General features: G+C 37.5%; 1 protein-coding gene across 1 annotated transcript; it reads right to left on the bottom strand.

Annotated features, from left to right (window-relative positions):
- Positions 1 to 20,745: 20,745 nt before the first annotated feature.
- Positions 20,746 to 109,625, bottom strand: LOC131074445 (peroxidase P7-like). Its single transcript, XM_059217285.1, has 6 exons — positions 109,463 to 109,625; positions 22,748 to 22,803; positions 22,242 to 22,373; positions 21,605 to 21,796; positions 21,327 to 21,492; positions 20,746 to 21,137 (listed from the first exon to the last, which is right to left on the bottom strand). The coding sequence occupies exons 1-6, from the start codon at positions 109,623 to 109,625 to the stop codon at positions 20,746 to 20,748; spliced, it is 1,101 nt and encodes a 366-aa protein (XP_059073268.1).
- Between the last annotated feature and the right edge of the window lie 34,554 nt (positions 109,626 to 144,179).

Below are 144,179 nucleotides of genomic sequence, written 5' to 3' on the forward strand. Positions count from 1 at the left end.
AATTATTCATTATTTGTCAGCCTATACCTAAAACAACCTTTTTGATTCATATATAAAGAGTATCTATTATCCTTCATAAAATATAGAGAGAAGTGATACAAGGAATGAGCTATATAACTAGATAGAGAAAAAGGCTACAAGCCCTTTACATCTACAATTTCGTTATAATGAAGCTACACACAAGTATTGATTCATGTTTCTTATTTATTTTATTATTATGTCATGTACTAACCTTTTGTAGGAGTTCAAGGAATGCTACATCAAACCTTTATGGGAGACTTCTTGAGAGGGTTTTCATATATAAGGAAAGCTTGTCATTTCATTATTTATCATTTATTCGGCCTCTATCCTTGTAAGGGCACACACTCTAACTCATCATTGTTGTTGTGGAGGTGGCAACACCAACATGAGGTTTTACTTAGGGAAGCCCCTATACAACACAATCATTTTTTTTTTTGTTTTCTCTATGTAAAGGTATAGACTTGACAATGAAATGGGCATTGATAGATAGAGTAGAAAGTGACAAGTATCATCAGACTTTAGATCATGTAAAACCCTAAGGCTAGGGGTTTCCAACACCCTTGTCCTACTAATTTGACCTATATTTTCAAGAGATAGTTGTGCAGAGGTTCCTGAGCCCAATTTTGTCTATCTCTTATACCTCCATCACATTTCAACATGGGGTTCCTAGTGCTTCTTTCTAGCACATTTAGCTCTAGATTTTAGTGCTAGGTTCTTCTCTATGTTAACATTCTAGATCTTCATTACTAATTCTATATTCATGTTGCATTTGTCATATTATGTCACATTTATTAATATTTCCATTATTAGCCTAGTTCATTTATACACACTTCACTTTCTCAATATTTTACAACAAAGGAACAAAATCATAATGCCTAGCTCATCCTTGAGCATAGTAGCTAGGCCTATTTGTGTTCTAATGTGATGAAGGGATTGAGATATTTGAGATTGCATTTATTAGTCTAAGGATATTATTTCCTCCATTTCATTTTTGGTTAACCCAACTTAACATACACTTGCAATTAATTTAATTCATTTACATTGCATACAAATTTAATTGTTTATTTTTAATTTAATTTATTGATTAAATAAATACATTGATTCATTAATGAGATGAGTTTCTATTGCATATGTGGCATATGTTATAGTTTAGAAAGAAAATATGTTTCATTAAATATCTCTTTATATGTTCAATTAATTGATTAGACATCATAAATTAAAGGACATATCAAAAATATTTTCCATGTCATCAAAATAGGAATAATACGATGGCCTTTAATTGACTTGTCTTTGCATTTCCTTCTTCTTCTTATTAGTTCTAGAATGAATATATTTAATTCATGTGATGGTGGCTTAGCTATCCTTATGCCATTTTATCCTTCTCCAAATATTCCTCCTACACTTTTCTTAATTTGTCATGCTCTACCTTCTATTCACCTAAATTCTCTCCCTTTTAGTAATGAATCATGCTTGTCCCTCTCCAATTTTTTTTTCTACTCATGAGGATATTGTGGTACAAGAGGATATATCCTTAGCATTTTTATCAATGCTCTCCCTTCTAGAGATAAAGCATTGGTGAATAAAGAGTCCAATTGGTGCAATCACCGGTTGGGAGAGACCTCAAAGAGATCAACCCAGGTGGATCAGCAAGAGTAAACACAACAGAAATACAAGGATATGATGGAGGCAATGAAAAATTGAATGAATTATATCACGAAAACTCTTTACAACCAACCGGTAGTAATCGAGAATCTAGAAACTGACTCATTGGCCTGCTAAAACATGCTTAATCATAGAATAGGTCACAACCGGGACCTCAAATCTTTAGATCTATCTTCTATGTTCTATATCTTAACTTCTCTACATTCTAATGCTCAGTTAAAATGATTTATATGATTCAAGGAGATTCGGTTGGCCCAAAAGGGATCAAAATACCAAAGAACAAGACCTAAATTGTAAGAAACAACAAGGTCGACCTCCACCAAAGAAATTCCTCCGAAAAATCCAAAGCATGAAGTGTAGATCAAAGGGAAGGTTGGCCACATGTCAAGGAACATCTAAATCAACGCTCAGGGCTCCACAAGCTATAGAAGGGATCCGATAGATCCTGATAGATCAGGCAACTAGTACCACAAAATTGTCTCAAAAATCGGTAGCGATAACTTGTCAGAAAATGATCCAAATGATCCACGGTTTGGGAATAAGGTATATAATCAAGTCCTCAAGAAAAATCCAACTCCTCGAGATCGGGTGAGCTAATGACATAAAATGCAGAATGAAATGCAAAATAGAAAGGAAATATTTTTCATTGATGTAAGATTGCCATGAACCGGGGATGCTCTTGCATCAAACATCTGGGGTTGTTGAAAAAGTGAGTCTCTCACTTTGCTAGGGTCAGAGGAAAACCAAGGTGGTCTACCTTTTCCTGAGAAATCCAAGATGAATCTTCAATTGGTCTTTCCTTCCACTTCACAAGATACTCCTTATACAGACTTCTCCGGGTACTACTCCCAATCCTTCTATCCAAAATGTCTTCAATCTGATCTGGTTCCTTTCGGGGCAACTATTTTTCCAATTATGTAGTATTGTCCTCAGTGAATTTTGGTTCATGATATTGATGAAGATCTGCAATGTTAAATATAGGTGAAATACTCAAACTATGTGATAACTCCACTTCATATGCATTTCCATAACTGAACTTTCTCAAAATATTGCAAGGCCCAAACTTCCTCATCTACAACTTGTTATAAGTTCCAACCAGGAATCTTTATTTTCTCAGATACATCATCACTTCATTGCCAACTTCAAATTCCTTATGTCTCCTCTTCTCATCTTCTTTCTCCTTATACTTGTTGTTCATGTTCTCCAAATGTTGCTTAACTTGAATATGTAAGTCCTTCATGTGATCAACAAATTCTTCTGCTTCTACACTTCTTCTGCTTCTGCACTTCTCTGGTCTTCATTGCTAATATCTCTTAATTTTGATATACCTCTAGGGTGTGCTCCGGTAACAATATGAAAAGGTGTCCTTCCGGTACTCCTATTTATTGAATTATTGTAGGCAAATTCTCCTTGTGCAAGAATCAAATCCCAACTTCCGGTTTTGTCTCCAACTAAGCATCTTAACAAATTTCCCAAGCTTTGGTTAACTACTTTTGTCTGTCCAACAGTCTATGGGTGAAAAGTAGAACTGAACTTCAAATCTATCTTCATATTCTTCCAAAGTTCTCTCCAAAAATAACCAACAAACTTAGTGTCTCTATTTGAAACTATGCTCTTAGGTAATCCATGCAATCTCACCACTTCCTTGAAAAATAGGTCGGCTATATGTACTGCATCTAATGTTTTCTTACAAGGTATGAAATGACCCATCTTCGAGAATATATCCACTACAAAAAATATAGAATCATTCCCTCTTTGTGTTTTAGGCAATCCTAGTATGAAATCCATGCTTATATCTTCCCAAGGTCTCTTTAGTACTGTCAAAGGTTTATACAATCCCACATTTTGACTACTACCCTTTGCAACTTGAAAAACTCTACAACTTTGCACATATTTCCTAACATCATAATGAATCTGAGGCCAAAAGTAATGCTCACTTACCATTGCTACTATTTTATCAACACCAAAGTGTCTGGCTAATCCTCCACTATGTTTTTCCTTTATTAGATTCTCCCTAATAGAAGTCTTAGGTATGCACAACTGAACTCCTCTAAATAGCATCCCATCCTGAATGAAGTAATCCAACCACTTGCTTCTGTCTACCATAACCGGCTCTCTACATGCTCTCCAAGGTTCTACAAAATCCAGGTCATCATCATATACGGTCTTCAAAAATCTCAAATCCTAATATTGTCACTGTCATCTCTATTAACAAATTCCTCCTTCTACTTAATGCATCAAAAACTTTGTTAGATTTCCCACTTCTATGCTTCAACATAAAGGTGTAACTCTACAAAAATTCTACCCATCTCATATGTCTCTGATTCAACTTACTCTGACTGTTCAAATATTACAAATCTTGATGATCTGTATACAACACAAACTCCTTAGGCAACAAGTAATGTCTCCACTTGTTCAAGGCTTTAACTATGGCATAAAATTCTTGATCATACATTGAATATCTCCTCCAGGCATCATTCAATTTCTCACTAAAATAAACTATTTCTCTCCCTTCTTGATTCAACACTGCTCCTATTGTTGTTCCACTTGCATCACATTCCAGTTGAAATAATTTATTGAAATCCGATAAAGATAGCATAGACTGCTCAATCACTTTCTGCTTCAACAGTTCAAAAATTTATTTACTTCAGTGGTCCACTTGAGCTCCTTCTTATCTCCCCTCATTGTCTCAATCATAGGGTTACAAAATGAACTTAAATTTCTGATGAACTTCTGGTAGAAACTAGCCAATCCATGAAATGATCTTACCTCTCCAATGCTTTCCAGTGTAGGTCATTCAACAATTACTTTTACTTTCTTAGGATCCATCTTCAAATCATCCTTAGATATCATAAATCCCAATTAGACTAACTCATCCTTCATGAAAGTACACTTCTTAAGATTTATCAACAACTTTTCTTCCCTCAACCTCTACAAAACTTGTCTCAAATGCAACAAATGCTTCTCTTTTGTCTTATTGAAAATCAAAATGTCATCCAAATATACAATAACAAACTTACCCAATAATTTCTTCAATACCTCATTCATCGGCCTCATGAAAGTACTCGATGCATTAGTTAACCTAAAAGGCATCACCAACCATTCATACAATCCTTCATTTGTCTTGAATGTTGTCTTCCACTTTCTGATCCTGATATGATGATATCCACTCTTCAAGTCCATCTTTGTAAAGTATTTGGCTCCACTCAAACACTCCATTATGTCATCTATCCTAGGCAAAGGAAAGTGGTATTTCATTGTGATCTTGTTTATTGCTTTGGAATTGGTACACATTCTCCATTCTCCATTCTTCTTAGGTGCTAATACTGTTGGTACTGCACAAGGACTCAAAATTTCTCTGATCAAACTTTTCTTTAACAACTTCTGCACTTGTCTATTCAACACTTCATTCTCTGCCAGTGTCATCTGGTGTGAAACTTTGTTAGTCAAACTAGCTCCGAGAATCAGGTCCATGCAATGACTGATACTTCTCACAGGTGGCAATCCATCATGCACATTATCTGAAATGATGTCTTCATACTCTGTCAAAAAATCTTTTATCTCTTCCGGTTGTTCTTCTTCATGCTCCGGGTTCTTAGTCTTCTTAGGAACTAAGACAAAACATACATTCTCATGTCTCATTCCATCCACCAAATAGATTCTAGCATTCGTATAGACTTCACTCTTAAAAGGCTCCTCCAAGGGAAACAAGGTTTGCTTCATCCCATTGGCCATAATAGTGTATGTATTCTTCCTCCCATCATATATTGCATGTCTATCAAATTGCCAAGGTCTACCCAACAAAAGGTGACAAATATCCATAGGCATAATATCACACAAGACTTCATCATGATAATTCCCAATTTTCAAATTCACCAAACATTTCTCACTTACTAACAACTTATGATCATCCTGAATCCATGTTGTCTGATAAGGCTTAGGGTATTTCAATCTTTCCAAATTTAACTTATTCACCATCTCTTCTAAATAAGATTATCTAAACTATCACTATCAATGACAACTTTACAGCACTTATCAGATACCTTACATCTGGTCTTGAACAAATTCTTCCTCTACAAGGGATCTTAATTTCTCTCGGTATGACACAAAGCTCTCCTCATTATCAATAGTTCTCCATCTTCTAGTTTATTAGCTGATCCAGTGAGGTTTTCTTCCACCAAGTTGTTGTTCTTCCAGTATTCTCTGTCTTACACTCAAAACCACAGTGTCCTTATGCTCCACACTTATAGAAAGTTCCTCTAAACACTCTCGTGACTTGTCTTCTGTCATCTTTTCCGAAATTCTCATTCCGGTAGCCATCCGGTTCTCTCCTCTGGTAAAAATTTCCATCTTTTCGGTATGAATTACCTTCTTTATTCACTTCCTTGTCCTTGTTCTGATCCGTACAGGTTCCTCTACCTTTAGTATATCCTCTTCCTCCTTGAAATATTCCTCTGGAAAACCTTCCACCTCTTCCTCTCTGCCTCTACTCATGTCTTTTGTTCAGCTTCTCTTATGCTTTCAGGGCATATTGGTAAGCTTCTTCAACAAGTTCTGCAATTTGATCAAACTGAGTTCATCTTGTACAGACACCCGCAATCCATTCAAATATCTTGCAACTTGTTCAACTTCATCATCAACATGTTCGGATTTGATATTCAACTTGTAAAATGCTTCAGTGTACTCCTTCACACTAGATTCCTTCTGTCTCAAATTTTGCAACTTCCGAAATAGATTCACTTGATAATCAGTTGGCATAAATTTTTATTTCAACTTAGCAACCATCCGATCCCATGTTTTGATCTTCTCTATCTATCAACCTGCAAATGCTCCCACCAAGGAAATGCATGACCCTTGAACTGGGTATAGGCATATTTCACCTTTCTTTCTTCCACGGTGTTTTCAAAATTAAAATATTTCTCCATCTCCGAGATCCAATCCATCAATTCATCTGAATCCAACTTTCCATCATATTTCGGTGGGGTAAAATGAGGTTTGGTATTTGCCCTACTCAAAACCCTCAAAAACATTTCTTCATCAGGATCAATTGCCAGTGGGTTTACTTGTTCCATTAGGGCTACTTCTCCTTCGTCTTCACTCACATCTTCAACATGTTGGCCTCTTCTCTGGGCTGTCTCAGCAACTTCCATCGGGACTGCAGTTCTTCACAACATTTCCATCACAAAAGGGTCTGTATTCCCATGCGTTCCACCATTCCTATTTCCTCTTCATGCCATCGTCATGTCATTCCTTTGTAGCTACAAGTCAGATCCATAGTCTACCACCCTACAACAAAATTTCTTAGGACAACGCAATCTCCGGAATGAAAGATCACTCTAATACCACTTGGTGTAGTCACCAGTTAGGAGAGAATTCAAAGAGATCAATCCGGGCTGGTCAACAAGAGTAAACACAAGGGAAACACAAGGATATGATGGAGGCAATGTATAAATGAATGAATTATATCATGAAAACTGTTTACAATCAACCAGTAGCAACCGAGTTATAGAAACCGGCTTACTGGTCTGCTAAAACATGCTTAATCACAGAACAGGTCATTATCGGGATCTCAAATCTTCATATCTATCTTCTATATTTTATATTTTAAGTTATCTACATTCTAATGCTTAGTTACAATGATTTATACGATCCAAGGGGATCTGGTCGGTCCAAAAGGGATCAAAATGCCGAAGAACAAGACCTAACATTTAAGAAACAACAAGGTTAGCCTCTGCTAAAGAAATTAATCCAAAAAATCCAAAGGATGAAGTGTAGATCAAAGGGAAGGTCGGCCACATGCCAAGGAACATTGGAATCAACGCTCAGGGCTCCGCAAGATACGTAAGGGATCCGATAGATCAGGCAACCAGTACTAGAAAATTGTCTTGGAAACTGACAGTGATAACTTGTCGGAAAATGATACAAATGCTCCACGGTTTGGGAATAAGGTAGATGATGAAGTCCTCAAGCAAAATCCAACTCCTCAAAATCTGGTGAGCCAATGCCAGAAAATGTAGAATGAAATGCAAAATATAAAAAGGAAATATTTTTGGTTGATGCAAGATTGCCATGAACCGGGGAAGCTCCTACATCACCAATAAAAGTCTAGTCAATACAATTTTTGTTTCCTGTCATAAAAGTGAACCTATGAAACTTCCAATTATTTTACATCTCCACCAAGATTTTCGCCAACCATAAAATAAACCTATTATTATGGTTATAGGTTTTAAAAACCCATCTTGGCCTCTTGCTTATTTTCTAAACGTTACAAAACAACTTACTAAAAACCATAAGCTAAGTCATAACATGTCATGCAACCACTTCATTATCATGTAAACACATATATAACACAAATAATAATAAACGAGCTCCAACTATTTTTTGTCCTTCTCAACCTTTTTTCCCTTCCCCCTTGTTCTTGGACAAAATGTTGGTAAAGTGTATTATCTTGTTTAGAAGCTTTGCGATACTCCAACTATGATCTCACTTTGGGACTTGATATAAGCTTCACTTAATATCATGAAATGCTCCAGAAGGCCAAGCAGAAGGTAGTTGTCTCACTTCTACTAGACCAAATATTGTAAAAGCTCTATTATATTGTATGTATGCGATAAGTTTGGATATTATCTTCTCACAAAATGAGTTGCCTTCTCTAGAAGTTCAACAACAACATGATCCTCTTATGATTTTTGTCATCATTGATTGAATTGGAATAAAGTACACTCTAATTGATAATGTATCAAGTCTTAATTTTTGTATCATAGACCTTTTTCCTAATATTGTTGTATATATGTCTCTTATTAAACCCAAAACTCTTTCTATTCATGGCTTTGATAATATGGATTGATAATCATTATGTACAATCACATTACAATATAGTTGATCATACAAGATAAAATTCTAATAATAGTGTACATGGAATCCCAATTATAAAGGTAGTCTCATATATATTTCATCTACCATCTGAACTCTGTAAGAACCTTAAAGAACTAACTTGTTCCCCCACATAGCTAAGGGATTATTTTTTCTTTTCCCTTGACCCTCACGTGGGAAAGAAAAATAGAAACGAAAGAAGGACAAGAGACATACTATTACATATTACCCCAAAATTTGATATTTTGATCCACTTGAAAAAGTTTGTTGGATGTGTTAGGTATATATCAACAGATTTAGGTAGAATTAGATGATAGTATTATTCCAATAAGCTTCTCAATAAATCAAATTATTATCTATATACATTTTTATATTATATCTAGTGAGGGTTGATAATGAGACCCTCAAACCTTAAAATTTATTTTTGTATGGATATGCATATAGATATAACACTCTCCCAATAAGAGATATCTATGCAATTATAATTCAACCTATGGAGATATCATCTCGACTATGACTCCACACCTATGGGGACACTTCTCCTATGTGAATACTATACACCACATGATACATTATCTCTATCTCATCATTATCTTGTGGGACAACCATTCTAATTATTCAATCCACCAAATCTTCTTACTCTCTTTTTTGTCCTCTAGATCATCTTGCTCCTTCAATGGGGATACTAAACCTCCAAATCTCCCAATATGACTATTTCTTGTCTACTTCACTCCAAGGAATTATTTTCTCCTTCCAACTTCTCCTACATTTTTACTATTGTACTCCTTCATTTTGGATGAAATATTTTTCTCCTCCAACTTCTCTTGTGGGGATAAATTGCATGTGCTACTCCTATATTACCTATATGGATATTACTTCAATTAAAGAGGGGATATTTCTCTAGCATACTTATTATTGTTTAGATGTCACATGAGATATTTGAATATTAGTCTCCTGCATGATAACCTTGTGACCCTACCACTAGTTTTAAAAATAATTTTAAATATGCTAAATTTCACACATAAAATATAAATAAGATCTTTACATGTTGACTCTAAAAATGTGAAAAATATGCTAAGGAATAAAAAAATTGTAAGAATAGTAGTTTTTCTTTTAGGACATATCCCCATAATTTGATGACATTAAATTTTTTGTACTAACTTAAAATGAAGCTTCAATATTTTAATTCACACTATTTTTTAAGAAGAATACAAATATATAAAATTTCCATTTCAAATTTAGATGCTCTTAATATTTCCTTAGATCCTACAATACTCCTACAAATTTTAGGTTCATAGTGACCCAATGGTCCAAATTCCTCCATGAATATTCCTCATGCTTAAAAATATTATCCTTTCCCTCATTTGTACAAAATATGAAAGAACAACGATCTCTATACAATTTAGGACTAGAAAGTAAGGATCTTATAGCTTTAGAGAATTTTTTAGCAACCTTTAGCAAACCTTGTAGAAGAATGTAACATTATTTTAGAAACCCAAATTAGACCTATGAAATACTATGAATGATTGTGGCATCCCTATATCGACATAGATGAATATGATAGCCTTATAGAGACTTATTGTAGCTCACTATGTAAGTCTTTCCTAACTAAAAATGTGATAGATCCAACTAGCCTAAGAAAGGTTTTAGATTATTTAACCAGGTTATAAATAATAAATTTATGATTTTTTATCAGATGACATTTATTCTTTATACATAGATTGAAGTGCCTCTATCCGCCAAATTTACCTTTTTAGCTTTTGATTTAGTTTTAGTATACATTAGCCCACATAATCAATAGGTGGTACATCTAATCTATGTTAATGTATTTTATGTGTATGTATCTCACTATTATTTAGGGAAAGGTTATTTTACTTTGTATTTTTGGTGAATCTAACCAATTCTAAGTGATCTAGTTTCTTCTATAATTTCTCATTAGATTAAGTTTCTTTATGTCTCCATTTTTCTAACTTAAGATATTAGTTTTAGATATAATATTTGAATTTTACACAATTTTCCTTCATTGATCTTTCCCTTATTTAGGTTTCTATATACATTTTAAATTTCTATCCTATCACCTATCATATCAACCCTTTCATTAGCTTTAGAGTTTGCATTTTGCATTTTTTTAAAGATTTAATATCTCTATAATTTTTTGATGGTTTCCCTAATTTTAGATTAACTATTATTTTTTATTATATTGTTTATTCCATTAGCTACTCAAGATTATCATATTCCATCAAGGAGTTCCCTTTTAACAATTAATATGGTTTTCATTTCTAGTAATAACATCTTTAATAATGGTTATAATGATATAATTATTGGTGGCCAACAAGATTATGATCATGATGCATACATGGCTAACCATGACATCCATATGATGGGTTGAAACTAAATAAATATATTTCAATATGTTGAATCCCTTAATCAATTGGAAAATCTCTTTTATAATATATTAATGGGATATAATTATGGCCCAAAAACCTTAAAAAACCTTGGATCCTTTATGAATATTGGTAATGTTTTGGGTAATCCATCCTCTTATTTTGATTGAAACCCTACAATTTTAATAATTACTACTACTATTAACCCTAGTGTTAATCCTATCCACATTACCCTTCATTTCTCATTGGTTTACATCCCAATATGTTATATATCATGGGTACAATACTCCCCTAATCACTACTACTAATGCTTATATTCCTTATATAATTCCACCCATCTATATTCCTTATATTATTCTACCCATCTCTAAGCCTCTTAATTATATAGACACTAATGATATACCAGCAACTCATATAGCTCATATTATTTCCCGATTTGAAGCTATGAACAATACTTCCAACACCTATGCCTAACCCAATAACAACTATGTCCATACTTCTTATGTCCCAACCCATTTTTACTTTCTATACTATTTTCCATATTCCTACCATCACTTTGAATATAAATGTCCATAAGTTAGAAATTATAAAGAATAAATCAAGGATAGTTCAAGAAGGATACTATTGCATACATGCTTTATTTTTTCTTTAGTATTTATAGCTCCATGATTTAAGATATAGAATAGAAGAGGAGATCCTAGTGCTCATTTTTAAACATTTACTAAGACTGTATTAATCTTTCATAATTTGATCTTATTTAAATATTCCCATGAAAACCTAAAGGAATATGTTATCCAGTGCTTTTATTCATTTCTCCTAGTCCTACCTTAGGTTTTTTAATGGCCTTAGTAACATATTATTACAATAGTTTTATATAAAAGGTGGGAGTATAGATCATTGTCAATGACCTTACTAGATATTAATAAAAGATCTTTAAATGTTAGGAAACCCTAGTTTTATAAATTTAAATATTATGTATTAGTTAGTATTATACTTAGTGCATATGCTTTGTAAGACACCTATATGGTAATTAGAATAAATTTATTTATCATACATGCATGCCATAACTTAATAGTTCTTCTCTTTAACAAGATTCTATATATTGTAACAAATTCCCAAATTTGAAGTGTGTTGAATGTTTTAATTTAATTTTATGCTATATTGAAAGGATCTCACCCTTAAGTTGGCACCACAAAAATAGTATATGAGCATTTTGTTTCTCTTATTTTTAATGAAGATTGTTTATTATGTTTATTTTATTTGAAGGTTATTTTTAATTTAATTTATAGATCTTTCTAGGGACATGTTCTTTAGCAAAATCACAAGACTAGTGATTTTATGACCATCCACCATATGCTCTAACCTCAATCTCTCAAGATCCTGGTAATAAAAAAGTGGGAAAAGAAATAGTGGCAATAATCATATTGCTCCAAAATTGATAGATTTTATTTTCTATTGCTAGTAGTTTGTGTTACAAGGTGTGCACCCTTGGTCTTCTTATGTTGTGCAACACAACACTTGGGTTTGTGACATGGATTAACCACCTCCTATGGATTCTATAAGTATAGTGGTTGTATCGGGCATTAACAGGTCGATCTTTTGGTGCAACGACAACTGCAATTGTAACAAGTGGTATCAAAGCTTGGACACAAGTTCAAACTCCTCGTTTGCGCTGGGGGGAATTGTTGCAAGGTGTGCACCCTTGGTCTCCTTGTGTTGTACAACGCAACGCTTGGATTTGTGACATGGCTTAACCACCCCTTGTGGATTCTACAAGTCTAGTGGTTGTATTGGGCATTAACAGGTCGATCTTTTGGTGCAACAACTGCACTTGTTACATTTTGTTTTTTTATTTTTAGGATAGAAACTTCACACAAGGTTTATCAAATATCCTTAAAAAAACTACCATGTTTAGTTAAGCTACATTCCTCATAAAGGATTTAGTGAAACTTGAGAAGGTGCTTAGATTCAAATAGCTAGGCCTCAAACAATATTTGCATACAAATTTAAGTTTCTAAAACTATTAGGTATATAGGAAGCCATGATATATATTTTTGAAACCCATTCCTAAAAATTCTTCAACCATTTGGAACTTGTAATGCACCTTTAAGTGCTATAACCTAAGAAATTACTCATAGCATACCTTGAAGACAAGATAATGAGCTACAAGACAGTTTCACCCTCCATAGTAAGAGCTCTAAAATATTGGTCTTACATTATTTATGAATGCAATCAATATATTTTCAAGCTCGTAAACTAGATGGACCCAATTGAAACCTTCCCTATTATACCCTAATCTTTGTAAACATTTAGAATATGAGACAACTTATCGAATTACCAAATATTTTAGCAATTTTGTTATAGTACATAAATAGGACAACACATTATAATTCCGATAAAGCAAATGACAATATCTAGATTACATGGTTTATACCCATTTGAGTACTAGGCCCAACTCCTATGTATTCCACACACTTATTAATTCTAGGATAAATTTTTCACAAACTATGTACAATTTGTTGATTTTATTTTAAAAATCCATTGAAAGTGTATTATATTTAAAAATTATAAAAAGAAGGAAAAAATCAAGATTATTTTTTAAGCTCATCTAAGCATATGTCCAATTGTGATCCTCACATGAATTTTTTTTTGACACATAACTTTGGGAAAACTATTTGGTTGGCCAAAATAGTTTCCCATATCCTCTAGACACACACTCGATTATGTTTGTCTCATCAAACCAATCATTTTTTTCAAATAAATATTGTAACCCTTTGGTAAACTTAGGTGTCCATACAATGAGTTTCCATAGATTGTAAAACCAACAAGATATTTATTTGAAAATAGTAGTAGATAGCATTCACCAATTGTAGTTTAAACTATAAATATAAAAGTATTTGTGAAATTATTTCTTTGCCCTCTTAAAATCTTGGATATATTTTTGTCCTCTTATTTATAAAAGTTAGATAAGTCCTTAGCCTTTTTAAAGAGATTTTAAAGCTGAAATTCTTTTTTTCTAAAGGATCTCTTATCCAGTGAGGCTCCTGATTGCATGGGTCCTACCTTTTCATACCGATGAGCCTTGCAACTCTCCATATCATTTTGGGGCTCAACAACACAAAGCCTTATGAGCTAGTCATTATCTACCTAATGATGTATTTGTCCTTCCCTAAGATGTTCATGTCACAAGGTGTCAAACCTTCTTGCTCAACTTCTTTCATTTTTGGAAGATGTGACGGTTGTAGCCATGTTGGCATCCTTCAAGATGGACCAGGTATTTATCCTCTAAATAAATACGATGAGCTACCTTTGCATCATCCCTTTTTATATTTCATCATGCTTGATTCTACGATGGTCATTACTGCTTGTGATTTTGAAGATGTTTGAGTCCTCATCATTATATCATCCTTCATTTGAAGGTGATATTTGATAGTATGAACTTGCCAACTCTTGCCATTATTAAGTGAAGTTGGATATTTCTCTTTTGAAGAATCTTTATTTCCATAAATTGTGCAACTAATAAAGATCTCTTATGCAATTTAAAAATATTTGATTCATTTCCCTAAATTTTACAAGTAATCTAGATCATTTATACAAATTTTAAACATAATCTTTGTTGAGGAATGAGCAAAATTGAAGATCTAAATTAATTATTGAAAATAATTGTAAATAAAAACATATATAAATCAAATTATATACTAATTTTCAACGGGAAACATATGATTTATACACTTTTCATTACTTTACCAAAATCAAAGTAAATCCAAAATAAAAGGAGAATGTATAAAATGTTAATTATGGGTAGCTTGGACAGCTGTTCGTCCTTACCCAGAAATAACAACATTAGTTATGGGTAGTTTTGGACAGCTGTTCGTCCTGACCTAGAATTAGAAAATGGTTGTTTTTGTCAAACAAGTGTTGTTAGGATAATAACAATTGTTATTTAATAGTGGCTCTTTTTAGGTGACACATCATAGCCAAAATTAGTTATTGGTTAATTGAGTTGTTTTAATCTCAGCCGTTGGTTTGAATTAATCTCGGCCGTTGGTTTTCCAATAGAGTAGTATAAAAAGGGGTCATGGGTCATTTGGAAAACAAGAAGTCTTGAGAAGAATTTGCAGTGATAGCAAATAGTCTTGCAGTGTTAGCAAGAGGCGCAGTGATAGCGTTGATATAGCAGTGGAGGATATGAGCAGGAGATATTAAGAGTTTGTCGGAGTTCTGCCAGTAAGAGGCAAGGATTTCTTTTGTAATTCTTATATTGCTGAAGATTAATATATTTTCCATCTGTAGAACTATTTTTCCCTTAGGGGTTTTTTCCAGGGACGATTGTCCAAAAATATTGTGTCCTTGTGTTGCTTATTTCTTTCCGTATTTTTAGTGAAGTTGCAGTTGTGTTATTTTTCGATATTCAGCTGTAAATTTATTTTCAGCAGTTAAATAATTTTTATGAGATAGGAGATTAATAATCAGTGACTGCAATAGAATTTCTACATGGTATCAGAGCTTTGTTGAGGGTAGAAAAGGTTTACCCTAAGCAAAGGAAAGAAATTTGAGTTTGACCTCTTTCGAGTTATTGTTTTCCTTTATTTCTTTGAGATGGCCTCAGCAGGTTTGAGAGATCAGGACAGATTGGATGGTGCCTCAAATTTTGGTGTCTGGAAAGCCTGAATTTCTTTATTGCTGGAAGAGAATGGTATCAAGGAATATGTTACCAGTATTGTAGCTGTACCTACAGATCCAGTACAACTTGCAGCATACAAGAAGGATGATGCCAAGGCGAGGAGGATAATCCTTGATGGTGTCAAGGACCATGTTGTTCCACATATCGCAGAGTTAGATACAGCGAAGAAGATGTGGGACGCCATTCTGAATCTGTACCAGAATGCTACCACTAACCAGAAGCTAATTCTCAGAGAAAAATTGAGGAATACCCGGATGAACAAGGGAGAAGATGTTACAAGTTACCTCACCAGGCTTAGACTTGTCAAGGATGAGTTAGCAGCTGTTGGAGATAAGCCAAATGAAGACGAGCTAGTAAGAATAGCCCTAAATGGGTTTTCTAAGCAGTGGGATGTCTTTGTTCAAGTTATTAATGGACGAGACACCTTACCAAGTTGGGATCGACTTTGGAGTGATTTCACTTAGGAGGAGCTTAGACTAAGCCTTGTCAATGGAGCCAACAATAAGAGTCAGAAAAGTGAGGTAGAACAAGAAAATGTTGCCCTAGCGGGAAAGGGGAAAACAAAGAAGGGATCTAGCAAAGGAGCAAATTCACAAATTGAAAAGAAGAAGAAGGACCTATCTAAGGTCAAGTGCTTTGGTTGTCACGAGTTTGGCCACTATGTCAACGATTGCCCACAAAGGAAGAAAGATAAGAAGGGAAAGAACCAAGTGGCAGCTTCAGCAAGTGCAGAGGAGCTCTCTAGTAGATTGGAGGATGAGTTTGCACTCATAGCCTATATGATTAGCTCAACTTCACAGAGTGTCTGGTATATAGACAGTGGGGCATCATTTCATATGACAGGAGTTCGAGAGTACTTCTCCAGCTACAAGGAGGAGAACACCAGAATCCAGATCTCTATGGGGAACTTGTCCAAGCTCAACTCAGTTGGGAAAGGGACTGTTCAGCTTCAGAGGGAGAATGGAAAGGTAATTCCTCTTCATGATGTGTTGCATGTGCTAGGCTTAGGTATGAATTTGGTTTCTGTATCTATCCTTCAGGATAAAGGGTATAATGTTCTCTTTAGAGGGATGCATGTTTTGATTAAGCATAAAGATTGGAAATCACCAATATCTATTGGAGTTAGGAGTGGTCACCTTTATAGGTTGTAGTTTGATACTCCTAAGGCACTCATGAGTAGCAGTAACCCTAGAGATCTTGGAGAGCTATGGCATAGGAGGATGGGCCATATTCATCATGGAGCACTTAGATTGCTTCGTGAGACGGTGACAGGTGTTCCAGAGGTGAGCACAGAGCATGATGATGTATGTAAGGGATGTGTGTTGGGAAAGTTTGCGAAAGCATCTTTTCCAAGGAGTGACACTAGATCTACGGGTGTTCTTGATCTAGTACATTCAGATGTATGTGGACCAATGTCGACAAAGTCTCTCAGAGGATATGAGTATTATGTTACCTTTATTGATGATTTCTCCAGGAAGACCTGGATATACTTCTTGAAGACCAAGGATGAGGTTTTCAGTCGCTTCCAAGAGTTCAAGGCTCTTGTGGAGAACTCAACAGGAAGGAAGATAAAGGTTCTTCAGTCAGACAATGGAGGCGAGTACAAAGGAAAGGACTTCCAGGATTTCTGTACCAGAGAAGGAATCAAGAGAGAGTGGACTGTTCCTTACAATCCACAACAGAATGGAGTTGCTGAGAGGAAGAACCGTTCTATTTCGGAGGCAGCAAGGGCTATGCTACATGACCAGGACATGCCCCGCTACTTATGGGCAGAAGCGTGTAGTACAGCAGTCTACATTCAGAATAGGGTTCCACACAAGGTACTAGGGAAAATGACACCAGAGGAGGCTTTCACGGGGAAGAAGCCAGATGTTGGTCACTTCAGGATATTTGGGAGTTTGGCATATTGCCTTATTCCTGGAGACACACGTACCAAGTTAGATCAGACTACAGAGAAGGGGTACTTTGTTGGGTATAGTGAAACTTCAAAGGCATATAGGATGTTCATTCCAGGGACCAGAAGAATTATTGTCAGACGCGATGTCAAGTTCATGGAGGACAAGGCGTTTAGAAGATCCAGAGATTTGCCAGCAGATGATCAGAGTGAGCAGCCAACGAAAGCTCCAAGTCCAAGTCAAGGACAACAAAGCTCAAGTACAGTTACTAGTACAAGCATAGACTCAGGTAGTGAAGATTCACAAAGTATGGAGCAACTGGTGCAGCAGGATATGCATCTAGATGATATAGAGGTTGATATTTCATCCTCTACAGTTGGCAGTAGGAACCATGAGGTTCAAGACATACAAAGGGATACTCAGGAGTCTGTGGGAGCTCCTAGGAAGAGTACAAGACAGAGGAGACAACTAGCCAAGTTCAATGACTATGTGGCATTAGTCAGCTAGTTGGTAGATAGTGAACCTTCCAGCTATCAGGAAGCTGCAAAGCATCAGGTATGGCGAGATGCTATGGTTGAGGAATATAACTCAATAATGCAGAATGATGTATGGGAGGTAGTGCCTAGACCAACTGATAGAGCAGGTAGTTGGATCGCGTTGGATCTTCAAGATAAAGCATGGTGCAGATGGTAGCATCAAGAAATATAAGGCGAGGTTTGTGGCCAAGGGGTTCTCTCAGAAGGAGGGAATAGACTATGAGGAGACATTTGCTCCTGTGGCTAGGTATACTTCTATACGAGCTGTAATCTCATTTGCAGCACAGATGGGATGGCAGATCCATCAAATGGATGTCAAGACAGCATTCCTTAATGGAGAATTGAAGGAGGAGGTATACATAGAACAACCAGAAGGCTTTGTAGCACACAGCAAAGAGACCCACGTGTGCAGATTAAAGAAAGCCTTATACGGACTCAAGCAGGCTCCCAGAGCGTGGTATGAGCGCATTGATACATACTTGCAGGAAATGGGCTTTGTGAAGAGTGAGGCTGATGCGAACCTCTACTACTTGGTGGCTGGGGGTGAGGTTCTCATTCTTGTTCTATATGTGGATGACTTGTTTCTTACTGGTGCGCTAGGGCTCATAGAGGATTGCAAGAGGGACCTTGCAGAAGAGTTTGAGATGAAGAATTTGGGACTTATGCACTACTTTCTAGGCATGGAGGTGTGGTAGACTGATGGAGAGATTTTCCTTGGTCAAGGGAAATATTGCATTGAAATCTTGAAGAGATTCGAGGTGGAAGATTGCAAAGCCATGTCTACACCCATGATCACTAATTGGAGGAAGGTAGATGCATCCAAGGAAAAGGATGTTGATCCCACCCTATACAGGCAACTGATTGGTTCGCTCATGTATTTGGTCAACACCAGGCCAGATATAGCCTTTGCAGTAAACTCTCTTAGTCAGTTCATGGTAGAGCCAAAGAGAGTGCATTAGACGGCGGCTAAGCATGTGTTGCGTTATCTTCATGGTACAGTTGAGTACGGGATCAGATATGTTCGAGGTGAAGGTATCAAGTTGATAGGCTATACTGATGCAGATTGGGCAGGCAGTACAACGGACAAAAGGAGTACTTCAGGATGTTGTTTCAGCTTGGGATCAGGAGTTGTTTCTTGGTTCAGCAGGAAGCAAAAATCTGTGGCCTTGAGTTCATCAGAAGCAGAATACATAACAGCCAGCATGGCGACGTGTGAAGCTATATGGCTTCGGAAGTTGCTAGTAGCCTTGTTTGGTCAGAAGGTTGAGACTACGGTGATACACTGCGACAATCAGAGTTGCATCAAGTTGACTGAGAATCCAGTGTTTCACGATAGATCGAAACATATAGACATCAGGTATCACTTCATCAGGGATTGTGTACAGAGGGGGATTGTTCAGCTACAGTACATACCTACAGAGGAGCAGGTAGCAGACATTCTAACAAAGGCATTGGGGAAGGCAAAATTCATCTTCTTTAGAGATAAGATGGGTGTCGTGCAGAACAGCTTCCTCGCTAAGAGGGAGTGTTAATTATGGGTAGCTTGGACAGCTATTTGTCCTTACCCAGAAATAACAACATTAGTTATGGGTAGTTTTCGACAGCTGTTCTTCCTGACCTAGAATTAGAAAATGGTTGTTTTTGTCAAACAAGTGTTGTTAGGATAATAACAATTGTTATTTAATAGTGGCTCTTTTTAGGTGACACCTCATAGCCAAAATTAGTTATTGGTTAATTGAGTTGTTTTAATCTCAGCCGTTGGTTTGAATTAATCTCGGCCGTTGGTTTTCCAATAGAGTAGTATAAAAAGGGGTCATGGGTCATTTGGAAAACAAGAAGTCTTGAGAAGAATTTGCAGTGATAGCAAATAGTCTTGCAGTGTTAGCAAGAGGCGCAGTGATAGCGTTGATATAGCAGTGGAGGATATCAGCAGGAGATATTAAGAGTTTGTCGAAGTTCTGCCAGTAAGAGGCAAGGAATTCTTTTGTAATTCTTATATTGCTGAAGATTAATATATTTTCCATCTGTAGAACTGGTTTTCCCTTAGGGGTTTTTTCCAGGGACGATTGTCCAAAAATATTGTGTCCTTGTGTTGCTTATTTCTTTCCGTATTTTTAGTGAAGTTGCAATTGTATTATTTTTCGATATTCAGCTGTAAATTTATTTTCAGCAGTTAAATAATTTTTATGAGATAGGAGATTAATAATCAGTGACTGCAATAGAATTTCTACGTAAAAGGTGTCCAATTTTCACCAACAAGAATGAAAACACTGCACATCCACGGTTAATAGGATTTCCTTTTATTGAAGAAGGCCAACGAGTTAGAAATTGGGAATTTTGGCATACAAACAACAGGGATGGATTTTTTTGTCCACCAATCAACGAAGTCTAGAGTGAGCTGCATTACAAACATAAATGCCCGGGCAATGATGTACTTTAGACATCAGTTTATTCTCCTGCAATTTTTCCGAATCTCTCCTCTCCTCCCCATGAGCTGCAAGGGACCTCCTACAATTTGACCCCGGCGTATCTGGAATGGTACACGATAATTAAGAAGAGAAGGAATTGCTCAGGCATTCCGATACAGTAGGCATTTTTCCGACTGAACCCCAGCCGAATAGTAGGGGCAATAAATTGCCCACTTCTCATCTTTCCCCTCCTAATTTAGGCGGCTGGCCATTCATTCTTTCTTAAGGGCTGGACAACCCAGACATTTTGGGGGTGTACGGGTAGGCCCCTCCGGTAACAGTAGAAAACTTTGCCCGATCATGATGGGGCCTCGAATCCCCTAAAGCTGTTTGATTGATACTATATGTTCTAACTTGAGTATCGGTAAGGCCTCCATTAAACAGTTCCTGATCTGAATGAAAAAGTCCCTTCTTAGTTGTCAGACTTTGGTAGTACACATTGTCAAAACCATTGGGAGTTATCTTGTCTAAGGGTGAGAGGTTGTTGTCACCACTACCACTGGTGAAGGGACAATTGGCCTGCATAGAAGCAGCGAATGCCTTGTCTATATTGGTTTCGTTGTAGATGCGACTTCTAAAGAAAAGGCAGCGTGCTTGACCAATCGTATGAGCACCTACACAAATATATAGTCAAATCTATTGTTTTAGGTTTGTATTGAGTTTTTATAACGCTGTAGAACATACTTTCTGATTCATCATTAAGAAGATCATGATCCCTAATATTATAGGGAACTCAATACACAATCTAATCTAACTTTAGATCAGAATTATGAATTGCAAAAATCTCTCTTACAAAGACTTACCTGAAAGTGCAACCATGTCCTGAGTAGTCAGCCCTTGAGCACTAAATGCTGAGATTAGAGAGCCGAGGCTTGAACCAGGGCCTGGAAGGTTGTTGTTTGCACCGCTTAGACTTGCAGTTCTTGAATCTCGCCTTCCAAGCCTCACAGCCCATGATAGGCCTCCCAACTACCATTACAAACACAAGTTTCTAATGTCATTATAGAGGAGAGAAGGAATAATTTGTCTATAACATTAGAAAAAGTTGTAATCAAAGGTAGAGGAGTGCAGAAATATATACTCGGACAACAGAATCACGAGCGGCAATGGCCAAAATATCAGCGCAGGAAACGACGTTTTTGCACACATTCTCAATCCGAGTCTTAATTCTATCAATGAGGTCGAAACCTCTGGCTGAATTTAAGTTTGGTCCTGCACTCTTTTCTCCCGTGAATGTTGCTGTGTCGTCCAAGAGTATAGACCCATCACAGCCCTGCAATTGGAGAGCAAACCAAGAACATTACTAGCAATATATGAATCATAAAAAATGCAGGAATAGTTTTTGACTATTATAAAAATAAATAATGATCCCTTAAGGAATAGTAGATGAGTGAACCCACCACTAGTTACTCTTATTTCTTTCATATGGAACAAGTTTGAGGAAGCGGCTATTCAGTTTGTAAGATGCATTTGTGTATAAGTGATGATGTATGAAAGTAATTATTTTCTAAGTTGGATGACTAAATCCAAAACCTCCTACTCTTTCCAAATGAAACAAATGAAATGTTTGAATCCACCACCTCCTACTCCTACTCCTACTCCTACTCCTACCATATGAATTCAAATTCATCCCCTCTTATTTTCTCATTAATAAAAATACTGAGACCTATTCATATAAAATATGGAGATAAATAGTTTCAAAACAACATATTGATTACGTTAACAAAACAGTCGTGAAAGTGAAGACGAAGCAACGATGCGCCCATTCGTGGTTCTTTGGCTTTCATCCACAGTGGACAATGCCTTTGGGCACGACGTCTTGTAAAAATCTGGGCGAAGCTGGGCATAGACTGTGCTCCAGCATAGCAGTATAGCAATAGATGCTACAAGCTTGCTCACCATTGACATGGAAGAAGCCATGATTTTCTTATTTGAGGTGAATGCAATGGAGAATTATGTGGCTACTTATAGGTGTGCTGTGGTTGGGATTGGATTGGACGGAATATGAATGATTGGGATTATCTGGTACATTAGCTGGTTCACGGGTCATTTAAATTGATTAAATCGATATCAAAATTGGAGATGACTACCACCAAAATAATGCCCAATAATAAGAGAGTTGGCATTAGGTATCTCCCTTGAAAACACCAGTTTTCCAAACAAAAAACACAGCATTAAATTTATGAGAATTGCGAACCATAGACGTGCTCTCTTTTTTTCTCACCTTATCGTCTGTCTTCTTTGAACGCTGAGCTTTCAAATCTGCATTCAGGTGTTGAGCTGGATTGTCATTTTGAAACTAATTTATTTAATCCTCTGCACGTTCTCGAGATATGCTTGGATTGAAAGCTTATCGTTTGCTTTCGTGTATTTTTTTTTTTGGGTTCGTTCATCTTTGGATATTATTAATGTATATTGGTAGTTTGGAAGTAATCTGAAAATATCTGTTCTTACCTTTATTAAATGAGATTGATCGTTGAAGAGTTTTGAAAATATATATTTTATTTCATCATTATTAGATACAATTATTATCAAATTTTGTTTGTTTGAATCATCTCAATTGATATGTAGTAGTTTTATTCAATTTTTTTCAATTTCAACAATTGATATTACAGTTATTATTAAGAATAATAAAATAAAAATATTATTGAAAAGGAAAAATGTATATTTTTAATAGATTTGTATTTCAGAATGGTTCATTGTTCATTAATTGTTTGATTCAACTTACATTTAATATTCTATTATCACTTGGAAACTTTTGACCTTATCTACCTATATTCAAAAATCATAAAATTTTCCATTTTTATGCAGCCCAATTGTAAATCTCATACAAGGGTCTTGTGAGACAACTTATTAACATTTCATCATCACTTGGAAACCTTCAATCTTCTCTACCCAAATTTAACAATAGAAAATTTATCATTTGTTGTGCAGCGTCATTGGAACCTCATATGAAGATCTTCTAATACAACTTATTGTTAACATTATAGTTTTACTATGAAAAGCGTGGAATTGAAGAATATAAATTATATATTTTTTGTCGGATAACTTTATATTGAGACTCTATGTAAATAAAATTTGGAGTGCAGCAATGAGCCCAATAAAGCTTCCAGACCCTCTTTGTCCTTCTACAAATTTGCTTAATTTTTTCGATAGAACAGTGTCAAGCATTGTGAGAAGGATTTTCATTATTGACAATTCAATTGTTGTCTTTAAAAAACTATCTTCCACAACATAGCCACCATCAAACTTAAAGATAATTAGATTTTTCTCTTAAGAAAATTGTAGATTATCTTTTTTTTTAAAGTAATTTATCGAATCCTCTCTACATTCTCGAGATATACTCAAATTGCAAGCTTATTGTTTTCTTTCTCTATACTTTTTTTGGGGTTAGTTTGTCTTTGGATATCATTAATATATGTCAGTGATCTAGTAGCAATCTAAATGTATCTGTTCTTACCTTTAATAAAAAATATTGATCGTTGCACACTACTGGAAATATATATTTTATTTTATCATTATTAGACACATTTGTTATTATATTTTGTTGATTTGAAGGATCATTAGATCTTTGAATCGATATATAATAAATCTAGTCATTTTTTTTCAATTTCAATAATTGATATCAAAGTCATTATCAATAATGTCAAAATAAATAAAAAATATTGAAAAAGAAAATTTATATTATTATTTCAAAATGGTTCAGTGTTCATTGATTTTTTGATACAACTTACATTTAACATCCCATCATCACTTGGAAGACTTGGACCTTCTCTACCTAAATTCAAAGAATATAAAATTTTCCCTTTTTATGTAGCCCTGCTGGAAATCCCATACAAGGGTCTTATGATACATCTTATTAACATCTCATCATTACTTGGAAAGCTTCAATTTTCTTTACCTACATTCAATAATAAACTATTTGTCATTTTTTGTGCAGCCCCATTGGAACCCCATATAAGGGTCTTGCGATACAACTTCTTATTTAGATTATAGATTTACTATGAAAAGCATGGAAATGAATAATCTGAATGATTCATTTTTTGTCAGATAATTTTATATTGAGGTTTTCTTGTATATTAAATTTAGAGTGGACAATGAGGCCAATCAAGCTTCTAAATCCTCCCATGCTTCAATAAAAATGCCTAAAGTTTTGTAAATATGTTTGCACAATTTTCTAGCATATGAATTTCCTAAAGATCTACTCCACCTCCACTTTTATCATGTCTAATAAAATGGTATATAATTATAATATTCTTGGTCCTACTACAATAAGGTAGTTTTTTGACCAAATAGATAGCATTTTGATTATCACAAAATACATTTACCTTACATCTTTCATTTTTTCAAGTTCACCCATAGATCCTTTAACCTAATTTCCTCTTTGCATGTATAAGAGGTAGTCATATAATATACCTCAATGTTGGATAAAGCAACTATTCCTTGAAGTTTTGACATCCAACCAATAGGTCCTCCTTTAAGAATAAAGATATAACTTGAAGTAGATGTCCTTTTTTCCAAATCAGTTACATTTTTTTAATAAACATATGCATAAACTAAATAATTGTAACCATTATAAGTGATACAATAATAACTTATGCCTCTATGATAGTGAAGAACCCATTTCACTACTATCCAATTCTCTTTGCCTGTGTTTATCATATATCTGAGAAAAACACAACTACCTATGAATATTTGGTTTTGTACATGTCATCACATACATTAAACTTCATATTGTACTAGCATGTGGTATGCAAGACATATCATATTTTTCTTCTTTATTACTAGGATATAAACTTGAAGAAAGCTTCAAATGAGTACCTAAATAGATATTTATTCGTTTAAATTTCTTTATACTAAATCTTATGAGGATCTTCTCTATATACTTCTACTATGATAACCAAATATTACCATGTTCTATATCTCTATGTATTTCTAGACCCAATTTTTTTTTTTGGGCTACTCCTAGATCCTTTTATCAAATGTCCTATCCAACTAAGCCTTTAACTTGTTGATCTCAACCATGATTTTTCTTGCTAAAAGCATATTCATTAACATATTCAACACCAAGATAATGAATAAACCATTTTAATTTTTTTTAATGTAAACACAATGATTATACTCACTTCTTGTAAAAGTGGCTCACCATGAAGAAATAGACTTCTTTTACCATTTCTTGGTAGACTTATTTATGCCATACAATGAATTTTTGAGTTTGCAAGAAAATATTCTTTTACATCCTTAACAATAATTAATCAACACCTTTCTTTTGAGAATACCCTTTTCCTACTAATATAAATATTTTCACTTTCCAACTTTAGTATCAACCAACAAATTTTCCGCCCTTTTGGAATTTTTCCAAGTTCCACGTTTTATTGTTTTCCAAGGCATCCATTTATTCTTGTATTTCTATTTTTTATTTTTTATTTTTTTAATATCATCCATCACTTTCTAATAACAACTAGGTTCCCCATAATTAGAAATAAAAAAAAATAGATTCAAAGTAGAATATTTATATCTATTAGAATTTTTTTTGACCCATGTAGATCTCCTTAGAGTTGATTATGAAATTTCTATATTTTCTTATACATTTTCAGCATGCTCAAATTATTCTTTGAATTCTTCTTCTTGATCCTTATTTTCAATATAAATGGGTTTCTAAATAAATTTGTTGATATTATTATGTGTTCCTATTCCATTTCAACTTTTACCATGTTTGATTTAGGAGATTCATCAAATACAACTAAGATAATGATGATTTTATGGCCAATAGGATCCCATAATTTGTATCCCTCAATTTCATCACCATAATTAATAAAAATATACTTCTTTCATTCGGGTTCCAATTTAGAATGATGATATTTAGAAATAAGAGCTTATGCATAACAACCAATTTTTTTAATATTTGAGTAATCCAAAGAATGAGTCATCCATGTCTCTTCAAGAATCTTAGAGTGTTTTGCAACTAATGGTGACCGATCTAACAAACATAAAATGTAGATACTAATTCTACCCATAACTCTTACTACAACTTGACATTACCAAGTGTGTTGTTTAATCTCTCTAGAAGATTCATACTCATGTTTTTAGCAACACCATTTTGTTGAAAAGAGTAAAATGTGTTTTTATGCCTTTGGCTCCCAGATACCCTAAAACAATTTTCAAATTCAAATGATACGAACTCACCTCCACTTTGTATTCTTAGACACTTTATTGACCTTCCATTATTCTTTTCAACCAAAACTCTAAAGTACTTAAATACACTAAACACATCAAATTTTCTTGTAAGAATATAGACCCAAAATTTTCTAAATTAATCATCTATATAAATATCACAAAGTATGATGATCCTTTAAAACAAACTATAGGAAATGAACCCAAAACATCTTAATGAATATAGTCTAGGATACCCTTGTATAACTACATAATTTAAACTTCTACTACACTGCTTCCCAAAGACAATAATTTCAAAAATTTAAATTTAAAGATTTTAAATTTGGAAGTAGTTTATAATTTTATCAATACCTCTAGCCCTTTCTCACTCTTATAGACCAATTTTTAATTCCATAAACATGAAAATATTTATTTAATTTCTTAGATACGGGTAAGTGCACAAAGATGGTGGTAAAAAAGGGGGGTATAAGTGGACACTTTTTTTCTGAAATTATGTGAACCTGAACTTGGAGGCAAAATTTGAAAGCCATCCACTCAAGATATGAAGATAATCAAACAATGAATATTGTATTACTCTGAATCTAGTTTCCAAACTACTAAACTTTTTCAAAATTGGATAAGATTAAGGGGGTCAAATCCTTTGCGCACGAAAAACAGACCTTGATTTTTTTTGAAAAACATAACATAGTGTCTGACGTGCGCATCAAAAAAGTCATAGTTAGATTTAGTATTTTGACAAATCCTTTGGTAGAAAGATAGTTAAGAGTGAGCACTAGAAGATGTGTATTTTTTTGTAATTTTTTGATGATTATTTTTTTTTAAATGGTTTTTCCAATCGAGCACATCCTGAAAATTAGGTACATGTTCATGCACAAAGCATAAGTTGCACTGAACAAATCGAAAATATAATTTTTTTTTTAAATTGTAAAGAATCAAGTGCACTACAATAATATATAATTTTTTAAAATTTGGATAAGTATATCAAAAGTTAAAAAAAAAATGGTGCATCTATGTCTGTGAGAACTATGGAGACACTTGTAAAAGAAATTCAATAATAATATATTATTGTTGTTCAAATTTTAAAAAAATTATATGGTTAGAAAGCTCAGAAGATGTGTGAAAATATGGTGGCAATTTGGTAAATACCCACTTGATGAAGTGTAAACCTAATGATGACAAAGTTGATAAACCAAGTTGATAAAATAAAGCACGTCAAAAATGAGAGAAATGGAGGGAAATCAAACTTCCAAACTGTAGCTTTGTCATCCAGGCCTATTTCCAAGCCTAAACAGTCAAAAGCGCGTATGGGGTACTTATGGTATAAAAAGCGTGTACAGGGTGCTTATGGTATAAAAAGCGCGTACGGGGGTACTTATGATGTAAGAAGCATATACACGCTCTTTTTACTACAAACAGCACGTGCACACTCTTTTTACTACAAACAGCGCGTGCGCGCTCTTTTTACTATAAACAACGCATACGTGCTATTGTATAATATGATATTGTATATATAATATGTGTATATACATATAATATATAATATATATATATATATATGTATGTATATAATAATATATAATATATTAAGCATATATATACACATATAAGTGTATTGTCTCCCCCAATAAAACGCATACAAGGTCTCTCTCTCTCTCTCTCTCTCTCTCTCTCTCTCTCTCTCTCTCTCTCTCTCTCTCCCCTTCTCCCTTCCTCCATACCCCATCCCTCTCTCTCCCTCCCTCTCTCCCATTTTCCCTTCCTCCATGCCCCATCCCTCTCTCTCTCGCTCTCTCCCCTTCTCCCTTCCTCCATACCCCATCCCTCTTTCTCTTCTTCTCTCCCTCCCTCCCTCCATATCCCACTGCAACTGTGTCTACACTTCTATAGAAGTAAGTGAATTTATTTCTTGTCTGTAAATTCCTCTTTGATTTTTGTCATGTATGCTCTCCTAACAAAATTGACTGATGGATTTGTGTGTGTATATTGAATAGGATGAATAGGGTTTGAAATTGAACCACGGGTGCATTACCGTGACAAACAAGGAAACCTACAGCAATAGTCTTCTCGAATGTGTTTTTAATGAGCAGAGAAGATGTGGAAAATAGTGTCAACAAAGCAACATGATGAGTCAGAGTACCTGCAATATATTTTTCAGAAGGAAACAATCGGTAGGAAGAGAAAGAGGGAGAGTAACACAGATGATGTCCTGGAGAATGATAGTGGTGGGTATGTGAGAGTTCCCATGTTGTTACACAACGTCTGTCACCTAAAGAAATTAAAGTTTGTTGTATGCATGGCAATGGTAGTATATGATGATCATCACTTGTCAAACGGCTTGGAACGGTACATACCCATGAAAGAAATCAAGTGTGTAATTCCTATAGTCACAATCGAGATCAGTCCTATAAACTTGCAAATTTAATAGCATCATATGTTTTAGAACTTAGGCAGTACTCTTAGGATTAGGTTAAGCTCTTACACTTGCTTTTTAGTGAAGCCTCATTGTTTGTTCGCTTGGAGTCTCTCTTATGCTAACAATGGTCTAACTTAGCTATATCAAAACTAAACTACCGATGTTCTATTGTATGATGTTCTATTCATAACTTTAAATTTAATATATCATTTTATTAGCCCACTATATGACCCCTTAGGTGTCATTAGAGGTTGTATTGTTTCCTAAGAGGTCATATGGTGTCTTGTGACCCCTTAGGACACCATATGACCCCTTAAGACACCATACGACCCATAAAAAAACCATATGGTGTCATAATAGGGTGCCATATGACCCCTCAAGACACCAATGACCCATAACAACATCATATGGTGTTCCAAAGGGTCATATGGTGTTCTATGACCCCTTAGGACATTATTTGGTGTCGTTATAGGTCCTATGGTGTGCTAAGGGTTAATATAGTGTCATATGACCCCTTAGGACACCCTATGACCCCTTAGATGTTGTTAGGGGTCATATTGTGTCCTCGATTTGATCTATCTTCCTCTCCCTCCCCCCTACTTCTTCTCTCCCTCTCTCTCTCTCTCTCTCTCTCTCTCTCTCTCTCTCTCTCTCTCTCTCTCTCTCTCTCTCTCTCTCTCTCTCTCTCTCTCTCTCTCTCTCTCTCTCTCTCCTTCTCCCTTCCTCCATACCCCATCCCTCTTTCTCTTCTTCTCTCCCTCCCTCTTTCTCTTCTTCTGTAATTCCTATAGTCACAATTGAGATCAGTTCTATAACCTTGGAAATTTAATATCATCATATGTTTTAGAACTTAGGCAATACTCTTAGGGTTAGGTCAAGCTCTTACACTTGCTTTTTAGTGAAGCCTCATTGTTTCTTCGCTTGGAGTCTCTCTTATATTGACAATGGTCTAACTTAGCTATATCAAAACTAAACTACTGATGTTCTATTCATAACTTTAAATTTAATATATCATTTTATTAGCCCACCATATAACCCCTTAGGTGTCATTAGAGGTTGTAATGTTTCCTAAGAGGTCATATGGTGTCCTGTGACCCTTTAGGACACCATATGACCCCTTAAGACACCATACAACCCATAACAACATCATATGGTGTTCTAAGGGGTCATAGGATGTCATATGACCCCTCAGGACACCAATGGCCCATAACAACACCATATGGTGTTCTAAAGGGTCATATGGTGTTCTATGACCCCTTAAGACACTATTTGGTGTCATTATAGGTCCTATGGTGTGCTAAGGGATAATATAGTGTCATATGACCCTTTAGGATACCCTATGACCCCTTAGATGTTGTTAGGGGTCATATTGTGTCCTGTATTTGATCTCTCTCTCTCTCTCTCTCTCTCTCTCTCTCTCTCTCTCTCTCCTTCCCTCCTTCTCTCTCACTCCCCCTACTCCCCCCCTCTCTCTCCCTCCTGTGTACCTCTCCCTCCCTCCCCCCTCTCTCTCTCTCTCCCTCTCTCCCTCTCCCTCCTTCCCTCCTTCTCTCTCCCTCCCCCTACTCTCCCTCTCCCTTCCTCCATACCCCTTCTTCTCTCTCTCTCTCTCTCTCTCTCCAACCCCTTCTTCTCTCCCTCCCTCCCCCTCTTCTCTCCCTCTCTCCCTCCCTCTACCTCTCTCCCTCTCTCTACCTTCCCTCCCTCCTCTCTCTCTCTCTCCCTCTCTCTCCCTCTCCCTCCTTCCCTCTCTCTCTCTTGCTCTCCCTCCTCCCCTCCTTTATCTCTCCCTCTCGCTCCTTCTCTCTCTCTCCCTCCCTCCCTCTACCTCTCCCTCCCTCCCCCATCTCTCTCTCCCTCTCCCTCCTTCCCTCCTTCTCTCTCACTCCCCCTACTCTCCCCCCCTCTCTCTCCCCCTCTCCCTCCTTCCCTCCTTCTCTCTCACTCCCCCTACTCCCCTCTCTCTCTCTCTCTCTCTCTCTCTCTCTCTCTCTCTCTCTCTCTCTCTCTCTCTCTCTCTCTCTCTCTCTCCATCTCCCTCCTTCCCTCCTTCTCTCTCCCTCCCCCTAGTCTCCTTCTCCCTTCCTCCATACCCCTTCTTCTCTCCCTCCATCCCCCCTCTTCTCTCCCTCTCCCCCCCCCTCTCTCTCTCTCCCTCTCTCTCCCTCTCCCTCCCTCTCTCTCTCTCTTCTTCCTCTCCCTCCTCCCCTCCTCTCTCTCTCTCTCTCTCTCTCTCTCTCTCTCTCTCTCTCTCTCTCTCTCTCTCTCTCCTATCCCTCCCCCCTCCTTCTCTCCCTCTCTCCCTCCTTCCCTTCCGCCCCCCTCCTCTCTCCCTCCCCCCCTACTCTCCCCCCTCTCACTCTCTCTCTCCCTCCCTCCCTTTTCATTCACATTTTTTCTACTACCAATAGCGTGTATGGGGTACTGAACCTATTACTTCACTGCCCTGCCATAACTTTCTTAAGGGGTAGGAGCACGTACATGGTACTTATTACTTGTAAGCGTGTACGAGGTACTGAGCCCATTATTCACTACCCTGTGATAACATTTTTTAGGCTTAGGAGTGCGTACACGCTACTTATTAGTATAGAATGGGAAAAAAACATATCGTTTGGCTTGCAATATTTTATGGACTTACAGTATGTACACAGTTATTAATGTAGCACGTACCCGGTACATAGACATAGTTTTAGTTTCCCAAGAGCCTCAACGGCCTCAAAAGAATTTTTTGAGGTCATTGAAGGCCCCACTGGAGCTGTGTCTACAATTCTATCATTGTTTTATACATAGAAGTAAGTGAATTTTTTGTTTTTGCATGATTTCAAATAATTGAATTGTTGTTCTTATTAGTTTTGTCAATAGTATTGTGATTGTTTAATAGTTTGATTCCAAAAAATAGTGATAAGATGCATATTTATGGTTATTTGTTTGTTTATGAACTTTTGTTTACATATATATGTAATATGATTCTATTTAAGACAACTGATATCAACCATGGGAAAGAACAAGTGAGGAACGATGGAACAACGAGAGGTTGAAAAGGAAAGACAAAGGCAGCGTATGAAGAAATTACATGACATAATAACAATGGGAGAAGAAGGTATGCCATCCTCAACATCTCAACTCGATTTACCAAATGAACATAATGCACCTAATGCAATTGAAGAAGAAACATTTGATTTACCGTATGAACCTAATGCAATTGAAGAAGACACCACATTGAATAATCAATTAAATGATGAACATACACCTTCTCTATTTGATGAATTGAATGTACATAATGCACTGATGTTAACACCTCCTAGAATCATTCGTAGGAAACCAAAGTATCTAATTGACATTGATGAGAATATATTGAAGTCAATGCCCAATAAAATGAATGAACGAAATCGTAAGAGAATGGTTAAAAGAATATGGAAAAACTATTTTGAAAAATTAAATCAAATGGCAAGATGTCAATTAATTGTTGAAATGATTAAAAATTTGAATTTTAGAGAGACAATGAAAATTCTAGGCCTAAGATCATCTGAAAGTAACAGTGAAAGAACTATTGTGAGAAATATATTTGATGCGTATCAAGCTATTGGTTCAAAATCATCTACTAAAGATTCTAATGCTACTCGATGTGTCATTACATCAACCATAATGAGCAAGAAAATAAAAAAAAGATCGTTTGATAAGAAAATAAGTCATTAAACGTTAGTAGAACAACATTAAGTAAAGCATTAAAGAGGCGGGAAAAAATAGAGGAACCTAACAATAATTCTCTTTGGGAATTCTCGGGTAGACTACCACGCAAAGACAAGGTTGTTGTTGATGCACTGAGAATATTAATTGAATTTTTTTGGCATGACAACACAAGAGTTTCGCCCAACCAAAGAGATGTTGTTAGAAGGCGAATTGGGTTACAAATCATGAGCCACATGCCAAACACTATTTGGATATGATTCAAACTAAATTTTATGGAAGATTCCTTCAAAAGTTTCCTTAAATAAGAATTTTGAAATGGCAAAACCTTTTTATATTAGGATTAATCATGTACGCACCATGTGTTGTTGTAGGATGCATATTGAATTTTCCATACACTATGATATTTTTCGTCATATTTTTTTTACTTTGCACACTAATGATGTTTTGCAGGAATGCAATATACAAGCACCTCCTAAGTCAGTAAGAGAATTTATTTCAAGTGTGCTATGTAATAGACATGATGGTTGCATTTATTATAAGATGCCTTGTTTGGAAGGTTCTTGTGCTATATGTGGTGGTTTGCAATGTTTACCAAGATGCATACATTTGGAGAACACACATGAAATTTGTATGAAACTAGTTTCTTTCAGAAAATACAAGACAGTGACATATGGAGTTAAAGATGGAAAAGATTTGAAGAGATGTGAGCTAGTGAAAAAGGATATATGTGTAGCTGAATTTATGAAAATGTTTCAAGAGAAACTAGTTTATGAGTACATAATGCATACACATAGAGCTCAATGGTTAGATGAGCAATTCAAGTTATGTAAGGACACATTTCTTCTTGGCACCATTGTCTCTATCGTTGATTTTGCTGAAAATTATAAACTACAACCTCAAAATGAAGTGCAATCTATGTATTATCACTCTACACAAGTTTCTTATTTTGTACACATAGCATTCATGCATGCAGATGATAGCACAGAGGAGGATAGAAAGGTTGTAAGAGAGTATCACTTCTACATAAATGATGATTGTACTCATTCATCGGAGTTTGTACAAGGATGCTTTAAAGTTTTCTATGATAGTTTAAGGGAAAGGAGCATATGATACAACCGACACTTAATATGGTCAGATAATTGCACCGCACAATTCAAGAATGCAAGGATGTTTTATTGGTTGACAAGGATGCATATGACAAGCGGTGTACAACATTTTTGGAATTTCACTGAGGCTAGACATGGTAAGGGAGAGCGCGATGGTGTAGGAGCATGTGTGAAAAGAGCCCTAGCTAGAGAAGAATTGAAGTACGAAGGTGGTGTTGAGTTGATAGATGCAGAAACAATTGTGTGATGGTGTAGGTCTACGATGGGTCAAGGTAATCCAGGTACGTCAATGGTTCATAGATATTTTTGGTTGATCACTGAATCTAACATTGAAAACTATCTAGATTGTTGTACAGTTGCAGGATCTAGTGACATGCACTCATTATGAGTTCAAATTCAAGTTCACTGGTAATTTATATCACACAGATGGTATGTTTTTGCTCTTCATGCATGTATTGTTTGTGGGAAGAATATGAATCACAAGAGTGGGTTGACAAATGGTCTTGTATATCATTGGTTCCCATTGATTCATATCAAATTCCCAAAGCACTACAATTGAGTCAGATGGAGACATCAGTGGATTTTGACCATGTATCCGACCTAGTGGATATTCAGGTGATTTTTTGAGTTAATTTTTTTGCAAGTATTCTTTTTGGTTCATTTTGTTGTACATCATAGTTTATTTTTGGTATTAATTAACACTTTATAAAAATGCAGGTCATGTGTATGCAGTTGTTGCAGAAGAGAACAATGAAGAAGTAACATATTACTATTTGTGTCGTTGCGTTGAGGGGTATGTGCAAGAGTATGGGGGGCCAAAAAGTGGCAATGGAGAAAAAAATTCGTTTTCAACCTTTCCAAACATGCCAAAATCCGCTTTGACTTTTTGTTTGGGTCAGCCAAAATTTGAATTTGGTTTGGTAATACCAAACCAAATCGGATATCCGTTAATATCGGATATTCGTTAATATCGAATATCCGATTTGTGACGTCACTATTGTGATATCATACTTTTTCAAATTGGATATCCGATTTCAGATATCCGTTTTTCTCAACATAAAAAATATAGTCTAGTAAAATGGGCATAACTTTTGCGTTTCTTATCAAAATTTTGATTTTTTACAGGCGTTGGAAAGGTAATTCAAAGACCTATCAAATGGATGAGGTAGTTTGATGATATTATAGACCAAATATTAATTAAAATCATTTGAATTTATTCCTTCAATTTTAAAACTTTAAATACTCACAAATTTTGCATACAAAGTCTCTTTTTTTTCCTATCACCTCCTTTATCTATCACTTGTCTATCTATACTTATATAATATATTTTATATATCTCTTTCTTCTCTAGTTATGTCACTTATTTTCTCATTCCATCTAGATAAATAAATTCCCAAGTTACATGCATCTCTGCATTATCTCCATCTTTCTATGCTTATCTCTCCCTCTCCCACTCCATCATTGTCACTCCTTATTTCTATATTTCTCTCTAATAATCTCTCTTCTCTCTATTTATCTCCCTCCTCTACCTTATCCTACCTATACTTATATATTAATTGTCTCTATCAACTCCTTTCTCTCCCTATCTTGTCCCATCTATCTCTATATCCTTATAGATCTATCTTCATGTATATTTATATCTCATTATCTCTAAATCTCACTTATTCACTCCATCTCTCCCTCCATTTGTCTTACTCTCTCTATCACTTTCTATCCATATCTATCTCTATCTCCATCTTCACATCTCCATCTCTTTCCCTATCAATCTCTCTTTTTATATGTTCCTCTATCTTTGTATATCTTCCTCTATACATGATTAATCTACTTCTCTATCTCTTCCTCTAACGCCCTCTTGAAGTATATTTCCCTTTCTCTACTTTTATCTCTTTATTTACTCCATCTTTATATATCTTTGGCTCTCTCCCCACATCCTTCTCTATAGTTCCTTTATATATCTCTATATCTTCCTCTTTCTCTCTCTCCCTCTCTATCTATCCCTATCTACAATCTCTATCTCTCTTTCTGACACTCTTGCACTATCTATATATCTCTATCTATTGATATTTCTCTTCCTTTATATCTCTCTATCTCTTCCTTTTTTTATCTCTCTTTACCCCTCTTTATCCATTTTTCTCCATGTCTTCATATATTTATCTTTGTCTTTACCTCTCTTTCTCTATATCTATTAACCTCCCTCTCCCTTTATCTTCATTTTTTATCTCTATCTTCCTCTCTCCTTTTCAATATCTAGATATGTCTACATCTTTCTATCCATCCTTGTCCTTTAGTTTTTCTCCCTCTCACTTCATACTCCTTAATAGCTATATCTCTATTTATGTCCTTGTCCTTTAGTTCTTCATCTATCTTCACCCTTATATCTCTCCTTATTTGAAACTTAGTATATATAGTCTCCTAAGGGGTTATATCATGTCCTAAGGGGGTCATAGAACATCATATGACCCCTTAGGACACAATATGACCCCTAACGACACCATATGGTCTCCTAAGGGGTCATATGGTGTCCTAAGGGGTCATAAAACACCATATGACCCCTTAAGACACAATAAGACCCCTTACGACACCATATGGTGTCATAAGGGGTCATAAGACACCAAACGACCCCTTAGGACACCATACAACCCCTAATGACACAATGTGGCATCCTAAAGGGTCATATGGTGTCCTAAGGGGTCATAGGACACCATATGACCCCTTAGGACACCATATGACCCCTTAGGACACCATACGACCCATAGCACCATATAGTGTCCCAAGGGGTCATATGGTGTCCTAAGGGGTCATAGAATGTCATATGACCTATTAGGACATAATACGACCCATGATGACACCTAAGGGGTCATATAGTGTCCTAAGGGGTCATAGGACACCATATGACCCCTTATAACACAAGAAGACCCATAACGACATGATATGGTTTCCTAAGGGGTCATATGGTGTCAGGAGACACTATATGACCCCTTAGGACACAATATGACCCCTAACGATACCTAAGGGGTCATATGGTGTTAGGAGACACAATATGACCCCTTAAGACACAATATGACCCCTAACGGTACCTAAGGGGTTATATGATGTCCTAGGAACCTTTAGGACATAATATGACCCCTTAGCACACCATACAACCCCTAACGACACCATATGGTATCCTAAGGGGTCGTAGGACACCATATGACCCGTTAGGACTCAATATGACCCCTAACAACACCCAAGGGGTCATATTGTGTCCTAAGGGGTCATAGGACACCATATAACCCCTAACAACACTATATGGTGTCTTAAGGGGTCATATTGTGTCCTAAGGGTTCATAGGACACCATATGACCCATAACGACACAAAATGACACCTAACAATACCTGAGGGGTCATATGGTGTTCTAAAGGGTCATAGGACACCATATGACCCCTTAGCACACCATATGACCCCTTAGCACACCATAGGACCCCTAATGACACCATATGGTTTCCTAAGGGGTCGTAGAACACCATATGACCCCTTAGGACACCATATGATGCATAATGACACTATATGTTGTCCTAAGGGGTCATAGGACACCATATGACCCCTTAGGAGACCATATGACCCATAACAACATAATATGGTGTCCTAGAGGGTCATAGAACACCATATGACCCCTTAGAACACCATATGACCCATAACGATACCATCTAGTGTCTTAAGGGGTCATAAGACATAATATTACCCCTTAGGACATAATATGACCTCTAACGACATCATATAGTGTCCTAAGGGGTCATATGACACCATATGACCCCTTAGGACACCATACAACACCATACCATCCTTTACGACACCATATGGTGTCCTAAGGGGTCATATAACACCATATGACCCCTTAGAACACAAGAAGACCCATAACGAAACAATATGGTGTCCTAAGGGGTCATATGGTGTCATGAGACACCATATGACCCCTTAGGAAACAATATGACCCCTAACGATACCTAAGGGGTCATATGGTGTCCTAAGGGGTTATATGATGTCCTAGGAACTTTTAGGACACAATATGACCCCTTAGCACACCATACAACCCCTAATGACACCATATGGTGTCCTAAGGGGTCGTAGAACACCATATAACTTGTTAGGACACAATATGACCCCTAACAACACCTAAGGGGTCATATTATGTCCTAAGGGGTCATAGGACACCATATGATCCCTAAGGACACTGTATGGTGTACTAAGGGGTCATATTGTGTCCTAAGGGATCATAGGAAACCATATGACCCCTTAGGACACCATACGACCCCTAATAACACTGTATGACCCCTTATAACACTCAAAGACCCATAACAACAAGATATGGTATCCTAAGGGGTCATGTGGTGTCATAAGACACCATATAACCCCTTAGGACACAATATGACCCCTAACAATATCTAAGGGGTCATATGGTCTCTTGTGGGGTTATATGATGTCTTAGGAATCTTTAGGACATAATATGACCCCTTAACACACCATACAACCCCTAACGACACCATATGGTGTCCTAAGGGGTTGTAGGACACTATATGACCTGTTAGGACATAATATGACCCCAACCAACACCTAAGGGGTCATATTGTGTCCTAAGGGGTCATAATACATCATATGATCCCTAATGACATTGTATGGTGTCCTAAGGGGTCATATTGTGTCCTAAGGGGTCATAGGACACCATATGACCCCTTAGCACACCATACAACCCTTAATGACACAATATGGCACCATATGACCCCTTAGGACACCATATAATGCATAATGACACCATATGGTGTCCTAAGGGGTCATAATATACCATATGACCTCTAACAACACTGTATGGTGTCCTAAGGGGTCATATTGTGTCCTAAGGGGTCATAGGATGCCATATGACCCCTAACGACACAAAATGACTCCTAATGATACTTAAGGGGTCATATTGTGTCCTAAGGGGTCATAGGATGCCATATGACCCCTAACGACACAAAATGATGCCTAATGATACCTAAGGGGTCATATGGTGTTCTAAGGGGTAAAAGGACACCATATGACCCCTTAGCACACTATAAGACCCTTAATGACAAAATATGGTGTCCTAAGGGGTCATATGGTGTCCTAAGGGGTCATAGAACACCATATGACCCCTTAGGACACTATACGATGCATAATGATACCATATGACGTCCTAAGGGGTCATACGACACCATATGACCCATTAGGACACAATAAGATGCATAACGACACCTAAGGGGTCATATAGTGTCCTAAGGGTTCATAAGACACCATATGACCCCTTAGGACACCATACGACTCCTTGCGACACCATATGGTGTCCCAAGGGGTCGTATGGTATCCTAAGGGGTCATATAACACCATATGAGCTCTTAGAACATAAGAAGACCCATAATGACATGATATAGTGTCCTAAGGGGTCATATGGTGTCCTAAAGGGTTATATGATGTCCTAGGAACCTTTAGGACACAATATGACCCCTTAGCACACCATACAACCCCTAGCGACACTATATGTTGTCTTAAGGGGTTGTTACACCATATGACCAGTTAGGACACAATATGACCCCTAAGAACACCTAAGGGGTCATATTGTGTCCTAAGGTCTCATAGGACACCATATAACCCCTAACGACACTGTATGGTGTCCTAATGGGTCATAGAATACCTTATGACACCTAACGACACTGTATGGTGTCCTAAGGGGTCATATTGTGTCCTAAGGGGTTGTAGGACACCATATGACCCCTAAAGACACAAAATGATGCCGAACAATACCTAAGGGGTCATATGGTGTTCTAAGGGGGCATAAGACACCATATGAGCCCTTAACACACCATACAACCCCTAATGACACCATATGGTGTCCTAAGGGGTCATATGGTGTCATAAGGGGTCATAGAACACCATATGACCCCTTAGGACACCATACGATGCATAATGATGCCATATGGTGTCCTAAGGGGTCATAAGACACCATATGACCCCTTAGGAGACCATACAACCCATAAAAAACAAAATATGGTGTCCTAAGTAGCCATAGAACACCATATGAACCCTTAGAACACCACACAACCCATAACGGCACCATGTGGGTTCCTAAGGGGTCATAAGACACAATATGACCCCTTAGGACATAATATGACCCATAACGACATCATATAGTGTCCTAAGGGGTCATAGGACACTATATGACCCCTTAGGACACAATACGACCCCTTAGGACACAAAATAACCCTAACGGCACCTAAGGGATCATATTGTTTCCTAAGGGGTCATAGGACACCATATGACTCCTTAGCACACCATATGGTGTTCTAAGGGGTCATATGTTATCCTAAGGGGTCATAGAACACCATATGACCCCTTAGGACACCATACAACACATAAAAACAACAAATAGTGTCTTAAGGGGTCATATGGTGTCCTAAGGGGTCATAGGACACCATATGACCCATAACAACACCATATGGTGTCCTAAGAGGTCATAGAACACCATATGACCCCTTAGGACACCATATGACCCATAATGATACCATATGGTGCCCTAAGGGATCATAAGACACCATATGACCCCTTAGAACACAATATGACCCCTAACGCCATCATATAGTGTCCTAAGGGGTCATAGGACACCATATGACCCCTTATGACACAATATGACCCCTAACAACATTATATAGTATCCTAAGGGGTCATATGGTGTCTTAAGGGGTTATAGAACACCATATGACCCCTTAGGACACCATAAGACCCATAATGACACCATATGATGTCCTAAAGTGTCATATGGTGTCCTAAAGGGTCATGGGACACCATATGACCTCTTAGGACATAGTATGACCCCTAACAAAACCTAATGGATCATATGGTGTCTAAGGGGTCATACGATGTCTTGACACCCTTTAGGACACAATATGGTGTCGTAAGGGGTCATAGGACACCATATGACCTGTTAGGACACAATATGAACCCTAACAATACATAAGGGATCATATGGTGTCCTAAGGGGTCATAGGATACCATATGACCCCCAACGAAACCATATGGTGTCCTAAAGGCGCATAGAACACCATATTACCCCTTAGGACACCATAAGACCCATAACAACATCATATGGTTCCCTAAGGTGTCATATGGTGTCTTGAAGGTTCATGAGACACCATATGACCCTTTAGAACATAATATGACCCCTAACAACACCTGAGGGGTCATATGGTGTCCTAATGAGTCATATGATGTCATATGGTCCTTTAAGATACAATATGACCCCTTAGCACAACATATAACCCCTAACGATGTCATATGATATCCTAAGGGGTTATAAGATGCCATATGGTATCCTAAGGTGTTATAAGATACCATATGACTCATTAGGACACAATATGACCCCTAACAACACCTAAGGGGTCATAGGACACCATATGAACCCTTAGGACACAATATAACCCCTAACAACACCTAATGGGTCATATGGTGTCCTAAGTGGTCATGTGACATCCTATGACCCCTTAAGACACAATATGACCCCTTAGCACACCATACAACCCCTAACGACACCATATGGTGTCCTAAGGTGTCATAGGACACCATATGACCCGTTAGGACATAATATAACCTCAAACAACACCTAAGGGATCATATGTTGTCCTAAGGGGTCATATGGTGTCCTAAGGGGTCATAGGACACCATATGACCCCTTAGGACACCATACGATCCATGATGACACCATATAGTGTCCTAAGGGGTTATAGGAGACCATATGACCCCTTAGGACACAATATGATCCCTAACGACACCTTAGGGGTCATATGGTGTCCTCAGTGGTCATATGATATCTTATGACCCCTTAGCACACCATACAAACCCTAACGACACAATATGTTGTCCTAAGGGGTCATAGGATACCATATGACCCCTTAGGACACCATATGACCCATAACAACACCATATAGTGTTTTAAGGAGTCATATGGTGTCCTAAGAGGTCATAGGACACCATATGACCCTTTAAGACACAATATGACTCCTTAGCACACCATATGACCCCTAACAACATCATATGGTGTCCTAAGGGTTCATAGGACACCATATGACTCATTAGGAAACAATATGACCCCTAACGACACCTAAGGGGTCATATGGTAAAGTTAGAGGTGAGGATAGGTATGACAGAGAGATGGCATTTAGGGAAGAAAGAATTAGAGAGAGTTGGGGGTAATTAGGGGTTGGGAGGAGAGGGGGGATGGGAAAGTATCAACAAAGGGAGAGAGAGGTTCAAAGAGAGAGGTCTAGAGATAAGGTAATTAGGGGAAGGGGAGGGGGGAGAGAGAGGGAGGTAGTATCAACAAAGAAAGAGGGGGGAGAGATGGGGCGAGAGCCCCCTGATTACCCTCTCTCTAGTCCATCTCTTTGCTAATACTTCCCTCTTCCCCTCTGCTCCCCCTAATTTTCCTCTCTTTATCACTCTCTTCACCTCTCTCCACATCTCTCCCTCTCTCCTTTTGTTGATACTTACTCTTCTCCCTCTCTTCTTATCCGATAATTACACCCAACTCTCTCTCACATTATTTCTTTCCCTCAATTACCCTCAATCACCTCTCTCCTTCTATGGGTTTATAGATACTTCCCTCTACCCCTCTCCCCACCCCCTAATTACTCTCCATGTCTCTCTTCACCTCTTTCCCATCTCTTTTCTCTCTTTGTTGATACTGCCCCTCTCCCCCTCTCCTTCTACCCCCTAATAATCTCAAACTCTCCCTCTCATTCTCTCTTCACCCCAATCATCCCTGCCTCTCTCTCTTCACCTTCCACCTAATTACCTCTAGCTCTCTCACACACACACTCTCTTCCCCCCAATTAATCTCTCCTTGTCACCTCTCCCCCCCTCTTCTTTTTTGGATACTTCCCTAGGCCTCTCCTTGTCTCCTCTGAATTTTGTTGCTAGAGATGAGAAGGAAATGCAGAGAGACTAGTCTAGATCTTAGGGAAGAGACAGTGACATAGAGGAGGAAATTATGAAGAGGTAGAAATATAAGAACCTTGTAGATCTTGAGAGAATGAATGAGGTATTCAATGACAGTTAGAGATATAGGTCTAGAGAGAGATGTATAAATATGGACAAAAGAGAGGGAGGAAGAAACAAACAAGTGGAGTGATAGGTTTAGGAGAGAGAGGTGGAGAAAGAAACAAACATAGATAACATGGTTTATCAAAAGTTATCGAAGTCAATAAAATTCATAAATTTTCTATTATTAATTACTTATTTATTTTATTTTGAGATGATTGTTACAAAAATTCATGCAATGGGGAAATCATATGAAAAAGTCATGAGATTTTTATGTTTTAAAAATGAAGGATGAATTTAACTGAATTATAATTTTTTTTTAAACAAATAATTGAAAATATACCTATTCCATATCATAGAGCTCTTAATTACCTTTCCAACACCTATAAAAAATCAAAATTTTGATATAAAACGCTAAAGTTATGCCCAATTTACTAAAATATATTTTTTTATTTTTTCAAAAACGAATATCCGATTTTATGGATATCTGATTTTAAAACATAATTTTTTCCCTCCATCTTTTCGTTCGGGTTTTCTTTGGGATTTGGATTGGAAGTGACAAGCCTGGAAAGTCAACTGAAAAAATGTGTTTTTCGGTATTTCTTGATTTTCCAAACTTTATATTGGTGGCTGACGACTTTTTTATAGCCAAAATTGATAAAACGAAAAGGGTTTTTTAAGGATGTTCTCAAATTTCCAACAATATAAGGCTTGTCTTATTTTGACTTTAATGAATAATTATTATTTATTTTCTGATTGAATTCTGACAAAATTCCTCATTGATAGACTGATTGAAAAACACTCATAACTTTCAAACCGTATAACATTTTTTGAATTCGAAACATGCGTCACATCCTATGCTTCATCTACTATAGGTAAAAAAAAATTTAAAAAATTGAATTTCATAAGGTTTTGACCAAGTTAAGGTGGTCAGACGTAGGAGTTTCTGAATTTCTGAAAAGCTGTAATAAAAAATTCATAAATAATTATTTACTTAATAAAAAAACTATAAAAAAATATGTGTCACATCTGGACATGAGTCTAATAATTATATTATAAATATTATAAAAAAATATTATGATTTTATTGTGATTAGGGTGGTCAGACATACACCTACTTCTTATCTTTTTCTTGAAATTTTAGTACCACTGCATTGAAATTTGAAATTTTCATCAAATAGGATTTTTTTTTTCAAAAAACAACTAGTATCTTAGAAACTACATTCAATTTTCTATAGATTCTCTTCTTACATATTTTAAAAATAATTTTCATAACTTATTCAATTTTTCATGTCAAGTTGCATAACTCTGATTTTTTGAAATTTCATTGCCACTTAAGGGCCTGTTTTGGCACACCATGATCCTGCACATACCCTGAGCCAAAAAGAAAATTGACAACCATAATCATTGACGGAGAGGGTATTAAGCACCCAATAGGGTCGATTGTCGTGACAGGAACATGGCTTCGGAGATACCCTATCAAGAATTCTGATGTTTGGTTGTTTGAGGACTTTGAAACACACAAACATATTCTTCATTTCTCTAACCTTGTTGTTGCAACAAATATTCATTTGATGAAGTATCATGGTAGACCTCATAACAAGATTTTATGGAAAGTTTGTGAATCTGACCACGAGGCAATACTTGACACAATACGGGTTAGAGTCGATCCTGAAGGCTCACTTGATTGATTCTATGGTTCAGAGTAGAATGATTTTGAGAATTTTGTATAAATCGTCAACGAACTTCTATATTCATTTTTTGTATATATAAATGCCCATGAGCTGATTTTTACATGTTTAGGGGCATAATTTTGTATATTTAAATGACAATGAGCTGATTTGTACATATGTACATGCCAAATTTTGTATATTAAAATGGTGATGAGCTGAATCGAACATATTGTAATGCCAAATTTTGTATAAAATCCCATGAGATGATTTGTATATTAAAATGGCGGTGAGATGAATCGCATTTATTGTAATGCCAAATTTTGTATAAAATCCCATGATATTATTTGTAAGAAATTTTTTTGTATAATCAAATAGCCAAGAGCTGATTTGACCATATTTAGAGGCAAATTTTTGAATAATATGTGACAATGTTTTGTGACTATTTTGTGTGTCAATGTTTTGTGACTATGTTTTGAGTATATGTGATGTGTCCCTAGTCAATCATGAGAATTCTTGATTCTTGTATAATCATGGATAATTATTTGAGTCATTATCGGGTCATAGGGGTCATAGATTGAGACTAGATACAATTTGAGCAAAAAATGTCATTGTTGTCAAAAAAATTGTCAAAATAGTTGTCAAACAACTTCTACATTGCGTCGGTAGGGTATGACTCTCGACGTTCCGACACTTTGGGATGCATGACACAGGAATTCCTAATGTAAAACTGCCCACCCGGACGTGCTCATGACGTCGGTTTGTCCACACGATGAACCGAATCAATTCTAGCCAATCCTGCAACTTTGCATTACATGCAACTGACGGTTTTTGCAGCAGGCAACAAAATGCTACCAACTGAAAATGGCTCTGAGTCGTCAAAAATTGAGATAGTACATTGTAGAGGAGCCTCACATGACCCCACAGGTTTAAACGGATTGACAATATGTGTCCTGGATTTGAAGAAACAGTTCGTCAAATTTTAATAATTTTTGGACTCAGGGCACTTGAGAGATCGCCCCGATACGATATGACTTTCGATGTTCTATCACTTTGGGATGCATGAGAGGAGCATGCATAGCGTAAATGTTCCCACTCAGATGCGCTCGTGACGTCAGATTGTGCACATGACGAACCGAATCAATTATAGCCAATCCTACAACTTTGCATTGCATGCAATTGATGGTTTTTGTAGCAGGCAAAAAAATGCTACCAATTGAAAATGGCTTCGAGTCGTAAAAAATTGAGATAGCCCATTGTAGAGGAGCCTCACATGACCCCATAGGTTTAAACGGATTGACCATATGTGTCTTGGATTTGAAGAAATAGTCCGTCAAATTTTGACAATTTTTTGGACTCATGGCACTTGAGAGATCGCCCCGGTACGGTATGACTCTCAATGTTCTGACACTTTGGGATACATGAGAGGGTCATGCCTAGTGTAAACCTGCCCACCTGGATGCGCTCGTGAATTCGGTTTGTGCACATGATGAACTGAATCAATTCTAGCCAATCTTACAACTTTGCATTGTATGCAACTGATGGTTTTGCAGCAAGCAAAAAAATGCTACCAATTGAAAATGGCTTCGAGTCGTCAAAAACTAAGATAGGCCATTGTAGAGGAGCCTCATGCAACCCCACGGGTTCAAAAATATCGATAATGTGTGCCATGGATTGGAAGAAACAATCCATCAAATTTTGACAATTTTTGGACTCATGACACTTGAGAGATCGCCCCGGTACGGTATGACTCTCGACATTCCGACGCTTTGGGATACATGATAGGGGCATACCTAGCGTAAAAATGCCCACCCAAACATACTCATGACGTCAGTTTGTGCACATGATGAACTGAATCAATTCTATCCAATCTTGCAACTTTGCATTGCATGCAACTGACGGTTTTTGCAACAGGTGAGAAAATGCTACCAATTGAAAATGGCTCCGAGTCGTCAAAAACTGAGATAGGCCATTATAGAGGAGCCTCACGTGACCCCATGGGTTCAAAGGGATTGACCATATATATCCTAGATTTGAAGAAACAGTCCGTCAAATTTTGACAATTTTTTGGACTCAGGGCAGTTGAGAGATCGCACGGGTATGGTATGACTCCCGACGTTCCGACACTTTGGGATGCATGACAGGGGAATTCCTAGCATAAACTTGCCCACCTGAACATGCTCGTGATGTTGTTTTGTGCACATGATGAACCAAATCAATTCTAGCCAATCTTGCAACTTTGCATTGCATGCAATTGACAGTAATAGAGATAGGCCATTGTAGAGGAGCCTCACCCGACCCCATAGATTCAAATGGATCGACCATATGTGTCTAGGATTTGAAGAAACAGTCCGTCAAATTTTGATAATTTTTTGGACTCAAGGCACTTGAGAGATCGCAAGGGTACGGTATGACTCTTGACGTTCCAGAGCTTTGGGATGCACGACAGGGATATGCCTAGTGTAAACTTGCCCACCCAGATGTGCTCGCGATGTCGGTTTGTGCACACAACGAGCCGAATCAATTATAGCCAATCCTGCAACTTTGCATTGCATGCAACTGACGGTTTTTGCAGTAGGCAAAAAATGGTACCAATTGAAAATGGCTCCGAGCCATCAAAAACCAAGATAGGCCATTGTAGAGGAGCTTCATGCGACCCCACAGGTTCAAATGGATCAAGCATATGTGTCCTAGATTTGAAGAAATAGTTCGTCAAATTTTGACAATTTTTTGGATGCAGGGCACTTGAGAGATCACACCGGTATGGTATGACTCTCGACATTCTGACGCTTTGGGATGCATGATAGAGGCATGCCTAGCGTAAACCTACCCACCCAGATGCGCTCGCGATGTCGGTTTGTCCACATGATGAACAAAATTTGACCATTGCAAGTGTGAGGGTGCTCTTGCACCAAACACATATTGTTGTTTATATTCATATTGTTGATTACATATGCAAATATTCATTTAAATTTATAAAAGGGCAGCCACCAAATACAACAAATACACAATAATGAACTTGTAGTCACATAAATCTGTCCACTTAATTAAATGAATACTTAGTATTTATTTGATTATTTAACCATCAATTAATAATTAATTAAATTAATATTTAATTAATTCATCTTAACCCTCTTCTCCTATTAATTAAATAAATTATTCAATTTATTTGATTTAATTCACTTAACCAAATTCATACCATTAATTAAATAAATAAATCATATTTGTTTAATTACATCTTCTCTCACATTTAAATAAATTAATATTTATTTAAATCCCCCAAAATCCCACCTCTCACATTTAAATAAATTAATATTTATTTAAATCCCCCAAAATCCCACCTCTCACATTTAAATAAATAAATCATTTATTTAAATCACCTTTATCCTCCACCCACTTGTATTTTCCTACAAAAGCAAGTTGCACAATTATTTTAAATAAATAATTTATTTAAATCACCTTTATCCTCCACCCACTTGTATTTTCCTACAAAAGCAAGTTGCACAACTATTTTAAATAAATTATTTATTTAAAATCCTATTTATCCTCACCCACTTGAAACCTTTAATGGTTTCCCTTAAAGTATTCAAACTTGATGGTTTTAAAGTCTTCAAACTTGATGGCTTCCTTCTATAGTCTTCTTAAGACTTTAATGGTTTTCCTTAAAGTCTTCAAGCCTTTAATGGTTCCCCTCAAAGTCTTCAAGCATTTTAATGCTTTATCTTCCTTTTTCTCATTTAAATAAATTAATATTTATTTGAATATTTATCCAAATACAACTTGCACACATTTATTGAAATAAATGAATTTTTATTTTAATAAAATCTTATTTTCCCTCACCCACCAAATCCACTTGCAAAATCTAATCCCCTTCTAGATTCTTCTAACCCCTTCCTAATTAACTTAATCCATCCCCTAATTATTGTCACATTCCTAAGCAAAATGGAGTCACCTCTCAAAGCCTAAAAGTCTTTGATAACCATTAAAGGCTTTCAACCTTCAACCACTAAATGTCTCAAAGTCTTGGATAACCTTTGAAAGCTTCCAACCTTCAACCACTAAATGGCTCAAAGTCTTTGATAACCATTGAAGGCTTTCAACCTTCAACCACTTAATCCCCAAAGTCTCCAATAACCATTAATGGTTACCTCAAACCCTCCCACATGGTTAAAACATTTGTTTTGACTCAACCTCTACCCAACCCAAGGGTCTCATCAAGCCTTTAATGCTTTGACCATGATTATCTCTTAATCATTTGCACAAAGGTTTATCCTTGCATTAACTCCTAATCCAGTGGGTAATCCTAATTTAGGCTTGACCCTTACCTTCTAGATAACCATGAGGTCTCCTCAGGCATTTAATGCCTCCAACCTCTTCTCTCAACCCAATCTTATGTTGACACTTGTCACCATTTCATTGGTGCAAATTGTGCACATGGATCCCCAACTTTCAAGCTTGACCCTTGATTAAACCTTTCAATCCTGGCCATCCATTGCTCCATTTTTCCTATAAATAGAGCCCATTCCTTCATAATCCAGATCCTGAAAACTTGTATGCATTTAGGCTATAGACATTTTTAGAGAGCATTTAGCATAGCATAACTAAAATCTTGTCTTTTTGGTAAAATCAATCATTTTAGCATCAATAGAATAGTATTTAGCTTTTCATTTCATATTTGAAGCTTAATATTAAATCTCAATCCTCCATAAGCATCCATAGTGCAAAAAGCTGTTGAGAGCTACACTCATTTGGGACTTGGAGAGGAGAGGAACAAGGGAGGAGCAACTATGAGCATCTTGATTAGCTATTTTATTCTATGTTTATATGCTTTCTATTTCATGATTAATATCTCTCTTGATATGCCTGTTTAGGATAATATTTTGTTGCTAACACTAACATTTGTTTCTTGTGCTCTTGTGTGTGTTGCCATCAAACAGATTTTCTAATCCTTTTTGCAGAGCATCATTTGGTGAACCCGACGTGAATCCAAACACCAAAAAGATCAACTTTTTTTTTTTTTTTTTTTAACCAATAACATGTTTGAATGTTGAAAATGTCACACAGGTTGCGCTTTTGACACTGTTTTGGTGCGTTTGACATTATTTTGGCGCTATTCACCCTGTTTCAGTGCTTTTTCCTTCTCTGTCTTTCCCTTTCTTTTAGTGCGTTTGTGTTAAATAGTGCCTCTGTTCAAACGCAGACTAGCGCTATTGTAACAAAACGTTGTACAAATCACCTTGTAACCAAAAAAAAAAAAAACCAAAAAAAAAAAATTAGGCTTGTAGAAGCCCACCAAATAGGCAGATTTTACTAACTATTTTTCTCTTTTGTGCAGATTTAAATTAGATTAAAAAGTAGATTTATATTTTTTACTAACTTGTTTTTGAAGTTGGTTTTAAAAATGAATTCACTTTTTATTTTGGTTTAAAATTAACTTCACATTTCAAATTTGGGCTTTTAAAAAAAGAATCACACATTTGTTTGGGGCTCTTAAAAAGAATTTCATTGTTCCAAGGTAAAAAGAACCACAAACTTATACAAAAACAATTTTTTTTTTTTTTTGCAAGTTAGGAAACAAACTTCGTTTTGGTGCTTAAAATCAACAAAGCAAATTTTATTTTTTGCATCAAGATAAAACTCACAATCCACACTTCCATTTTTGGTGCACATAAAATTCACAATCAACTTGTCTCATTTTTAAAGCAATTTTACTTCAGGCAAACGTGTTTTTCATTAAGTTGACCAGGATTTTCAAATTCTAGTTTACTCAAACAATTGCCTTTGAAAATTAAAAAGAACACCATGATTGTTGGAGCAACATCTCCAAATAGTTAGATCACATTGTAATGGTAGATTAAAAAGAACAAGTGTTTTTCGTGCTTGGCACACTTGTGCAAAGAGTTGGTCGAGTGGTCCTACTTCTAACACACACTATCCTCTCCCTTGGCTTTCGTGGTCCTAGGTGCAAGATAAAAGTGTTAGTAACACTCAAAATTTTATCTTTTTAAGAGAGGTCTGTCAAGAGACACATCACTCTTGGGAACGACCTTGAGCGGTAAATCCTTCGAGCCGCTATAGAAATCAGGTGTGAGCGAAAGCTGTAGCCTTGGGTATAGCTGTTCCTATAGTGTAACTGGCCGAAAGGACAAATGGGCCCCACCACCAGTTACAAGGCTCTTAAGTGAGTCACTGCAGAATGAACTTATGTCCAAAAACATCGAACATGACTAAACACCTTTAAGTAGTAGCCCACCCATTCTATTGATTGAGAATATTTGCGATATAATTTAGTGCAAGAGCATAGATGGTTTTGCTCCCAAGATACTCACCATACATATTTCCTTGAGTAGAAACATAGCTTTTTGAAAAGTCACTTGTGGCTTGATAAAAGTGGTGACTCCCCCATCATAGGGATCATCTATTTGTTATGCTTGTGCAAGACTTAGTATATCACATCCTTACCCGCCACGACGAGATTCATAAGGTATGTAGTACCAAATTTGAAGAAATATCAAGATGTGGGCTAAATTTATCACAACTGGCCATTTGACCTTAGGGATAAAAAGTGTTTGAAGTGTGTTCGTTTTAAAGACCAAGTGAAAATTGAGCCGACTTCAGGCTTTGGAAATACACCTTAAAATACATCTAAAGGAAGGGTTATATAAAAGTCTAAGGATTGGGTTGATCTAGACCCATACTCATTTGTGCCTTTTAGGCAACATTCTTGTGTTTGTGTGCTTGCTTTGTTTTCTTGTCAAAGAAAAATCAGAAAATCACTTCCCAAAAACAAAGTATTCATCCAACCAAACATTTGTCAAAACAACCAAAAACATCAAAAACAAGGTACAAACAACAAAGAGTCAAATTTTATGACCATTCTTCACATCTTGCGAAAGAAGAAGCGTCATCAGAATATTAACTTGAAAAGAAAACCATTGAGCTCAAAGGCTTTGATCAAAAGGAGGAAATTCTTCTATATAAATAGACAAATATTTGTCTCACATAGAGTCTTTCTGCGTCACATGCGTCTCTACCTTCAAGGAAAAACAAACGAATTTGATTCCGAATCATTGAACCGCAGAGCTTTTATGCAATATAGAGCTCTGAGTTATCACAAAAACCAAGGAGGAAAGATTAATCCCAACTTCTTCCCAAACGTTTGTATCACATACAACACAGCTCGAGAAATACCACCAACACCTGAAAGGGAAGAGATAGAGTTTGTCCCATTTGTAACACAAAGTTTTTATTGAAGTTGAAAACATTTTCATCCATCATCTCACTCATACATCATCACTTCATCATCAATCTGTCCCAACTCTCAAAACATTAAGAGGTTCTTGTCCCAAGTTCTCTTTTAGATATTGCTTGAAATCAAACACATCACATCACTTTTTAGATTTTTTCTACATCTAGGATAAGCTCATCCTAAGAGACACATCTACGCAGGTTAAAACTAGTTCATGAGTGAATCCTCTCATTACTAGGTAGTTAAATCTGTAACACATCTCAGATTTCTCTACACCTTATCACATCAAAACTTATCAAACAAACAAGCAATTCAAAGAAGGAATTTCGGTTACATCCACCTTAAAGGTGTTAGAGATCCACGTGCAACACAATTCACCAACCATCAATCTCTCATTTCAACAAAAACTCATCATCATTTTCACACAACTTCAACAAAAAGCTTATAAACAAAATGGCCCAAACCCGATCACAGTCAAGGCAATGAGAAATAGAAAGGGAAGAAGAAGAAGAGGAAAATCTCAATGAATTTCAAGAAGCACTTGGAGGAAATGCAGATGACGAAAACCCAAGTACTCCCACTCCTGCAACAATAGAAAGGGCTCAGCATAACCCTCTCTTTAACAGAATTTTTGACGAAATACTCAGGAGCAATGCGGATGCTCACTTCTTAAGACTCGCTCAAGAAGGAGCAAAACTCCCCTCTGACTTTGATCTTGCCCAATTAAGACAAGCATCAGAAAGACAAAGTCGCCATGAAGAGGAAAGAGGTAGAGATCCCATAAGATATAACATTCCTCGAGGTAACCCACCACCTCCTCCTCCAAATGAAATGGAGATGTTGCGGCAACAAGTCGAGAATCTCACCCAACAGCTTCATAGTGGTGTCAAGACTAACCAATTCTCACTCAATGACATCTGTCCCTATCCTTTTGATAGGAATCTTTACATGCCACCATTTCCACGAGGATTTGAAACACCCAAATTTGAAAAATATAGAGGAAAGGGGGATCCCCGCGATCATGTCCGAGAATTTCATTCCGCTTGTCTCGAAGTAGCATATGAAGACACATACCTAATGCGCCTTTTTCCCCAAAGCTTGGGAGGAACAACCTCATCATGGTTTTCCTGACTACCAGGTGGCATTAGAACATTTGAGGAACTCATCCAGAAGTTCCTATCTCATTACTCTCATAACATTGAACGCGACATCACCATGGCTGATCTGTGCAACACCAAACAAAAACCAGGTGAACTATTCTCAGTATTCCTGCAACGATGGCGCCAAATGTCTAGCAGACGTTCTCTTCAGTTACCTGAATGAGAACTAGTGGAAATTTTCATTTCCAACTTAAACGAAGAAATGGAATTTCACCTGGATGTCAAAGACACAGACTCTTTTAACGATATGATCACCAAGGGTTTAAAATGTGAAAGGGCACTCATCAAGAAAGGACTCATCAAAATCTTTAATGAACCAAAAGATGGTCCTCGCCCACGCTTCAATAGCGATAAACCAAACTTCTGGAATAAAAACAAGAATATCGTCAATGATGGGGTTGTGGATGCCCAGACTATCCAAAATGCACAACCTGTGGTTCGATTTGCAGGACAAAATCCTCCACCTCAGAATAACACAAATGTTCCTTCCAATCAAGGTCACATCACATCTCATGATGAACCAAGACCTCGTCCACAAAAACAAAAACGTGCATATACTCCCTTAGGGGAACCCATTGAAACAGTGTTGCGACAACTCATTTCTCAGAATTTGATCACTCTACCTAAGCTATCCAACTATGAGCCTCAGGTCAAACCGGCATGGTGGAGAGATACTGAACATTGTGAATTCCATCAAGGAAGAGGACACAAGACAAGTAATTGTCACCGATTGAAAGATCTCATTCAAGATCTTATTGACCGAGGAGAAATTGAAATTGAAGGACATGACCCAAAAACAAAAAATAATGATCATTTGATGTTCAAAAATCCACTTCCATCACAAGATCAAAGGGGTCCTTCCACTTCCCGGTGAGGCACTGATACCACTGATTATACGCAGGCTGCGTATAACTACACTGTAAATCACCTGTATGATGCTAGTGAACAAATTGCAACTATCACCTTCAAAAATCCCACCTCAAATTGCAATGTTGTTACACGTCGTGGCAAGGTCACCATCAAGGCAGCTCCACAAGGCACCACCTCCGTCCCAAAGCAGTACAATCTTGTGGAACAATTAGACAAAACCCCTGCACTTATATCCATTCTAGAACTATTGCGCCTATCGCCATCTCATAAAACAATCTTGGATCAAGCACTCCAAGAGGCGTCAGTCCCTGCAAACCTGAATACGGACCAATTTCAAGCCATGGTTGGAAATCTAAAGTCATCACCTTGTCTCACTTTTTCTGAAAGTGACAACTCTTCCTTCCAGCAACCTCATAATGCCTCGCTACACATTGAAGAATTTATCAACCAGCATAGGATTAAGCGAGTCTTGATCGATAATGGAGCAGGCCTGAACATTTGCACACTACAGTTGGTCATAGCATTGGGATATGCAATAGAATCAGTGGATCCTCACAAGAAGATCACCATCAAGGCCTATGATGATGCAGAGCGTTCATCCAAAGGAGCTGTGGTACTACCAATCCGAGTGGGCCCTATAGTAAAGCACATCATCTGTCAGGTTCTGGACCTTCCTCTGCCATATAATCTATTATTAGGGAGACCTTGGATACATGCCATGCAAGCTGTTCCATCTACCTACCATCAATGTATCAAGTTCCCATATAACGGTACAGAGATCACAATCCTGGGCGATGCAAATCCCTTTGCTTTTTGCCATAATATCAGCCATCAACCAGAAATTACTGTTCCTAATAATAGGGAAGCCATTTCCTCCACATCATATGTAAGTCCCACCTCTCTTGCCAGTTCGAACACCCCTATACCCAAGCAAGAAAAGCTTAAGATGAAAGTAGCAGAGGAAGGTCCTGGAGAATACAACTTGAGTCAGCTCTTTTGTGTGGGACAAATGCCCACTTCTCCTAGAACACATGGTAAGCCACAGCAGTTACTCCAGCAACCACTAATCACACCAGCATGTGCCTTGACGCCTTTCATCCTTGGAAGAGACACAAGATGAGGACCTAGCGGACTGGATCTATAAAGATCCCATCACCACTGATAAACCGCGAGTTACACTTCCTACAGAACAGTATGGCAAAGGCCTCCTCATTATGCAAAGAATGGCATATGATGGTCAGAGTGCTTTGGGATACTGCAAACAAGGACGACATGAACCTCTGCTACCAGAATTCAAGCCCAAAGGTAATACAGGCCTAGGCTTTGAAAAAGAGATCCTTCCTAAACTCAAATTCAAAGGAAAACCCAGCAAACCATTTTGCCCACCTACTGCAAAGAGGACACCTTTCATAATCAAAGCACCATCAAGCACTATCCCCACTGCCCCATCGAGGCTCACAACCCCACCACAACCATCATCAATATCATTCATCCCACCAAACGAACCAGTAATCCCATCAGCAACACCATTTGTAGCAACAACTATATGGAAACCTACAGCAACATCTATGGCACCAGCCATTCCAACAGAAGCCACTAAATCAACACTGCCGATACTTCCAGTAACAAATCCTTTAATCCCCATCACAGTTCCTGCAGCACCGATCACTACAAAGATACATAAACCAATCACACCTGCCGTGTTTAACTCCAAAGACATCCCAGTATGGTATAGCAATCGGATGCTGGAGAGTGATTCAGAGACCGACTCACATGAGTGGGAATTTGATTCTGTACAGCTTAACACTTCAGATGAGGAAGACACATCACCACCTCCACCACGCAAAGACATCCCTGTTTACGGAGAAGCACAGATAAAGACCACTTGGGTACCTGAGCTGGAAACATCTTCCACAGACCCTATGTCTCATCCTACGCCTGATTCTGACAAGGAGAGTACCATTAACGACCTTCACCATAACGTCTTAACCCTCACTGATACATCTCCCGCACTTAACCTAATCGATGAAGTAATGCCCATTATCCACCCTGAACTCATCGAATGGAACCAATCAAATCCTCCATGTCTTGACCTCTTCCAAAACGATGAGGCTATCATTGACTTTTTGGAATTACGGGATAATCTACCAAGCGGGGATCATAAAGCTGGATTCGCCATTGAACTTAATAGCGCAGCATACTTCGGCGCGGATGCCAAACCTTTCAGCTGCAAAAATATAACAATGAAACATGGATCTTCCAGTGAAAACCACACTGTGGCACTGTTTGATCCTACAAAAGTAAAAAGAAAGAGCATATCCAATGGGGAAAACCTCTTTGAGGCACCTGAGGATGAAGGGTTTGACATTCTCCCTACTAATGCACAACAGGAACGATCAACGATTCTCATCGAGGAAACCAAAGAATACAATGTGGGGACTCCTGAAAATCCTCATATCATACATCTGGCATCTCTTCTCACTCCAGAGGAACAACCTAAATTTATAGAGTTCTTCCAGAAGTGTCAGATCAACTTTGCATGGTCATATGTAGACATGCCTAGGCTTGATCCTGATTTAGTCATGCATCACCTCACCGTAGCAGAAGGAGCCAAACCTGTCAAGCAGAAGCTTCGTAAGATGCATCCCCAGATTGCAGTGCTAGTCAAAACAAAACTCAAGAAACTCCTAGATGTTGGTTTCATTAGGCCAATTGATTATGCAGAATGGATCTCCAACATTGTGCCTGTCAGCAAACCAAAAGGGGGCATCCACATTTGTACTGACTTCAGAGATCTGAATAAGGCATGTCCTAAGGATGACTTTCCCCTACCAAATATCAACATCATAGTGGATCTAACAGCAGGACATGTGATGCTTTCACTCATGGATGGCTTTTCCGGCTACAATCAGATAAAGATCGCACCCGAAGATCAACATAAGACAGCCTTCACATGTCCATGGGGCACATACTGCTGGAATGTAATGCCTTTTGGTCTAAAGAATGCAGGAGCGACCTATCAAAGAGAAATGACCACCATCTTCCATGACATGATGCATACTATGATGGAAGATTATGTGGATGACTTACTAGCAAAATCACTTACTAGAGAAGGACATCTCCACATCTTAGATCAAATCTTTGATAGACTGGAACAATATCATGTTCGACTCAACCCAAAGAAATGTGTCTTTGGAGTGACCTCCGGGAAGCTTCTAGGATACATTGTCTCAAGCAAAGGCATTGAGGTCGATCCAACAAAGGTTAAGGCAATAATGGACATGCCACCTCCAAAGAATATCAGTCAGTTAAGGACATTACAAGGGCGGCTTCAATCCATCAGAAGATTCATTGCACAATTGGCTGATAAGTGTCACCCATTCACACACTTGCTACACAAGAACATCCGCTTTCAGTGGGATGCCAGATGCCAACAAGCATTTCAGACGCTTAAAGACTATCTCATGAATCCACCATTGTTGATGCCACCAGATCCAAGTAGACCGTTGTTACTTTATATCTCAGTGACAAGTACAGCATTAGGTGTATTATTGGCACAACATAATGCAGAAGGCAAAGAGTGTGCTGTTTACTACATCTCTCGCACATTGGTTGGCTATGAACTCAATTACACACCTATTGAGCGAGCTTGCCTAGCAGTAATCTTAGTAGCCACTAAATTGCGACACTATCTGTTGACACACAAGGTACAACTCATCGCAAAGATTGATCCACTCAAGTATTTACTTAGCAAAGCAGCATTGACAGGTCGCTTGGCCAAATGGGTAATGATTCTAAGTGAATTTGACATCGAGTATGTGGACCGTAAAGCTATCAAAGGACAGGTCATTGCAGATCAGTTGGCCGATGCACCACTCATAGGCGATCATCCCCTCATTTCCAATTTTCCAGATGAAGAGATATTCATGATCACAGAAGTACAACCATGGAAACTATATTTTGATGGTTCATACACTAGGCACGGCTCAGGGGCAGGCATTTTGTTTATCACACCTCAAGGTGACAGCATCCCGAAGTTTTACAGGCTCACATTTCCATGCACAAACAACATAGCAGAGTATGAGGCCTTGATCACAGGACTCAGGTTAGCCGTACAATGGAAATTACAAGAACTACAAGTATATGGCGATTCCCAACTAGTCATTCGACAAGCAACAGATGAATATCAGACCAAAGATGATAAACTCATGCCATATAAGCAAATGGTGGACACTCTAAAGACATCATTTACTACTATCACTTTTGAGCAGATACCAAGAGATCAGAATCGAGCTGCTGACGCTATGGCTACCATCGCATCTCTACTAGATCTTCCACAGAATTCAACACGCTACGAGTTCTTGGTAGAACAGCTTTGGATCCCCGCTTATGATATCCCCGAATCTGAAATGATATGTCGCCTTGTTGGTTCTAAATCCCCATGGTACAGTGAGTTCTACACCTATCTCCGCGATCATACCCTTCCTCCCAACCAATCAAATAACCAATGAAAAACCTTCATTCGCCAAACTGCTCGATATACCATTATTGCCGAAACCCTATGCCGACGTAGTCTTGATGGTACTCTCCTTCGATGTCTAGAACACAATGAGATAACAAAGGTTTTGGAAGAGGTACATGAAGGAATTTGCGGGACTCACTCAAGTGGTCCATCACTAGCCAAGAAGATCATGCGAGCTGGATACTATTGGCCATCTATGGAAAAGGATTCCTACTACTTTGTTAGGAAATGCAAGAAATGTCAAGTTCACGGTGACCTGATACATGCACCAGCATAGGAACTGCAACCAATCACAACACCATGGCCTTTTTGTCAATGGGGCCTTGACCTTGTGGGTAAGATTCATCCATCTTCATCCAATGGCCATAAATTCATTATTACTGCTACCGAATATTTCACAAAGTGGATCGAAGCTGTTCCACTTACCCAAGTCACCGGCAAGCAGATCGCCTCATTCATCCTCAACTACATCATCTGCCGATATGGTGTACCCATGTCCATCATCACAGATAACGGTCTTCCTTTCAAAAATCAGGATGTCCGTGAGCTTTGTGAGAAATTTCATATCCAACACCGCTTTTCCACTCCCTATTACCCACAAGGCAATGGTCAGGCCGAAGCATCCAATAAAAACATATTGAGAATCCTAAATAAGACAGTTAATGATGCCGGTCGTGATTGGCATGTTCAATTGAATCCAGCATTATGGGCATATCGAACTAGCATTCGAACCCCTACAGGTGCAACTCCTTATTCATTGGTCTATGGTGCAGAAGCTATCTTACCTATTGAGGTTGAGATACCATCATTACGAGTTTCCTTGCATAATCTCATCGATGATGAAGCATACAAAGTCTCACGTCTTCAGGACTTAGAGTTACTTGATGAGAAGCGACAAGCTGCATACAATCACCTCAAAGCCTATCAGCAACGCATGAGTAGAAGCTACAATCACCGAGTTAGATCTCATAGATTTGAGGTAGGTGATCTTGTTCTTCGAGAGAATCCTCGCAACCAACCAAATAGAGAACATCAAGGCAAGTTTGAATCAAATTGGCTCGGCCCATATGTTGTCACTGCTGTATTCGGGTCCGGGGCATATCAGTTGGCTACATCAGAGGGAGAACCGCTCGCAGATCCAATCAATAGCATGCACCTCAAACAGTTTTATACCTAAGGTGTACAAGGCATCAGGCTCCCCTGCATATCAGAAAATACCAAAAACATTCAGAAAAATGTCCTAAAGAAAATACCAAAAACATTCAGAAAAATGTCCTAAAGAAAATACAAAAACATTCAAAAAAGTAAAGAAAAATCATGCATCCAAACGGTGAACAACCACTCCAGTGGCACCTTGGGTAAGTACGATGGCGAAAACCTGTCAAATAGGTGCCACTCGTAAAGGCAATGGCTCTAGTATCTTTCAGACTTGTTGCGATCCCATTCATACATACACACATCCATCCATCTAACCATGGCTTGTTATAAATCTACAAATCCAAGAAAGTACTACATGCATCCTGCATCCCGCTTTTTCATAAATCATGTCCAACTTGGGGGCAATGCCCTTACAATCTAGATGATGGAAGTGGATTCTACATTACTGGTGATTCATTGGCAAAAACATTCAAAAATGACTCACAAAATCCAAAACACATTCAAAAACTATTACACAAAATCCAAAAACATCGAAAAACCCATCGAAAATCACACAAAAATATGGCAACACCTTGTACATATTCATTCGAGTAGATGCAAAACCAACATTAACATAGTACTCACACAATGACCATTTATCAATCGACCACACAATCCACATCCAACAAATCAGAAACTGTCTTTAAAAACAAGGATGCATCCTTCCTTACCAAAACAAAGACTAAAGTGATGTTTTCTTTGACAAGAAAATTATGTTAAGCTATCAAATGCTTGGTTGATTCGTGAGTAATTCATTTGTTTATCTGTATCGGGATCTTTCAGCATTGTTTTGTATCGTTTGCGCATTATTTCCGATGAAGTTCTGGGGCATGTACTAATGGTGTCTACGTGGGAAGTTCACTAAGCTACGTAATCTTATGCCAAATATAGTCATAGATCATTACGGCTTGCTGACTACAGTGTATACCTCGACCATATGAGCATGAACCATTACCAAGGATCCATATTCTTTTATTCTTTATGTATATACTATTTGTTTACAGGTACAATGCTCATTCTTTGGTTCCTCCTCATCCAATTTGGATAAAGGTTTTTATTTCTTAGTACGGTATGCACTTGTCTCAGGATATGATTAGCCTAAGATCAAGGAGGACGATCCAAGTCATGCATGAACGGAGATAATCCTTGTCTGTTCCGCAAGCAATACTTAGGTCAACTTGATCCATTATATCAAGTTGCTTGTATTAACTTGCTATATCAAATCCATGTAAGAAATACTCTGGTCATCTTGAATCATTATGTCAAGATGCTTGTATTCTCTTCCAACATTTTAAAGCTCAATGATGAAAATAGAGCACTATGGATCGTCATTCCATCTCATCTATATATACTACATTTCGTTGCATTCCAACCATCCATACATTCATAATAGCTGCATATCATGCATACATAGTCATAATAATGCATACTCTATTTTCCTCTTCTTCCATAGGAATGAGTCATAAGTCCTCCATATCTTCTATCTAACATCAAATCCCCCCTCACCCTCCCTATCTTGATCATCAACATCATCCTAATCCCTTCATCGCTTCCCATCCTCACTCATCCACAAAATTAAGCCAGTTACTCTGTCTACACAGATACATCGACTCCCACACACCTAGACTATCAACAGATACTCTGATCACGTATCTTCGGGTCTCAACAGGTAATCGATTATGGTAATCCTAGACTACATCAAGCATTTATCATAATGACCTAGTCTCAACGGGGCTGCCATGATTCCCCACAACCATCCATCACACGCACATACTATCAATTGATCAACCAATCAAACACAATCCAACGGACAATTACATCAATTGTCTACGTCTCAACGAGTATTTTTCTTCATATACCTTGACTTCATCGGGCAATTACATCAATTGTCTAAGTCACATCAGGTCACTTTGATTCACTTACTCAGACTTTATCATGTCCAAGCAACCAACTGACATCAACTGTCACGCTTTGACTTGACTGGGGCAATTAAACCGATTGCACCAGATTGTCCAAACAATTTTGATCAATTGTATAGCATCAATCCAAACCCCACACTACATCTGCTATGTATCTCTTGCATGACCTCAGGGTACTCGTTGGCTTGTTGTTTCTTCATATTCACTTCATTTTCTCCCATTCTTTCATCATTAGTTCTAATTTCTTCTATTCTACCTCCCCTCCGCTTTTCATTCTTTTTCAAGAGATCGCCCGATTTTTCAAAAAAATTCGGCTCATCCCTCGAGGGGGCATACCACCCATTAAATTTACATTTTATGGGGCATTTCTTCACACCTATTTTTCTTTCTTTGAAACGACGCGATAAACTGCACCGTCTCAAAGAGGGGCAAATGTAGTCACATAAATCTGTCCACTTAATTAAATGAATACTTAGTATTTATTTGATTATTTAACCATCAATTAATAATTAATTAAATTAATATTTAATTAATTCATCTTAACCCTCTTCTCCTATTAATTAAATAAATTATTTGATTTATTTGATTTAATTCACTTAACCAAATTCATACCATTAATTAAATAAATAAATCATATTTGTTTAATTAAATCTTCTCTCACATTTAAATAAATTAATATTTATTTAAATCCCCCAAAATCCCACCTCTCACATTTAAATAAATTAATATTTATTTAAATCCCCCAAAATCCCACCTCTCACATTTAAATAAATAAATCATTTATTTAAATCACCTTTATCCTCCACCCAGTTGTATTTTCCTACAAAAGCAAGTTGCACAATTATTTTAAATAAATAATTTATTTAAATCACCTTTATCCTCCACCCACTTGTATTTTCCTACAAAAGCAAGTTGCACAACTATTTTAAATAAATTATTTATTTAAAATCCTATTTATCCTCACCCACTTGAAACCTTTAATGGTTTCCCTTAAAGTATTCAAACTTGATGGCTTTAAAGTCTTCAAACTTGATGGCTTCCTTCTATAGTCTTCTTAAGACTTTAATGGTTTTCCTTAAAGTCTTCAAGCCTTTAATGGTTCCCCTCAAAGTCTTCAAGCATTTTAATGCTTTATCTTCCTTTTTCTCATTTAAATAAATTAATATTTATTTGAATATTTATCCAAATACAACTTGCACACATTTATTGAAATAAATGAATTTTTATTTTAATAAAATCCTATTTTCCCTCACCCACCAAATCCACTTGCAAAATCTAATCCCCTTCTAGATTCTTCTAACCCCTTCCTAATTAACTTAATCCATCCCCTAATTATTGTCACATTCCTAAGCAAAATGGAGTCACTTCTCAAAGCCTAAAAGTCTTTGATAACCATTAAAGGCTTTCAACCTTCAACCACTAAATGTCTCAAAGTCTTGGATAACCTTTGAAAGCTTCCAACCTTCAACCACTAAATGGCTCAAAGTCTTTGATAACCATTGAAGGCTTTCAACCTTCAACCACTTAATCCCCAAAGTCTCCAATAACCATTAATGGTTACCTCAAACCCTCCCACATGGTTAAAACATTTGTTTTGACTCAACCTCTACCCAACCCAAGGGTCTCATCAAGCCTTTAATGCTTTGACCATGATTATCTCTTAATCATTTGCACAAAGGTTTATCCTTGCATTAACTCATAATCCAGTGGGTAATCCTAATTTAGGCTTGACCCTTACCTTCTAGATAACCATGAGGTCTCCTCAGGCATTTAATGCCTCCAACCTCTTCTCTCAACCCAATCTTATGTTGACACTTGTCACCATTTCATTGGTGCAAATTGTGCACATGGATCCCCAACTTTCAAGCTTGACCCTTGATTAAACCTTTCAATCCTGGCCATCCATTGCTCCATTTTTCCTATAAATAGAGCCCATTCCTTCATAATCCAGATCCTGAAAACTTGTATGCATTTAGACTATAGACATTTTTAGAGAGCAGTTAGCATAGAATAACTAAAATCTTGTCTTTTTGGTAAAATCAATCATTTTAGCATCAATAGAATAGTATTTAGCTTTTCATTTCATATTTGAAGCTTAATATTAAATCTCAATCCTCCATAAGCATCCATAGTGCAAAAAGCTGCTGAGAGCTACACTCATTTGGGACTTGGAGAGGAGAGGAACAAGGGAGGAGCAACTATGAGCATCTTGATTAGCTATTTTATTCTATGTTTATATGCTTTCTATTTCATGTTTAATATCTCTCTTGATATGCCTGTTTAGGATAATCTTTTGTTGCTAACACTAACGTTTGTTTCTTGTGCTCTTGTGTGTGTTGCCATCAAACAGATTTTCTAATCCTTTTTGCAGAGCATCAGAACTGAATACATGAAGTTTTGTAGGGTTAGAATAACATTTTAGAAATTTTATCAAATCACATTCCACGATTGTAATGTTTTATATCATATATTTTTGTTGTTTATATTCATATTGTTGAATACATAGGCAAATGATCAATTAAATTTATAAATGGACAACCAAAAAATACAACGAATAAAAAATAATAAACTCAGTACACATTTATTGGATCGAATATCGACATTTATATATATATAAAAGGTTTGTCTACCAAGCCAATACAAGCATTACAAAAATGTGGCATATGCCATGTCCAAATCGATATACAATAAAAATTTAGAATATATCTACATGTATTGGTCATTCTATGACCAAAACTAACAATATATGATCCTAAACTTGTGGTGGATCATCAAAATCAAGCCTCTTCGATGCAGTACGCAACTCTGTAGATGGTTGCAAAACCACAATTCAAAAGCCAAGTTAGAATTATTTTGTAGAAAATAGATCACAATTAATAGCATAACTATGCATTTAACTATAATTCCTTTGCAATTGAAATGTAGATTACCTCATTGGCTGATCTAGGAGCTAATGTCTTCACTCTCCTCTCCTTGTCACTCTTAGGAGTTTTTCTTGAAGACATACTTAAATGGATCCATGTTATGGCCGTACTGCGAAGGGGTCTATTGTAGATTAAATGTACAATTAATAGAATGTACTAACATAAATATATCAAAAACACTTAAAAGCTATAATATAGATAACAATGACGTACCTATACCTGAGATGCTTCTCCAATAGATTGAGGATGGCTCACCATCGATGAAGAAACTGTCGCTATTACCTATACAAAAAATGTTCAAAGATTAAATACAATTAATATAATGATAAGTATTGTAGGTTAAAAATAATTAATTTTACATATCAAACAAAAGTATACCGGATCCTGAGATGCTTCTCTAGTGCACGGAGGAGGGTTCGCCATTGATGAAATTGGTATGGATATTTCCTGTATGAATTTTTTTTAAGATTATAATATATCACAAGTTCACATGTACGCGTGCATATAATCATGAAATCAAGAAAATAAAGTAGAGATACATACCTCCGCCCTCTCTTGATCCATGGACGAATCAAGTGCATTCAATGAATCCATGTAGCTCAATGACCTTTGTTCATGTAAAATATACAAAAAACACTAATCAATCTACAAACCCCAACTAATACTTGATTTCAACATTTTGAAACAATTGTACAACTAAAAATATGTTCAATTACCTTCTTCCCACATTTTGGCGTCTTCAAGGAATTCTTTTTCTTAGGACGAGTCCTAGACGTGGAGGGGGTCCCCTTAAAAAACAAAATTAACATGAGATATTAGTACATATAATAAATTAAATATAATTTTTAAAATCTAAAATAAAATGACTTGCATATTCCATTAAAATAATACATAAAAAGGGTTGTACAAAATATGATACTGTATAGCCTTGTAGGCCAAAATCGATCGCTGAGAGCGTGATGTCATCAATCTGGGACATTTGGTCCCCTGTCAACACCTACAAACCAAAAATTGGACCAAGCATTAAAAATAGTTAGTATATCTTGTATTTTTTTGAATTCAAAGTGTACTATTCTATTTTAACATGTTACAAAACTTATACCTCAAGCATCGAAGTTGCAGCTGTACTAACTGGGGGAGGAGTATGGGATACCGCTGCTGCATCCTGAAATGCATAGTATTTGTCTCAATTTAAATCAATGTATAAATGAAAATTCATTTATGTAATTACAAATTTAAAGTGACTGATAAATAAAATGCTATGAATTCAAATCAACACACCTGTTTCTATCGCTCATGGGCAAACACCATGTCCATCAACTCATTTGTCAGCGCGAAATCTTCAGTCGTGCGAGCCTGACATCTACTCCCGCAAATTGGTCATAGATGAGATGAGGATCCATCTGCACCGGCTACATCATCTATCCCCGAGCATATCCCCGAGCAATTGACACACATATGTTGGATGGGCTCTTTGTCGCCACCTGGAGCAACTAATGGCTCATCATTCAATACAATAGGGTGTGCTAATGATGTCCCATGCTGGATGATGGCATCAGTCAACATTGTAGCTGCTTGAAGAGTCTGTAGCTCCATTGAATCTTTCAGCTCTATTGGGACAGCCTGATGCACCTTGGGTTTGGGTTCTAGGGGGCGGCGACTCTCCACGAGTAATCGCCTATGGGCTCCAGGTCTATCTTGGGCAGAGCCACCACCTCTACTATGGAACTCTCTCATGTCAAAATAGTTTGGGCGCACATTGAGCACAAACTCACAATATACTTTTCTCAAAAAATATAATGGGACCTCATAATTATTACAAGGTGGATCATCAAAGACCATCCACCACCTCTGTCAAAAAAGATTCTTCATCTATACATTGGTACACCAATGTATGGGAAACCGCTTTGCATTAAGAGGTAATGATTGACCATTTTTTGGGATCAACGAAAAGAGCACATATTTGTTGTTTACTAATATTTTTGTTTTTTACTCCCTTGTATGATAGCCCATCGGCATAGATTGATGACACCTATCCCTAAAGCTTCCCCATTTGGTAATTTGTGTGGAAACAGCTATGGCACCACTAGCTAATGTTTCTAGGCTAGTGGCAAGGGATTGAGGATGCTCAAGTTCGAATGTTTTCAATTTAACAATCAGTCTATTGATTTTAGACGTATTTTGTCCTAATTGATTAATTAATTGCTCCTGTGTTTCAGGTGTGCGGTCAAAAGGAGGAATTGGGGGTGTATCTTGTGGGTTTTCGGGAGGTGCATTTGGTTGTTCTTGTTGTGGATTAGAAGAGTCTGGTTTTTGAAACAAAAAATGAAAAAACCTAATCAAAATTAATGAAATTAAATTCAAAATGTAAAACAAATTGAACAAATGGGAAAGAAAGACAAAAATAAACAAAAACTAACCTTCATCCATAGTGTCTGGAGGAGAAATCTAGCACCCCGTTCGCGGTTTAGGAGAGAAAATGAAGAAAAAACAAACTAAAAATGCGCTATTCACGAGAAAATAAGACCCCATTTTTTTTTAAAACTTTTTTTGACAGGCACCGCGTACGCAGTTCTTTTGGGATTATTAGCGCATACGTGCTCATTTTCCTAGAAGTAGCGTATATGAGCTCATTTTCCTAGAGGTAGCGCGTACTAGGCTCGGGAACAACAAACCTAAGCACGTATGCGGTCATTTCAAATTTTAGAACCGTGTACGCGCTGCTTGTTTTTCCAATTTTTTAATGGCTTGTGTCCACTTTTCTGACCACCATCTTTGTGCACATACCCATACCACTAATGCTTCATTGATTTTAGATTTTCCTTTCTATCTTGTAAAGGTTCCCAATATTTGTAGCCTTCATAACTACCAAAATTCCCTTATAAACCTTTAGTAAACCACCTTGAATTATAAATTTATAACCTTTAGAATCCAAAAATTCTAAGAAAATTAAATTATTTTTGAGTTTTGGTACATGTCTTACCACTGTCAAACTCCTTACAATACCATCCACCATTTTAATCATAATGCTTCCAATCCCAACAATGTCTTTAAATATTGTTTCCCATAAGAACAACATCATCAACATTGGCTTGGTATGAAGTAAACCGACTGCTATATGGATACGTGTGATCAAAAGAACCATTTGTATTTTTTCTTCTTTCAATAATATTTCTTGAGATGCCTTGATTTATTGCAGTACAATAATTTTCCCTACCCCTTTTCTTTTTAATTAGATATAGTCGTACCTCTCAAATCCTCCCTTTTTGGTGGATCGACCTCTAATGACCATTGCTTCTAGTGTGGAGGTTTATGTATTATATTTTTGTTGTACCTCTTGAGACAAAAATAATCCCATAATAGAAACAAATTGAAGGGTTCTAGTTGTGATAAATATAATAGAACTAAAAAAGTGATGGAACCAAAATTCAGATAATGAAGATAATAACATGATTGACTTTTCTTCATATTTAATTTTTACACTCATAGTGGCTAATTGACATATAAGATTATTTAAAAAAAAATGATCAACAATTTTGGTAGCTTCCTTCATTCACAAGATGAACAACTAACTCTTTAAGTAGATTTATTTTGTAAGTGGTTTTCTCATTTAAGGACTCCATTATGCTCCATAAGCCTATTGGTGTTTTGTCTCCAATAATGTTGAAAATAAAATCATCTACTAAACACAGTTAAATTTTCCTAATAACTCTTATATCTTGACCTTCCTAGTCCTCATCATTTACAATCGTATATTTCTTTGACCTTCCTACCAATTCCTTTTGTAAACCTTGTTGCACCAACAAATTGTCTATCTTGAGCTTCCATACCCAAAAATTATTCTTCCCTCTAAACTTTTCCACCTTGAACCTTGCATTTGAAACCTTTTCCATTTGATGCTACAAAACAAACACCAAATCTTAATGTAGTCATTGTAAAATAAATGCGTTGATACCACTTGTTGTAAAAATGTGAACCCACATAATTATATAATATTTGCAACACATTATTTGCGAAGAAACAAAATAAAATATTAAACAAAGAAACAAAAAAATATTCAAACTTTGAAAAAACTATTTTTTTTTAAAAGGAAAAATGTGCTTTTTTTTTAAAGATAAGATAAGTTTTTGTTTTATCATTGTCACAATTCCACATGGTTGAGAAGGCTTATTTTTATCTTCATAAAAGACTAGATTTTCTCATAAGCCACATATGTCTTAATTTACCTCTTCTAAATAATATAAGAGGAAACTAGGCTAAGCACATTTTCCTTTAGAATAGGAGATTGACACAAATTCTATGTCTATTATAGATGTTGATGCCATTTAATACAAATAGCTATTGGTGTCTCAGGAAAAGATCAACCCTTGTTGGTGGTGCATTTGCTCAAGACTCAATTTTAATCATGAGTATGGTAAAAAATAAAAGCTATCCAAAATATATTTTAGTATAGATAAAACATCCGATATACTAGCTCAATCAATTTAATTTAATGGTATGTATCTTGTTGTAAACCTAGTGAACTCTTTATCTAAGGTAATTGGGACATGTGGAAGTGTACACCTTTCATTTTCTAGAGAACGACCTATCAAATGCTCAATATAATATGTAAACAAATTTTTAGTCATCTCAAGTTAAATATTTGGGATGGCCAAGATATAGATCCACACTTGGGCCACCTACTTTGGGAATATGATTTCATATTAATTTATGATTTAGTCAATATATGAAGCGAAGTATGTAGAATAAGGTAAATAATAAATTTTATGCTACAATGATGTGCATGGAGGATTTTAGTATTTTATAAAATATTATTTCAAATAGGTGTTTTGTGAATATCCATTAAGGAATAGAATATTTATAATAATTCGAGTTATCCTCCTCTAAATGATAATGGTGAAGTAGTCTCGATATGGAAAACATTATACTTAATATGGTGTTATAATTAGATGTGGATATGCTAGCAAGCTATCCATACACTACTAGTTTGATAACCCTAGTGATGCTCCCATATTGGTTATCCAAAAGTATATTGGCTCCTATTATTCTCTTTAGTACTATCCTATCTATAAATATCTTAATAGATTATTAATTTTTTAAATAATAGAAGTACATGTAGTAGTAAAATAAAGAAGAAATCACACAACATTGAGGCTCCTCTAGAAAACCTAGTTGAGTGAAAAATTATAGGAATAATATGCAATTGTCACAAGAGAAAATTCCAATTGTAACTTGCATAGAGTTGTCCAAATTATACATAGTCTCCTATATCCCCTATCTACCCTTTATGCTCCATCAGAAGTTTTTATTTTTCTTTGCCTTCAAATGCTTTCATTCATGAAAGTATGTAAAATGGAAAGAAAATAATTCTAAAAGACTTCCTTAGATATTTTCCCTAAACTATATATTTTTGACCCAATCAATAAAGTATGTTTCATGTTTAAAGTATATGTCAAAAATTTAGGCAAAATAATATTATTATAGTACCATCCAATTAGACCCAATCGGCCCAATCATTATCTATATTTTTTGGATCATTTAGTGAGGGTTGGTATGAGGCCTTCACCCAATACAATTAATTCTTGCATGCATATCACCCTAGATCTAATGCCCTCCTAATAAATATGAATACCAATATACTTAAAATTCAACTTATAGGGATATTGCTATAACTATCAAACCTCATAATTGAATACTACTCCCATTGCTTTTAATGTGTGGATACCATAGTCCAATCTTCACCTTGTCTCTATATTCTCCTCCTATTAGGTTACCATTGCCCTAATTTCTACTATGGGACTATTGTTATAATTATTCACTCCACTAAATCCTCTTGACCATCATATTAATTTTTTACTTCTGGGTAAGTGCACCAAGACATTTTATTTTTTGGTAACCCACGGGTTTTGGCCATTTTCAATGCCAAAAAAACACAGAACCTGCACGGGTTTGGAGTCATTTTGGATTTTTCTAGCATTAAGAGAAATTTTCAACAATGGCACCCCATCAAACAGGTAAGATTTGATTGGTTTGATTATTTTTGTTTGCATTTTAATTGAAGTAGGGTTTTTTAATTGATTTAAGTTTTGTTTTTATTAATTTGATGTCAGATTATACAAGCAATCCCCAAAAATGAAATAGACAACAAAGACCTCCTCCTGCACAAGCAACACAAGAAAACCCTGTAAACATTGCACATGAGCAACAAGAAAACCCTCAAGACGTTTCTCCACAACCACAAAATCCTCAAAATGTTGCTCCTCAACAACCACCGCCACCTTGAAACCCTCCACATCCTCCATTAGATCGTTTAGATGCCACACAAGAGGATCTCATCAATCTCCTTACACAAAATAGTGCCCAGATTTCTATATTGGTGAATAGGTTGAGGTCCTCTAATCTTGAGAACCACTCAATCCTCGCCACAATGCTAGAAACAATGGCCAATAGTGCAAATGAGGTATCTAGGGAGGTTACGAAATAGGGTTCATGGAGGGATAGATGTCGAACATTTTATGCGAATGGGTTGTCATATGATCAAGTGAAAAAAAGGGGCATGCTTAAAGCTGACATATGTGCTCTTTTCACTTTTCCTATTACCAGTAACAACCTAGAACTAAATATGACTCATTTTCCTATACATTGGTGTGTTCATGCTAGGCTGAAAGAAGCTTTTTGGGATAGGTGGTATATGGTCTTTGACTGTGTTGGCATTATGTGAACTGGTATGAACCAGTATGAGGACACGTTGACACTGTATGTTGTCATTGATGTTAATATGCTGAAGAAGAAAGAACTGGCATATGTGAGAACCAGTGTATGCGCCAAAGTGAAGTGGGATGTTCGCTCAAGGTGAACCGACATGTTGGTATGAGAACCGGTACATGGAAGTTTTGTATGACTACCGGTTGGTAGTCTCAACTTCAGGGTTTCCGGTTGAAGTGTTTCAAGCATGTGTGACTCAACCGGTGCCTTTGTGTGATGAGTTAGCATTGTAACAATGAACAGATCATGTTGCCACATTAGCCTTATGCGCGTGAAGGATTTTGCATGAAGGAGATTGTTCCTATCTATCTCAGGAATATGTGAAGTCTGTAAATGGTGATAATGCGTGATGGGTTATCAGCCACCATGAAAACGGTGGAAAACGAACAATGGAGAACGTCTTGAGAATCAGTTCAAGGTTGTTGCATTTATTGCAATGTGCTCAACGGTCAGGATTGAACTGTTTGAATCGCTTAACCTAACAGGTTTTAGGGTTTAGGGTTTTTGCTTCCGACCTACCTATTTCCTATAAGGACGAGGTTGTGTTTCTGTCTGAGGTTGTTGGAAAAAGTTGTGTGTGTATCCAAGTGAAGAGATACATGATACTTGCTAGACCAGAGGAAAGAAGTGATAACTGCAAAGTGTAAGTGTAGAAGGTGAAGAGGAGCTAAAGAGGATCTGCATTGGCATTAAGTGTTGTTATCAGATCATTGAAATACATGTTTATCTCTAACCACTTCAATAGTTGAGAAATCCCTTAACAGGGTAACTTTAACAGACTTATTGTAAATCCTTTAACAGGGTGACTCAAACCATTGAGTTCTTGAAATCCTCTAACAAGGTAACCTTTGACAGGGTTTAACCCTTAACTGGGTATTCTAGCCATCCCTTAAACGGGTGATCCCTAACAGGATCGGTTCCTAACAGAACCTATTGTATCAGTCTTTAACCAGACAAGGCTCCTAACAAAGTGGACTTCTAAAGAGTTCAAAAACAGCTTGTGGGTATTCATCCCCACCGTGGTTTTTCCCAGTTGGGTTTCCATGTGAAAAACTTGTGTGTTATGTGTGGTGTTATTCATGTGATGGTTTAAGTGATTTGTGTCTGAAGGTAAATCATGTGAATTTAGTTGTTTATATTGTTGATGATAGTTTACATGTTCATGCACTAGGGTGAAATGGAAATGTAGTACTAGATTGTATGAAAAGATTAGTGTCAACCGGTTTATGCTTGTCTCAGATTATTCTAGGTTTTGTCGGTTGTACTCTGTTTAAGACTGGTGTTACTGTATGTTTGCCTAAGTGAAGTGTCTGGTGACAAACTGGTTTTAGGAATGTGTTTTTGTCTATACTGATTCACCCCCCCCTCTCAGTACTGGTTTGGTACTATCCATTCAGCATTTGAGTTATCAATTGGTATCAGAGCATCCTCCAGGTCCTATGTGTTACAAGCCTAACCGCTTGAGGAAAAGATCCCAGTCCAATGATGAAGAGGGAAGGTCCAAAGTTTAACAGGGATAATTTCAAAATATGGAAGGATAGAATGAAGATTTATATTAAAAGCATGGGTGCTCAACACTAGAGCTATGTTGAGAACACTTATGTTGTCCCTACCGGTACTCTCACCGATGACCAAAAGAGAGAGATGCAGGAGAATGGGCAAGTCATGGAAGCCCTAATTAGTAGTCTATTTGACATTGAGTTTATTGATGTCCAAGACAAAGTAAGTCCCAAAGAAGTATGGGATACTCTTGAAAATATCTATGGCGGAGATGAGCATGTAAAACAGGCTAAAGAAAGCCTTAGGGGTAAGTTTGAAGACATGCGGATGGTTGAAGGAGAGACCATTCAACAATATGGAATACGAATCAAAACCATTGTTGGAGACATCAAGAGTGCAGGAGGCAAAATAGAAGACTCCACTATTGTAAGCAAAGTCTTGAGATCCTTACTACCAGTCTATGCAATAAGGGTTGCAGCTATTCAGGAGTTGAGGTCAATAGACAAGACTAAGGTATCCCTAGACTCCATCATTGCACAGTTGACTTCTTATGAGTTAAACAGTTTTGATGGTAGTATGCAGAAGACTGATTTAGCTTTTAGAGCATCAGCAACACCATCTAGAAAAGGCAAAGAAGCATGCACCAGCGGTGAACCAAGACAGAGCAGAGAAATGGATGATGAGGAGATTCTAATGGAGTTTGAAGCTCTTCTTGTTAGGAAACTTCCTAAAGGAACCAGTAAATACAGAGGTAATCTCCCTTTGAAATGCTTTTCTTGTAACCAGATAGGACATATTGCTATAAATTGTCCTAATGGTGACAACAAGGACAAACCGGAAAGGTTCAGGAAATTCAAAGGAGGAAACTGGAGAAACTGCTTTGTGGCAGTTGATGAAGGTGTCATAGATGAGGAATCAGAAGATGAAGAAAATGAAGATATTGTGTTTGTTGTTGTCAAGGAAGATGTGACAGACAAGAAGGCTCTTGTGTCCCGCTTTGATAATTCCAATGAGTGGATTATAGACAGTGGGTGTTCTCACCATATGACTAGCGACAGAAGCAAATTTCTATCCTTGGAAGAGTATGATGGTGGTGTGGTTCGCTTTGGTAATGATGCACCATGTATAGTCAAGGGTAGAGGGTCCATCTCTCTGAATGGTAAGAGTAGTGCTGACAATGTGTATTGGGTTGATGGTCTCAGACACAACCTTCTGAGTGTTGCCCAACTAAATGATAGTGGTCTCACTCTGGAATTCAAGAATGGAGTATGCAGAATCAAATAAAAGAATGGTGAATTGGTGGCCACTGGTATGCAGACCAAAGGTAACCTATTTCAGCTAAATGCAAATATCAGTACATGTCTTATGGCCAAGTTCGATGACAGCTGGATATGGCATAGAAGACTCTTCCATGTAAACTTTGATAACATTGTGAAGGCCAGTAAGATCAAGGTAGTTAGAGGGTTGCCGGTGCTGAGCAAACTGTAAAATACCTTGTGCAGAGAGTGTCAACTAGGGAATATGTCTTCTTCAACCTTTAAAGGTAAACCTTTCACTGCTGACAATTTACTTGATCTTGTGCACACTGATTTGTGTGGTCCTATGAAAACTAGGAGTGTACAGGGTGATAGATACTTCATGATTCTCACTAATGACTTCTCAAGAATGATGTGGGTCACATTCTTGAAAGATAAGTCTGAATCTTTTGGAAAGTTCAAAGCTTTCAGAGCATTAGTGGAGAAGGAAAGCAGTAAAATGATCAAGTGCCTTAGAACTGATCAAGGAGGGGAAATCACTTCCAGTGAATTTAACAAATATTGTGAAGAACATGGCATCAAGAGGCAATTGTCTGCCCCCCAGACTCCACAGCAGAATGACCTAGCAAAGAAGAATAACCGGACTGTGGTTGAAGCAGCAAGAACAATGTTGATCCAAGGAAAGGTTGCTCACACCTTTTGGAGAGAAGCGGTGAGCACTGCAGTCTATAAGATGAATCAGGTACTCATCAAGAAAGGTAAGGACAAAACTCCTTATGAGTATTGGACCGGTAAGACACCTGTGGTTAGCTACTTTAGAGTGTTTGGTAGCAAATGTTACATCAAGCGGAGTGAACACCAGAGCAAATTTGATGCGAAAAGTGATAAGGGAATATTCCTAAGATATTCCACCAAGAGAAAAGCTCTCAAGTGCTTCAATAATAGAACTCAGAGAATTATGGAAAGCATCAATGTGAGAGTTGATGAAACCCCTGAGAAAAATGAGGAAACTGGCAGTGAGCAAGCGGTAAATGAACTGGTTGTAACCTTCTGGGAACTAGTTGTCAGTCAACCAAGTACCAATAACAGTGTTCCTACACCGGTAGATGTAGATGCTGATACTGATGAAGAAGAGGATGGAGAAGAAAAGCAAGAGGAATCTATTAAGACCATTCCTCGGTATGCCAAGTTGAATCATGATCCCAAGCAGATCATAAGAGATAAGGATGCAGGAATCCTTACAAGAAGAAAGGTCAGAGAAAACTCATGTATGATCTCTGAATTTGAGCCTAAATCACTCAAAGAGGCGCATAAAGATGAAGACTGGATCAAGGCAATGGAAGATGAACTTGACTAGATAGAGAAAAATGGTACATGGTCCTTGGTACCCAGACCAGAGCATAAAAATGTCATTGGAACCAAATGGGTGTTCAGAAATAAGTTGAATGAAGATGGCACAATGATAAGGAACAAAGCTAGACTGGTGTGTAAAGGATATGCCCAAGAAGAAGGAGAAGACTATGGAGAAACCTTTGCTCCTATAGCCAGATTGGAAGGAGTTTGTATGCTTCTTGCATATGCAGCTTTTAAAGGATTCAAAGTATACCAAATGGATGTAAAATCTGCATTCCTAAATGGTGTACTTGAAGAGGAGGTATATATAGAGCAACCAGATGGGTTTGCCCTATTTGAAGATAGTGACATGGTGTGTAGGCTACATAAGGCCTTATATGGTCTAAAGCAAGCACCTAGAGCATGGTATGAATGCCTGCACTCCCATCTTGTGAAGATTGGATTTGAGGGAACAAGTGAAGATAGCAATATCTACTTGAAATCAAAAGAAGACCAGATTCTGATATGTGAGGTATTTGTTGATGACATAATATTTGGTGGAGATGACAAGATGAGTCATGACTTTGCAGATGAGATGAAGAAAGAATTTGAAATGTCACTCATAGGGGAGATTAAGTTCTTCATTGGATTGCAGATTCAATAGATGAAAGATGGAATCTTTATCACTCAGTACAAGTATGTCAAAGAAGTGTTGAAGACTTTTGGTATGGAAGATAGTAAACCGGTTGGTGCACCGATGGTGACTAGTTGTAAACTATCCAAAGAGGATGACTCAGCCTTAGTTGATGAGAAAGAATACCGATCAATGATTGGTAAGTTGCATTATGCAATGCACAGTAGAGCGGATATTGCACATGCAGTTGGCATTACTGCAAGGTTCCAGAAAAGCCCAAGAGAATCCCACTTGGTTGCAGTCAAGCGGATCCTTAGATATCTAAAAGGAACTGTTGACTATGGATTGTGGTACCCATATAGCAATGACTTCAACTTAAAAGTATTCACAGATGTTGATTGGGCAGGTAATGTGGACGACCGGAAGAGCACAACCGGTGGTGCATTCTTTCTCGGTGGTAGACTAGTCTCATGGATGAGTAAGAAGCAGAGCTGTATCTCTTAGTCTACCGCAAAAGTGGAGTATGTTGTAGCTTTCATGAACTGTACGCAGACAATCTGGATGAAGCATGTACTAAATGGCTTCAAAGTTCCTGTCTCTGGACCAGTAAGCATATTTTGTGACAACACAAGTGCTATCAATATTTCCAAGAATCCATTTTTGCATTCTAGAACCAAACACTTCGAGCTTAAATATCATTTCTTGAGGGAAAAGGTTCAGAACAAAGAGATTGCACTGGAACATGTTTCTAGCAAGGAACAGTTAGCAGCCATATTCACCAAGCCTATCCCAAATGCTACATTTACCCACTTAAGAGGTGAATTAGGGGTGTTGCCCCTTCAGGAGGTGAACTAAAGGTATGTGCTCCACATCAGTCAGGTATTGCATTGCAAAATCTTTTCAGGATTGATGTGTTGAAGAATGCTACTCCTCAGGGGGAGCAACATAATGGATCAAGGAAGCTTGTGCCTCCACTTTGGCATTGTTGTCAAAGGGGGAGAAGATGTGAAGTGGAGAGATATCTGTGTATATTGCCATCAATGCCAAAGGGGGAGATTGTTGGCATTATGTGAATCGGTATGAACCGGTATGAGGACATGTTGACACTGTATGTTGTCATTGATGTCAATATATTGAAGAAGAAAGAACCGGCATATGTGAGAACCGGTGTATGCACCAAAGTGAAGTGGTATGTTCGTTCAAGGTGAACCAACATATTGGTATGAGAACCGGTACACGAAAGCTTTGTATGACTACCAGTTGGTAGTCTCAACTTTAGGGTTTTTGGTTGAAGTGTTTCAAGCATGTGTGACTCAACCGGTGCCTTTGTGTAACGAGTTAGCATTGTAACAATGAACAGATTGTGTTGCCATGTCAGCCTTGAGCGCGTGAAGGATTTTGCATTAAGGAGATTGTTCCTATCTACCTCAGGAATATGTGAAGTCTGTAAACGGTGATAATGCGTGATGGGTTATCAGCCGCCATGAAAATGGTGGAAAATGAACGATGGAGAACGTCTTGAGAATCAGTTCAAGATTGTTGCATTTATTGCAATGTGCTCAACGGTCAGGATTGAACCGTTTGAATTGCTTAACCTAACAGGTTTTAGGGTTTAGGGTTTTTGCTTCTGACCTATCTGTTTCCTATAAGGACAAGGTTGTGTTTCTGTCTGAGGTTGTTGGAAAAAGTTGTGTGTGTATCCAAGTGAAGAGATACGTGATACTTGCCAGACCAGAGGAAAGAAGTGATACCTATAGAGTGTAAGTGCAGAAGGTGAAGAGGAGCTAAAGAGGATATGCATTGGCATTAAGTGTTGTTATCAGATCATTGAAATACATGTTGATCTCTAACCACTTCAACAGTTGAGAAATCCCTTAACAGGGTAGCTTTAACTGGCTTATTGTAAATCCTTTAATAGGGTGACTCAAACCATTGAGCTCTTGAAATCCTCTAACAAGGTAACCTTTGACAGGGTTTAACCCTTAACTGGGTATTCTAGCCATCCCTTAATCGGCTGATCCCTAACAGGATCGGTTCCTAACAGAACCTATTGTATCAGTCTTTAACCGGACAAGGATCCTAACAGAGCAGACTTCTAAATAGTTCAAAAATAGCTTGTGGGTATTCATCCCCACCGTGGTTTTTCCCAGCTGGGTTTCCACATGAAAAACTTGTGTGTTATGTGTGGTGTTATTCATGTGATGGTTTAAGTGTTTTGTGTCTGAAGGTAAACCATGTGAATTTAGTTGTTTATATTGTTGATGATAGTTTACCTGTTCATGCGCTAGGGTGAAATGGAAATGGAGTACTAGATTGTATGAAAAGATTAGTGTCAACCGGTTTATGCTTGTCTCAGATTATTCTGGGTTTTGCTAGTTGTACTATGTTTAAGACCGGTGTTACTGTTTGTTTGCCTAAGTGAAGTGTCTGGTGGCAAACTAGTTTTAGGAATGTGTTTTTGTCTGTACTGATTCACCCCCCCTCTCAGTACCATTTTGGTACTATTCATTCATCATTTGAGTTATCAGACTAATTACCTTGTAATAATTGGGAGGTACCTCTATATGTTTTGAGAAAGTTGTATTGTGAGTTTGTCCCCGGCGAGAAGCCAAATTACTTTGACATTCGAGAATTTTAGGGTAGAGGGAGAGGCTCTGCGCAGGATAGACCTAGGTCCCATAGGGTGGTATAGCCACATCAAACGAGGCGTACAACTCCTAAACCCATAATTCATGTCACTATCCCTATATCCTTGAAGGAGTCTATGGAATTACAGACTCTTCAGGCAGCTACATCATTAACTGATGTCATTTTTAAGCATGGCACACAGTTGGTTGGAGAAGAGGATGTACCAGAACCTATAGAACCTCCTTCATCAATGACACCTCCTTCATCAGCGTCACCTCATGCATCATTTGGCATGGGTCAGCCCATTTAACATATGTGCGCCACCTGCCAGGGTGTATGTTTTGGTGTAGACACTGACACAGATGAGGATGGTTTGACATCTTATTCATGTACATGTTGTGAGATTAGATGCCATGCTTCCACTATGTAGGATGTGGCCCTCACCGATGACCTAATGAGTATTTTGTTCCCTCGCTATCAGACACAGGTGCATTTAATTCTATTTATGATATGTTATCAATTAAGTGACTAAATCTTATAAAAATAAATGAATTTTTATTTTTAGAACAATTTAAAGTGACATATAAATAAAATACATTGCAGGGTGCAACAGGTGGTGGGAGTACACCACATACTTTTCAGTCGACTCCACGGTCACGAGTAGTTTCGCCACCGGAGGTAAAGATTTGTAAATTTGTTAAAAATATAATAATACATTGGTTTCAAAATATCTTTTGTTAATATATATGTATCATTACTTGGTGTTTTACAGGGCTTATCAATGGCTGAGATGTCCCAACTTGATGATATCACGCTTTCGGTGATTGACTTTGGCCTAGATAGCTATGCGGTACCATTTATATTTATATATTTTTTACTTAGGTGATGTATTAAATACATGCTCTTTTCCCTTATGTTAAATGTTTTCTATTAGTTTACCCCACCTGCCTCGAGGACATCTCATGTGAGAAATCCATCCTCTAGCACTCCGAGGTAGAAAAAGATATCCTCCCGGACACCCAAATGACAAAAGGTAATTCAGTACAATTTAAATTCATTTGTTGAAATGCATTATGATTAAACATGTATATGTAGATATTGATAAATGCACTTAATTTATTTATTCTATATACAAAAACATATGGGGTTTACGGAATTAATGAATGCACCTGATGTCGATGAGGTTCAGCTGAGGGAAGAGGTGATATCTTCATATTCAATTTGGATTACATTCTTTCTTGTTCAAAATAACTAGATCCTTTTATGACTATATCATATGTTATCATTTTTCATACAAGAAATGGCAATACCTACATCAGATTCGACTAGGCCTCCTAAGGTTAGAGGAGAACTATATGAGGCTTCGATGTGAATTTGTTCTACATATGTTAAAAATATTTGTTCTATCTAGTTTGTCAACAACTTTGGGTTATTAACTTGTATAATTGCCTTTAACCTATTACAACCCTCTTCCAAACTTCCTATTGATGTTCTACCATTCCATTTCATTAGAAGTCCTGCACGTATAATATGGGATCCAACACGACAAAGGGAAAAGGTATGTATGTCTTAGATCAACTCCTTTTCAGTAAGTGCACAACGGAGTTGCAACTCTCTTGCTAAATCCTTTTGGATCACTTACCACGGATATAGGAAATGATCGTAACTGATTCATCTGTGACTTTGCCTCCTACGACCATAGCACATCCATTTGAGGCTCCAGTATGCTTTACTTTTTAGTCTATTCAGTTTTAGTTATTATGTGTTGTTTGACATATATGTTATTAACTTGTATTAATGTTGTTAACTGGTTACAGCCTCCTTCAAGACTTCCCATAGATCCTCAGCCTCACCCAATTGCAAAAGACAAAGATGAGGTAATCAACATTTCAACTTCAAACAATTTAGAGTTTAGTATTTAGTTATTTTGATGTTATATTGAGAAAATATATCTGATTTGACATTTGAATTGTCCTTGTGCAGCCACCTGCAGAGCCACATACTACTTCGAAGAGGCTCAATTTTGATGATCCATCATAGTCATAGATACCGATAGAGACATATATTTGTAGTTGGGGTTATTAAAGGACCAATATTTTTATATATTCGACATTTTTTATATGTATATATCAACTTTGACAAACATGGCACATGCCACATTTTTGTAACTATAATTGATTTGGCATATATGCCATTTTTTCATATGTACACGATTATTGTTCATTTTGATATATATGAAACTTGATATTCGATCCACTTTGTTCATTGATATATATGAAAGTTGATTTTCAATCCATTTTGATATATATGAAACTTAATTATTTGCTATTGAAATGTGATCAAACTTGTTCATTGTGTATATGTCTTGAAATGTGATCCAATTTTTTCATTACATGTAACTCATATGGTGTATACTTTTAAACTAGGTTTCTCATATTATGTATACACACGTACCGACATCGATAATGCTCATATTGTGTATTTTGATTGAGTGAATTTGTTCTGAGTCCTTTTGAGGATTGATGAAATTAAGTTGCATGAGTTTGAACATTTGAATGTGCAATGAAGTAAGCTTTAGCTCTTTCATAATTTGCCTCACCTCTGAGTCTATCTTGGATTTCAAATTTTTACTTCATGACTTTACCTTTGGAGCGAACTTCAAGTGTGAGAGTTTCAAGTGTGAGATTTTAGGAGTGAACTTCGACTTCAAGAAACCAGGAGCAAAATGCATATTTCAGGTATCAAAAGAGTTGAGTGAAGTTTATTGATTCATGAATCCGTGTTTATGAGCAAAGTTGATAACTTTAAGAGCTGAAAGCTTCAAATAAAATTATTTACTTCATGTTTGACCTAAGAGGAGCAAAATCATTCACTTCAAGGGTTGCTAAGGAGGAACAAAATTGTTGCTTCATGAATTGGAGAAATGAAGCGAATTTAAGCCTCATACATTTGGGAATAGGAGTGAAGGCATCTACTTCATGAGTTGAGTATGAGGAGAAAAGTTTCAACTTCATTTTCAAACACATTAGAGCGAACTTCATCTTCACCTTTGAGCACAATGAGTGAACTTCATGTTGGAGAGGAGATGAGCGAACTTCATGTTCAAGAGGAGATGAGCGAGCTTCAACTTCAAGAGGAGATGAGCGAACTTCATGTTCAAGAGGAGATGAGCGAACTTCAACTTCAAGAGGAGATGGGTGAACTTCATCTTCAAGAGGAGATGAGTGAACTTCGTGTTGGAAGAGAGATGAGAGAAGTTCATGGTTTAGTAAGGTAAAGCGATCTTGAGGGCAAAGTTGAATCAACTTCGCGTGCTAAATGAAAGGAGTGAAGTGCTTACTTCTTGAATTGAAGGGAGTAAGTGAGGTTTTAACTTAATGTTCATAGAAGAATTAGCGAACTTCAACTTTGAGATGATAAGAGAGAACTTCAACTTCGAAGTGATATTAGCGAACTTCGAGTTCAAACAATTAAGAGCAAAATGACAACTTCATGAGTTGAAAGTTTAAAGTAAAATTGCTACTCCACGTATCATGATTTAAAGAGATGTTATTACTTCATGTGTTTGAGATAAGGAGTGAACTTCGTGCATGAAGAGATTGGAGTGAAGTTATTATTTCATAAACTTGTGCTTCAGAGTGAAGTTTTCATGTATTGAACAAGGAGAACAAAGTTTTATTACTTCATGAGTTGAGAGAAAACAAGATAACTTTGGGAGTTGATATTATGGAGCGAATTTCATCATTTCAAGAATCAATTAAGACAAGATTTGAGCACCCAAAGCAGATTTGAAATTTATCTAAGGATGAGTTGGCTTAGGTAAGGTTTTCATTTAAATTTTATTACATAACAAGTCGACCTTAGGGTAAGAGACACACCTATTCATCCAAATCTCCTATAAAAGAAGAGTTGAAGCAATCATTTTAACATCAAATCAAACCAATTATCTCTTCTTTCGTCAAAAACCGTCAAAAATTGCCAATGAGAGGTGGCAAAATAGTGCGTCTTTCATTCTACTCGTCATGGGAACAAACCGTCAGTGCGAGTGCATCCGGGTGGCTGGTTTTACGCTAGGTTTTGCCTTGTCTCACTTCCCAAGAGGTCTGATTGTTCCGAGCCACCTTGTAGCGATGCTTTCCCTTGAGCGCTCAAAGTGGGAAAATGGTCAAAATTTGACATCGCATAACTCGGAGACCGTGGAACTTATGGAAGATCCATTTGAACCTATGGGATCATTTTGTCACTGCCTAAAAAAGCCTCTCTCAATTTCAGACAACTCGATTCCATTTTCTTGTGGTGATATTTTTTGTGTCGCATAAAAAATTGTCAAAAAGTGGCAAAATAGTGCATCTTTCGTTATTCTTGTCATGGAAATGAACCGTCAATGCAAGCATGTCTAGGTGGATAGGTTTACTCTAGGTGTTCCTTTGTCTCGCTCCCCAAGACGTCCGATCAATCTGAACCACCTCGTAGCAATGCTTTCCCTTGAGCACTCAAAGTGGGAAAAAATGTCAAACTTTGACGTCGCGTAACTCGGAGACCATGGCACTTATGAACAATTCATTCAAACCTACAAGGTTTTGTTGTCATTGCCTAAAAAAGCCTCTCTCCCTTTCGGACAACTTGATTCTTTTTTCTCATGGTGATTTTTTTTCTGTCGCATCAAAAACCGTTAGTGAAAGGTGGCAAAATAGTGCATCTTTCATTCTTCTTGTCATGGGAAAAAACCATCAGCGCGAGAGCATCCGGGTGGCTAGGTTTACACTAGGTGTGCCCTTGTCTCTCTCCCCAAGATGACTGATTGTTCCGAGCCACCTCGTAGTGACGCTTTCCCTTGAGTGCTCAAAGTGGGAAAAAATGTCAAACTTTGACGTTGCGTAACTCGAAGACCATGGCACTTATGGATGATCCATTCAAACCTATAGGGTCATGTTGTCGCTACCTAAAAAATCCTCTCTCGGTTTCAGACAACTCGATTATGTTTTCTTGTGGTGAGATTTTTTTTGTTGCATCAAAAACCGTCAGTGAGAGGTGGCAAAATAGTGCATCTTTCGTTCTGCTCATCATGGGAACGAACCGTTAGCGCGAGTGCATCTAGGTGGTCAGGTTTACGCTAGGTGTGCTCTTCTCTTTCTCCCCAAGATGTCGGATCGTTCCAAGCCACCTCGTAGCAACGCTTTCCCTTGAGCACTCAAAGTGGAAAAAAAGGTCAAACTTTGACGTCGCATAATTCGGAGACCATGGCACTTATGGATGAGGCAAATGAAAGAGGAATCAACAAGATTTAAGCCTATGATCAAGTTTTTACACGTGAGAATCACAAGAAAAGTGCAACAAATGATAAGTTGCTTATTGAATATCCTTCAATACATAAAAAATTCTTCAAATGTATTTATAATCAAATGGTTAAAATTTATTACAAATGTATTTATAATCAAATGGTACAAATTTGGGCTCTCAAAATTTGCAAATCAGCCCCATGGGCACTTTTATATATAAAATTTGGCATCTAATATAAATGATCAAGCTCATTACTGTTTATATATACAAAATTTTGCATCTAAATATGCAAATTAAAACTCATTTTTTTATACAAAATTTAACATCTAGATATGCAAATTACAACTCATTGATGTTTTTATATACAAAATTTGGTATCTACATATGCATATTACAACTCATATGCATGTAGAGCACATCCAAAAAAGTGAAGTTACAACTTTTCGCAAAAGATATATACAAAATTGTCAAAATTGTTCTACCATATTGTAGAAATTCTTCTATATGGCCCAAAATCAATCAAGTGAACTTCTAGATCAACTCTAACCCTTAGCGTCTCAAGTATTGCCTCGTGGTCAGATTCACAAAATTTCCACAAATACTTGTTAAGAGGTATACCACGATATTTAATCAAATGAATATTTGTTGCAACAAGAAGGTTTGAGTAATGAAGAATATGTCTATGTGTCTCAAAGTCCTCAAACAAACAAGCATTAGAATTTTTGATAGGTTACCTGCATTTTATAGAAAGATAAGTTAATGCCAAAATCAGTACAACGATTGATAAATAAATGAGTTTAGGAGGTCTCAATACAACTCAACACAAAAATGATACCTTCTAAGCCATGTCCTTGTCACAACAATGGATCCTATTGGGTACTCAATACCCTCTCCATCAACCACTGTAGAAGTCAATTTCTTTTTGGCCTCAATACAACGATACAAAAAGTAACATGTTCCTTCTTTGTTGTTCTCATATGCAATAACTACATATACATGACCTGCATTTAATAGAAGGATATAAGTAAATACCAAAATCAACATAAGTTAATACTAATAAATTGAGCTTAAAATCAATTTTACCCAAGTAACAAATTGCAACCCTTTACTCGGTTCAACTATGTCTGATACATGGTCAAAATCCATTGATGCTTCAATATGGTTCATTTGTAGTGCTCTAGGAAGTTGATATGTATCTAGGGTTTGCAAAGCTCTACAAGACCATTGGTCAACCCACTCTTTCGATTCACATTCATCCCACACAAAATGCATACATGAAGAGCAAAAGATTGAAATCTGTCTAGTATAAATAGCTAGCGATGCTGCATTTGAACTTCTAAATGAATGCATGTCACTTGATCCCGTAAGTGTACAACAATCTAGATAGTTTTCAATGTTAGATTTATATATTAACCAAAAATATCTAGAAACCATAGACTTACCTGCATTACCTGGTCCCATTGTAGAGTTACACCATTCCACAATTGTTTCTGCATCTATTAACATTGCACCACCTTCATACTTCAATTCCTCTTTGGTAAGAGATCTTTTCGCACATGCTCTTGCACCATCATTCTCTCCCTTTCCATGCCTTGCCTCAGTGAAATTCCAAAAATGTTGCACACCACTTGTCACATGCATCCTAGTCATCTAGTAGAACATCCTTGCATTCTTGAATTGTGTGGTGCAATTGTCCAACCATATTAAGTGTTGGTTGTATCTTATATCTCTTTCCCTTAAACTATGATAGAAGATTGTAAAGTGTAGTCACACAAATCTGTCCAGCTTAATTAAATAAATATTCGCTATTTATTTGATTAAAAATCCACTAGCCATCAATTAATTAAATTAATATTTAATTAATTCATCCCCAAACATTCTTCTATTAATTAAATAAATTATTCAATTTATTTTAATTAATTCATTAAATCAAATTCACAAATCAATTAAATAAATAAAATCTATTTATTTAATTAAATCCCCTTTTCCTCTTTTAAATAAATTAAATAAAAACATTTATTTAAATCATTATCTCCCCCCCCACTTGCATTTTCCTACAAATGCAACTTGCACACATTTATTGAAATAAATGAATTTTTATTTTAATAAAATCCTATTTTCCCTCACCCACCAAATCCACTTGCAAAATCTAATCCCCTTCTAGATTCTTCTAACCCCTTTCTAATTAGCCTAATCCATCCCCTAAATATTGTCACATTCCTAAGCAAAATGGAGTCACTTCTCAAAGACTCCAAAGTCTTTGAAAAGCATTTAATGCTTTGTGTGTTCAACAAATTAACCCCCAAAGTCTTCCAAGACCACTAATGGCTCTTACATGACCATTTATGGCTCTTACATAACCATTTATGGTTATTTCAAACTTTTGCCCCCAAACATTTATTGTTTTGACCATATTCATCCATTTCACATTTGCACAAGAGTTTATCCATTGGATAAAAGCTTTAATCTTTGAATAAAGATTTTATTCATTCAACCAACCTTGACTCTAAAATCCCAAGGTCATATCAGGCATTTAATGCTTATTCCCTCTCCTCTCAACCTATCTCACATTGACACTTGTCATCCTGGGATTGGGTTGAAAGCCCTCACATGGATTTGAAATCATTCAATCCTGACCCTTGTTGAGATTACTCAATCTCAACCATCCATTGCTCCATTTTTCCTATAAATAGAGCCCATTTCTTCATAATCCAGATCCTGAAAAACTTGTATGCATCTAAGTTATAGACATTTTAGAGAGCATTTTTAGCATAATCATCTAATATCTTGTTATTTTGGTTAAAATACATCAGTTTAGCATCAATAGCATAGCATTAGCTTTTTATTTCACATTCAAAGCTCAATACTACAATCTCAATCCTCCATAAGCATCCATAGTGCAAAAAGCTGCTGAGAGCTACACTATTTTGGAACTTGGAGAGGAGAGGAACAAGGGAGAAAGGAACCAAAACCATGCTAAGAGGCATTTGGAGATGCCTCATTATCTGTGCTTCTTTAGTTAGATATATTAGCATGTTTTTAGTATCTCTCTTGATATGCCTTTTTAGATTAGTTTTTGATTGACTAACACTAACAATCTAACGGTTTTGTGTCTTTTTGTGTTGTTGATCATTTACTAACCTTGTGCCATTTAGGAGGGCATCATTTGGTGAACCCGACGTGAATCGAACACCCAAAAATACCATTTTTTTTTGCAAACTAACATGTCTGATTGTTGAAATTGCCACACAGGTTGCGCTTCGGCGTTATTGAACACGTTATAGCGCTATTGAACACGTTCTAGCGCTACCGACAGTTTCCATTTTAGCGCTATTGTCACTACAATAGCGCTATTGTTAAACTTTCCACGTTGTTGTATTTGTTTTGGCGCTTTTGCTGTTCTTTTGGCACTATTAAAACTCTTTAAGCACTTTTGCCTCTCGGGCTTTATCCTTCTTTCAGCGCTTCTGTGTGAAATAACGCTTCTGTTTAAACGCAGACTAGCGCTATTGCAACAGAATGTTGTAAAACTCACCTTGTAACCGAAAAATTGAAAATCTTAGGCTTGTGGAAGCCCCCCCTTGGACATAGATTTTACTAACTATTTATTGTTTTTGCAGGTTTAAAAACTCATCACTAAGATCACAAATTTTCCTTTGGTGCTCTTAAAACACTTTAAAACAAACATTTACTTCCATAGAAAGTTAGGATTCATCTTCATTTTGGTGCTTAAAATCAACACACAAATTTTCTTTTATTGCATCAAACTTAAAAATCACAAGCCACACTTCAATTTTTGAGCAAATAAAAAGAACAATCAACTTGTCTCAATTTTGCAAAATAAATTTTACTTCAAGCAAATGTGTATTTCATTAAGTTGACCAGGATTTTTGAATTCTAGATTACAAAACACATTGCCTTTGAAGTTAAAACGAACACCATGGCTGTTGGAGCAACATCTCCAAATAGTTAGATCACATTTGCAAATGCTGGATTAAAAAGAACAAGTGTTTTACGTGTTTGGCACGCTTGTGCAAAAAGTCAGTCGAGTGGTCCTACCTCTAACACACACTATCCTCTCCCTTGGCTCTCGTGGTCCTAGGTGCAAGAGAAAAGTGTTAGTAACGCTCAAAATTTTTATCTTTTTAAGAGAGGCCTGCCAAGGGATCGATACTCTTGGGAACGACCTCGAGCGGTAAATCCTTCGAGCCGCTATAGAAATCAGGTGAGAGCGAAAGCTGTAGCCTTGGGTATAGCTGTTCCTACAGTGTAACTGGCCGAAAGGACAAATGGGCCCAACCACCAGTTACAAGGCTCTTAAGTGAGTCACTGCAGAATGAACTTATGTCCAAAAACATCGAACATGACTAAACACCTTTAAGTAGTAGCCCACCTGTTCTATTGATTGAGAATATTTGCGATATAATTTAGTGCAAGAACATAGATGGTTTTGCTCCCAAGATACTCACCATACATATTTCCTTGAGTAGAAACATAGCTTTTTGAAAAGTCACTTGTGGCTTGATAAAAGTGGTGACTCCCCCATCATAGGGATCATCTATTTGTTATTGTAGTCACATAAATCTGTCCATTTTAATTAAATGAATATTTCGTATTTATTTGATTAAAAATCCACTAGCCATCAGTTAATTAAATAAATATTTAATTAATTCATCTCCAAACATTCTTCTATTAATTAAATAAATTATTCAATTTATTTTAATTAATTCATTAAATCCAATTCAAATCAATTAAATAAATAAAATCAATTTATTTAATTAAATCCCCCTATTCCTCTTTTAAATAAATTAAATAAAACATTTATTTAAATCATTATCCCCACCCCACTTGCATTTTCCTACAAATGCAACTTGCACACATTTATTAAAATAAATGAATTTTTATTTTAATAAAATCCTATTTTCCCTCACCCACCAAATCCACTTGCAAAATCTAATCCCCTTCTAGATTCTTCTAACCCCTTCCTAATTAGCCTAATCCATCCCCTAATTATTGTCACATTCCTAAGCAAAATGGAGTCACTTCTCAAACCCCCAAAGTCTTGGATAACCATTGAAGGTTTTCAACCTTCAACCACCAAAAACCCCAAAGTCTTTGAAAACCATTAAAGGCTTCCAACTTTCAACCACTTAATCCACAAAGTCTCCAATAACCATTAATGGTTAATTCAACTCTCCCACATGGTTAAAACATTTGTTTTGGCTCAACCTCTACCCAACCCAAGGGTCTCATCAGGTCATTAATGCTTTGACCATGATTATCTCTTAATCATTTGCACAAAGGTTTATCCTGGGATTAACTCCTAATTCAGTGGGTAATCCTAATTTAGGCTTGACCCTTAGCCTTTAGATAACCATGAGGTCTTCTCAGGCCTTTAATGCCTCCAACCTCTTCTTTCAACCCAATCCTGTGTTGACATTTGTCACCATTTCATTGGTGCAAATTGTGCACATGGATCCCCAACTTTCAAGCTTGACCCTTGATTAAACCTTTCAATCCTGGCCATCCATTGCTCCATTTTTCCTATAAATAGAGCCCATTCCTTCATAATCCAGATCCTGAAAACTTGTAAGCATTTAGACTATAGCCATTTTAGAGAGCATTTAGCATAGCATAACTAAATCTTGTCTTTTTGGTAAAATCAATCATTTTAGCATTAAATATAGCTTTTCATTTCATGTTTGGAGCTATACTACAATCTCAATCCTCCATAAGCATCCATAGTGCAAAAAGCTACTGAGAGCTACACTATTTTGGAACTTGGAGAGGAGAGGAACAAGGGAGAAGAAGCTAAGGCCATGCTAAGAGGCAGTTGGAGATATCTCATTATCATTTGTTCTATTTATTAGATATATTTAGCATGTCTCTTTTAGTGTCTCCTTTGGAATGCCTTCATGTTTTAGTTTTTGATTGATTAACGTTAACATCTTGTGTGTTTTATGTTGTTTGATCTTAGACTAATATTGTGCCATTTAGGAGGGCGTCATTTGGTGAACCCGACGTGAATCGAACACGCAACCTTCTGATCTTCATTTTTGAAATTAACATTTTTTCTTGTTGAAATTGCCACACAGGTCGCGCTTCGGCGCTATTGAACGCGTTTTAGCGCTATTGAAAAATTTCTTTTAGCGCTATTGACCTTAAAGTAGCGCTATTGAAAATGTTTCAGCGCTATTAACAACATTCCAGCGCTATTGTCACCGTTTCAGCGCTTTTGACTCCATTCTAGCGCTTTTGTATTCTCGGGATTTTCTTTTATTTAAGCGCTACTGTGTAAATTAGCGCTTCTGCTCACGCAGACTAGCGCTTTCGTATTAATTAGCGCTTCTGTAAAAAAACACAGAATAGCGCTATTGCGACAGAGTGTCGACCAAAGGGACTTGTAACCGAAAAAAATCAAAAATTAGGCTTGTGGAAGCCCCCCTTTGAGCATCGATTTTATTAACTTGTTTCTTTTCTTTGTGCAGGTTAAAACAACACAACAAAAATCACAAAAAAAATTTCATTTAGTGCTTAAAAAGAACTTAAAAACACAAAAAAAAAAAAAAAATAGTTTCATTGTTTTCTAGTTAGGGATACATTTTGTTTTGGTGCTTAAAATCAACCAAACAAACTTTATTTCTTGCATCAATTGGGACTTAAAAATCACAATCCACACTTCAAATTTTTTTTGGTGCAGTAAAAAGAACAATCCACTTGTCTTTATTTTGGCAAAAACAAATTTTCCTTCATGCAATCGTGTTTTTCATTAAGTTGACCAGGACTTTCAACTTCTAGATTACAAAACATATTGCTTTGAAGTTAAAAAGAACACCATGGTTGTTGGAGCAACATCTCCAAATAGTTAGATCACATTTGCAAATGCTGGATTAAAAGGAACAAGTGTTTTACGTGTTTGGCACGCTTGTGCACAAAAAGTCAGTCGAGTGGTCCTACTTCTAACACACACTATCCTCTCCCTTGGCTCTCGTGGTCCTAGGTGCAAGAGAAAAGTGTTAGTAACGCTCAAAATTTTATCTTTTTAAGAGAGGCCTGCCAAGGGATCGATACTCTTGGGAACGACCTCGAGCGGTAAATCCTTCGAGCCGCTATAGAAATCAGGTGAGAGCGAAAGCTGTAGCCTTGGGTATAGCTGTTCCTACAGTGTAACTGGCCGAAAGGACAAATGGGCCCCACCACCAGTTACAAGGCTCTTAAGTGAGTCACTGCAGAATGAACTTATGTCCAAAGCCATCGAACATGACTAAACACTTTTAAGTAGTAGCCCACCTGTTCTATTGATTGAGGATATTTGAGGTATAATTTAGTGCAAGAGCATAGAAGGTTTTGCTCCCAAGATACTCACCATACATATTTCCTTGAGTAGAAACATAGCTTTTTGAAAAGTCACTTGTGGCTTGATAAAAGTGGTGACTCCCCCATCATAGGGATCATCTATTTGTTATGCTCGTGCAAGACTTAGTATATCACATCCTTACCTGCCACGGCGGGATTCATAAGGTATGTAGTACCAAAGTCGAAGAAATATCAAGATGTGGGCTAAATTTATCACAACTGGCCATTTGACCTTAGGGATAAAGAGTGTTTGAAGTGTGTTCGTTTTACAGACCTAGAGCAAATTGAGCCGACTTCAGGCTTTGGAATTACACCTTAAAATACATCTAAAGGAAGGGTCAAAAACAAAGTCCAAGGATTGGGTTGATCTAGACCCATACTCATTTGTGCCTTTTAGGCAACATTCTTGTGTTTGTGTGCTTGCTTTGTTTTCTTGTCAAAGAAAAATCAGAAAATCCACCCCAAAAACAAAGTATTCATCCAACATCTGTCAACACAACCAAAAATACCAAAAACAAAGTGCAAACAAACAAAGAGTCAAAAAATTTATGACCATTCTTCACATCTTGCGAAAGAAGAAGTGTCATCAGAATATTACCTTGAAAAGAAGACCATTGAGCTCAAAGGCTTTAATCAAAAGGAGGAAATTCTTCTATATCAATCGACAAATCTTTGTCTCCCATAGAGTCTTTCTACATCGCATGCGTCTATACCTTCAAGGTAAAACAAACGAGTTTGATTCAGAATCATTGAACCACAGAGCTTTTATGCAATATAGAGCTCTGAGTTATCACAAAAATCAAGGAGGAAAGATTAATCCCAATTTCTTCCCAAACATCTGTATCACCTACAACACAGCTCGAGAAGTGCCACCAACGTCTGAAAGGGAAGAAGAAGAGTTTGTCCCATTTATGACACAAAGTTTTTATTGAAAGTTGAAAACATTTTCATCCATCATCTCATTCATACATAATTATTCCATCATCAATTCATCCCAAAACTCTCAAAACATTAAGAGGTTCTTGTCCCAAGTTCTCTTTTAGATATTGCTTGAAATCAAACACATCACATCACTTTTAGATTGTTTCTACATCTAGGATAAGCTCATCCTAAGAGACACATCTACGCAGGTTAAAACTAGTTCATGAGTGAATCCTCTCATTACTAGGTAGTCAAAATCTGTAACACATCTCAGATTTCTCTACACCTTATCACATCCAAACTTATCAAACAAACAAGCAATTCAAATAAAAGAATTTCGGTTACATCTACCTTAAAAGTGCTAGAGATCCCCATACAACACAAATCACCAACCAATCAATCTTGCATTTCATCACCACTCATCATCATCTTCAATCAACTTCAAAACCAAACTTGTAAACAAAATGGCTCAAACCCGATCACGATCAAGGCAACGAGAAATGGAAATTGAGGAAGAAGAGGACAACCTCAATGAATTTCAAGAAGCACTTGGAGGAACTGGGAATGATGAAAACCCAAGTACACCCACTCCTTCAACAATCGAAAGGGTTCAGCATAACCCTCATTTTAACAGATTATTTGATGAAATACTAAGGAGCAATGCGGATGCTCACTTTTTACGACTTGCTCAAGAAGGAGCCAAACTCCCCTCTGACTTTGATCTCACCCAATTAAGACAAGCATCAGAAAGACAAAGTCGTCATGAGGAGGAAAGGCGTAGAGATCCCATCAGATATAACATCCCTCGAGGTAACCCACCACCTCCTCCTCCAAATGAAATAGAGATGTTGCGGCAACAAGTCGAGAATCTCGCCCAACAACTTCATAGTGGTGTTAAGACCAATCAATTCTCACTCAACGACATCTGTCCCTATCCATTTGATAGGAATCTTTATATGCCACCCTTTCCACGCGGATTCGAAACACCAAAATTCGAAAAATATAGAGGAAAGGGAGATCCCCGCGATCATGTCCGAGAATTTCATTCCGCTTGTCTTGAAGTGGCTTATGAGGACACATACCTAATGCGCCTTTTTCCCCAAAGCTTGGGAGGAACCACCACATCATGGTTTTCCCGACTACCAGGTGGCATAAGAACATTTGAGGAACTCATCCAGAAGTTCCTATCTCATTACTCTTATAATATTGAACGCGACATCACCATGGCTGATCTATGCAACACCAAACAAAAACCAGGTGAATTATTCTCAGTATTCCTGCAACGATGGCGCCAAATGTCTAGCAGACGTTCTCTTCAGTTACCTGAACGAGAACTAGTGGAAATTTTCATTTCCAACTTAAACGAAGAAATGGAATTTCACCTGGATGTCAAAGACACAGATTCTTTTAACGATATGATCACCAAAGGTATAAAATGTGAAAGGGCACTCATCAAAAAAGGACTCATCAAAATCTTTAATGAACCCAAAGATGGTCGTCGCCCGCGCTTCAATAGCGATAAACCGAACTTCTGGAACAAGAATAAGAATATCGTCAATGATGGGGTTGTGGATGCTCGGACTGTCCAAAATGCACAACCTGTGGTTCGGTTTGCAGGACAAAATCCTCCACCTCAAAATAACACAAATGTGCTTCCTAATCAAGGTCGCATCACATCTCAGGATGAACCCAGACCTCGTCCACAAAAACAAAAACGCACATACACTCCCCTAGGGGAACCCATTGAAACAGTGATGCGACAACTCATTTCTCAGAATTTGATCACTCTACCTAAGCTATCCAACTATGAGCCTCAGGTCAAACCGGCATGGTGGAGAGATACTGAACACTGTGAGTTCCATCAAGGAAGAGGACACAAGACAAGTAATTGTCACCGATTGAAGGATCTCATTCAGGATCTTATTGATCGAGGAGAAATTGGAATTGAAGGACATGACCCAAAAACAACCAATAATGATCATCAGATGTTCAAGAATCCACTTCCATCGCAAGATCAAAGGGGTCCTTCCACGTCCAGACGAGGTCCTGATACCACTGATTATACGCAGGCTGCGTATAATTACACTGTCAATCACCTGTATGATGCTAGTGAACAAATTGCAACTATCACCTTCAAAAATCCCACCTCAAATTGCAATGTTGTTACACGTCGTGGCAAGGTCACCATAAAGGCAGCTCCACAAGGCACCACCTCCGTCCCAAAGCAGTACAATCTTGTGGAACAATTAGACAAAACCCCTGCACTTATATCCATCTTGGAACTATTGCGTCTGTCACCCTCTCATAAAACAATCTTGGATCAAGCACTCCAAGAGGCGTCAGTCCCTGCAAACTTAAACACGGACCAATTTCAAGCCATGGTTGGAACTCTAAAGTCATCACCTTGTCTCACTTTTTCCGAAAGTGATAACTCTTCCTTCCAGCAACCTCATAACGCCTCACTCCACATTGAAGGCTTTGTCAACCAACACAGGATCAAGCGAGTCTTGATCGATAATGGAGCAGGCCTAAACATTTGTACACTACAGTTGGTCACAGCATTGGGCTATGCAGTAGAATCAGTGGATCCTCGCAAGAAGATCACCATCAAGGCCTATGATGATGCAGAGCGTTCATCCAAAGGAGCCGTGGTCCTACCAATCCGAGTGGGCCCCGTGGTAAAGCACATCATTTGTCAGGTTCTGGACCTTCCTCTGCCATATAATCTATTATTAGGGAGACCTTGGATACATGCCATGCAAGCCGTTCCATCTACCTACCATCAATGTATCAAGTTCCCACATAATGGTGCAGAGATCACAATCCTGGGCGATGCAAATCCCTTTGCATTTTGCCATAATATCAGCCATCAACCAGAGATTACTGTTCCTAATAATAGGGAAGCCATTTCCTCCACATCATATGTAAATCCCGCCTCTCTTGCCAGTTCAAACACTCCTATACCCAAGCAAGAAAAGCTTAAGATGAAAGTCACAGAGGAAGGTCCCGGGGAATATAACTTGAGTCAGCTCTTTTGTGTGGGACAAATGCCCACTTCTCCTAGAACGCATGGTAAACCCCAGCAGTTGCTCCAACAATCCATAGTCACGCCCGCATGTGCTTTAACGCCTTTCGTCCTTGGAAAGAGTCAAGAGGAAGAAACACAAGATGAGGACCTAGCAGACTGGATCTATAAAGACCCCGTTACCACTGATAAAACGCGAGTTACGCTTCCTACAGAACAGTATGGCAAAGGCCTCCTCATTATGCAAAGAATGGGGTATGATGGTCAAAGTGCTTTGGGATCCTGCAAACAAGGACGACAAGAACCGCTGTTGCCAGAGTTCAAGCCCAAAGGTAATACAGGCCTAGGCTTTGAAAAAGAAGTCCTTCCTAAACTCAGATTTAAAGGAAAACCTAGCAAACCATATTGCCCACCTACTGCAAAGAGGACACCTTTCATACTCAAAGCACCATCGAGACTCACAACCCCACCGCAACCATCACCAGTGCCAAACATCCCACCAATCGAATCAGTAATCCCATCCGCAGCAGCCATCACATCAATAAAACCATTTGTAGCAACAACTGTATCAGAACCCGCAGCAACATCTATGGCACCAGCCGTTCCAACAGCAGCCACTAAATCAACACTGTCGATACTTCCAGTAACAAATCCTTTAAACCCCATCACGGTTCCTGTAGCACCGATCACCTCAAGGATACATAAACCAATCACACCTGCCGTGTTTAACTCCAAAGACATCCCAGTATGGTATAGCAATCGGATGCTGGAAAGTGATTCAGAGACCGACTCACATGAATGGGAATTTGATTCAGTGCAACTTAACACTTCAGATGAGGAAGACACATCACCACCTCCACCCCGCAAAGACATCCCTGTTTATGGAGAAGCACAGATAAAGACCACTTGGGTACCTGAGCTGGAAACATCTTCCACAGACCCTATGTCTCATCCTACGCCTGATTCTGACAGGGAGAGTACCATCAATGACCTTCACCATAACGTCTTAACCCTCACGGATACATCTCCTGCACTTAACCTAATCGATGAAGTAATGCCCATTATCCACCCTGAACTCATTGAATGGAACCAACCAAATCCCCCATGTCTTGACCTCTTCCAGAACGATGAGGCTATCATTGACTTTTTGGAATTAAGGGATAATCTACCAAGCGGGGATCACAAAGCTGGATTCGCCATTCAACTTAATAGCGCAGCATACTTCGGGGCGGATGCCAAACCCTTCAGCTGCAAAAATATAACAATAAAACATGGATCTTCCAGTGAAAACCACACTGTGGCGCTGTTTGATCCGACAAAAGTAAAAAGAAAGAGCGTATCCAACGGTGAAAACCTCTCTGAGGCGCCTGAGGATGAAGGGTTTGACATTCTCCCTGCTAGTACACAACAGGAACGATCGACGATTCTCATCGAGGAAACCAAAGAATACAATGTGGGGACTCCTGAAAACCCTCATATCATACATCTGGCATCTCTTCTCACTCCAGAGGAACAGCCTCAATTTATAGAGTTCTTCCAACAGCGTCAGATCAACTTTGCATGGTCATATGCAGACATGCCTGGGCTTGACCCTGATTTAGTCATGCATCATCTCACAGTAGCAAAAGGAGCCAAACCTGTCAAGCAGAAGCTTCGTAAGATGCATCCTCAGATTGCCGTGCTAGTCAAAACAGAACTCAAGAAACTCCTGGATGTTGGTTTCATTAGACCAATTGATTATGCAGAATGGATCTCCAACATTGTACCAGTTGGCAAACCAAAAGGGGGCATTCGCATTTGTACAGACTTCAGAGATCTGAATAAGGCATGTCCTAAAGATGACTTCCCCCTACCAAATATCGACATCATAGTGGATTTGACAGCAGGACATGCCATGCTTTCACTCATGGATGGCTTTTCAGGATACAATCAAATAAAGATCGCACCAGAGGACCAACATAAGACAGCCTTCACATGTCCATGGGGCACATACTGCTGGAATGTAATGCCTTTTGGTCTAAAGAATGCAGGAGCGACCTATCAAAGAGCAATGACCACCATCTTCCATGACATGATGCATACTATGATGGAAGACTATGTGGATGATTTACTAGCAAAATCACTCACAAGAGATGGACATCTTCACATCTTAGATAAAATCTTTGATAGACTGGAACAGTACCATGTTCGACTCAACCCAAAGAAATGTGTCTTCGGAGTGACCTCCGGGAAGCTTCTAGGATACATTGTCTCAAGCAAAGGCATTGAGGTCGATCCAGCAAAGGTTAAAGCAATCATGGACATGCCACCTCCAAAGAATATCAGTCAGCTAAGGACATTACAAGGACGGCTTCAATCCATCCGCAGATTCATTGCACAATTGGCTGATAAGTGTCACCCCTTCACACACCTGCTACACAAGAACATCCGCTTTCAGTGGGATGCCCGATGCCAGCAAGCATTTCAGGAACTTAAAGACTATCTCATGAATCCACCATTGTTGATGCCACCAGATCCAAGTAGACCGTTGTTACTTTATATTTCAGCAACAAGTACAGCATTGGGTGTACTACTGGCACAACATAATGCAGAAGGAAAAGAGTGTGCTATTTACTACATCTCTCGCACACTGGTTGGCTATGAACTCAATTACACACCTATTGAGCGAGCTTGCTTAGCAGTAATCTTGGCAGCCACTAAATTGCGGCACTATCTATTGACACACAAGGTACAACTCATCGCAAAGATTGATCCCCTCAAGTACTTACTCAGCAAAGCAGCATTGACAGGTCGTTTGGCCAAATGGGTAATGATTCTAAGTGAATTTGACATTGAGTATGTGGACCGTAAAGCTATCAAAGGTCAGGTCATTGCAGATCAGTTGGCCGATGCACCTCTCATAGGCGATCATCCTCTCATTTCCAATTTTCCAGATGAAGAGATATTCATGATCACAGAAGTACAACCATGGAAATTATATTTTGATGGTTCATACACTAGGCACGGCTCGGGGGCAGGCATTTTGTTTATCACACCTCAAGGTGATAGCATCCCGAAGTCTTACAGGCTCACATTTCCATGCACAAACAACATAGCAGAATATGAGGCTTTGATCACAGGACTCAGGATAGCCATACAATGGAAATTAAAAGAACTTCAAGTATATGGCGACTCACAACTGGTCATTCGACAAGCAACTGATGAATATCAGACCAAAGATGATAAACTCATGCCATACAAGCAAATGGTGGACACTCTAAAGACATCATTTACTACTATCACTTTTGAGCAGATACCAAGAGATCAGAATCGAGCTGCTGACGCTATGGCTACTATCGCATCTCTCCTAGATCTTCCACAGAATTCAACACGCTACGAGTTCTTGGTAGAACAGCTTTGGATTCCTGCTTATGATATCCCTGAATCCGAAATGATATGTCGCCTTGTTGGCTCCGAATCCCCATGGTACGGTGAGTTCTACGCCTATCTTCGCGATCACACCCTTCCTCCCAACCAATCAAATAACCAACGAAAAACCTTCATTCGCCAAACTGCTCGATATACCATTATTGCCGAAACCCTATACCGACGTAGTCTTGATGGTACTCTCCTTCGATGTCTGGAACAAGATGAGATAACAAAGGCTTTGGAAGAGGTACATGAAGGAATTTGCGGGACTCACTCAAGTGGTCCGTCACTCGCCAAGAAACTCTTGCGAGCTGGATACTATTGGCCGTCTATGGAAAAGGATTCCTACTACTTTGTCAGGAAATGCAAGAAATGTCAAGTTCATGGCGACCTGATACATGCACCGGCCCAGGAACTGCAACCAATCACCACACCATGGCCTTTTTGTCAATGGGGCCTTGACCTTGTGGGTAAGATTCATCCATCTTCATCCAATGGCCATAAATTCATTATTACCGCCACCGAATATTTCACCAAGTGGATCGAAGCTGTTCCACTTACCCAAGTTACCGGCAAGCAGATCGCTTCATTCATCCTCAATTACATCATCTGTCGGTACGGTGTACCCATGTCTATTGTCACAGATAACGGTCTTCCTTTCAAAAATCAGGATGTCCATGAACTTTGTGAGAAATTTCATATCCAACACCGCTTTTCCACTCCCTATTACCCACAAGGCAATGGTCAGGCCGAAGCATCCAATAAAAACATATTGAGAATCCTAAAGAAGACAGTCAATGATGCCGGTCGTGATTGGCATGTTCAATTGAATCCAGCGCTATGGGCATATCGAACTAGCATTCGGACCCCTACAGGTGCAACTCCTTATTCATTGGTCTATGGTGCTGAAGCTATCCTACCTATTGAGGTCGAGATACCATCCTTACGGTTTTCATTGCACAATCTCATCGATGATGAAGCATACAGAGTATCCCGTCTTCAGGACTTAGAGTTACTAGATGAGAAGCGACAAGCTGCATACAATCACCTCAAAGCCTATCAGCAGCGCATGAGTAGAAGCTACAATCACCGAGTTAGATCTCGTACATTTGAGGTAGGTGATCTTGTTCTTCGAGAGAATCCTCGCAACCAACCAAACAGAGAACATCAAGGCAAGTTTGAATCAAATTGGCTCGGCCCATATGTTGTCACTGCTGTATTCGGGTCCGGGGCATATCAGTTGGCTACATCAGAAGGAGAACCGCTTGCAGATCCAATCAATAGCATGCACCTCAAACGGTTTTATACCTAAGGTGTACAGAGCATCAGGCTCCTCTACATATCAGAAAAATACCAAAAACATTCAGAAAATTCCTGAAGAAAATACAAAAACATTCAAAAAAAGTAAAGAAAAATCATGCATCCAAACGGTGAACAACCACTCCGGTGGCACCTTGGGTAAGTGCGATGGTAAAAACCTGGCAAACAGGCGCCACTCGTAAAGGCAATGGCTCTAGTATCTTTTAGGCTCATTGCGATCACATTTATGCACACATACATCCATCCATCCCAACCATGGCTTGTTATTTGATCTGCAATTAAGAACGTACTCCATGCGTCTAGCATCCCACCTTTTCATAGTCAGGTCTACAAACTGGGGGCAATACCCTTACCCTCGTGATGGAAGTGGATTCTACATTGTCTCATATGATTCATTACGCTCTTCATTCAGGCAATCATCAGAAAATATCAAAAACATTCAAAAATGACTCTCAAAATACCAAAAACATTCAAAATTGTTTCACAAAATACAAAAACATCAGAAAACATCAAAAATCACACAAAAACATGGCAACACATTGTGCATATTCATCCATGCAGATACCAAAACAAGCATTGACAAATACTCACACAAATGACCACTTATCAATCAAACCAAAACAATCGACATCAACAATCCAAACCTGTCTTTAACCAAGGATGTATCCTTCCTTACCAAAACAAAGACAAGATGACATTTTCTTTGACAAGAAAATTATGTTAAGCTATCAAATACTTGGTTGATTTGTGAGTACAATCGTTTGTTTATCTGTATCGGGATCTTTTCAGCATTGTTTTGTTTTGTTTGCGCATCATTTCCGATGAAGTTCTGGGGCATGTACTAATGGTGTCTACGTGGGAAGTTCACTAAGCTACGTAATCTTATGCCAAATACAGTCATAGATCACTATGGCTTGCTGACTACAGCGTATACCTCGACCATATGGGCATGAACCATTACCAAGGATCCATATTCTTTATTCTTTATGTATATATTGTTTGTTTGCAGGTACAATACTTATTCTCTGGTTCCTTTTCCTCCAAATTGGATAAAGGTTTTATTTTCTTAGTACGGTATGAGCTTGTCTCAGGATCTGATCAAGTCTAAGATCAAGGAGGACGATCCAAGTCATGCATGAAAGGAGATAATCCTGGTCTGTTCCGCAAGCAATACTCAGGTCAACTTGATCCATTATATCAAGTTGCTTGTATTAACTTGCTATATAAAATCCATGAAAGGAATACTCAGGTCATCTTGAATCATTATGTCAAGATGCTTGTATTCTCTTCCAACATTTTAAAGCTCAATGATGAAAATAGAGCACTATGGATCGTCATCTCATCTCATCTATATATATTGCATTTCGTTGCATTCCACCCATCCATACATTCATAATAGCGGCATATCATTCATACATAGTCATAATAATGCATACTCTATTTTCCTCTTCTTCCATAGGAATGAGTCATAGGTTCTCCATTTCTTCTATCTAACATCGAAACCCCCCCCCTCACACTCCCCATCTCGATAATCAGCATCACATACCCTACATCATTTCTCAATCAACCCAATCAAGCCACGTTCATCACCATCCATCTCTAAAAAGGAGGGATTGTGTTTCCCATCCTAAGTCATCCAATAAGCCAAGCCAGTTACTCTGTCTGCACAGATACATCGACTCACACACACCTAGACTATCAACAGATACTCTGATCAAGTATCTTCGGGTCTCAACAGGTAATCGATTATGGTAATCCTAGACTACATCAGGCATTTATCATAATGACCTAGTCTCAACGGGGCTGCCATGATTCCCCACAACCATCCATCACACGCACATACTATCAATTGATCAACCAATCAAACACAATCCGATGGACAATTACATCAATTGTCTAAGTCTCAACGAGTATTTTGCTTCATATACCTTGACTTCATCGGGCAATTGCATCAATTGCCTAAGTCACATCAGGTCACTTTGATTCACTTACTCAGACTTTATCTTGTCCAAGCAAACAACTGGCATCAACTGTCATGCTTTGACTTGACCGGGGCAATTAAACCGATTGCACCAGATTGTTCAACCAATTTTGATCACTTGTAGAGGAGAGGAACAAGGGAGAAAGGAACCAAAACCATGCTAAGAGGCATTTGGAGATGCCTCATTATCTGTGCTTCTTTAGTTAGATATATTAGCATGTTTTTAGTATCTCTCTTGATATGCCTTTTTAGATTAGTTTTTGATTGACTAACACTAACAATCTAACGGTTTTGTGTCTTTTTGTGTTGTTGATCATTTACTAACCTTGTGCCATTTAGGAGGGCATCATTTGGTGAACCCGACGTGAATCGAACACCCAAAAATACCATTTTTTTTTGCAAACTAACATGTCTGATTGTTGAAATTGCCACACAGGTTGCGCTTCGGCGTTATTGAACACGTTATAGCGCTATTGAACACGTTCTAGCGCTACCGACAGTTTCCATTTTAGCGCTATTGTCACTACAATAGCGCTATTGTTAAACTTTCCACGTTGTTGTATTTGTTTTGGCGCTTTTGCTGTTCTTTTGGCACTATTAAAACTCTTTAAGCACTTTTGCCTCTCGGGCTTTATCCTTCTTTCAGCGCTTCTGTGTGAAATAACGCTTCTGTTTAAACGCAGACTAGCGCTATTGCAACAGAATGTTGTAAAACTCACCTTGTAACCGAAAAATTGAAAATCTTAGGCTTGTGGAAGCCCCCCCTTGGACATAGATTTTACTAACTATTTATTGTTTTTGCAGGTTTAAAAACTCATCACTAAGATCACAAATTTTCCTTTGGTGCTCTTAAAACACTTTAAAACAAACATTTACTTCCATAGAAAGTTAGGATTCATCTTCATTTTGGTGCTTAAAATCAACACACAAATTTTCTTTTATTGCATCAAACTTAAAAATCACAAGCCACACTTCAATTTTTGAGCAAATAAAAAGAACAATCAACTTGTCTCAATTTTGCAAAATAAATTTTACTTCAAGCAAATGTGTATTTCATTAAGTTGACCAGGATTTTTGAATTCTAGATTACAAAACACATTGCCTTTGAAGTTAAAACGAACACCATGGCTGTTGGAGCAACATCTCCAAATAGTTAGATCACATTTGCAAATGCTGGATTAAAAAGAACAAGTGTTTTACGTGTTTGGCACGCTTGTGCAAAAAGTCAGTCGAGTGGTCCTACCTCTAACACACACTATCCTCTCCCTTGGCTCTCGTGGTCCTAGGTGCAAGAGAAAAGTGTTAGTAACGCTCAAAATTTTTATCTTTTTAAGAGAGGCCTGCCAAGGGATCGATACTCTTGGGAACGACCTCGAGCGGTAAATCCTTCGAGCCGCTATAGAAATCAGGTGAGAGCGAAAGCTGTAGCCTTGGGTATAGCTGTTCCTACAGTGTAACTGGCCGAAAGGACAAATGGGCCCAACCACCAGTTACAAGGCTCTTAAGTGAGTCACTGCAGAATGAACTTATGTCCAAAAACATCGAACATGACTAAACACCTTTAAGTAGTAGCCCACCTGTTCTATTGATTGAGAATATTTGCGATATAATTTAGTGCAAGAACATAGATGGTTTTGCTCCCAAGATACTCACCATACATATTTCCTTGAGTAGAAACATAGCTTTTTGAAAAGTCACTTGTGGCTTGATAAAAGTGGTGACTCCCCCATCATAGGGATCATCTATTTGTTATTGTAGTCACATAAATCTGTCCATTTTAATTAAATGAATATTTCGTATTTATTTGATTAAAAATCCACTAGCCATCAGTTAATTAAATAAATATTTAATTAATTCATCTCCAAACATTCTTCTATTAATTAAATAAATTATTCAATTTATTTTAATTAATTCATTAAATCCAATTCAAATCAATTAAATAAATAAAATCAATTTATTTAATTAAATCCCCCTATTCCTCTTTTAAATAAATTAAATAAAACATTTATTTAAATCATTATCCCCACCCCACTTGCATTTTCCTACAAATGCAACTTGCACACATTTATTAAAATAAATGAATTTTTATTTTAATAAAATCCTATTTTCCCTCACCCACCAAATCCACTTGCAAAATCTAATCCCCTTCTAGATTCTTCTAACCCCTTCCTAATTAGCCTAATCCATCCCCTAATTATTGTCACATTCCTAAGCAAAATGGAGTCACTTCTCAAACCCCCAAAGTCTTGGATAACCATTGAAGGTTTTCAACCTTCAACCACCAAAAACCCCAAAGTCTTTGAAAACCATTAAAGGCTTCCAACTTTCAACCACTTAATCCACAAAGTCTCCAATAACCATTAATGGTTAATTCAACTCTCCCACATGGTTAAAACATTTGTTTTGACTCAACCTCTACCCAACCCAAGGGTCTCATCAGGTCATTAATGCTTTGACCATGATTATCTCTTAATCATTTGCACAAAGGTTTATCCTGGGATTAACTCCTAATTCAGTGGGTAATCCTAATTTAGGCTTGACCCTTAGCCTTTAGATAACCATGAGGTCTTCTCAGGCCTTTAATGCCTCCAACCTCTTCTTTCAACCCAATCCTGTGTTGACATTTGTCACCATTTCATTGGTGCAAATTGTGCACATGGATCCCCAACTTTCAAGCTTGACCCTTGATTAAACCTTTCAATCCTGGCCATCCATTGCTCCATTTTTCCTATAAATAGAGCCCATTCCTTCATAATCCAGATCCTGAAAACTTGTAAGCATTTAGACTATAGCCATTTTAGAGAGCATTTAGCATAGCATAACTAAATCTTGTCTTTTTGGTAAAATCAATCATTTTAGCATTAAATATAGCTTTTCATTTCATGTTTGGAGCTATACTACAATCTCAATCCTCCATAAGCATCCATAGTGCAAAAAGCTACTGAGAGCTACACTATTTTGGAACTTGGAGAGGAGAGGAACAAGGGAGAAGAAGCTAAGGCCATGCTAAGAGGCAGTTGGAGATATCTCATTATCATTTGTTCTATTTATTAGATATATTTAGCATGTCTCTTTTAGTGTCTCCTTTGGAATGCCTTCATGTTTTAGTTTTTGATTGATTAACGTTAACATCTTGTGTGTTTTATGTTGTTTGATCTTAGACTAATATTGTGCCATTTAGGAGGGCGTCAGTTATGCTTGTGCAAGACTTAGTATATCACATCCTTACCCGCCACGGCGAGATTCATAAGGTATGTAGTACCAAATTCGAAGAAATATCAAGATGTGGGCTAAATTTATCACAACTGGCCATTTGACCTTAGGGATAAAAAGTGTTTGAAGTGTGTTCGTTTTAAAGACCAAGTGAAAATTGAGCCGACTTCAGGCTTTGGAAATACACCTTAAAATACATCTAAAGGAAGGGTTATATAAAAGTCCAAGGATTGGGTTGATCTAGACCCATACTCATTTGTGCCTTTTAGGCAACATTCTTGTGTCTGTGTGCTTGCTTTGTTTTCTTGTCAAAGAAAAATCAGAAAATCACTTCCCAAAAACAAAGTATTCATCCAACCAAACATCTGTCAAAACAACCAAAAACATCAAAAATAAGGTATAAACAACAAAGAGTCAAATTTTATGACCATTCTTCACATCTTGCGAAAGAAGAAGTGTCATCAGAATATCAACTTGAAAAGAAGACCATTAAGCTCAAAGGCTTTGATCAAAAGGAGGAAATTCTTCTATATCAATCAACAAATCTTTGTCTCACATAGAGTCTTTCTACATCGTATGCATCTATACCTTCAAGGCAAAGCAAACGAATTTGATTCCGAATCATTGAACCACAAAGCTTTTATGCAATATAGAGCTCTGAGTTATCACAAAAATCAAGGAGGAAAGATTAATCCCAATTTCTTCCCAAACGTCTGCATCACCTACAACACAGCTCAAGAAATACCTCCAACACCTAAAAGGGAAGAGGTAGAGTTTGTCCCATTTGAGACACAGAGTTTTTATTGAAGTTGAAAATATTTTCATCCATCATCTCACTCATACATCATTTCATCATCAATCCGTCCCAACTCTCAGAACATTAAGAGGTTATTGTGCCAAGTTCTCTTTTAGATATTGCTTGAAATCAAACACTTCACATCACTTTTTAGATTGTTTCTACATCTAGGATAAAGCTCATCCTAAGAGACACATCTACGCAGGTTAAAACTAGTTCATGAGTGAATCCTCTCATTACTAGGTAGTTAAATTTGTAACACATCTCAGATTTCTCTACACCTTATCACATCAAATCTTTTCAAACAAACAAGCAATTCAAAAAAAAAGGAATTTCGGTAACATCTACCTTAAAAGTGATAGAGATCCACGTGCAACACAATTCACCAATCATCAAATCTCTCATTTCATCAAAAACTCATCATCATTTTCATGCAATTTCAACAAAGACTCATAAACAAAATGGCTCAAACCCGATCACAGTCACGGCAACAAGAAATAGAAAGGGAAGAAGAAGAAGAGGAAAATCTCAATGAATTTCAAGAAGCACTTGGCGGAAATGCAGATGATGAAAACCCAAGTACTCCCACTCCTGCAACAATAGAAAGGGCTCAGCATAACCCTCTCTTTAACAGATTGTTTGACGAAATACTCAGGAGCAATGCGGATGCTCACTTCTTAAGACTCGCTCAAGAAGGAGCAAAACTCCCCTCTGACTTTGATCTTGCCCAATTAAGACAAGCATCAGAAAGACAAAGTTGCCATGAAGAGGAAAGAGGTAGAGATCCCATCAGATATAACATTCCTCGAGGTAACCCACCACCTCCTCCTCCAAATGAAATGGAGATGTTGCGGCAACAAGTCGAGACTCTCGCCCAACAGCTTCATAGTGGTGTCAAGATTAACCAATTCTCACTCAATGACATCTGTCCCTATCCTTTTGATAGGAATCTTTACATGCCACCCTTTCCAAGAGGATTCGAAACACCCAAATTTGAAAAATATAGAGGAAAGGGAGATCCTCGTGATCATGTCAGAGAATTTCATTCCGCTTGTCTTGAAGTGGCATATGAAGACACCTACCTAATGCGCCTTTTTCCCCAAAGCTTGGGAGGAACAACCACATCATGGTTTTCCCGACTACCAGGAGGCATTATAACATTTGAGGAACTCATCCAGAAGTTCCTAGCTCATTACTCTCATAACATTGAACGCAACATCACCATGGTTGATCTGTGCAACACCAAACAAAAACCAGGTGAACAATTCTCAGTATTCCTGCAACGATGGCGTCAAATGTCTAGCAGACATTCTCTTCAGTTACCTGAACGAGAACTAGTGGAAATATTCATTTCCAACTTAAACGAAGAAATGGAATTTCACCTGGATGTCAAAGACATAGACTCTTTTAATGATATGATCACCAAGGGTTTGAAATGTGAAAGGGCACTCATCAAAAAAGGACTCATCAAAATCTTTAATGAACCAAAAGATGGTCCTCGTCCATGCTTCAATAGCGATAAACCAAACTTCTGGAATAAAAACAAGAATATTGTCAATGATGGGGTTGTGGATGCCAGGACTATCCAAAACGCACAACCTATGGTTCGGTTTGCAGGACAAAATCCTCCACCTCAAAACAACACAAATGGTCCTTCTAATCAAGGTTGCATCACATCTCATGATGAACCAAGACCTCGTCAGCAAAAACGGAAATGAACATACACTCCCTTAGGGGAACCCATTGAAACGGTATTGCAACAACTCATTTCTCAAAATTTGGTCACTCTACCTAAACTATCAAACTATGAGCCTCAAGTCAAACCGGCATGGTGGAGAGATACTGAACACTGTGAATTCCATCAAGGAAGAGGGCACAAGACAAGTAATTGTCACTGATTGAAAGATCTCATTCAGGATCTTATTGATCTAGGAGAAATTGAAATTGAAGGACATAACCCAAAAACAACCAATAATGATCATCTGATGTTCAAAATTCCACTTCCATCACAAGATCAAAGGGATCCTTCCACTTCCAGACGAGGCACTGATACCACTGATTATACGCAGGCTGCGTATAATTATACTGTAAATCATCTGTATGATGCCAATGAACAAGTTGCAACCATAACCTTCAAAAATCCCAACTCAAATTGCAATGTTGTTACGCGTCGCGGCAAAGTTACCATCAAGGCAGCTCCACAAGGCACCACCTCCATCCCAAAGTAGTACAATCTTGTGGAACAATTAGACAAAACCCCTGCGCTTATATCCATTTTAGAGCTTTTGCGTCTATCACCCTCTCATAAAACTATCTTGGATCAAGCACTCCAAGAGGCGTCAGTCCCTGCAAATCTGAATACGGACCAATTTCAAGCCATGGTTGGAAGTCTAAAGTCATCACCTTGTCTCACTTTTTCTGAAAGTGACAACTCTTCCTTCCAACAACCGCATAACGCCTCACTCCACATTGAAGGATTTATTAACCAGCATAGGATCAAGCGAGTCTTGATCGATAATGGAGCAGGCCTAAATATTTGTACATTGTAGTTGGTCACAGCATTGGGATATGCAGTAGAATCAGTGGATCCTCGTCAGAAGATCACAATCAAAGCCTATGACAATGCGGAGCGTTCATCCAAAGGAGTTGTGGTACTACCAATTCGAGTGGGCCCCATGGTAAAGCACATCATTTGTCAGGTTCTGGACCTTCCTCTGCCATACAATCTATTGTTAGGAAGACCTTGGATACATGCCATGCAAGCCGTTCCATCTACCTACCATCAATGTATCAAGTTCCCACATAATGGTGTAGAGATCACAATTCTGGGTGATGCAAACCCCTTTGCGTATTGCCATAATATCAACCATCAACCAGAGATTACCGTTCCTAATAATAGAGAAGCCATTTCTTCCACATCGTATATAAGTCCCACCTCTCTTGCCCATTCAAACACCACTATACCCAAGCAAGAAAAGCTTAAGATGAAGATCGCAGAGGAAGGTCCTGGGGAATACAACTTGAGTCAACTCTTTTGTGTGGGACAAATGCCCACTTCTCCTAGAACGCATGGTAAACCACAGCAGGTACTCCAGCAACCACTAAACATACCAGCATGTGCTTCGACGCCTTTCGTTCTTGGAAAGAGTCAAGAGGAAGAAACACAAGATGAGGAATGGATCTATAAGGATCCCATCACCACTGACATACCGCGAGTTATACTTCCTACGGACCAGTATGGAAAAGGCGTCCTCATTATGCAAATAATGGGGTATGATGGTCAGAGTGCTTTGGGATATTGCAAACAAGGATGACATGAACCTCTACTACCAGAATTCAAGCCCAAAGGAAATACAGGCCTCGGATTTGAAAAAGAGATCTTTCCTAAATTAAAATTCAAAGGAAAACCCAGCAAACCATTATGTCAGCCTATTGCCAAAAGGCCACCTTTCATTATCAAAGCGGCATCAAGCACCATCCCAACTGCCCCATTGAGGCTCACAACCCCAACACAACTATCTCCAATGCCACTCATCCCATCAAACGAACTCGTCATCCCATCAGCTGCACCATTAGTAGCAACAACTGTATCAGAACTCGCAATAGCATATATAACACCAGTAGTTCCAGCAGAAGCAATTGAGTCAATATTACTGATACTCCCTATACCAGATCCCTTAATCCCCACCAACCGCCCTACAACACCGATCATTACAAAGGTACATCAACCAATCACACCTGCAGTATTTAACTCAAAGGACATCCCGGTATGGTATAGTAACTGGATGCTGGAAAGTGACTCAGAGACCGACTCACATGAGTGGGAATTTGATTCAGTACAACTTAATACTTCAGATGAGGAAGACACATCACCACCTCTGCCACGCAAAGACATCCCTGTTTATGGAGAAGCACAGATAAAGACCACTTGGGTTCCTGAGCTAGAAACATCTTCCACAGACCCTACGTCTCATCCTACACCTGATTCTGACAGGGAGAGTACCATCAACGACCTTCACCATAACGTCTTAACCCTCACTGATACCTCTAACGAACTTAACCTAGTCGATGAAGTAATGCCCATTGTCCACCCTGAACTCATCGAATGGAACCAACCAAATCCCCCATGTCTTGACTTCTTCCAAAACGATGAGGCTATCATTGACTTTTTGGAATTAAGGGATAACCTACCAAGCGGGGATCACAAAGCTGGATTCGCCATTGAACTTAATAGCACAGCATACTTCGGGGCGGATGCCAAACCTTTTAGCTACAAAAATATAACAATAAAACATGGATCTTCCAGTGAAAACCACACTGTGGCAATGTTTGATCCGACAAAAGTAAAAAGAAAGAGTGTATCCAACGGTGAAAACCTCTCTGAGGCGCCTGAGGATGAAGGGTTTGACATTCTCCCCAATAGTACACAATAGGAACGATCAACAATTCTCATCGAGGAAACCAAAGAGTACAATGTGGGGACTCCTGAAAATCCTCATATCATACATCTGGCATCTCTTCTCACCCCAGAGGAACACCCTAAATTTATAGAGTTCTTCCAGAAGCGTCATATCAACTTCGCATGGTCATATGCCGACATGACTGGGCTTGATCCTGATTTAGTCATGCATCACCTCACCGTAGCAGAAGGAGCCAAACCTATCAAGCAGAAGCTTCGTAAAATGCATCCTCAGATTGCAGTGCTAGTCAAAACAGAACTCAAGAAACTCCTAGACGTTGGTTTCATTAGACCAATTGATTACGCAGAGTGGATCTCCAATATTGTGCCTGTCAGCAAACCAAAAGGGGGCATCCGCATTTGTATTGACTTCAGAGATCTAAATAAGGCATGTCCTAAGGATGACTTCCCCCTTCCAAATATCAACATCATAGTGGATCTAACAGCAGGACATGCCATGCTTTCACTCATGGATGGCTTTTTAGGATACAATAAGATAAAGATCGCACCAGAAGATCAGCATAAGACAGCCTTCACCTGTCCATGGGGCACATATTGCTGGAATGTAATGCCTTTTGGTCTCAAGAATGCAGGAGCAACCTATCAGAGAGCAATGACCACCATCTTCCATGACATGATGCATACCATGATGGAAGATTATGTGGATGACTTACTAGCAAAATCACTCACCAGAGACGGACATCTCCACATCTTAGATAAAATCTTTGATAGACTGGAACAATACCATGTTCGACTCAACCCAAAGAAATGTGTCTTTGGAGTAACCTCCAGGAAACTTCTAGGATACATTGTCTCAAGCAAAGGTATTGAGGTCGACCCAGCAAAGGTAAAAGCAATCATGGATATGCCACCACCAAAGAATATCAGTCAACTAAGGACATTACAAGGGCGACTTCAATCCATCCGAAGATTCATTGCACAATTGGCTGATAAGTGTCACCCATTCACACAAGAACATCCACTTTCAATGGGATGCCCGATGCCAACAAGAATTTCAGACGCTTAAAGACTATCTCATGAATCCACCATTGCTAATGCCACCCGATCCAAGTAGACCGTTGTTACTTTATATCTCAGCAACAAGTACAGCATTGGGTGTACTACTGGCACAACATAATGCAGAAGGCAAAGAGTGTGCTGTTTACTATATCTCTCGCACACTGGTCGGCTATGAACTCAATTACACCCCTATTGAGCGAGCTTGCCTAGCAGTAATCCTGGCAGCCACTAAATTGAGGCACTATCTATTAACACACAAGGTACAACTCATTGCAAAAATTGATCCACTCAAGTATTTACTCAGCAAAGCAGCATTGACAGGTCGCTTGGCCAAATGGGTGATGATTCTAAGTGAGTTTGACATTGAGTATGTGGACCGTAAAGCTATCAAAAGGCAAGTTATTGCAGATCAGTTGGCCGATGCACCCCTCACAGGCGATCATCCTCTTATTTCCAATTTTTCAGATGAAGAGATATTCATGATCACAACAGCACATCCATGGAAACTATATTTTGATGGGTCATACACTAGGCATGGCTCGGGGGCAGGCATTCTGTTTATCACACCCCAAGGTGATAGCATCCCGAAGTCTTACAGGCTCACATTCCCATGCACAAACAACATAGAAGAGTATGAGACCTTGATCACAGGACTCAGGTTAGCTATACAATGGAAATTACAAGAACTGCAAGTATATGGCGATTCCCAACTAGTCATTCGACAAGCAACTGATGAATATCAGACCAAAGATGATAAACTCATGCCATATAAGCAAATGGTGGACACTCTAAAGACATCATTTACTACTATCACTTTTGAGCAGATACCAAGAGATCAGAATCGAGCTACTGACGCTATGGCTACCATCACATCTCTCCTAGATCTTCCACCAAATTCAACACGCTATGAGTTCTTGGTGGAACAGCTTTGGATCCCCGCTTATGATATCCCTGAAACTGAAATGATATGTCGCCTTGTCAGTTCCGAATCCCCATGGTATGGTGAGTTCTACACCTATCTCCACGATCATACCCTTCCTCCCAACCAATCGAATAACCAACGAAAAACCTTCATTCGCCAAACTGCTCGATATACCATTATTGCCGACACCCTATACCGACACGGTCTTGATGGTACTCTCCTTCGATGTCTGGAACAAGATAAGATAACAAAGGCTTTGGAAGAGGTACATGAAGGAATTTGCGGGACTCATTCAAGTGGTCCATCACTAGCCAAGAAACTCCTGCGAGTTGGATATTATTGGCCATCTATGGAAAAAGATTCCTACTACTTTGTCAGGAAGTGCAAGAAATGCCAAGTTCATGGCGACCTGATACATGCACCAGCCCAGGAACTGCAACCAATCACAACACCATGGCCTTTTTGTCAATGGGGCCTCGACCTTGTGGGTAAAATCCATCCATCTTCATCCAATGGCCATAAATTCATTATTACCGCCACCGAATATTTCACAAAGTGGATCGAAGCTGTTCCACTTACCCAAGTCACCTGCGAGCAGATCGCCTCATTCATCCTCAACTACATCATTTGTCGGTATGGTGTACCCATGTCCATCGTCACAGATAACAGTCTTCCTTTCAAAAATCAGGATGTCCGTGAACTTTGTGAGAAATTTCATATCCAACACCGCTTTTCCACCCCCTATTACCCACAAGGAAATGGTCAGGCCGAAGCATCAAATAAGAACATATTAAGAATCCTCAAGAAGACAGTCAATGATGCCGGCCGTGATTGGCATGTTCAACTAAATCCGGCACTATGGGCATATCGAACTAGCATTCGAACCCCTAGAGGTGCAACTCCTTATTCATTGGTCTATGGTGCAGAAGCTATCTTGCCTATTGAGGTTGAGATACCATCATTATGGGTTTCCTTGCACAATCTCATCGATGACGAAGCCTACAGAGTATCTCGTCTTCAGGACTTAGAGTTACTTGATGAGAAACAACAAGCTGCATACAATCACCTCAAAGCCTATCAGCAGCGCATGAGCAGAAGCTACAATCACCGAGTTAGACCTTGTACATTTGAGGTAGGTGATCTTGTTCTACGAGAGAATCCTCGCAATCAACCAAACAAAGAACATCAGGGCAAGTTTGAATCAAACTGGCTGGGTCCATATGTTGTCACTGTTGTATTCGGGTCCGGGGCATATCAGTTGGCTACATCAGAAGGAGAACCGCTTGCAGATCCAATCAACAACATGCACCTCAAATGGTTTTATACCTAAGGTGTACAGAGCATCAGGCTCCCCTGCATACCAGAAAATACCAAAAACATCCAGAAAAATGTCCTGAAGAAAATACAAAAACACCAAAAAAGAGTAAGAGAAAAATCATGCATCCAAACGGTGAACAACCACTCCGATGGCACCTTGGGTAAGTACGATGGTGAAAACCTGGCAAACAGGCGCCACTCGTAAAGGCTCTGACTCCATTGTCTTTCAGGCTCATTGTGATCACATTCATACACACATCCATCCATCCACAACCATGGCTTGTTATTTATCTGCAATTGTGAAAGTACTACATGCATCTTGCGTCCCGCTTTTTTTTCATAAGTCATGTCTAAACTGGGGGCAATGCCCTTAACCTATTGATGGAAGTGGATTCTACATTGTCTTATGATTCATTAAGTTCTTCATTCAAACAATCATCAAAATACCAAAAACATTGGAAAATGTCTCAACAAAATCCAAAAAAAAATTCAAAACAATTCAAAATCCAAAAACATTCAAAACAACACAAAATCCAAAAAAAAAAAAATTCAAAACAATTCAAAATCCAAAAACATCAGAAAACATTGAAAAACACACAAAAACATGGCAACACCTTGTACATACTCCTCCGTGCAGATACCAAGACAAACATTGACAAAATACTCACACAAATGACCATTCATCAATCGACCACACAATCAACATCAACACTCAAAATTGTCTTCAACAAGGATGCATCCTTCCTTACCAAAACAAAGACAAGATGACGTTTTCTTTAACAAGAAAATTATGTTAAGCTATCAAATACTTGGTTGATTTGAGAGTACAATCATTTGTTTATCTGTATCGGGATCTTTTCAGCATTGTTTTGTTTTGTTTGTGCATTATTTCCGATGAAGTTCTGGGGCATGTACTAATGGTGTCTACATGGGAAGTTCACTAAGCTATGTGATCATAGGCAAAAATACAGTCATAGATCACTACGGCTTGCTGACTACAGCGTATACCTCGACCATATGGGCATGAACCATTACCAAGGATCCTTATTCTTTATTCTTTATGTATATACTGTTTGTTTGCAGGTACAATGCTCTTCCTTTGGTTCCTCCTACCTCATCCAAACTGGATAAAGGTTTTATCTCTTAGTATGGTATGCACTTGTCTCAGGATATGATCAGCCTAAGATCAAGGAGGACAATCCAAGTCATGCATGAATGGAGATAATCATTGTCTGTTTCGCAAGCAATACTCTGGTCGACTTGATCCATTATATCAAGTTGCTTGTATTAACTTGCTATATTAAAATCCATTTAAAGAATACTCAGGTCATCTTGAATCATTATGTCAAGATGCTTGTATTCTCTTCCAACATTTTAAAGCTCAATGATGAAAATAGAGCACTATGGATCGTCATTTCATCTCATCTGTTTATATATTGCATTCTGTTGCATATCACCCATCCGTTCGCTCATTCATATGTAGGTTTTATATGCAAAAGTGACCATTAAAAACTGGTCTTGGATACAATCACGATCGAGTACTCTGATACATCATCAATGCATCATGCAAACGTCTTACAAACCTTGCATTCCTCATGATCATATCATCCTCACATTTAGTTGCAGCTTGCATTAAACAGTTAGTTGCATCTTGCATTAAACATTTAGTTGCATCTTGCATTAAGAAACATTCATGTCATTTTTAACCTTTGCATGTAGTTCATTTTCTTGACATTTAGTTTTCATTTGCATCATTGCATCAATCATAAATAATTGGATTCATTCATGGGATCAAATTGTCTTTGATTATTTTAAAATCATTTACTAGGCATTCATATAGTGTTGATTATCCATCATCATTTTATCATCCTTTATCATTACATACATTCATTTATCGTTAAAAAAAAATGCATTCATTCATTCATTAATAAGTATCTTATTATGTTCATCTTAGGATTTATTCGCATTGCATTCATTATCCTCTTTTTCATTGCATTAAGGTGCAGTTATTAAAACATTAGTTATCATATCATCACATTATCATTTGTACTTAAATCATATTTAAGCATTTAGAATCATAAAATCCATATGTTTATAAAACATCGGTTCTTAACATTTTATATCCATTATGCATCTGCATTCATTTAACACATTATCATATAAACATTTGTACTTTACATTTTGTTTATCCATATTGCATTCATTTAACACATTATCCTATAAACATTAGTACCATACCATTTTATATATCCATTTTCCAAATACATTCATTTAAAACATTATCATATAAACATTTGTACTTTACATTTTGTTTATCCATCTTACATTCATCTAAAAACATCTAGATGCATAACATCATTCATTCGACCATTGCATTAACACCATCACATAAATCATCGCATCATTATATCAAAATAGGAAACACCAAGATCCTGTTCATAAATCATCATAAGCATACGTCATCATCATGACATTACATACATAAAAGCATTACATTAAAAATCAAACAAATCATACATATATAAACCTGCATTCATATGTCAGTATCATCATCAAAACCTGCATATAAGGAACATCTCATCACATGCATACATATACACATATCCATCTAAGCAATAAACTCATCATCCTGCATAAACATCCATACATAATCAAATGCATATCATCAAAATATGGGCTCTCCTCATATATATCATCTCATATATCAGAGTACAATGAAGTCTACAAAAATCGGCTACCAAGAGCCATCCAAGATACAGTCCACAAAATAAATACATATATGCATGAATGCTCTCTCAAATGTCGCTCTGGCCTAATGCTGTCCTAGCACCTCCCCCTGCTCCACCACTGGTGCCTGCACCACCTGATCCATCTCTCCGTGGAGGCCTCATCGAACTACCACTCCCTCCTGCATCCCCTGATCTCTCCCTCCGCAGCGGACCCATCACTCCCCCACTGCTCTGCACCCTTTGTGATCGCTCTTATCTCGCCTACCGCATCTGCGAATAGCTGAGAGCTCCCTGACTCACTGGCACCACCTGCTCATATAACCCCCACCAGTACTCTATCTCAGCCTGAGCTCGTCGCATCTCCCTCATCACCTCCCCTGAAGGCCCCTGTGCTCCAATCCGCACTCTCTCCTGCAGCTCGGCCAATCTCTCCACTACAGTATCTCTCCCCCGCAGCACCACCGTTAGCTCTGACTCCCGTGCAAATAGCTACACATCCCTAGCTGCCACCTTTGCCTCCAAATCCTCTATCCGCGTCTACAAGCGTACTATAATGTGGTCTCGCAGATCTCCAGTGGCTCCCTCCCCTGTGTCCATAGTTGCCTCCCCTACACCTCCCTCTCCAGAAGTCCCCTCCCCTCTGTCCATCGGGATCTCCCTCTCCATCCCCCTCCCACTCAGCTACACTCCTCTCAGAATCAATGGTCCCTGTGAGATCTGTAGAGGCAGTCCACGTCTCCCTCTCCGCTGACTCCGCATCCCCAATCCTCCTCCACCACCTCCTCCTTCTCCTCCTCCACCACCTCCTCCTTCTCCTCCTCCACCACCTCCTCCATCTCCTCCTCCTCCTCCATCTCCTCGACCTCCTGCCCTCCTCCGTCTCCGTCCCCTCTCATCCTCAAACGCTGGGATTGGCTCTGCAGGATCCGATATCCGTAGGATTGGGTGCGCTGCTCGGTACTGCGTGTAATCATCTGTAACCCCTGCATCAACGACCCTCGGTCGTAGGTCCCATGGCCTCGCCTGCAGTGTCCGAAACTCTGCCAGTGCCTGATCATAAGGTAGCACTGGACCCCATGCATACCTCTCCCGAATCACCCGTGCATACTCTCCGGATCCACTAGGCAGTCCCTACTGCCGTCCAAATTGCCTCATCACTCTCCCAGGCACCTGTCTCTCCACATGATATGCAGTCCTCCCAATGAGGAATCGAGTCATGAAAACATAAGGTAGTGCCTTTGCGTCATCCTCCCATGGCTCACACTCCAAGTACGGCCGCCATATCACTGCATCCAGATCATCCAGTGCCCGCTGCCACCACTCTAACTTCCCCAAGTGGGGCTGACTCATCATACCACTGTACATAAACATGTACAGCTGATCCACCGCACAGAATCTCAGACTCACCGGTCGAGTCACTGGTAGGTGCTCCCAAGCCCAAATGTGTAGCAACGTCATGCCCACTGCTAAGGAACCTCTCCCTCGGTACACTACCTCATGGAGCTCCTGATACATGTGCGCTAGCACGCATGACCCCCATGCAAATCGGGTCCCCTCGGTCATCATCATCTCGATAACCTGTCCCCATCCCACCGCCAACCCATGTGACCGCCTGTCTGGACACAGCAGTCCTCCCACAATCCCTGACAAAACTGTTGGAAGAGGCTCATATAGTGCCGCTATATCCTCCCAAGCAATGGAGCCATCATCAATAAATATATTCTTATCAAATATCCTCTGCACTGCCACAGTCCCCCAAGATCTATCGTACGTGACCAGCTCTCCTCGAATCGGAATTTGTAGGATGCGCCACACATCCTCCAATGTCACGGTCATCTCCCTCTGAGCCAAATGAAAGGTGCATGTCTCGTTGTGCCACCGCTCCGCCAGTGCTGTGATCAATCTGTGATTCATACGAATCACGGGCATGTGCATCACCTCATAAAGACCAGTCGCTGCAATACAATCAATCTCCGCCTGTGACAATCGGTCCCGCAACCCCTGTGTCGCAGGATGACACTCGCGTAACTGCAACACGCGCAGATCCTCCTACACATGAACATTTATCAATCACCATCAGTTGTTTTGTTTTCAAACTTTCTTAAGTTTAAACCTAGACTATCAACAGATACTTTGATCAAGTATCTTTGGGTCTCAACACGTAAGCAATCATGGCCACCTAGACTTCAACATGCATTTATCCTAACAAATGACCTAAGTCTCATCAGGCTGTTATGGTTCAAAACAACTCTCACTTCACTTCGCCATCCATCAATCATTGGCATCAGGAGATTTTTCTTCATTCAAATTGGGGCATCTTTTTATCCTAAGACACAAGCGCTAGTTTTTCACCAATAGCGCTACAACCCTAACAACAGCGCTCAAAAAGCTATACAAAAGCGCTAAAACAACTGCACAATAGCCCTCTTCAAAACAATAGCGCTCAATTAAGCCCTCAATAGCGCTAGCAGTGCAAAAGCGCTCCAACTTGCATACAATAGTGCTATATCAATCCAAAAGCGCTCAAACAATGGCTCAATAACGCCATTGCGGCACAATAGCGCTAGTTTATGGAGCAAAAGCACCAAAACCAAAGTTCCAGCGCTCTTGCTCCGACTTGACTTAGACTCAGCTAAAAATCTAGCAAAAATGCACAAAAATTGAGTTTTCGAATTTGCGTACCGTTGGTTCGTAGTCATCTAGGCGCTGGAACCGTCGGACTCGCTCAAATCTGTGCTCGGTGATTGGAATCGGCATCCTAGCTGCTACTCGCTCCTCCAAACGTCACTATCAGAGCTCTCGTTTTCAACTGGTCGTGGTCGCAAATGATCTTGTTTTCACCCCTTTCACCCCATTTATACCCTTCGTGGTCACCGTAACTTCTCCCCGCTCACTGTCGTGGTCCCCGTGAACTTCCCAAGCCCCCCATTTCCCCATGTTTCCCCTGTTTTCTTTTATTTTTCACCCGTATGACTAAATTCTTCTCTTCTACCACCCTGCCAATTTTCGTTCTTTTTCGAGAGATCGCCCGCTTTTTCGAAATTTTTCGGCTCATCTCTCGAGGGGGCATACCACCCATTAAATTCACATTTTATGGGGCATTTCTTCACACCTATTTTTCTTTCTTTGAAACGATGCGATAAACCGCACCGTCTCAAAGAGGGGCAAATGTAGTCACACAAATCTGTCCAGCTTAATTAAATAAATATTCGCTATTTATTTGATTAAAAATCCACTAGCCATCAATTAATTAAATTAATATTTAATTAATTCATCCCCAAACATTCTTCTATTAATTAAATAAATTATTCAATTTATTTTAATTAATTCATTAAATCAAATTCACAAATCAATTAAATAAATAAAATCTATTTATTTAATTAAATCCCCTTTTCCTCTTTTAAATAAATTAAATAAAAACATTTATTTAAATCATTATCTCCCCCCCCCACTTGCATTTTCCTACAAATGCAACTTGCACACATTTATTGAAATAAATGAATTTTTATTTTAATAAAATCCTATTTTCCCTCACCCACCAAATCCACTTGCAAAATCTAATCCCCTTCTAGATTCTTCTAACCCCTTTCTAATTAGCCTAATCCATCCCCTAAATATTGTCACATTCCTAAGCAAAATGGAGTCACTTCTCAAAGACTCCAAAGTCTTTGAAAAACATTTAATGCTTTGTGTGTTCAACAAATTAACCCCCAAAGTCTTCCAAGACCACTAATGGCTCTTACATGACCATTTATGGCTCTTACATAACCATTTATGGTTATTTCAAACTTGTCCCCCCAAACATTTATTGTTTTGACCATATTCATCCATTTCACATTTGCACAAGAGTTTATCCATTGGATAAAAGCTTTATTCTTTGAATAAAGATTTTATTCATTCAACCAACCTTGACTCTAAAATCCCAAGGTCATATCAGGCATTTAATGCTTATTCCCTCTCCTCTCAACCTATCTCATATTGACACTTGTCATCCTGGGATTGGGTTGAAAGCCTTCACATGGATTTGAAATCATTCAATCCTGACCCTTGTTGAGATTACTCAATCTCAAACATCCATTGCTCCATTTTTCCTATAAATAGAGCCCATTTCTTCATAATCCAGATCCTGAAAAACTTGTATGCATCTAAGTTATAGACATTTTAGAGAGCATTTTTAGCATAATCATTTAATATCTTGTTATTTTGGTTAAAATACATCAGTTTAGCATCAATAGCATAGCATTAGCTTTTTATTTCACATTCAAAGCTCAATACTACAATCTCAATCCTCCATAAGCATCCATAGTGCAAAAAGCTACTGAGAGCTACACTATTTTGGAACTTGGAGATGAGAGGAACAAAGGAGAAAGGAACCAAAACCATGCTAAGAGGCATTTGGAGATGCCTCATTATCTGTGCTTCTTTAGTTAGATATATTAGCATGTTTTTAGTATCTTTCTTGATATGCCTTTTTAGATTAGTTTTTGATTGACTAACACTAACAATCTAACGGTTTTGTGTCTTTTTGTGTTGTTGATCATTTACTAACCTTGTGCCATTTAGGAGGGCATCATAAAGTATCCTTGCACAAACTCTGAGGAATGATTACGATCATCATTGATATAGAAGTGATATTCTTTTATAACCTTTATGTCCTCCTCGGTGCTATCATGTGCATGCATGAATGCTATGTGTACAAAAATTATAACTTGTGTAGAGTGGTAATACATAGATTGTACTTCATTTTGTGGCTTTAGTGTATAATTCTCAGCAAAATCAACGACATAGACAATAGTGTCGAGGGGGAAAGTGTCCTTACACAACCTGAATTTCTCATCTAACCACCTAGCTCTATGTGTGTGACCTATGTACTCATACACTAGTTTCTCTTGAAACATCTTCATAAAATCAGCTATGCATATATCCCTTTTCATTAACTCACACCTCTTTAATTCTTTTCCATCTTTAACACCATATGTGATTGACTTGTATTTTCCAATAGAAACTAGTTCCTTACCAATTTCATGTGTGCTATCTAGATGTAGGCATCTATGCAACTGCTGCAAACCACCACATGTAGGACAAAAACATCTCAAACACATCATCTTATAGTAAATGCACCCATCATCTTGTCTACATAGTACACTTGAAGTAAATTCTAGTAGTCTTGAATTTGTTCAAAAAATCCTCAATGGTGGGAAAGGAATCAGGTAACAAGGAAACCAACTCTGCCTCAATCTGTAATGTCTGGATCTCATTAACTCTCCCGAAAAGAGTCTCAAACTTCAACCACATATCATGAGGAGTGAGCAACTCATCAAGGTGAAACAAAAGACTATCGGAAACATGTAATGAGAGAAAACCCATGGCCTCATCCATCTTGTTTCTATGTTGAAGAAGCTCATAAGGACACTACAATAGAGGTTGAACCTCATCCAAACAAGACCACAACCCTCATTCCCTGAGAAGCCTCGTGATGTGAGGATTCTAGGTGTGATAGTTGTGTGATGTCAACAACTCAACTGAAGAATCTGCCATGAAACTCTGCACGTGTACCTGCTTGTGCTTTTTATTATGTGATCTTTCAAAATAGACAGAAGATGCAGAAGGGTTTGTTGATTTTGAGAGTTTTGGTTTTCTAGATTTATGAGATAAATGACAGAAAGCAATGAAAAACCACCCCCCCCCACAAGAGATAAACCCAAACCCTAGTACATACTGGTGAGAAGGAAGCAGTGCATAAGCAAAAAAGATTCAAACTGAAATCTCATGTACTTGATGAAAAAACTAAGAAACAAGATCACATATTTGAATAGAGCATGCTGAGAGCTTTCTAACACCTATTCGTTTTCAAAAAACGGAGTCCGTTTGCCCATTCTATGGCCCCAGAAGTGCAGAAAAGAGACCCCACTTTGACTGGAAAAAATACAGTCAAATAGCAAAATTGGAAAAAAATTCCAATACCACGAGGTCTGGCTCAGAACCATCTTTTTGACGCCTATTTGTTTTCAAAAAAATGACTCCGTATGCTCAAGATATGATGAAAAAACCAACCGCCCCCCCTTCAAAGGCAAGAGAGGGGCAACGGTGGTGGACTGGTGGTAGGGTCGAGTGGAGGTGGCACTCTGGTGGTGCTTTGGTGGTGGAGTGGCGGAGTTGGGTGGCGGTGGCGAGTGGGTGGTCGACAGGTAGGGCTACGGTGGCCGACAACGGGGGCGGGGGCCGGAGGTTGGCGTGCAGGGCCCGCTCTGATAGGGCCGACAGGGACCGGACTGTCAGACCAGCGGAGACCGAAAACCCCCAAAAAAAAATTGATTTTTTTGAAAAAAAAACCTTTGACAATTTGATTTTGATTTTTTCGCAAAAAATCAAATTTCGGCCTGCATGTCGTAAAAAGGCAAAAAAAAAATTTTTAAAAAGAAACAATTCTCGATCTGCATGCCAAGGTTGTACGACCTGGTACAAAAAAAAATATACCCCCAGAGGCTCAGGAGTTAAAAGTGGTCAATTTTTATATGATGATAGGGGTTTTGGGGCCTTCTGAACGTGATGGTGAGGTCCGTTTAGGCCCAAAGTGCTTAGAAAAAATGCCTATCCCTAGGTGCACAAAAAAACTTCTGAAAAACCCCAGATCTGCTTCCAATGCAAAAAACTCAAAACAAGAACAGGTAGTTGCAGATCTAAAGCTCTGATACCATGTAAGAGTTGGAAATCCAACACCACAGGAGCCCAAATGATCTCTGCAAGCTGAATAAACCTGTTACAAGGAGAAGCAAGGAAGCAACAGAGAAAAAACTAAAACACGGGAAATGCTCAAAAAGATGAGATCTCTGTATTCACTAAAATGTGTAATAGAATTATGATACAAATAAAAGAATCCAACCTCTAATAGGTCAAGAAACCCTAAAAGGGAAAACCCTAGGCTTGCACATAATAATTAATAAAAGAATTAATTATTATGCACCTAATGTTAGCTTAAGTGTAAAAGAGATAAAGGGGAACTTAATTAATTAAACAAATGTTGTTTAATTAATCAAATAAAGACTCGATTACTCTAACATCGTCTGCTCATCCTAATATAAGTGATGTCATAATGCCATGCAAGTAGGTTGACTCTTGCATGTATATAAGGGTGACAAGGTGACTTGCATTCAATCAACATTTTACATTAATTGCAGCACTTAACCTAACCTACTTGAACAATAAGAGTTTTCAATTTTGCCATATAGGTGCTCTTTCCACATAATCAGTCACTTGTATCGCCTTTATAGAGCACTTGTTTCATTGCAAATGTGGCTCCTAAACTAAACATGTGTCGCACTTACTCAAATGTGTGGTCATAATATAACACATGCATTGTTGCAATCAATTGCAGTGCTAAAGCAACAAATGTGATGTTAAATTCGCAATCACGACACAATATAGGTGATTATGTCACTTACGAGGGTAGTTGTAGTGTAGAAATTTTGCAATGCATCTACTACTAAAGAAAAGACAAAATTGACAAACAACGATAGGGTACATACCAGGGAACCTGCTCCCCCAAGCTATCCAAAAGACCGCACTTGTGTCACTCGATGCTCATGCATAAGACATAGCTCTACTAGAATCACCTTAGCACTCACTCCTCTCTTCTCAAGTTCTTCAAACCAACAAGCACAAATGAGGAGATTTCCCCTCAAATGGCCTATATATATAGGATGAGTTTGACCTAGTAGACCCCTTTTGCATTGATCATGGTGTCCCAATAATGCTTGTGGTGACCTAAATTGACCTATAGACCTAGTTTTTCACCATCTATGACTGTAATGCCTCAAATATACTTGTCACAAAATTGATTTCAAAATTTGTATTTTTTTGCCTAATTTCTAAGGGGGCACCATATTATCCCATTGCCACTTGGACATGCTTGAGCAAGACCTAAGATGAATTTTTCTAATTTTTTCTTTGAAATAATGCTCAAATTGCATTGTCTCAAAGAGGGGCAAAATGTAGACACTAAAAATCATCCTATATTTGCAGTGACCTTTTTTTACTAATTTTCATTTGAACTAATTAAATAATTTTATTATTTAATTAGGATAGTATCCTTCTAGGTTGAATATCATTTCCTATAATTAAATAACTTTATATTATTTAATTAAATCCCATCCTTTCTTCTTTATTAATCATCTTATCTAATTATTCTTCTAAAATTAAATAATTATTTTAATTATTTAATCTCCTAAATCTTAATTTCTTCATAATTAAATAATTGATTATTTATTTAATTATTATTAATGGGTTGGATATAAATACATTTTATTTATTACTTTTAAACTCCACATACCTTATTTCTCTCACTTGCTTTTGTGAGAATAAATAAACTTCTTTATTTATTCTCACTCAATTAACCCATCTTCTTCTTGCTTAACTCACACTTAACAATTTTGTTCTACTTATCCAACCTCCCTCTCCACTTAACTATCCCTCCCCTTTGATCTCCTCTGTTGATCACCTGATTCCTCTTTGGATCCTATTCGTTCATCAAGAGTCAATCCTTTATATATACTCAATCCTTTTCTCATTCAAAACTAACCACATCTTCTAAGCATTTTCAAATCATCAATCTTGAGCTTTCAATTTGTAAATCTATGCACACATAAAATTTAAGAGCAATTCGAAAAAGTAGAGAAGAACAATTGAGATGAGAATGCATATTGGGTTTGATTTCATTTTGTTTTACTTCATTTTTGCATTCAATTTTGTTTCTCTATTGGTAGGATTAGGATTTCAACATGAATCTTAGGTTCATGGTTTCCTTTTATGATCAAAGCTTCCTTTAGTATTTTTTATTGTACTATACCTATGATAGATGAGATTAGAAGTTGACCGTAGGTTTAATATCACTCTATTCTAATAATAAAATATCAAATCAAAATTGAACACACCGAGAACACACTATAAAATATTGATTAGAAGAAGTACACCAAAGCCACCCAACTACAAACTACTAAGAACACACTCCAAAACTTCTCTACCACACCCAAAACACATTGCAGATAAATTATTGGATCGATAATAAAAAATAGATCCAAATAGGACTGACATAATATATCTCTAGTACAACAAGGATTGAAGTTGCATGGAACCCCAAAATAGTTTGCAAAGATATAAATTCCAACATCAAAGTTTCAAGATGATCACTTGGTCAAGGTGCCTAAAAACCAACTCCAATAGCAAAGATAGATGCAATGATTGATGGGAAAGCTTCAAATGCCCTCAAACTCCACAAAACTCTATTGTTTAGAAAATATACTAGCAAATAAGGAATGCCCAACCAACAAAAGATATGTTTGCAAGGATAAATAGCTGAATTTTGTTACAATGGCAATAAAACCCTTGTAAAAATCATATGACTAGCATCAAGAAGTGTATGAACCCTTTATCAATACTTTCAAGCAATGATGAACCCACACATAATATTGGTAGTATAAGAACATCCAAAAAAATTCACCAAAACACATTAAATACCTCTCCATCTTCAAAGAAAACAATTGAAACTACACATGCAAACATAATTGTGAGATTTGTATAAGGCCGCCCAAACCATCCAGGGGCATTTTCATTCTTCAAACTAGTATTTTCAAGAGGGATTCCATCCTCAATAAAATTATAGATGGAAACATGTCCACTCTGAAGTAGAAGAAAATATCATAACATAGCTAACCCCAACATTGAGTTTACAACCTCCTTTAATAACATTCTAGTGGAATTAAAATAATAATCTCCTCTTTCCCTCCAAAAGCTCCTTTTTCAAATTAAATAATACTTTTTTATGAGAGAAAACTCCCCCATGTGCGTAGGTGTCCCCTTGAAGGTGCAACATAAAACACTTTTTATTAAATAATTATACCATAGTTGCCTTTTTTCATTTATCATCCTTAAGACAACTAAAGTTATAATTATTTAATTATTTCACCCAAGTTGTGAAAAGCATCAAAATGAGGTAGATATGAATTCATGATCATACCATAATGTTTCTAAGGACTTAGGATGATGAACTAAAGTAATTTGGTGTTATTCAAAACATGGCCTACTTCTCCAAGAAGTTTGGAGAGCTCCCAAAAGGATGGAATCACATTTTAAAAGAATCAAGAGCCTTATGAAGATCATCTAAACTCACCTTTGTGAAAAAAAATATAGTTTGATCAATCTTGTGTTCTCCAAGAAAGTTGGAGTTCTCCCTTACACACCAATTAGCCTATAGGAAAACCTAAAAACTAGACTGATTGTTCTCAAATTGATTATGCTTGAGAAGGGGACATTAAATGTTAAGTTATTATCCCCATCTCACTTGATTTTAAGTTGTGAGTCTTGTGTTTCCATGTAAGCTTAGATCCAAATCAATTGATTTTGGACTTTAGATTCATGTGAAAAACCATAAAACAATGCTTCTATAATTCTATATTTTACGTAAGTTGTTTGACACTTTTCATTTATTACATAGAATATTTTTTTATAATTTATTAATTTCTTGTGAAGTGACCTTATGCTATCATTTAGAAAAAAATATATTGTTTTGATGTCCTGCAATATGCTTTAATTTCTTTAGCGAAAAAACCATGTTCTCAAGAATTGGAAAGGTACATGTTTTAAGTAAATATTTTATCTATGTTGCTGTAATGCTTTATGTAATAAAATAAAATAAAATAGGCAAGCAAAATTCAAAAGGAAATACTACATTGGTGAAATGAAGGGTTTCATGGTATTTAAATTAACTAGTATTCCTTTGAAAAGAAATGCCACAAGGTTGCTTATGTGGTTTAAGTGTGAGAAGAAATGGGGGCTTTTGGTAAGAGGGAAAAAGAAGATGATAACAAGGAAAATAACTTATTTCAGGGTAATTCATATTTTGAGTTGCATTTTTCCTCTCCTTCTCAATCTTGCTTGGAATTTTAAGAAGATTTATTGGGAAAGGTTGAAGTTGGATTGTTCCCTTGTTTTGAGAATTGTATTTGAGTAATTACTAATTTTATATAATTTTTTAAAACTTTAAGTTATATTTCATGTATATGCTTTAAGTTATATTTCGTGTTTTGAGAAATCTATTAAAGTTATAATGCATATTCTAGGTCTTAGAAGAGCTTAGAAATTTTCAAACTTGGTCAAATTTCAATCATCAACAAGCTCCTATCATCATTCTCGCTCTCTCTATCCACTCTATGAAGTCTCCCCTAAGCTCTAGACCTATTACTCTCTCTCTCTCCCCTCTCTCTTGCTACCTCTCTCTATCTCACACTCTCCTCTCTCCCCCAAGCTCTAAATTTTATAATTTTTTAGACATAGTGAAATTCCAATAATTAGAAGGCTCTCTCTCTCTCTCTCTCTCTCTCTCTCTCTCTCTCTCTCTCTCTCTATATATATATATATATATATATGTTGTCATTCTCTCTTTCTCTTATCTCCTTCTCTCTCTACCTACCTTGCCCTGCCTTCTCTCTACCTCCTTCCCTCCATACTTCTCTCTACTCACCTCTCACTCTCTCCCTCCCTTTAAATATCTCTACCTCTCTCTCACTCCCCTTCCCTAAATAATTATATCTATTCTCTCCCCTCTACACTTCTCTCTCCTTCCCCTCCCCTCTACACTTCTCTCTCCTTCCCACTCTACTTATCTCCCCTCTCTCTTTACATACCTCTCCATCCCTGTCTCCCTCTCTCTCTCTCTCTCTCTCTCTCTCTCTCTCTCTCTCTCTCTCTCTCTCTCTCTCCTACCCTATTTACTTCTCTATCTACCTTCTCTCTCTCTACATACCTCTCCCTTCCTTTTTCTCTCTTTCGCATCACCACAGCTAAAATTTTTTTTATTGCTTTTCTACTAGCATAGATTGTCCTAGTGTTGCCATTTCCAATGCAAAGTTAGTTGTTAAAGATGTTGAAACATGATGGATAGAAGGTGAAAAAGCTCGATGCTAAGGATGAGGATATGCATGATTATATATTTGTGAAGGGAATTGCCAAGAGGATCCTTGGATATAATTATAGTATTCTATAGACTCATTCTCTAAAATGGAGATACATTTTGATTTGGCTTAAGTTCTAGAAGAAATGCAATTGAAGGTTAATTACAAGTATGAATGCCTTAGAAAAGATGAATGATCTCATGTGCTTCTTCAACATGTTATTCATGTACCTTGGCTATTCTCTATTCCTGACATACACATTATTCACCTTGGAGTTTTTTTATAGAATTAAGTATTAACAAGTTTCTGGCAGATGGTTGCATTTAATCTACTGCCACATATATTTACAGCTAGACATCATGCAAATGTAGGGATGTTGGCTTGGTAAAATTCTTAGATGAGGATAATTGTAATGAGATTCTCACTCCCTGTATAAAAGATGTACTATGTCTTACATTTGACCTAGGAAGGAGGGGTGACTTGAAGACATAGAATTCACGTCCAACCTAAGTCACATAATACGGCAATTTTCATGGAGGAGGTTCGAATTTAATTGAATTTCAAACTTGTATAAAAAAATTGTTCAAATTTGACCATTAATTCGTATGGACACGAACGTCATTTTTTTCACTATAGAAAAAATCTGAAAAGCGTTTTTTTAGGGTTTCAAAAGGCTTTTAGGGTTTCCAATGCATTTTTGGTGGATTTTTTTATAAAACGCCTCTCTCCCCTCTGTAAAAAGATGAACCCCTGCGAACCAGTTAATGCGTTGGATTTTTTTTGTCAACGGTGGATAATGCGACTTACCTCTGTGGTGGTTGAGCTCAAGCGGGTTATCTATGTCCTCTGTAAAAGACGAACCCCTGCGAACCAGTTAATGTGTTGGATTTTTTGTTGACGGTGGATAGTGCGGCTTATCTTTGTGGTGGCCGAGCTCGAGCAGGTTATCTCTATCTTGGGCAGCGATTTCTGAGTCTGTTGGGTGGCTTTACCAACCAATATTTGTGTCTATGACAGGTTCTCTGTGTCTGCAGCGGGTTATCTTTGTGTTTGTTGTCTCTTGCAAGACATGTACCGAATTTCTAAGTTTTAGAAATCTACAATCAGTTGCAGATAACCTTATTTCTATTTTGTTTTGTATTTTATAAATGAGCCATCTTTTTATAATGACTTAAAATCTATTTAGCAATGTTTTTTTTTGGGAGGGGTAGGTAATAAGTCGAAGCCACAATATTTTGAATTATTATTATTATTATTATTACTAATATTATTATTATGTTTGATTAGGTTGACCCTAGACCTTCCCCATTTTTATGGAAGGCCAAGAGTCACAGCTCAGAATTCCATTTTAGATGTCTCTATTGGGAATTGAACTTGGGTCTCCACAGTGAGAACCCAGTGTTTTAACCAATTAAGCTCAACCCCTTGGACAATCTATTTAGTAATGTTAAGCTATTTTGATCATTTATTGGAAGTATACATATATTTAAAAATAAACAAAATTATATAAAGCGAATTTGATCGGAATTTTTTTTTTCAAAATTTTCCCTTGTCAAATTTCATGGATGTCGAATCCGAACCTTGTGACTTAGCATCCAACAACCATTCTACATGTTACAAAAGGTATAGAAATTCTCCTTTAAAATATTGGCATAGGCTAAAGAGTCTGAATTTTTCATCAAATCCTTAATATGTTCGTTCAACAGTGTTGAGAATACATATGGCCTCTACTCATGGAAGCACTTATTGAAAACCTAAAGCCTCATCAAGAACAACATTTTTTGCATTTGATCTATTCATATAATGCACAAGGCCACTTTTGAATTTTTCTTTCCGTCAACAATTTGTTGGCCCTCTGTTTTGCATATTTAAATGCCGAGGAAGAATAATGAAAAATGGTAATTAATCAGTTTAGTGACCCAAGCCTTGTGGTTGGTGATTCATTCACTTGGTTTCAGTCTTTCCTTGCATATTAAAATCATGTTTCAACAATAATTCAATTAAATAGGTACTATTCTTCGGAAACTCTTGTTTTCCATGTTGGGTTGAAAAGTTAACATTTTAATTTACATTTGTTAAAATGTTTTTTACCAATAGCTATATAAATAAGGATTACATTTTGGGTAAACATGGTACTCAAGCCAATGTCTTGGGATAGGAGCCTTCTTATATACTCCAGGGACCTTTGAAAAAATGTTACAAAATTCAAATTTTACTTAACTTAAATCTTCCTTGTTTAAATAAAAATTGGGAATGTCTGGAAAAAGCAAAATTAGTTTCTTGTTAAGCTTCGACTAATACATATATTTGAATTCCAGTGAAACCAATTTGATGATTTTGAGGTTTGTAACAGAAAATAGGAACATTGCCTTTCCTTAGAAAATAAAAAATCTCAAAATATCCAAATAGATGAATAGGGATTGGTTAATGGGAGCTCTGCCAAATATGTGCACATAGTGCCTTGGTGCAAGTAGAGGTTTAGATTGGAGCTAGCTTCTGGTATGACAATTATTCGCTTGCTGCTTTAAGCAGGTTATCGTGGGATGCAAATTTAGAGGAGGCTAGAAGGTAGTTCATCAAGCCTCCTAGGGTAGAATTTTCACCTAGTAATAACCGGTGATAGTACAAAAGTATCCTGGAATGAGATCAAAGTGTCCAGAAAGCAATGTATTCCTCATTGACTGAGGAATAGATAGACATGTTTGAAGCAATGGAGAGTAGTCATCCTAGAGCTAGACAAAGAAAGACCTGAGGTATACTCAATAGATTTTTTATAAAAAGGTTTGATTTTAGAGACTTGATATTCAACTGTCAATTGATGATTTGTGAGCATAGTGGAGGAAGAACTAGACAACTCCTGGTGGCTATGAGATCGGCATGGTCTTTTCTAATGACTCAGATCTTAGATGTTATTCAAAATGCAGGCCTATTTATGAAGCATTTGCATATCAGTTTCAGATCGATGATAGGAATGCCATCTAAAGCCATTATCTGGTTATAATTGTATACCCTAATATGAGTTATTTCATCACATGCTATTGTAGACACCTAAAAGTTGCCCAATGAATTAAGTGAATTTTATTCATTTAATTATTCTTAATTCTTCCAATTAATTAAATTAAGATTTAATTGATATCCCTATTCTTTTAATTAGCCTATTAATCAAATTAAAGATTTGATTAATATTTACCTTCTTCTATCCTAGCTATTTAATTAAATTCACATTTAATTAAAAATATCAATTTATCCCCTTTCCCATTTTAATTAAATATCTACATTTAATTAAAATCTCCTTTGCATTTAAATAAATCTAAATTTATTTAGAAATCTCCCCACTTGCAAAATCCTACAAATGCAAGTTGCATCCCCTATTTGGCTAAAATAAACCAAAAATTGTCTATTTTCCCTCACCCACTTGTATTTTCCTACATCTCCCACTTGCCTCCTAAACCCCTTCTAGATTCTTCTCATCACTTCCAATTTAGTCTAATTCATCTCCTAATTATTGTCACATTCCTAAGCAAAGAGAAGTCACTTCTCAAAGCCTCCAATGTCTTTGAAATACATTAAAGGCTTTATGTCTTCAACAAGTTAACCCTCAAAGTCTTCCTAACCATTAATGGTTAAATCAACCTTCCCACATGGTTAGAGACTTTCTCTCTAACTTAACCCTCAGATAACTCAAGGGTCTCATCAAGCACTCATGGCTTTGACCTTGGTTATCCTATTAACCCTTGCACAAGATTTTACCTCTTGGGTAAAGGCTTTATCCATTGGTTATCCACTAACCTAACTATAACCTTACCTCCTAAGGTAACCTTCATGTCTCCACAAACATTTAATGCCTCTTACATCTCCTCTCAAGCCCTCTCGAGGTGACATTTGTCAACTTGGGATTGGATTGAATCCCTCACATGGATTGATAACTTTTAATCCTAGCCATTGTTAAGATTATTCAATCTTAACCATCCATTGCCCTATTTTTCCTATAAATAGAGCCCATCCTTCTTCAAAATAATCAAGTCTTTTATGCATCAAACTTATAGTCATTTTGTAGGTTAAGGAGCTCTCTTTGTCATCTTCAAGCATCAAAAATTCATCTCATAGCATTTTAGTTTCATTTAGCTTAAATGCATATCCTTTTCTAGCTTAATTAACTCATCTAATAGCATTTAATCTTGAATTTGGAATTAACCTAGTTTCATATCTTCATCATCTTGAGCATTTAGTCTTGCATCTTGCATTTCATCTTAATCTCATCTTATCATTCACTAAGATCTTGGTTGCATTCGATTTAAATCTTAGAATCATTTAAATCTCGTTCTTTAAGTTGTAATCTTAAAAAATAAGTGCTCTTCCAAGCTGAGAGCCACCTTGAATCTTGAAGATCCTTGGAGATAGAGGAACATGGAACGATTTTAAAGAGTTTAGATTCATTTAACTTTGTTTTGTTTAGATTTCTAATCTCTAATGCAATGTTTCATGTGTGTGTTTGAATTGTTTTCTCCTCTTGCAGGCTAATACCACATTTATAACATACATTAATTGGCGCCCACCATGGGGCATGTCCCCAAAAATAACATCATTTTTTTTGTGTAGAGTGAACACAAAGATCACGTGGAAATATCAGAATAGTGCATCAGAGAGTTCTTTTAGTGCATCCATTGCTTATCTTAGCACTTACATGGCATATATTAGCGCATATCTCTCTCCGTTGTTTTCGCGCATAGGAGCGACAGACTAAAGCATCCAAGTCTCAGAATAGCGCATCTGCCTGATTTTCTAGCCCTTAGGAATCATTTCTTAGTGCATTTGTTCCATAGTTTAGTGCATAGAGCTGACAGAGGTAAAAATTTGTAACATAGGTAAAAAAATTAGGCTTGTGGAAGGACAATATATATGGAATATAACATTTAAGGTATATTCCATATATATTGTCAGGATGTTTGAGAGGGGTTTCGAACCTCTAGAAGTTATAATGCAAAATCTAGTTTTTGGAAGATCCTCCAAATTTCAGACTTAGTCAAATTTCAGGGCATTTTAGGATCAAGAGTGAAAAATTTGTAAACAAGATCAGAATTTAGGCTTGTGAAGCCCACCATCATGATTTAATTTTTTTGCTAATTGACTGTGTGTAGGTTGTAACATTTTTGTGCAAGAACAGAAGGAATTAATTTGGTTTTCTTTGCTTTCTTTCAAAGTTAGTAAAAAGAGCTCACCTTTTTTTTTCTTGCAAAAGCTTAAAATGAACCTCATGATTTATTTTGGATGCATAAAATGAACTACATAATTTCCTTTTGGTGCTTAAAATAAAACTCAATCTTTTCTTTATTGCATGGATAAAAAGGACAACAAATCAAACACTTTGCTTTCTTGCAAGATTAGGGGAAAACCATTCATTTTGGATTATAAAAAGAACAACGAATTTTCTATTTTCTTGCAAAAGGTAAAAAAAACAATCCACATTTTCTTGCAAGATTAAAAAGAATAATCAACTTGTCCATTTCTTACAAAGCAATTTACTTTCAAGTAAACGTGCTTTACTTTATGTTGACCAGGATTTCAATTTCCTAGTTAGACAAATAAATTGCTTTGTGGGATAAAAGGAACACCATGCTTGTTGGAGCAACACCTCCAAAATAGATCTTAGCAAATCATTGCCTTGAAAATTAAAAAGAATATTGTTTGCGTTGTCTCAAAAGTGGAAGGTACATGCTCTCCTCTTAATTGGGTGACCAAAAAGCCAAACCACTCTTATGTTTTATTTTACTTCAAACACTTAAATCCTTTAAAAGGTTTGCCCTCCCGAGTTGCCCTTAGGGTACCATTAATGGTCGGTGAGAGGGGAACAACCTAAGTGGGAAATGACTTTATCGCCAAGTGTTCCAACCCACTATAATCAAATGTGGAGGCTGACGAAAGTCCCCTTCAACGGTTTTTCTCAATGATCAGTCTTCCCCCAGTATCTTTAATATATGTAAAACCTTTGTTCTAAAGGTTGGGAAGCCTCCCGAGGAAGTTTATCACTGAAGACCGAATAGAAGTCTGATTAAGAACTTTAACATTAGAAGCTTTGAATCGAGTCAGTCGCCAAACATTGGTAAACATTGGCAATATCATAGTGCAAGGGTGGGGAAGAATCCGCCCCCAAGATCACTCACCATATATCTCCCAAGATAACTACTCAACTGTGAAGCAATTCACTTTGGGTTAATTTCTGACAAAAGGCAAAAAAATGGGCGCCCCCTAGGGGGTGACAAGGCTGTTTGAGCTAATGGAGTATCGAGACTAGTGAGCTATAATATTGTCAATGACCTTTGAATAAAGAGTATGTCTGATGTGTCTTTTGTTGTAAATCAAACCAGTGATAACATCAGGGATTTGAACACATCCTCAAAAGAACATACACTCAATGTTTAGCATTAGGATGACCATTGTCTTCATGTGTGTTATGTATTCTTGTCACAAATGTTAAAATATCTTGCAAAGTATCCAACAATCAAACTCAAAAGGCATTTCAAACTAGGAAAAATCATAAAGTAGAGAAGATTTCCAAATCCAACAAAGCATCTTTTGAGGTGGTTATCAACATTTCAACTATCTTTAGGAAAGACTTTCATCCAACGAGATTAAGGGAATATTAAACCAAGTGATTAAGAGTTTATCATCCAACTATCTCAATGACAACAATACCTAGCTAGGTATTCAAGTTAGTCAAATCAAGTTTCCATATCGGGAGACTTTATCCATATCATTTGATGTGCTTTGTCGTAGGGGTCTATCAAACAAACCCTCTATTCAACTTAGTAAGCTTGAGTATCCAAAACGAAGAAATCAGGACAGTTAGCACATAAGAGCAAAAGCATCAAATGAAGAAATCAGGACAGTTAGCGCATAAGAGCAACAACCTAGCGCATCTCAAACATTCAGTAGCACATTCACACCAAAACTTAGCGCTTTCATCACTCAGCCTAGCGCATACTAAGTATCATACTGGTAAAATTTCAGGTAGCGCTTATAAGCATCATTGTAGCGCATTCAAACATCAGCCTAGCGCATTCAAGGGATATCATAGCACTTTCATATCAAACATTAGTGCGTAATCAGGACATATTCGCGCATAACCCATCTAGCCAATTCATTATCAAACAGTTTGAAGTAGCGCGTAGGGAAGGCAACATAGCACGTAGTGCACATTATGTGACACTTAAAGGACTTTCTTTAGCGCATAGGGTCTTTGTTTTAGCGCATGATCAATATTAGGGAAAAACAGAGAGAAAATCAGTCACTTTGAGAAATTTTTATCAACAGTTTCAAATACCCTTTCAGGCTCTTTAGCAAACTTAGCAACAAAACTTCGAATCCGATCATCAGTGAGAAAATTCCCAAATCCAACAAAGCACTCTTAGAACGAGTTTTCAAATCATTAAACTAGCTTGAGATCAGACTTCATCCAACAAAATTAGGGAGTATCAGAACAGTGATCAAAGGTTCCACCATCCAACAGATCATATCAAAACAATACCTAGTTAGGTCCTAAAGTTGTCAAATCAAGTTTCCATATCAGGAGACTTTATCCATATCATTTGACAGACTTTTCGTGGAGGCGAATCGAACTAAACCTCTACTTGATAAAGTAAACTTGAGTATTCAAACGAAGTATCCAAATCCAACATCAACATCAACATTGATCATTTATGTATGACCACTCCCCACATTTTGAGAAGAAGTCTTCATCAAAAGTCTAAGTTAAAGAAGAGACAACCTAGTCCTAGGGCCCTTATCAAAAGGAGTAAATTTCTTTACATGAACCTATCAAAAACATCAACTTTGATCATTCGTATGACCATTCATCATCAAACCGAGGAAAAGGAAACTCAGTCAAAGGAAGAGTCCTAACCTGAATCAAGATCAAGATATCATGGCTCTCCAATCTAATCCCATTTTTAATCAAGATCCCACCTATCAAGAATCTTATGATGATCCCCTAAGATTTTGGTATTTCATCCACGATGATCCCCTTTTATCTCAAGAGTAGAGTCCCATTCAACATCCACCTCCTAAGCAAAAGCGTGATATCCCTTTCATATCTTCCACTGATCTAATTGAAAATCAAGAAAAAAGCACAAGCTCAAATGATCCTACTCCAAGTCAAGATCAAGATCAAGTAATTTCTTCATCCTCCAAATCCATTTTAGGTCATTTCATTCAAAAGTCAAACTCTTCATCCTCCAAAACCATTTTAGGTCCTTTCATTCAAAAGTCAAACTTTTCATCCTCCAAATCTATCTTAGGTCCTTTCATTCCAAAGTCAAACTCTTCATCTTCCAAATCTATCTTAGGTCCTTTCATTCCAAAGTCAAACTCTCCATCCCTTCCATCCATCTTGGGTCCTTACCTCCCTCCATACACCAATCCATCACCTCAAATGATCCATAAGAAAGATCAACAAAGGCACATATCTTTGAACTTCTTTCAACCATCTATCTAAACATCTTTCTAAAACTATTCCTCCATCATTTCCTTTATCTATTTTGGGTCTGTATGTCCCAAAATTCGATTTTCCTCTATTTCTTCATCACTTCTCAAGTTGTGTACCAACACTCATCTTGAATACATTTCCATCTTTCCTCGCACAAATCTTCAAACATTCTATCTATCATCCAACACCTCTTTTCCATTCCTTCAATCCCTATCATTCAATCCTTTGCATAAATTCATCATCTATGAAATAGGCATTTGTGTCATTTTGTCACATTCTTGCCCATGCTTGAATCTCATGTTTAGTCATTTTCCTAGATATCTATTCATGAAATGCTTCAAAATCCGAGGTTGTTCCTCTTTAACATTTTATTTTGATTGAGATACACACTCAATCCAGAAAAGAACCACTTATCGTATCTTGGTCCCGACATCTTTTGATTACTATATCTCATACACTTAATCAATTTCTCTAAATCATTGTGATCTCTTAGTCAAAGACATGGCTAGTGAAAAATCTAAAATCTTGCTTCGGCGCCACTGTAATTATCAGACCCATGTAAGTTTCATCACTTACAAGCCAATGCAAGAAAAATAAAGAACAAAAAGAAATATCGAAAGATCAAAAGCATGAGCAAGAAAAGAAATATCAAGAAAATGCAATAAAATGAAATATCAAAATGCTTGGCTATGAGAACATGCAAATAACTCCATTGGGGCAATGGACGTCTGGTTAGCAATGGAGCAATATTTGTGAGATTATAGCGATAACCTCGTCGGGGTTATGGACGCTCGCTGGTAGCGAGGCTCTATCCAAGATGCTTTTGAAGTCAGGGTAACTCATGTAGCAAGCCACGTTGGATTCTAAAGATTACAATGAACATATGAGCCGGAATGAACCCACTTGCACACACATGGGTAATCAAAGACTAAGTAGCTTGATCCAGTTTGGGATTCTTCTTCCCCTTTAAGTATGCTTCCTAGTCGCTAGATATGTTTGGTTGAATTTTTCTGGAGGTTTTAAGTGTGGGTTGGGTCTCTATCTTTGAAAAGTTCAGGAACACTTATTCAAGTGGTGCCAAATACTGTGACAATCTTACATATCACCTCTTTGCAAATGGAGACCTCTATGCTTGGGGTCAAAGTTCATCCACTCTATTCTTCCTACCATATCTCCCATTATCCTTCCTCCAATATCCATTACCCTATCTAACTTCATCATTATCTACGATCTTGCTTGACATCATCCATATCCTCTACTCCATATCCCTTATCATATCTATTCATTTCTTCTATCATCTAGTGCTATCTACGATCTTGCTTCACCTCATCCATATCCTCTAATCCATATCCCTTACCCTATCTATTCATTGCTTCTATCATCCAGTGCTATCTATGATCTTGCTTCGCTTTATCCATACCATCTATCCTATCTATTCATAGCTTCTATCATCTAGTGCTATCTATGATCTTGCTTCACCTCATCCATATCCTCTAATCCATATCCCTTATCCTATCCATTCATTGCTTATATCATCTAGTGCTATCTACGATCTTTCTTCGCTTTATCCATACCATCTATCCTATCTATTCATAGATTCTATCATCTAGTGCTATCTACGATCTTGCTTCACCTCATCCATATCCTCTAATCCATATCCCTTATCCTATCTATTCATAGCTTCTATCATCCAGTGCTATCTACGATCTTGCTTCACTTTATCCAAACCATCTATCCTATCTATTCATTTCTTCCATCGTCTATCACTATCTATGATATTGTTTCTCCTATCCATATCCTATCTCCATCCATATCCCATTTTCCATCCTTGATCTTGATCAAAACTATGGACAAAAAATCCATTTCCACCTCAATGGTTCAGTCATCCATTCATAATGTTCCTTGTCTTTTTATACATTGGGGCAACCAAATACATCTTTCCTCTAATCCAAAAAACTCCAAAAATCAAAATGTCCAAAAACTAAAAAATAAAAATAAAAAATCGGCAAAATAAATAAAAATAAAAAATAAAAGCATGAACACATGACCTATCCATCAAATCAAATCAACAACAGGAAAACTCTCGAAGTCTACAATCAAACTGATCACATGTCTTGCTAATCAATTCATCACTCAAAATCAGCATCAACATCAAACATGTCTTATATATGGATAGGTACACTCGAAACCAGACAAATCGGTCTTATACGGGGTACTCACTCTTTGAAACAAGACATTTCTATCAATCATTGAGTCTTGATAATCAATCCATCTATCAACATCAACATCAACATGTCTTATACAAGGATAGGTACACTCGAAACCAAACAGATTGGTCTTATACGGGTTACTCACTCTTTGAAACCAAACATTCTTATCAATCATCGAACAAATCAAAACGATGGCATAGATTAGTATGATTGTTGGATTTTGTTCTAGTTAGCCTTATCTTTATCAATTGATGGCAATACATGTTTCACAAATCATATTGTACATATCATATCCACCCATCTGAGACATCACCAGAAATTCACAAATGCTTATCAATCCTGGACATACTTAGCATAGTCACTGTCCTTGGTTTATCTAAATCAGTTATCCAAATCGCATCCCACCATGACTTGGTGATCAGTGTACATATCCATATCGAAGTAGTATCAACGGCAAGGGGCAAAATCCTAACCTCGCTGGGGGCATTTCGCCTTTAGGATTTTCAACATTAGACCAAACACATAGCAAGACAACAAGGATCAGAACAACCAACAAATGACAAACGACAATGCAAGAAGGCTAGACATCACGAACTTGAACTGATTTCAACTGATCAAAAGATCTATTTGCAAGATGTTTTATTTGACAAAAATACATTCCAAATAGCATGCATGCTTACTTAAGGTTGTTAACTTTTGCTTATTATATCTCCTAAGTGACTCAAGGATGTCTCAATGACTAGAGAAGCAAGGAAGGAATGTAATGTTTTATTTGTCTTCTATCGATGAGTGAAGTCTTTTATCATGCAAATTTGTCCTATGAAGCAATTAGGTGGCATATCGTTGAGGACATTTTGGATTTGTATGGGACAAAGGTTAACTCTTGTTTGTTTACACAAGCAACACCCAGGTTGTCTTGGTTCAATTATACCTCGATGCTTGTGTCATCTTGCAATAATCAAAATCCATGTAAGTTATACTTGGGTTGTTATGGTTCAATTATACCATGATGCTTGTATCAACTTTCAACAAATCAAGGCCCGATGATGAAAACAAAGGAAGCACTGGCACTTAGATCAAAACAAATGGCAACATTGAGAACGAGAATGCATATTAAGCTTTGCATTAGTTGCACATCATTATCATCTTAATCTTGCATTAGGTTGTATATCATTTTAATCTTACATTAGTATCATTTCATTATCATTATCATATTCATGTCATTCTTACATCTCATATCATACATCTCATTTTCAATAAACATCTCATATCATTATCATTATCATGAACGTTTCACATCATACTTCTCATTTTCAAGATACATCTCATCATCATCATCTAGTCGCATTCATCATTGCATCCATCACATGCATATCTATCACATCATCGTGGAATCTTTCTTCACTTCCATATCTTCATCATTCATCCAACTCTCATCTATCATGTCTTATACAGGATGTATCTTTCCTGAAACTAGGCGTTCTCTTATCTATCAGGTCTTATACAAGATGTATCTTTCCTGAAACCAGACATTTTGGTCAGGTCTTATACAAGATATATCATTCTTGAAACCAGACATTTTGATCATCTTTTTCTTATACAGGAGGTGTCCTTCCTGAAACTAGACTTGATCTCAAATCCAATCAATCTTATTAATCCATTTAATCTGATCCATTGTCTTATACATGATGTATCTTTCTTGAAACCAAACGTTTTGATCATGTCTTATATGGGATATATCGTTCCTGAAACCAGACGTTTTGATCATCTTTGTCTTATACAGGAGGTGTCATTCCTGAAACCAAACTTGATCTCAATCTAATCAATCTTATCAATCTATTTCATCTGATCCATTCTCAATCCAATCAATCTTATCAATCTATTTCATCTGATCCATTCTCGCATGTCTTATACAGGATGTATCTTTCCTAAAACCAGACGTTTTGATCATGTCTTATATAGGATATATTGTTCCTGAAACCAAACGTTTTGATCATCTTTGTCTTATACAAAATATATCATTCCTAAAACCAGACGTTTTGATCATCTTTGTCTTATACAGGATGTACCTTTCCTGAAACCAGACGTTTTGATCATGTCTTATACAGGATATATCATTCCTGAAACCAGACGTTTTGATCATCTTTGTCTTATACAGGAGGTGTCATTACTGAAACCAGACTTGATCTCAAATCCAATCAATCTTATCAATCCATTTCATCTGATCCATTCTCTCATGTCTTATACAGGATGTATCTTTCCTAAAACTAGACATTTTGATCAGGTCTTATACAAGATATATCGTTCCTAAAACCAGATGCTTTGATCATATTTGTCTTATACAGGAGGTGTCATTCCTGAAACCAGACTTGACCTCAATCTTATCGATTCTGATCAATCTGATCCATATGATCAATCACTTCCAACCATCATATGCATATCACCTTCTAAACATATAATATCATTACAATCATCATATAAGCATGTAAATCATAAAAATCAAACACACACATCACATCATCTGCAAAAGTCATATAGATTAAAAGCATATCATATAGCGCATCAAAATCAAAATCGATGCATCCATATCATATCATCATGCACATGTGTGACCACATGCTGATCCAAAGGAAAATCAATGATACAAGTCAGAACCAATTGTCAGTTAGAACAAATAAATGTCCAAAGTCCCTGGATATCATATCAGTCAATCACTCAATCGAAGTTCCATATCGCAAATCAAACAATTCCAAGTTCCATATCGCAAATCAATCAATTCAAAGTCTCATATTGAATCATGACCCATATCGAATCAGGACCCATATCGACAATCAGGACCCATATCGACCTTTAACCGATGACAGGAATGTCATCTAAAGCCCTTATCTAGTTATAATTGTATACCCTAATATGAGTTATTTCATCACATGCTATTGTAGACACCTAAAAATTGCTCAATGAATTAAGTGAATTTTATTCATTTAATTATTCTTAATTCTTCCAATTAATTAAATTAAGATTTAATTGATATCCCTATTCTTTTAATTAGCCTATTAATCAAATTAAAGATTTGATTAATATTTCCCTTCTTCTATCCTAGCTATTTAATTAAATTCACATATCAATTTATCCCCTTTCCCATTTTAATTAAATATCTACATTTAATTAAAATCTCCTTTGCATTTAAATAAATCTAAATTTATTTAAAAAATCCCCCCACTTGCAGAATCCTACAAATGCAAGTTGCATCCCCTATTTGGCTAAAATAAACCCATTATTTACCAAAAATTGCCTATTTTCCCTCACCCACTTGTATTTTCCTACATCTCCCACTTGCCTCCTAAACCCCTTCTAGATTCTTCTCATCACTTCCAATTTAGCCTAATTCATCTCCTAATTATTGTCACATTCCTAAGCAAAGAGAAGTCACTTCTAAAAGCCTTCAAAGTCTTTGAAATGCATTAAAGGCTTTATGTCTTCAACAAGTTAACCCTCAAAGTCTTCCTAACCATTAATGGTTAACTCAACCTTCCTACATGGTTAGAGACTTTCTCTCTAACTTAACCCTCAGCTAACTCAAGGGTCTCATCAACAACTCATGGCTTTGACCCTGGTTATCCTATTAACCCATGCACAAGAGTTTACCCCTTGAGTAAAGACTTTGTCCATTGGTTATCCACTAACCTAACTACAACCTTACCTCCTAAAGTAACCTTCATGTCTCCTTAGACATTTAATGCCTCTTACATCTCCTCTCAAGCCCTCTCAAGGTGACATTTGTCAACTTGGGATTGGATTGAATCCCTCACATGGATTGATAACTTTTAATCCTAGTCATTGTTAAGATTATTCAATCTTAACCATCCATTGCCCTATTTTTCCTATAAATAGAGCCCATTCCTTCTTCAAAATAATCAAGTCTTTTGTGCATCAAACTTATAGTCATTTTGTTGGTGAAGGAGCTCTCTTTGTCATCTTCAAGCATCAAGCATTCATCTCATAGCATTTTAGTTTCATTTAACTTAAATGCATATCCTTTTCTAACTTAATTAACTCATTTAATAGCATTTAATCTTCAATTTGAAATTAACCTAGTTTCATAGCTTCATCATCTTGAGCATTTAGTCTTGCATCTTGCATTTCATCTTAATCTCATCTTATCATTCACTAAGATCTTGGTTGCATTCCATTTAGATCTTAGAATCATTTAAATCTTGTTCTTTAAGTTGTCATCTTAAAGAATCAAGTGCTCTTCCAAGCTGAGAGCCACCTTGAATCTTGAAGATCCTTGGAGATAGAGGAACATGGAACAATTTTAAAGAGTTTAGATTCATTTAACTTTGTTTTATTTAGATTTCTAATCTCTAATGCAATGTTTCATGTGTGTTTGAATTGTTTTCTCCTCTTGCAGGCTGATACCACATTTACAGCATACAACTATGTCTTACAATCTTAGAAAAATTTCATGGGCAAGTTTGTATGTGTTTCCAGAGCAACTTTAGGAAGAGAAGCAGACAACCATGTTTGAATATGAGTAAAGTTGAATTTGAATTACCTGTTGCCAAATACTGTCAAATTGTGATTGACTAAGTGGAAATGGATCGACAAAATCAATTATAAGTGCTGTAGCGTCCTAAAATTGTGACACTTGCAATTTCGACTGCATTTCGGTCTTCACGATGGCGACGCAACACGCAACCTGAATGGAGACCCCGAAACCTGATTATGACACTGAAAACTGCATTTTCTTGCACCCTGGCCTGAACCTCCTTTGCACCCTGCTGTCCCGAGAGGTGGGACCAGAGCGCCCAGCGCCCTGGTTCCTGGGTCCTATTTGGGCCCGGTCTCTTTTGGACTTCGGGTCTTTATGTTTGCAAATTGAAAAATTATCTTTCCTAGTCGGCCTAAGGTCGAGAAAATCAGTCTATCAGCCCTAATTGACAAGTATATAAACTACATTTTCCTCTTTCATTCGATATGATGGAAAAGGTGTGGAAACTATACTCAAGCATTCAAGCATTCAAGCATTCCTTCAAGCAATTGATCATTCTAAGTCTCCATTCAAGGCTAAGTGTTGCATTCAAGACAAGGATTCAAGCATTGAAGAGAAGATCACATACTACATGCTACATACAACATACAACAATACAACAAACAACAACATCTATACCTTCGCACATAA

The sequence above is a fragment of the Cryptomeria japonica genome, chromosome 3, assembly GCF_030272615.1.
Source record: "Cryptomeria japonica chromosome 3, Sugi_1.0, whole genome shotgun sequence".
NCBI classification, from domain to species: Eukaryota; Viridiplantae; Streptophyta; class Pinopsida; order Cupressales; family Cupressaceae; genus Cryptomeria; species Cryptomeria japonica.

Excerpts from the sequence above, each read along its gene's own strand:
- LOC131074445 (XM_059217285.1), bottom strand. The coding sequence starts at position 109,625 with ATGATCGGTGTTGTAGGGCGGTTGGTGGGGATTAAGGGATCTGGTATA. Across the intron at positions 22,804-109,462 it reads TGCAGCTGATGGGATGACGA|CTCAACACCTGAATGCAGAT; the intron begins GTTCGTTTGATG and ends ATGACAATCCAG. Across the intron at positions 22,374-22,747 it reads CAAAGAAGACAGACGATAAG|TCTATGCCCAGCTTCGCCCA; the intron begins GTGAGAAAAAAA and ends GCTGGAGCACAG.